General features: G+C 38.8%; 1 protein-coding gene and 1 long non-coding RNA gene across 2 annotated transcripts; both read left to right on the top strand.

Annotated features, from left to right (window-relative positions):
• Positions 1-20,974: 20,974 nt before the first annotated feature.
• LOC124154697 lies at positions 20,975-26,018 on the top strand. Its single transcript, XR_006863981.1, has 3 exons — positions 20,975-21,138; positions 21,243-21,313; positions 25,945-26,018. It is a non-coding gene; the product is annotated as an uncharacterized LOC124154697 (long non-coding RNA).
• Positions 26,019-48,888: 22,870 nt separating this feature from the next.
• Positions 48,889-129,584, top strand: LOC124154693. The gene is made up of 5 exons (XM_046528575.1): positions 48,889-49,377; positions 101,019-101,533; positions 103,791-103,928; positions 108,126-108,328; positions 127,715-129,584. The coding sequence occupies exons 1-5, from the start codon at positions 48,903-48,905 to the stop codon at positions 128,031-128,033; spliced, it is 1,650 nt and encodes a 549-aa protein (XP_046384531.1). The 5' UTR covers positions 48,889-48,902; the 3' UTR covers positions 128,034-129,584.
• Positions 129,585-144,179: the final 14,595 nt, after the last annotated feature.

Genomic DNA, 144,179 nt, shown 5'->3' with positions numbered 1-144,179 from the left:
CATGTGGTTCCAAAGTTAAGGTAATTTGTAATGGTAAGGCAATATGATCTGCCCGTATTTTCTTTATCCATTCTGCGCGTTTTCTCGCGCGTGAATTCGTGGAATTCTCATATTATTAAAAATTAATAATATTTTTATTTGAACTCGTAGAGTTATTGCTAAACTTCACTGAAACCAATATGTCGAGGTCGATTTCAATCCCCAGGCACATACCTAACAGAAGAGATAGATTTAAGTGTCACTCAAACTTGGAGGAGGTAGAGTCTGCGTAGTTTTCTTACAACTGTGAGTGATAAAACGAAGTTATCTTTATCAATTCAAAATTTATATTGCTATTTCTATGCGTTAGTGCGTCATATTCAATTTAAGTACTTATTTATACTTGTACGCAAATCTTGTTCATCTTTAATTTAACAAAAAAATACCGATACGTAACATATCTAAGATTTACAGAAATTTATCGCAAATAAGGAATCAATATGATAACTCCGTGGATTTGCAGTTCGCTGAAAACGAGTGTAGGCCCAATGAATTAAATATCAAAATGCTACTATGATATCCCCAGGGATATCCCACATAATAAGTATCTTGGCGACCTATATTTGCTTCCTGTACATTTGCAGAATTAAGGTTTTCTCGCGATAAACCAGCAACGTCTCGGTTGCTTATGCGTCAGATCACTCATACGAAATTGTCGAAATAATTTCATCAACTAGTTAATTTCTGAATAACGTCAGCATTTTTTTTAGAGCATCTAGGCTTCAATGCCGGTCTTCGCTTTCCTTATTGATATGAAGTACTTCGTGCCACTAAATCTCTTGTTTATACTCGCTCTGAGTGACTGCGATCATCCTCGCGCGCCCACGTCGATCGGCCGAGACGGGCTGGATGTCGGTCACTCACAGAGCGGGTTGCCCGGGAACCGGACTGGGCGCCTCGCGGGGAGGAGGGTGTTTCGCCCACCCGAGAAGGGTTGGTGGATGATATTTGCGCTCTTATTTCTCCAGTCGTCGTTCCACGGATCCAGCGAAGCAACGTCTACTTCCAGCGCTCCGAAAACTATGCGATCGCGTGCCATCGGCCAACTACTTAACTTTCCCACTTTGAAAAAGGCCGCAATATCCTCACTAAGGACACAAAAACGAGGTCTGTCACCGGCTGAGAGGAAAATAGCGGCACTCGGTGGCAAGAGAGGTGACATCGGTCGCAAAATCATCCGTCAGGGTTTACAAAATCACCCAGTTTAGGATCAGAGTGTGGAAAATTAAGAGAAAAATCATTTCTCCCGCTCGATTGCTCTTTTTTTCTGGACGGACTCTTTAAGACTTACACTATCACTTTGAATTTCACGGTATGCAAAGAAAAGACCCTGTTCGCTTGTGATTTTTTGATATTTCCAAGTTGAGTCGCTCCACCCCTTGACCATTCCACAAGAGTTCCGGTTTTAGTTTTTCCTTTGTTTTCACAACGTGGACGTGAGTGTCTTGGTGAGTCTTCCTCCGAATGCGGCGCAGAATACATCGAAAAGACAGAGTTTGAAACGGAGCCGTCATTAAGGATGCGAGAGGCATGGAAACACGTTTGGTGAATGGCTTACGCACGAAATGCTCAACTATGTGTGGTGGCTCAATACATTTTCGGTATTAATGAATTCTATAATTCCAAATCATTACAGTCCATTTAAAACATGCAAAATTCACATTAGGAAGTGGTCAAACCCTGTGACAAATTTAAAAATATTATCTCAAAAATTTCCAGTTATTATTTTATAGTAGGTAACTAAGGAACTATCATATTTCGGTAAATGTTTATTGTAGAAACTTCAAGATGAAAGTGTAAGTTTTAGATTAATTATACTTCACAATAGGGCAATATGCGACCGGAAAACAGTGTTCCTACTAAGCATAGCCCTATTGATTTTTCAACACAAGATATTCGACAGTAATTGCCGTTAAAATATAGAGGAAACAGGGATTTTACATCTCCAACTTATCTCATATTCAGACATGGTGGTAGGCAATAGCAATACGTGAATGAAAATACAGTTACATCTTCATAATCTGTCACCCTACCCTAGTACGCAATAAATAAATATTAGGAGCAGCAAAGTTGGAGTGGTCCATAAGGGGTTCTATTTCATTCACACACCTTTCGACACCAATTTTAACACATGGAAAAAGTTACCAACCAATTCCCACGTTATACATTTAGCTGTCTTTCAAATGGAATTAAGACTTGGCTAAGAAGTGTAAACTCTAAAATTAAGTCACAAAGGTTCGGGTGAAAATTATTGTATTTTTATTTATATTCTGATAGTTGAAATTCAAGGCTTTTAATTTTCAAATATTCCATACCTTGATATATTCGCCTGAAAACAATAACAATAACAAAAAGGTAATATGAGAATTAAAGCGTTCGTAAAAATTATTATAACATTGCTGTCATCAAGGACATAAAATGATGTTTTAAAAACCATATCTGTAGTATCAATATTGGGTGGATTTTTCATTGGGTGTTACAATTCGTTCCAATGAGAACAAATAAAACGACGTAACTCATTTATTCCCATCTCACTCTGATAGACCTTTTCGTGCATGGCAGAACTTTCCTATGATTAGTGAACAAATGTGGTGCATGTGAAAAATTTCCTGTTGGCGAGCCATAAACGTGAGTACAGTGGCAGAAAAAAATTAACGCAAAGCTCAGTAGGGTCAGAAAGCGGCAAGTTTACAAACTGCCTGAGGACGTCAGTGTTCTAAAATTTTGTCCTTGCAATGTTCTCACACAACCAGGAATTTTAAATTCGTTATGTCCCTTATTCCGGTGAAATAATCATGTGCAACGCATTATGACAACGCGCCAAAGATCCAGCTACGAATTCTTTCCCAAATTCTCCGAAGTATGATTCGCCCAAAACTCAGCTACAATGGTGATCACTCTCTTCGGGACATCTTTGAGCATGGCCGGCATATTGGGAATTGAAACTGGCTGAAAGTCCAAATTGTTCGGTGGTGTAGTGGGTAAAGTATCATGCAACGAGCCACTTATTCCACGGATCAAGTGTAAGTGACGGATTATGTGATGCTGAACACACACTGTGGACATTTTTTGGATCTTAAAACTTCGAAACGCCAAGCACGAAGTTCAGAGGATGTTGCATGGCTATTGAATTCTTACACGCTAATTTATTTGTTGGCAATAAACTCCTATCTTGCAGTTATACGCCTGCAACCATTGGGACAGTTGAATGTGGCGTAAATTTTATCCACCTTTTCCGCGCCGTGATCACAAGTTCCTTTTGTCCTTCACCGACCACATTCCTCTTCTATAACACGGTGGCCCTCACGCTTTCAATGACTCTGACGAACAAATATAAAGGCCTTTTTCGTGGACTACGGTGAATACCCATGTGTCTTAAAAAATATCGAAGAAGATGCCGCCGACGAACACAACTGCCGGCCCACTGTTATTGGGTTAGTACACGTAAAACACTGGTAACAATCGCCTGAAAACCAGCCGCTTGTTTCCAGCGTTTTCAAGCACGGGCAATTAATGTGTCCCACCACGAAGAGAGCCTCAGCTGCCGAGATGTCTTCGTAAAGTAATTATGAAGTTTATTCATTAGAAAACGTCGAGTTAGAGGTAGACAGCAAGAGAGTGCGGGTGCATAATATTTGTGCTGAAAGAAAGAATTTAGACATTTAAAGTAGTTTTCTACATCGAGTTTCTGTTGCTATGTAGAGTCAGTCTCTTGTCCTATACGGCTGATCTATGAAAACTTTGTGCTATAAGTTAATCGGTACCAACCATTACAAGGACATTTCGAGAAATCACTGTGCACACACCGCATCGCATTTCACTCCTACCAAGTTTAAACAACACAAACTGTTACACGCGCTTATCGGCGCCAGTAACCTGCATTCCAAGTGATAGCACCAAAACTTAATGCCTTAATCGACGAACAACGATGGTAGCTTCCTGAAACAACTTTTCACACACACGGTTTGTTCTAAAGGCATTATAAAAGTAGCAAAAACACGATATATTTAATGAATGGAAACGATTCGAGGTGAAAAATGAATGAGCAATCAGTCCACTGCAATAATGAGTGCCGTTTCCTTGTTCCTTTTCATTATCACATGATTGGATACCATGCGCAACTACTTTTAGTGGAATTCCAAATTGTCCTTAATGACACCAAAGTTCTACGAATATTGACGTTCGTTATCATAACCTTTGTACTTCTTTCACGGTGGTCATTAAGCACAGTTCTTTTCCATCTTCCAAAATTTCCCTCTAACAGGCTATGATGTCCCTTATATCCTAAATGGCTTCATTTTATGACGATATTTATCTGATCCAGTCGTGCTTATCTATTTCGGAATCTATTCGATTTCATGCGGAATAGACAACAAATAGTCATCCTGTGTATTAGTGACTTAACTAAGTATGAAGTGTAACATATATATTTTCGGCCTTGTGAAAATATTCACATTGGAATGGATTTTTTTTTGCTTTGAGGATGGAACCTAACAATTTTCCAGTTGGGAAAACGACATTTTCTTGTGGTCTATTAAATGAATTTTAATGGTGCTTGGCCAAATGAGTGTTATGGAAAAGAAACACACACCAAAGGTGAAAAATAAATTGAGGAACGATTGTGGATAGCTTACAAGTATAGCACTCTAAGGCAGCATGCTAAAATCCTTGTTTTATATGGTATTCATGAAAAAAGAATTAATTAAAATTAAGTATCGAGAAGAAATATAGTCTTATGCCAAAAAAAAGAAAAATTAATGTGATGTACGGAAGCCTATTTTCATTTCATTGGTTGTCATGGATACAAGGAAGTCTGTGCAAAATATGCTTTGTCTATGTCATTCACAGCATTTAGTGTCCGATTTCTATGCTACATTTTTCACGATAAACCACGAAAGAGACCTTAGCATATTCTAGTCATAATATTGGAAGGCGCGAGGGGAACCGCAATTTATAGGAGGGAGATTTTTGGTAAAAGGTGATGATATTCACATGCAGTTTGAATGATACTGCGTTTGACGAACAACATATTTCAAAATAAGAATTGAGAAAAAAAATTTCTTGAAAGAATTAGCTACTGAATGCGATCAGATAATAAAATGATAACACTGAATATATTAGTATTTTGCGCTGTAACGTTAATTCGTACAATAGAATTGACAGCCTAACGAGACTCGCTATGAGATAGCTTGTTCGCCTCGTACGCTTGTGTTTTATTATTCCTTTTCAAACAGTTTTTTAACTATTATTTCGGCTAATCCGAACAATGAAGTAAATCAATTATTACGCATAGGGGACCTTGCAAGTACGTGTGGATGAACGTAACTCCAATGTATTCCATTACGGTGCCTTATCACAATGTATTAAATATCAGTGAAAACGGTTAAAAAATCGCCTTTCATTGAATGCCGGGCACAGATTGAAACCGGAGGAAAGGTTGAATCATCGGTGTACGCATGTCCACAGAAACAAATTGGGCAATCGAATACCCGTTGAGAAAAACTGAGTCAAATTTTGAATGCGGAATGTCATGAAAACTCTAATTGCGGTGGATTTCGCACGATGATAACAAGGCCACTTATGCGTCATTGCAAATCGTAAATAGGCGATCTCTTAAACTGTTAATACTTTGAAGAGCGCTGCTGTCTTCAGAAAAGGTCAACATTAGAACGTTTATTCATCAAAAAGGGGTAAATAATAAAAATATTAACCGAGGAATAATAACAATTATTTGCTGATGCGTGTTTAGTATGTATGATTTGCATATCTTTCGTGATCAAAACTATTCTAAATTCGAAAATCAATCACGTTGGATGGCCTGTATTGTTATCAAGGACATCGGAAACCAAATTATACAAGGACCCCAATCCAAGCACACGAATTCCTGAATCACGCCAATGTAGATTCAAAATCTCTTATGCCGAAATAACCATAAAAAACACACACTATACGCGAGAATAAAATAGATTAAGGGTTTGTATGCTTATAACGGGACAACAAGCTGGTCATTTCACTTGAATTTTGGGTACCAACCTTCCGACCTATATCTGACTTAAGAAAAAGATATAGTAAGCTTCAAAAAATATATCGACTATACAATACTCTGCAATTACAAAACGTGTTCAGCCATCGAAAATAAAGGGTCAATATTTTAGGGTTGGATTTTAAGTTTTTTTTTGAGAAACCATTACTGCAAACAAATAGCGCGCGATTTTTAACAACATGATGAATCAATATGAACCTATTTTTCAAAGTTTTTTGGTAACACCCACGAAAAGAGAACAAGTAAATTACACTATATGGTTTTAAAGTTGGCGGAAAGCGAATTGACACGAATTTCGAATGTTTCCACGTCTATAAGAACAGTAAGTGTACGGCGTTTTCGTTAATTGCATAGAAAGCTACGTTTTTTTACGAGATAACGAGCATTTCGTTTCAACTGACGTTAGTGTATCTGCCTCACGACCTATCCCCTCTATTCCCCAACCCCAGTGTGCCTATTGGAGCACTCCCCCGCAAGAGAGTGCAGAACAACGACCCAATGCTGCCCCAGCGTGTGAGAACCGGGGACTCGGTTAGCCAGGCCACGCCATTGTCTGTGTGGGACGGTGTTCTGAAGTTGAAGCCCTGACCTGCCTTAAGAGTGCAAAAGGCGTGCAATGGTCAGGGGTGTGTGCTTTTTGGGGCCCTCAGCCAGGCCGAACCACTGGTCGGTGGCGACTGAGGGGGTCTTTGTGTACCAGCCGAAGTTTTCTCGACTTCCGATCTCCAGATCGGAAAGCCATTCTCTCCAGGCCGGAACAGCGAGTCTTGTTTCCCCGGGCGAGGAGACTCCTTCGGAAAGTGGGTGCGAATGATCGGCTACCGTGGGTTAGACCCAGTCGGACCTCTCAATCGTTCCAAATCCCTGTCCCTATCACGTCGTCCGTTGCTGTTGATCCTGCAAGAAGGCGTCGGTGTCCTGTCCGGAACGTGATGAGACGGCGGAATTCGCGGCCTTATATAGGTCGCCGCTCTCATTTGATTGGTCCTCCAATCAAACTCAGTTGTATCGCTTTGCATCGCCCAATCAGGGAGCTCTAAATTCAAAAATCGATTACCTGATTTTTTCAAAACTAAACGCTCCCAAAATATTGATGTTCCAGAATGTTCTCAATGTCATGAAAACTGTTTCCATGTGAATGTTATTGTTTTCTTTTAGAGTATTTAATAATTATAATGCGTTCAGCGCGTATTTGTTCATGGTTGCAGTTCAATTATGAAATGCATTTGTGAGTTTATAGAGTGATTTACAATTTCATCTTCTTAGAATTTCATATTCGTATCGAGAAAATGTGAAAAAGAATGCTTTTACCTGTTTCAATGGGTAACCAACGAACTTATGTTCAAATATATATTCTCTTTAATAAGATGTCCTACTCTGAGTGACCGCGGAGAAGACATTACGATCGGACATTTCCAGCTCTACGAAACTGGCGACTGTCATCTTTATTTATTCCTTCGGGAAAATAAACTTGTACATCTTAGGGTAGATAGTGTAAATGACTTAATAATAACACACAGTATTTTACGACCCAAAAAGGCTGTCATTGTCAATGACTGTCAACTGACGAGCGACCACTTCCCGGTAGTGACATATATTGGCACTATGCCTGTTCTACAGCTTGAAAACAGACCTAGAAATTGCCATAGCCTAGCAAAATGGTAGTTATTTGATGAAGCCCTAACAGATTTCATCAAGGCTAACGATGTGGAACGTGACGTCACTGCCAAAAACATCGACAAACTCGTCGATGTTCTTGAGAAGGCAATTGAAGTCGGAACAGAGAAGGCAATCCCAAAGGAAAAGATACGACCGGCGGAATACCTACGGCTAACAGATGAAGTCAAGAAACTGATTAAAAGCGAAATCACATTGGGAAGAAATACAACGATATAGGTACGAGGAGCCTAAAATTACAGCTCAATAACCTAAATTAAGACGTCAAAAGAGAAATTAAGGAATTACGAGTTGGAGAATGGTAAACGTAGCTCGAAAACCTGAGTAGTTAAGAGTGTGACTACCCCATTCCATCAAAAATTTCACAACATGAAAAGCATGTAAATGAGAGTTGAAAAAGACTCAAAGAAACTGCGCCTCGACCGCGAATGCTTCTTTTCAGCTGCGACTTATTTGTCTCCTGTGTAGCTCTCAGCGGCGCCAACCAACCTACAAACACTTCAAGTCGTTCAGAATACAGCGTAGTCACATGATACGAAAGTATCATCAGCATGCACGAAAATTCGCACCTGAAAACGCTAATGGAGCTCTAACCTAAAAGGGCTCTGAGAAAGGCTTATGAGATTCCAGGAGACTGCAGAGGAGTCGCAGTATGAAGAAATCCAGCGACTCGGAGGCATTACGGTTATATCTCGTGCATATCATAAGCAACCGATCGCCGCTTCAGGAGAAAGGGACTGCTACCCACAAAAAGAAAGGCAACACCGAGAAACTGAAAAACCACGAAGAAGAATCGAAAATAGCTGAGTGGCAGCACCGAGATGATGTAAAGATGAGGAAACGACAACATCTCTACACATTACGACTCAAGAATAGCTCATTTCCGCTCAGAATTTATATCCATTAAATTTTGTTCCTAATTCAGATTGTCTATTACTTTTGCCACTAAAGAGTTCCACCCCCACAAATCTGAATGTGTGAAGATCATCCGTATGTGGTCTAATCCGAGGTAAGTTTTACATTAAAAAAAACCGACGACCGATTTGAATCAATGAGAGAATAGCATGTAGCAACAACATGTCCAGAGGGGCAAGGACGAGAACGAATGATGCGTAACACGGAATTAGGGCGAAATAGTGATGTAAATCAAGTGATATATGAACATCATGTGACACAAATTGATCTCTTTTTGGTCTGAATTTAATCAGAATTAAACTTGAAAGAGAAAAGCAAGGTTCTATCTTCTCCTCTACTCATAACGCAATATAGTTGAATGAATCGCTTTCATGACCATTAAAATTCAAAACAAACAAGACCAGAGGCGAATACGACGTTTAGTATACGACACAAGGTTGGCAACCCGTCGAAACAGGTGAGAGCATACCATTCCAAATTTTTTCTAGAAGTGTAGGGAATTCTATGGAGGAAATATTGTAAATCACTCTATCAACATACACATGCATTTTATAATTGTTCTGAATGCATGAATTAATACGCACTGAACGCATTAAAATTATTAAATACCCTACAACAATACAATGGCATTCTCATGGAAACAGTTTCATGACATTGAGAACATTCTAGAACATCAATATTTTTGGGAGCGTTTAGTTTTGAAAAAATCAGGCAATCGATTTTTGAATTTAGAGCTCCCTGATTGGACGATGCAAAGCGATACAACTGAGTTTGATTGGAGGACCAATCAAATGAGAGCGGCGACCTATATATGGCCGCGAATTCCGCCGTTTCATCACGTTCCGGACAGGACACCGACGCCTTCTTGCAGGATCAACGGCAACGGACGACGTGATAGGGACAGGGATTTGGAACGATTGAGAGGTCCGACTGGGTCTAACCCACGGTAGCCGATCATTCGCACCCACTTTCCGAAGGAGTCTCCTCGCCCGGGGAATCAAGACTCGCTGTTCCGGCCTGGAGAGAAAGGCTTCCGATCTGGAGATCGGAAGTCGAGAAAACTTCGGCTGGTACACAAAGACCCCCTCAGTCGCCACCGACCAGTGGTTCGGCCTGGCTGAGGGCCCCAAAAGCACACACCCCTGACCATTGCACGCCTTTTGCACTCTTAAGGCAGGTCAGGGCTTCGACTTCAGAACACCGTCCCACACAGACAATGGCGTGGCCTGGCTAACCGAGTCCCCGGTTCTCACACGCTGGGGCAGTATTGGGTCGCTGTTCTGCACTCACTTGCGGGGGAGTGATCCAATAGGCGCACTGGGTTTGGTGGGTAGAGGGGATAGGTCGTGAGGCAGGTACACTAACATCTGGCGAATCGAAATGCTTGTGATCTCATAAAAAAACGTAGCCAACTATGGAATTAACGAAAACACCGTACACTTAATGTTCATATAGGCGTGGAAATATTTAAAAGTCGTGTTAATTCGTTTTCCACCACCTTTAAATATAGCGTAATTCACTTCTCATGGGCAAATTATTTTCGTTGCTGTAACTAAAAATAATTAAAAATTGATGTACAATTTGGAGTTATGTTTTTAGAAATCGCGTGCTATTTATTTGTAGTAATAGTATTTCGAAAGAAAACTATCAATCAATCAACTTAAAATATCGACCCTTCATTTTCGGAAATGGACAATTTTTACTATAGCAAACGAAAAGGGGTTACCGTCTACCTAGTTACCTTAAATCTTGCCCTAACTTTTCGTGGTGGTATGGGATTTAAAAAATGCTCATTTGAGTGAAGAGGTTTACTAGTAATTCAATAGTAAAAACGTGTAATGACGTACCATCTATCCATTAAGTCATGGTAATTTAATTTATTGATACAGATTACGTGATAAAGTTCTCCCATGATACTTATACATAAAGTTATATATGCATAGATATTAATATATTTTTGAACGCGAAGAACGTAAAGAGTAATGAAAAAGTGTTTGCGAAAACATTATTAATATTTAAAAAACTCCTTCCAATATTTGACGGCTACCGCACCTGACAATTCAGACTTACATATCGATTTCTTCACTCCCAATTATGAATACTGAAATGTTTAATGTCTCTGCATAAATTCAACTGGCGATAAGATTTATAATGTTAAGTTCATTTATCACTTGAATGAAGAATCAAAAGCTTTCGGCTAAATGTCTAATCTTGAAACAATGCAACGCGGTAAAATTAAACGCAGAGATGGACCCTCACTAATTAATTTTTACTAAATTAATTCCGTTGATGAGTCAACTACGTTAGTCCGTACGACCATCATTAAAACTTAGGAAACGTATTCATTTTCAAATACATGCTTACTTTATAACCAAGAAGAGCGGCCAACCCCTCCAATTCCAAAGGGTTAATTTTTATATCCTGAGTTAGGTTAATTAATCGGGGGCGTGGGTACAGCACAGTAATAATATATTTCATTATCAAATAACAATTACAAGGTCGGCGGATTACGTTTCAATAAGTTGGAAACCTGTCACAAAGTAGCAAATAAAAATTTCAATTCAAAATATCAAATATGAAAGTAGGATGAAATACATTTTAAATATCGATTATGGTGAATTGATTGAGTTTACTATTGAAACAGAAAGCGTACTGACATCTCCAATGTTCATGCAGTTACTAAAAAAGTTTATTCCATAAATAAAACCGAAAATCCGCCATTCTTAGATAAAACCAGACAAATATAAGCAGCAACGATATATTGGTATTCCTTATGATTTCAACGTAAAATATGTTGGGGTACTCTTTTTTTAAGAAATATTCAGCCTCACCATCTATATAGGTACTCCAACTGTTATCGATTTATCACATTTCATTTTTGCGAAACACTGTCACACCGAGTACGCGTTAGATATTAAAAAATTGTTAACCACGAGGCACAAAATCGACTTTCACTCTATTCCACTTAAATTGCAAAATGGCAAATAATTACACTTCATTGATGCCTAGCGGAAGTAAAAGGTAGCGGTAAGTATAGTGGCGGTAGTCCCCCAGACTAGAGAAATCTTAGAGAAGTCCATTTCTTTCCGAATTGAAGTTCTACGCGGGACCACGTAGCCTTTCGAACTGTCGCATGAGGCTTGACAGCAGCTTAATATTATATTTTTACATTATTGTATTTAATATTTTAATAACATTAAAATTTCCCTACCTTAGAGAAAATCTCAAAAATAAAATGCATTGCAATGCATCCCTTTAAATAGAGCACAATGCCTGAGCAATTCCTAAACCACGTGAAAAAAAGACCGGATGTGCGATTTCTTGGCTTCACTCTGGTGTTTTAAAATATATCGAATGTCATCTATCTTTAGAAAGGATTTCACATTTTGATTCCGACTAATGACTTACGAAAAATTGTGCATTTTAAATTATGTTATTACGGAGTATCACTGCATTCCTTGGCAATCTTTTCGCGCGCACAGTTAAAGTAACTATTGCAGTGTGTTCTATTCATTATTTTCGATAGCACCATCTCTAAATTACTTGGATATCTACTGTGTCGTAGTTCAGAAAAATTATATATAAAATGCATTCAATTTTACCTTAGCTGCATAGTGCAAAACATCAATATAAACTCAATGTAATTAATAGCTTAAATACATTATCCATATTTATGGTCAATTCTAGTCGGTTTTCACGTACACATGTGATTATATGCATCCATAAATAACTACGTTTAAAAATGCTATTACAAGTCGAATTACCTTTGACATTTTCCCACTTTTAACAGGAATGAAGGCATACTCTTAAAATCGTCGACCGTTGAGTCGGTGATTCCTCTTCTATAACTTTCACGGTACCAAGTAACACGTTATCGCACCATTCCCACAGTGTGATTCCACACTTACACCATCCAACGCACTTTCGACACTTTGATCATGCACTGCTTATTAGATTTCAAAATGGAGATTATTGCCGAGCGCTAATAGAGTAATTCACTTCAACACAGTACGCAGCGAAACATTCCCGTGCATTACATGCAGAACTCACTTATCAAAGATTATTGGAAGGAGTCACGATTCAAAACGAATAGAGTAACTTAGCATTGCGGGAAAGTTACACAATTCACAAGTAACAGAAACCAACACTATCCTCTCATAGTCGTCGAGCGACTGAGCTAACTTCAGTTCCTTAGCGCTGATTCAAAATTTTACCCATAATCGCATCGGCTTTGAAATGCGTCACTCCGAAGGGCAAAGGCACGACCTCTTCTGGTTAGAACATGGCGATGTTTAACAATTTTTCCTTTTATAACGAAAGGAAATGGCTTATACTTCTTTCCACGCTCTTTCATTTCGACGGTTTCAGAGCATAATGCCATTTTCAAGGTGCACGATTCATGAATGACTGCCTATTTACGCTTTTCAATGGGCGAGGGGTGAGGGTAGAGTTTCGGGCAAGTGGTTTACTGGATTTGTGAGATAAGGGAAGGGGGAGGGGTATTGTCATTGCGGAGGGTTTCTTAGATTCACTGGGAAAGGGGGAAGTGATTCATGATGACGTGTACTGGCGACGAGTGGGATGTGGAGTAATGTGCAGGAGTAGTGAATGAAATGGGAACATGTAATCGTTCCACGATTCAAAACGAATAGAGTAACCTACAATTTCGAAAGGTTTGAAGAAATCAGGTTTCATTTCAATAACAAAGGCGCAAAGCTCATTGGCGTCTGGAAGCGGCCAGTTCAGGAACTACTTGCAGACGTACGTCTCCCAAACTTTTGCCGTCGTAATGCTCTCTTACAACCGGGAATTTTTTAAGCTATATGCCCCTTAGACCGGTAAAATAACCATATCAGTCGCATTATTACAACGCGCTAAGAATTTCTCCCCACGTTCTCCGAAATATGCTTCGCATGCGTCTAACGCGAAATGAAGCTTACCAATTCTCGTCGGGACATGTGGACAAAGCCGACCTAATGCACATTCAGACTGCCTTAGTGCAAATCGTTTCGTTGGAGTAGTGGGTAAATATCGTGCAACGATTTAGAGGTTCCACGGATCAAGGATTATTTGATGCTGAACACACACTGGACGTTTTTTCTGATCATAAAACTTCGCAACGCCTATCAAAAGTTCCAGAGGATGTTGCATGTCTACTGAATTCTTACGCGGTTATTTATTTGTTGAAATTCATCTTCTATTTCGCATAACTATTTAGGCAGTCGGCTTTGGAGTGAATTTTGACTATTTTTCAGCGTCGTCCAGCCCCGCTTTAAGGTCCCCAACATTATTTGTATGTGCGATGCGTACTCTTCCTCCTTCATTTCGAAGGAAAATTCCTCGGAAGTTTTGCAGAGTTGAGTGAAAGTTGCTCAAACGCATTATTTGCAATGGGGTAGTTCTGTGCTTCTGCTCATGTATTTCGTCAGATGCGTTGAGCTAAGAGAATCTTAGGCCTCGTCGTTAATTTTCCGACTAAATGTGCATTAACGTACATTTTTTTAATATTTCATTTTTATCATGTAACTAATTTTATTTCAAAGTGTTAGAAATATTTTACTGTTGATGTTTTCTACTGTTTATTTAGTCCCTACTTTCAGCTATTTACGACCTTTTACACTCAGCATAGTTTTAGGACTAGGAAACAGAGCAAATATACGTGGAAATTTAGCGTACGAAATGCGGTTCTAAGATAGTTATGTTAGTTTTCATACTAATTTATAAAAGCCATTTATTTGGTAAATAAATACTTTTGAGTTCAAAAATCTCATTTACGTACCCATATTAAGCAAATAAAAAATGAGTTGCTCATTACCTTTACCTATAAATGAAGAGATTTAATTCTTGAGATTACATGAATTACCATTCATTTGTTAAATTACATTCATTTTCACGCTAAATTTCCAATAGTCACGATTAAATGGAGAGTTGCGGTAGGCCTTTCTATACATCGTGTAAATTGTTTGATATTATCCTGCCATTGCTTTAGCAAAAAATATTTTCAGCAAGCCGCCGAATGGTTAATCAAATTTTCCTCATATAGAGCAAACTATTTCCTCTTCCCTTTCTTCTGAGGAATTTACTTTTATGATGGTTGCATATTTGAAATGTGAATTGAAGACGGAATAACTTTTAAAACTTTTAACCTATTAAAAGCTTCATGTCTTAACGCGATACTCGACACTTTGCAGTAATATTTCAATTATTCTTACTCAATTATCTATCATAAATGAATCAAATTTTTGTCTCAACAATTAGCATTTCAAGTATTCCTAGAGCAAGTGAGATACCAAGTTCAAAATAAATATTCAAAGAAATTGAGAAGAGTATACTCCCCCTGTATCGTGTATTTCCACCTGAGGTTGTCTCACAGCGACGAATCTATCAAATTCATTATTGCGAAATTTACAATGTTTGTTTATTCGACATGAAGCAGTGTCTCCAAGTCACGCATCAAACCATCTATATCATTCAAGAACAATTTCCTGTTTTGACCTTTGGCCAGCTATATGGGCCAAACACGCCAGTGTACGGCGTTACTAAGAAGCTTCATCCGGATTTCATTCGAGGACCAGCGGCGCGTATCCTTCGTCCTCTACTCTGACGTCTCTTTGAGAAGCAATGACGTCAAATGCTATCATTACTAAAAGCAACGGCCCTTCTATAAGCAGTCTATTTTTTGGGGTAGGTTATGTTCAATTCCACGTGGATCTAAATACACTTTCACGGGAAACTTGGTTGCCGAAAGTGTAGAGCGTTTTGCGGCTGATCGAGTATTCGATCGATCACTCGACCTCTAAATTCACCTAACCACCAAACCAATCACCCTTCGCGTCGACGAATCGAGAGATGAGTTGCAGAAGAAAAGTCACGTATGTGCGTTTTATTCGTTATCTTTATATCATTTTAAGTTGGTATAAGAATATTGCGATTGCGATCAAAATGATCCAACTTCGAATATTTCATCAAGGAGTGACGTGTCATCTTTGCTTGGAAGTCAGTGAACGCATTCAAGTGTGTAATTGTAAAATTCAGGAGAATCTCATCCAAATCGATTTCTTTCCGCTGTGATTGGGACATCGCAAAGTCAAGGCGTTCGTATACTCGTTATGATGATTTGAATCAAAGGCAGTAGTATTTCTACGCAATTAAATGTATTTTGGAAACGATAATAGTATTTATGCAATGGGAGAGGGAGAAAAGGGGTGGGGGAGAGAGAGTTTGATTGGAGGGGTGAGTTATGAATGGGGAAGGCCTTGCATGGGGGAGGGTGGGGAGATTCAGGAAAAGTCATTCTCTAGTACCCCGACATACCCTATCCAATGTATACTACTGTCTTTCATTCTTATATTGCGGAGGTTAGGCAGTTCCGTAAACTTTCACCGGTTGCTCTTACATTCCTTCGTTACCCTCGCAAAAAGAACGGAGGTGGAAATAGCAAAGAAATGATGGAATAACACTCGACGCGTCCTTTATATCACATTTTATATTGTATCATGGTTTATTGAATGCAGTTATGCATTATAAATCCTTATTAGCTCTTTTTTCTTTACCACTTTCGATTGTTTCGCAATATTTTTAATTTAATTTGTTTTTACTCCTATATCACCGGAAACATCACCATATGGATAAGCCTTTTCTATAGGATATTTTAACAAGTTGACCAATTAAAGTAGACGAACGTCCATGCCCTGAGCAGAGGCAACCTACCGTCATCAAACAGCGCACTGTTCTTACGTTGTAATGTTCACCTTTTTGATAAAAAAACTTAATTTTTCGCTTGATAATTCTTAAGTGATATTGAAAGTCTTAATCGTAGAGCCGTTAGCGCTCGGAGTGGGGTATTCGATCCTTCCCTGGCCGAGATATGCATTTTTAGTGCTTTTTGAAAATGTCCTGACGCTACCTCCGAATCCTAAGAGCTAATAGCCTATTCAATATTTATTTTGAGAATCGATTATCAGAGGACCATTGTCTATCAGGGTAGCACTAGTCCTTAGCCAACAGCTTTCCCTATGCAATTGCGATTTGAATTTAACACTCAGCGAATAATGCACTCTAGTCCAAAATGCTAAAAGTGCGTCACGGTAAACTATCTAAACCAATGTAGAGTATTATGCCACTATTATTTTTCAAAAATGATCCGATTTAAGAATTCGTGGTCTCAAAATGTGCGACGTGGTGAGAAAAGAATTATAAAAAATTTTCAGGTTCGTGCGACGTCGGATATCCGTACCTTATGCCCCTAGCACACGCACCGATTTTGGACGGCTGGCAAAATATCGGCCGTCCACATTCCAATGGTGAACAATGGCAGGGCATGGGGGCTTACACACACACCGACCACGCGCCGGCACCGACAAAAGAAGATGCCGGCCATTGTCACTGTGGATCACCAGCGCCGGCTCGATAACTTAGCAACATATCGCTTGACCGGTAAAATTCCGGCATGAGTGCCTCTTCCTGCATTCAAGTTCAATACCAAAACAAATGCCATGTGAAAGAGGCCAGGCCCTGGGAAAGGGGGGGCAGGATTGTGGCCTCTCCTGGGCCTGGTAAAATAAACAGCAAAGTCAAGTCAATGTAAGCATCGCTTCGCCGGTATTTTATCGGCCGTCCAAAATCGGTGTACGTATGTGTGAAAGGGGTCAAGGCACTCATGCGGCCTAAACGTAGCTAGTTTTATTACCGAATTTTTCGACCCGAATAAAACATTTCCTTGGGTAAACATGACAATGTATATCCGAAATCTCCATTCTTCCGGTGCTAACGCGTCTGGTTGTTTGTTGATGACAACAGTTCCCAACAACAACAGATGACAATAGACAACAGTTTCAACAAACAACCAGACGCGGCTGCACCGGAAGAATGGAGATTTTGGAACCTCGACGCCGCGGAAACCTACGCAATCACATGACCAGCCCCATGACACTTCCTATCCCACTCCATTGGGAACCCATGGTCTTTTATTGAAGTCGTTTCCTCAACCTGCCGCACGTTTGCCGGGGCGGCGCCACGTATTCTGGAGGGCAAGAATTAGCGGATAAGTTAATTTCCGTATTGTTGAGCGCATACTACAGGTGAGTGGAAATAGTCATTTTTGTAATTAATTAAGATTTAGTTTTCATTTATTTTCAAATTTTAGTCTTCTGCATTATTTCCTTATTGTTCTATAGTAATATTTCGTGGATAAATATCGCGGATTTACTGAAAAAAGGAAAATGCCGTGGACGTGTGTTGTACCGCGTTGCACCACTGGTTATGGCCACAAGACTTCGGGGATTTCGCTTTTTAGAGTCCCCAAGGACCCTGAGAAGCGATGAAATAGCTGTACGATTCCTTTTTTGGGTGTGCTAAAGCTCCAAAATTTATACATATTTTAAATTACAGGTTCTGCTGTTCCAGTGGTCAATGTCATTCACAGTGGAGGAATGAAGTAACACTGAGAAAATGCAAGATGTGCGACGGCTTTCATCAACTATTCATCATTCTCTCCTACTAAATTGAATCTCTTAGAATGATTAGTAATTAGAAATAGAAATTAGTAATAGAAAGAATTAATAGAAATGTTAAATTGTGAATACTTAAAATTTATTTTTCATGAAATTACCTTGCATTGATTGTATGAATAATCTCAGTTTCAATAGCATTGTGTAATCATTCTGGAAATGTAGATTTGATGTGTGTGTGTACATTATATAAGTTGGAAAAATGTGAATCGTTTTCATTCTTAATACCTCTTTCGATGATTTCTTTTAATGCAGCTGTTATCGATGGTGCGTTCAACTCTCATGAAAAGTACATTTACCGCGTATTAGCAGTATTAGCCTGTGGTTTCTGTCGTACTACTCATATTATTTTTGGGCGAGGGATAATATTTCAGATTTGCCAGCACCTGAAAGTGATCAGACATCCGCAAATCCCTCGGATTATATCCATTGCACTGTTTTCGTGGAAGTTTATTCGGAAATTATTTGCAAAATCTCTTTCGTTCTTATCTTTCATATGGTATTTTACTTCCTTAAATCTCAAATTATTCCTTTGGTGAGTAGGCAAGCATCGTAATAAAATAGCCTTTAACTGTAATATATATCTTCCGGAAATTATTCACCCTGTTCAACGATTAAATATGCCTATTCTATACCCGCAAAACGTCCCTAGGATAGAATCATTTTTTTAGATTTGCTGTGCCCTGCCATTATTATTATCACTTAATTGATCGAGACTCAGGAGATTAAAAACATTAACATACGTCACTTCATAAGAAGTATTTCACTTCGGCCTTGGTAAGAAGCCGTTTGCGTTTCTGATATTATATTTTTTAATAGTGTTTGAAAGCAAGGAATAACATCTATATTCTTATAAGGCCGTGGAAACATGCCGATGGGCTCAGAGGCAATGGTGCGTACGTATAGCTTCTATGACAACTTATATTAACGTTTACCACAAGATAGCTATAAATAATTATTTCCTGAAAAATACCTTTCCTCACTACATAAGGTTTTAACTGCTGACAATCTTTCGTTATGGCTGTAACTGATTTTACAAAGGTATGGAAGCAGACGAAGCTGAAATCCAACGCCTTCCATTTGATTAATACTCACGTATGAGAACGATTTCTAGGTATTTTTCGCTATAAGATGTTAAGTGCATATGAACTTGTTAACTAGTAACCACTGTCGATGTGTTTATATTCATTTTTGCCATAAATTAGTTCATAATTACTGAAGTATCGTATACAGATACGTAGGAAACTTGCCCTTCAGGATAGGTGGCGCCCCTACCGGCCTCAACGGGAAACGGCTTCATTAAATGACCATGCCTGAACGGAGAGTGTCCAGACCTTCTCATATTCTAAGACCGTGCACATGACAATGTATATATCTAGTGATAATCCTAGCTCCCTCCATACTTTCGCTTATGGTGTACTTTTTATAACAAAATCCATTGACAAATGAATCTTATGTCCGCGGCTTGTTATTATCACTCACTCTTTATCTATTCTGCCAGCATGTAAGAAGGGGAGGGAGGGAAGCCCTACGGGACTGAGGAGTGTCGCGCGAATCAAGAAACGCGCTGCGCCCCTTTTGGAAGGGAAGCGGGGGGCGGGCACCTTCGATGCAGCGTGTCGGCATGAGGGAATCAAGATACGCCAAAACGGTTGAAAATTTTGCCTTAAGACCCCGAACATTCATGAGAAACAAAAAAATCTTTACCCTAGAAAACGTTCAATCCGGGTCGAAAAACTCAACATTATAACTAACTACCTTCAGACCCTAATGCCGCCTTCAGGCGGCGTTGCACGCACATAGAACTCTTTATTATCATTTTTTCTCATCAATTCGCATATTTTTAGACCACGAATTCTTAAATTGGATTATTTTTAGAAAAAAAGTGCCGCCTTAGTAGAGTATGATATGGTTTTTGGGGTCGTCGATTACGAATTCGACCTCGGATTAAAAAATAAATCAATATTTTCGTGACCAATGAAATTTTGATTTTGTGTTTGAGGAATCCCAAAGTTTGGAAATTCTACCCTGTTAAGAAGATTTGTTCAATATATTCTTGGATTGCCAAACAATAAAGCTTGATAAAAATGGAGCGCAATGTTAGCGATTTCGCGATAAAAAACATCAGTTATATACTGACAAAATCCTCGTGCCAAGTAACTTGTAATTTCTGAATGCACGCAACAAAATAAGTAGGAGCAGAGTTTGAAGTTTCCCTCATTTTTCTAGAACACACTCTAGATGTTCCCATTCCATTTCCTCCCAGCACTTTCTTCTAGCTGGGATATTTCTTTTCTTAACAAATGAACCACCATAAACTCCAATGTGATGCTTTAAATTCTGCGAACCCATTCAACGCGGCGGGAGCTGTTCCATTTAACCGCTTCTTTTCCCTCCTCCCCTTCAATGCCCCCACCCCCAGGTAGCTGTTCAATATCACCCGCGATGCCACTGCACTAGGCCAACGAGGGTCAAATAATTTATTATTTCCACTTTTGTGACTGAACCAATTGGAAATTCATAGGTATATGTAAGATAAGACAGCCAGAAAGAAGTATATATTATTTTATGCCAGTGATAATTATCCGGATTAATTACTAAGGAATGCTAGGAATTTGCAAATCGAAAACTTATGGTAAAAGGATATTTCATTCTAACAGCACATTTTCACCTCCAGTGCCGTATTAAAATGGTAATTAATGAAAAAAATATGGGGACTACACTTTGCATTTTGCATGGATGCCGTGCCATTTCACGACATACAGGGTTTGTCCCATAGAGCATCTGGAGAGGGCGTTAGGTGAAAAAAGTGAAGCCAGCAGAAAGCTGTTTACCCGATGCGCTTTTGTTCGTCCGCCATATTCCGTTACCCCGCTCGCTCGTTTTCCCATAAAGGTACGTGTTAAGAAAATCACCTAATTTTCAGTATACCGAGGCTGCTGAAGCATTCTGAAGGTATGCTGATTTTCTAGAATTCATCTTAATACTGGTATATTATTATCTCCTTTAAAAAGTGAGTATTTAATCTAGAAAACGACATGTTTATTCAACCTTCGCAGATGGTTTGCTGCGCGGCTTACGGGTGCAGTAATTGCCCCGGTAAAAAGATACGTGGACTCACATTCCACCGGTAAGTTGCAAAATGGTCAATTATTAGTAATATCTATATCATTGGCTTGAAGTGCATGGTCAACCTTGTTAATTGTCTATGTATGTGCCGCGTGCAGCAGGTGGACTCATGTGCGGCAGTGTACTGGTTATTTGTTACTTATCCTTGTCAGTGCTAAAATTGTATTATACCATGTTGAATTTTGTCATGAGTGATAATGCTTATCGTAATGAAGTAAGATATTTAAAAATATCCGTTCTTTTTCGGAACTCTTTTCATCCCTGCGTACCATCGCTGGTGAACATTTTTGTGTATTGACATAATGGTACAAAAATGTGTGTGCCAATTCGCGGTACAAGTTGTGCGATGTGAGTGAATTTCGTGCTTCATTGAACACTTGGTGTTCAGATATTAGGTCTATTTATGCCGGTTCTACACGCTCGGCTCAGCGCCTAGGATCAGCCGTCCTGGCGGCTGATCTTGCCGTGTAGAGACGTTGCCACGGCTCAGCCGAGGGGGTCGGATCATCTCGCCTCGGACCCCCAGCTTAAGTTAAACGCTGCGCTATTGGGTGCATTCAGGGGGAGTGATCGCTCCCTGATCAGTGAGCGGACTGTGACGTCAGCGCTCACTGAGCGATCACATCCCTCCCTGGATGGTGAATGCTCAGTGAGCGCTTTGGTGGGGAACTTGAAATGCAAAACATTCAATATGGCGCCCAGCGCTTGTGTTTACTTTCGTGTAGCGGCTGCGAAATATCCTTTAATTCCTGTGATAAGTTCATACCTTGTGACTCTGTCCCGAATATATATCACTCTTAATGTACGGGCCTTAAGGATTTATCGCTGACAGTTCTTTACGAGTCCCGTGATATTTATTGGAAATGCCTTTTGTGTCAATCGTCCAAATATTTCGTTGGGAATCTGGCGCCTGACATTGAAGTCTTGAAAAAAGAGGTCTTTGCACTAAAATGGACGTGTTTCTCATGTTTAGAAAGCAATAGTTTCACATTTGCTAATTCCGTGAAATCCGCTTCGTCTTATAGTTTCTTGAATGAGATTTAATAATTGATCAAGGGCAGCAGTAGACGTTATTATCACAACAAACTGTTTGTGAACATCGGGTGACTAATGACGAAGTTATATCTCAGCCATCTCAGCATTACGGGACGTAGTGTGGCGGATGTTTTGAGGAAGTGCTGGTAAACCGGTCAAATTAAAAAAATGCAGGTGTTATCGTACTAACCAAATCTGACATTACTTTTGAAGTGAGCTATGTGCCACATGAGCTTCTAATTGAGGAATGGACTTTGAATGTGCTCGGGTTAATGTTCATGTTCCTGCTGATGACAAACAAATTTTTGTTATATCTTCTTGTCGTTCGCCAGCGAGTAGTTTTAAGGGTTTTTAAAATCGCTGAACAACTTGCTTGATGCCAACTTTTTATTGACATAATAGATTTAGCCTCTAACCTTCAACATTTCTAGTTCTGTCTACTTTATGTATGCCACTCACTTTGTCAAAGGTCACATGAAAGGTTGTACTCTTAACCCTGATATCACTGCAATATATGTTTCTCTACCAGAAGACCAATATTTATAAAGGTACCTTATGTACGATCATTCTCGCGTGTGTTATAGAAATTCACCGCTTTACACGATGCAATTTTGATTCATACATACTTCAGCTATTGCGCAATGACGTCCCCCGTGTAAAACGGCCTGAAGGCAATGTTGAAGCAATTACTTAGTTAACCCGGGAGAAAAATTACTCACGCCTTATTTTTTGACTAGTAATACCCCGGACCGGACAAGTAATACCCCGCGATTTACGTATATAGATATATTTCAATTTATCTGAAGCCTATGAAATATTAATAAAGAATTAAAAACACATTTCAACTCGAAAATCCATTTTTCAGCGAAGGCTACATCTGAACTTTACCTGGCTTACGACAAAATTCCACCGCAGAATAATATTTTGGCTACCTAATTTAGTAAATAAATACGTAACAAAAGGCCTTCTGCCAATCGCATTTAATATGCCTACATTACGTATAAGTCATCCAGCGTTCGATACGTTACAATGTATAATTAATACGGCTGCTCGACTCGACAGTTCTTCGGCACCATTTTGAACTCGCGCCGCCGCTCACTGGTCGGTGAGCGAGGTGATCATACCCGGAGTACGCTCACAAATATGGCGGTCGCTCACTAGTGATCGGGTGGTGAGCGGTCGCATCCAGGGGGAGAGCGGTGGTTCGCTCACCTTCCGCTCAGTGAGCGGAGCTCCCCCTGGATGCACCCATTGTCATCAACTCTCTCTCACATGGCGCGTGTATTTGGTTGCGTTCGGTTCTCTTCTGAGTGTGGTTCTTCTCACTGAGCTCATAAATGACAAAGTTAGCGGCGCATGCTCGAAATGGGATTGTGGATGAGACCAACGTCCTTACTGGAATATTATAATACGTTCACAGTGAACAAGAAATTTGAAAGCCTTTACCGTCGTCGCCTTCTCGTCAGCGTTCTTGCAATCTTCTCGCGGTCACCTTCATAGCCATTCCATTGATGATCCAAAACAGTCGTAATATTTAATTAACGGAGTCATAATATACCAAATATACATTTAGGACTTTTTTTGATGTAAAAACTTCAAAATTTTCTACTTAACCTGTAACAAAACCTGAGGAAGTATTATCGCCCTAGCCGACGAAAAATCATCTGAATTATTCTAAATTCATATCCTTGCGTAGAAGTACCACATATAATAACTCGGGAATACACTGATCTGCCAAAATAAATCCGGTAATTATCTGCTTTGCTAGAAATTTTTCCATAAAATGCTTCAGCGCTCGCCGATTCTCCAGTGTTCTTAAGCTTTCAGTTATTGCCATCAGATGGCGAGGGGTCGACTTAAGCCTCTCGTTAAGAATGGGTTCGCGCTGAGCGATTTGGCTGAGCTAAGCCGGATGAGCTGATCCGAGCGTGTAGAACAGGCATTAGAGCGGAGATACGCATGGCACTCTTAGCCACCGAAATTCGACATTAGTTAAAAATCATAACACATGTACAGGAATTTGTGGTTCTCAACCAAGCATTGGCAAATTAATGTTGTTTTCTACAAATTGTGGAAATTAGATCTAAAATGCAAAATTGTTAAGTTATTATACTGGCCTTACGTCTGGCCTGGCGTCTCATGTTGTGAAAGGAATGCTTAGCAATAATTCAATTATCGACCGAAAAGTCATTATGATCATTAGCGATGACCAGTAACAGCACTTACTCAGCAAAAAAAGAACACGAACTTTTTCCTCTGTTGATGGGTTGACATACACCTTAATTGATCTTATTTAGAAATAAAATGCTTAGTCATAAAAATATTGTTGTAGAAGCATAAGTTGATATGTATTGATGAACCACTTTACATGCCCAGAATGTGTTTTTTCTTGTTTCATAGCCCATTCATGTCAACTAATCTCTTAGAAAGTGGAGGGAACATTCTAATTAGTTTTTGCTGAGTTACAGAAATCTCTGGTTAATATCATTTATCATTTTGCTCTTGTTCATTTTTTTTGCTCGTAGGTGTTTTTTATATTTGTTTTTGTGATTACAACTTTGCTGAAGCAACAGCTCCTTGCTATGCTGTGATCATGCTATGATCTATGCTATGATCAAGTTGGTGCCTCTTTCATTTTTTTTCAAGTTAGTGCCCCTTTCATTGCTTCTTTGTGAATGTATTCATCATGATCAATCATGTGTTCGTCTTTTTTGCAATTTGAAAAAAATAAGTAATTACCCTGTATAAGGCGATGAAAGTTTGTGGCACATATGGTGGTTTCCTACTAACTACTCGCCCAGAACTCATGATCTGTCGATGAATTTCCCCCTTTGACTCAACATATCTGTCTTTCGTTACAATTATCACTTCAATTTTAATCAATGTGAATAACACTCATTAAGGTTATTGCTTACGATACAATAAACAATTTTTTAGGCTATATGTACACTAGGTGCACGCATATGTCACACCACTACAATACATAGCAAACAAAAGTATGCACCTATTTTGTACCACACATGTGCACCATAATGTCAAGTTACTCAAATACTAGCTTGCAAAAATTCAATTTCATTACTTTCATTGTTTTGGCATTAAAGGGTGACAAAAATATTGCATATTTTAGACAACATTAAATGGAATAGGATTATTTTGTATATGTGTAATAAATTGTTCCCAATTTGATAAGGACCAACTCTGTTTACCACCAGTGTGGAAGTGCGGTGGCCTAGTGGATAGACCATTGGGCTACTGCTTGAAGTGTGACACCTTTTGACACATCCAACAGAAATTCATGCATTTTGTGGTGGTCAAAGAAAGTAATCAGCCCTCCTATTCTGAATATCTTGCATTCAATCACTTGTTTAATTAGCGACGAACTTCAAAATGAACTCGAAATTGAAATTTCTCATTCATTGTTCTCCTGATGAAGTAGAAACTTAAGTGATAGCATTTTTCATAAATATCTAGAGGTTTATCTTGATTGGTGATGCTAAGCATTTGATATATCACACAGATTCTGCCCATTGAAATTGTCAAATAATTCCTATTTAGGTTTAATATAGCTAAAGAATTTATGCATATTTTTAATTGCAGGTTCAGCTAATCCAGTAGCCGATGTAATTGAGGTTGTATGAATGTACAAACATTGGAAATAATCCCGGAGGTGTGGCGGCCTTCATCATGTATTCATAATTCTCTTGCCAATCTGAATATATCTTAATAGAATTTTACATCATATCTGCCTGAGATTTATTGTGAATTTGGTTACTTTGCATTGATTGTATAAATAATCAGTTTCAATAGCATTGTTTAATCATTCTGCAAATCTGAAAATGTAACATTTGATGGGTGTGTACATTATATAAGTTGGAAAATGGGAATTTTTTCTTTTTTAATACCTCCTACAACGATTCCATTTAACACAGCTGTTACCCACTGTGCATGTTCGTCTGATTTCGGGGAAGGAAAATAATTTCTGATTTGTCAGCACTTGAAATTCATCAGACCCATCCTCAATTTCTTAAGACAGTATTGCTTTCATGGCAGTTTACTCGGAAGTAAGCGAAATCTCTTTCGAGCTTGTCTCTTAGATGACATTATACTTTCCTAATGCTCAAATTTTTCCTTTGATGAGGAAGCCCTTTTGATTAATGGCCATGAGATTATTAACAGTAGTTTCGGAAATGATTTACACTGTGTAACACTTAGATATTGAAGTTACATATCCGAAAAAAATGTCCGGCGCCAAGAATCGAAGCTTGACTTCGCTGTGTTTAAAATTTTCTCATCAATACTTTTTGTAGAGCATTCATAAGTAATGGTAGGCATGATTCCCGATGTAATGTTTTAAGTCTTGCTAAACCATATTATTTTCCTTGAATCACGATTTATGTATATTTTTGACGGATTGTTAGCCAAATAAAATCTTGTAGTGCACGCAATTAAACGTGATTATTATCGTATCAGTCAGTGTCCTCCCATTCCTCTCTCGTCCATTTATCCTTTTGTATTTACTTTCATAATTGAATTTGGTTTAAAACATTCTATTGTAAATATCAGAAGTTATATACTTTAAGGGTTCACATGAATTCATCAGATATTTTTCAGCTTACAGCCGAAAATTAGTTGCTATTGTCGCAAGTGACTTGTCGTGCGTCATATTTTTAATTTGCCGCACCGTGGTTGAATCGTCTATTTCATCCAAAAGATGCATTTTTTCCGGTTTTATATTCAACAAATAATCTTCGCTCATCGGTGGGAACGGGTTTTTCCGGCTGTCAGTTGGGAAAATATTGAGTTTCCTATGACGAATATCCCATAAGGAACCATGTATTTCTGCTTCACCCGGGGTAAAGGAATATGGCGGACGGGCTGAAGTGCCACGCCCCCCTGGCTTCACTTTCCTACCGTGGGAGGGGTAGCTAACGCCCTCTCCAGATGCTCTATGGTTTGTCCCAAAAGTAATGAGCTTCATTTTTTTGCCACGTGACTGTACAACGCCACCTGTGCGACCTATTGGAAGTGGTGGGAGGGACTCTAAGCTTGTCAGCGACGCCTCTTTCAGTTGCATACGAGCTTTCAGAACGGTAGGACTTCATTTTTAGTAATCCTCCGCGCAGTGCCACGTCGTGGTTAGGATGGAGAGAACTTCGGAGCAACGCTATGCGATAAAGTTTTGCGTCAAACTTCAAATGATGGCGAAGGAAACATTTGATTCACTCACTGAGACCTTCAAGGATGATTGCTTGTCGTACTCGCAGGTCAAAAAGTGGCACAAGTCGTTCAAGGAAGGCCGGGAAGAAGTGGCCGATGAGGCCCGTTCTGGGCGTCCATCAACATCGCGAACGGACGATAATGTCACTCGTGTGCGAGATTTGCTGAACAAAGACCACCGAATGAGTGTTTGTTTGATGGTAGAACAATTAAATTTGCCGAAAACCGATGTTCATCGAATTGTTCACAGAGTTACCCGCGTCCGGCCAGAGATCCGGTCGTCATGGAGACTCCACCATGACAACGCGCCGAGTCACACCGCCTTCGTAGTCAACTCCTATCTGACCCGGATCGGTGTTACAACGGTGCCACAGCCCCCCTATAGCCCCGACAGACTTCTTCTTGTTTCCTAGGGTATAAAGGGAGCTGAAAGGAAAGCATCTGGAGACCCTAGACAACATTAAAAAAACCACGACGAGGTGCCTTAACAGCATTCCGCAAAGCGAGTTCCAGAGGGCCTACAATGCATGGAAAACACGTTGGCAAAGGCATATAGACGCGGGAGGAGACTATTTTGAAGTGTATTAAGTTGTATTACATGTTTGATCAATAAATCTATTTTTTTGAAAAAAGGCTCATTACTTTTGGGACAAACCCTGTATACGAAAGCGTTGGTAGAATGAAATTTCTAAACTGATCGATTTTATACATACGCATAAGATTTCTCACGAATAATGTCCGAAAGAGGCAAAAATAAATAAGAAATCGGGATCTAGAGAGATCACTTTATTACATAACGGATTTTATGCTACTTTTGAGATATAATAGAAGTTTTCATCATAATAATCATATAAAATTGTAATACATGCATTATGTAAGCATAAGAAAGAATCATTTACTTGATATTCAACTTGAAATATAGATATAAAAAAATTACACGCGGCACAGTGAAGGGAACAACGATATCTAGAGGTCTAAATGAAAATTCATTAAATTCATTAAACTTAACATATGTACTTATGTCTTCGAGAAAATATGAGCTATTGCTTATTCCATTTCAAGCTAAGCCAAGACAATTTTCTGTAGGAATGGGGCCCACATAAACTATTAGAGCTAGCTCTATATGTTAAAATAAAAAGAAAAATCAGAGTCATTTTGAAAAGGGGCAATTTTCTAACGTCCTATATCCTTTTCCTCGCGGCTGTTTCCTTTGAGGCATTTGTACATTTACAAATCCTTTTCCAGCAAAGTTTAATTTCAATGACCTGATTTTTCCGTGGCACTCTGGAATCGTGGATCTTTCGCGTTTCCTTGGCGTTGGTTGTCAGAAGTTGACGGCAGTTTCACACCTGGTAGAATCCCTGCGAAACTGTAGTCAACCTTGGAAAACCAACGCGGCGAAATCCTTGAGGATGGAGAGATCCAAGTCAATTAACTTCAGTTTAACGATGCAATTTTTATGAAAGACCGAAAGAGTTGAATACAGTGAAACCTTCGTGTGCTAACTGTTGTGTGTGTAATTACATTATTGGCTGTCAACTCCAGAAAGTATTGAAGCTACTTTATTTAAATCCTATGAGATAATGCTGTTGATTCAGCTTTATCGGTGATAATTTTATACACATATTTAATCTTTCTATCCATTTTCAGTTATTCAAGTGTTCAGTTGAAGTGATGAAAATCTACGAAGAGGTCTTTCTGCTTAGTTACCTAAATTTACTCATCTTGAAAGACTTAAATGCACGCTGAATTCCATTGCGTCCATGGATCCCCCATACCGCTGCTACGAGAAAGCTTTGAGGACCCTAGACACCATTGTGATAACTACCCGCTAGACGCAATTGTGATACTAAGTGGAGTGGGTTATTGAAGCGATGTAACGGGTGAGGCTGCCGGGGAAACGCCGAGGGTCGTGTCTGCGATTCGCATCCTATTCACCAATAATGCGAGTTCGACTCACTTTAATATCAAGCGATGAAATTTAGGCGTGGCGTTAAAAATATTGCAATAAATCAGGAGGAGGTATGAGAAGAGCCTACATTTTTTAAATTATGACGATTGTTATCTTTTTTGAGGACTGAAACAGAATGCATTCAAAATTATATTCATATTCTGATTGATAATCGCGTTATCTCTACGCGTCGGCAAATATTACTTCTCAGTAATACAAAACGTTTGTGTGCATAGAACATTCAACGGAAATGCGGTTGTTCATAGCTTTTACCGAGCACTGTTAGTTATGGCATTCAAGATAAAATGACAAAATTTCGCATTTTCCATTGAGATTTATTTACTGTGGAAAACTCTTTTGCCTGACTGTGACAAAATAGTACACAAAAATAACAATTTCGTTTCAGAATATATCATCCCAGAAACATATTTCGCGAATACTTAGTAATGCCACCATTGGAACATGATTATATCATATCGTTGTGAGACTCATTGAATTAACCGAGTAAATTTCCGTCGAAATTCAAAGACATGTCTTTTTATCGTGAATGTATCACATTTCCAACACGTGTACTTAGGGTTCATCAAGATAATTAAGTTTTTAAATTTAAATGCAAATGGCTTTTTCTTTTCACGAATCCTTCTCTGCGCTAGCATACGAATAATTTGCCCACTCTAGGCACCATTGTGATCATTACCCAATTGGGAATTTAAAAAGGTCCAGGCATTAAGATGAGGTTGGAGAGGAAGAGGATGCCGGGACAACGCCGAGGGCGTCTATTGGCGCGCCCTCTATTGGCTGAGAATGCGTCTCCGCTGAGACGGTGCTGAGGGGATCCCTAAAGGGCATTTTAATTACGAAGGCAAGCAAAAAGATGAGCGCTAATGATACCCTGGGGTGTTTTTATCATCCCTTTTTTTACTGTTCCGGCACCACCCTTTAGAAAGGGTTTCCCTTCGCAAAGATTAAAATCAATAAGGTTTTCCGGCTAAATGGCTTAACCATTTCCCGTTTCTTCCGCTGCTGACTTGCATAATGTTCAAATAAAACCTTTGATAATATATTTAAGATGCAATTCTCAGGAAAAACAAATGAATACATAAAATAGGCTACCATATTTTCTTTCGGTTGAAATAGAGAAAGAGAGGTCTCGTCATTCCCCACCTTTAATTTCGTTGAGAGCATGCAGGATCTGGCGCAGAAATTCTTAAACCTTTAAATAAATGAAATACAAACACTAGCCGAGCGATTCGTCAAAAGCTTTGAGTAAGCAATGATCCTTTCACAGCTTTTCCCCGAATCAGGCTGAGAGCAGCAATAAATTCGAAAGCGACGTGATAGGCTTCGATTGCTGGAGATATTAAGAAAAAGATATCTTTCATAGCGACACGAAGAACATTACCTTGCAACGCCACTGCAGAATTCCTGATACGATGGAAACGATCAAATAAGAAAGAGTATATATTATACGAACGGATAAGCTGTGAAATTCGTTCTTTCTTCCAACAATAGAGAACTCTTTTAAATCAGTGGTGAAAAATATTCTGCGGACACATTCATTTTGATTCCGAACATCTCCCGCCATGCATCGAGTGGGGTGGCTTGCGGAGTAGTATACAAATGCAGGGGAAGATGAATATTATCAACATATCTGACAAGGTTTGAAGGATAAAGTTATGTCTATCAACTCCTTTGTTGCTCTTCATCTGCATCATGCGTAAAGTTGCGAATTTCAATTAGGGGATTATATGCCTGAATATTTAGCATTTCATAATCATTAATGAGAAATTAAATTGTTGGACCGTCAGCTACCGTAATTCGATTCAGATCTAAGTGGAATCGCACGCAAAGACTCTCTTTGAGAATAATACATTTATGAAAGAGCCCAAAAGTTATTGAAAATGTTTTTATGCAATGATTTATTTTTACTTAATCTAATATGTGTGTTTCTTAACACCGATGTTTAGAAATAAACAAAATTTTGGCCTACATTTTGATGAATAACAAATGTATCACTTATTATTTCCCATAGTATCGAATTTAGTAAGCCTCATCGTGAGTAAAAACTGTATTAGCTACTATTATATTTTAGATATTTAGGGCAACTGTTGAATCACCGTGGCAAATGATCGATTGAAAATTATAACAATGCGATAGAAGCCTTTAAACTAATATACGTATTCAATAAATAATCCAATGAAGTTTAATATTAGCTCTTTTTAAATAAAGGAGAAATAAATATGGGCATTTTATGATTGTTTTATAAAGTTTGAGGCAATTACCTTGGAATTGTTAAACCAGTTAAACTCACTATAAACCAGGAACTCATTTTACCTAACCATATACCAACCAAATGTTTTCGACATCCACTTAACTATAGGCGACTGCCTCCGTGGATAAAAAATCTAAATTTTAGCATCAGGACACGATTTTGCGTCATTCAGAGTTCCAATGAGCAAAGCATACCTTCTTTCACATGAAAGTTCCTGTTTTTTCTTCCCAAAAAAATACTTTTATTTCGCAATCTCGCTCGTTTTCGCTCCTTGGCGAGTCCAAATTAGTCCCAAAACTCGAATATTCGAGATCGCAGCTATTACTCAACACACTTCCGCCACTTGCGGTTCTGGATGTGCTCAGAGCCCACAGCTAGCGACAAAGCTTCCGTGACGGAAAACCAGGAGACTAAAACCTCAGCGTAACTTCCATCGCATTTCCACCCTTGTACAGCTCCACGATCTGCATCAACATTGCGATTAGGAACCCATCATTCATTAGCCTAACGTCTTCCTCGGGAAGGGAAAAGATTTCGGATGGCAACTACTTCCGACTGTATACATTGGATGGATGGATGCTCTTCTGAAGTTTGATATCCAGTCCCCAAAACTTCGTTTTCATCTGATTTCAGCAAAGATTTCGTCAGGTAAGGTAATGAGAGTTCTTATGAAGGTTTCGGTTGTTATGTAGTTCTTATGTAAGGTTGTACGGCAGTATACTAATTAATTCCTTGAAAATACCATGATGAAAAATGATAGCATTTTTGAACGCTTATCAAATACATATTTCTTTTACTATGATTAGAATTGTTAATGAGCAACCAAGAAAGCGAGTACTAAAGCTACTACCTCAGTGAAACTTCCTTCCTTTTTCACCACAGTGGAGCCAGATGATCAGCATGAGTAGTACAATTGGCTTATTACTTTTTCCTATTTTATTATCAATGGTGATAAAATTATATAGATATAGAGACACCTATTCTTCAATTTTACGATACGTCGCCTGCTTCTCGAGGCATTCACGGATTAAATTCGACGGCCTTAGGCCCGTTCCACATGGATGCGGACGCGCGCGGATAAGGGTCCATAGACGTGAATGGAAGCTTACACATGAGTGCGGACCGTCCGCGCGAGGAGGAGCCATCCGCGTGGCCCCTCCGCCCGCGGATCATCCGCACGCGTTCGGGCCTCAGACACAAGTTTGGGCTAACACATGAACGCTGACGGCTGATGCGGACCAAGAGGATTTGTCATTACAACTCTACTAGTCATAGCTACTACTCGACCTTGCGCACTGTTCTCGCGTTCACTGTTATTTACTCTCTTGTTAGCCAATGAGCACGTTCAGGGGGAATGAGCGCTCAGAGGAGACTTAACGCTCGCTTCGAGAGTGGACCGCTGAACAGCACATGCCCAGCATCAATGAATGGAAAAAATTGAGTGGGCGCTAAGTCACATCTACTTAATGCCCTGCGCGTCACCTTTAGGGCGTTTAGCGGGAGTTGATCAATCACCAGCATTCAAGAGGACTTCCACATGCATACCACGTCGTCTTGAAAATGTTACGCATGCAAACAAATTATAAACTATTTCTTGATTTAACTTTTCACGGCTCATGGTGATTAAAGCGGGTGTATGCTGCGTGATATAACGTTTCGTGACCGACTGCTGGTTACTTCTTCAAGGGAATGATGTTGTGATTTGGCTTTTGCTGCCTTTTTATTTCAGGTGGGCGGAGGGGGTAAGGTGTGATGACTGGAGGGAGAAGATGAAGAAACATTGTTGATGACTGAGTACCATATATTACTAATTCTCAATCCGGTATCTCTGTTATAACTATTTTTGTTTTTCCTTATCTCCATGGTTTCGCGGATGAGTCGGGTTTTGAAATGCTTTACCCTCGCGATGATTCTAATTTTTTTTTAATCGATCGCGTGTCCCGTGGATTCGTGCTCCTCCACGGCTGACTTCGTAGAGTAACCCCGTCGAATTGTGCTCTTCTAGCCGAGTATTGACTGTTCGTTCCGTTTCCCCGATGTATTTCTTATCGCAAGTTCCGCAGAGGGTTTCGTACACTCCTTCCAATTGAAGTGGCGTACTGTCCTAGACATTTCCCAAGAGGTGTCGTACTTGGGTGTGTAGTTTGATAATGGCCTTTATATCAAATTTCCGAAGGATGTTGTCGATCTTATCTGTAGTTCCTTTTACAGAGGGGAGGAAGGCTTTCTTTTGGCTAATGATATATTCTATATCATTGGATGTATTCCTGCTGTCCTTGCTGGTAATCGTTTTAACCCCTAACCAGTGACGTGCAATTCTTGTTACACTACCAGTGACGTGCGGTCTGGGAGACCGCAATAAATAAAAAATTCATAAAATATTGCTAGGCCATTTTTTTTCATTTGAATGCTTAACTATTTTAAAACTTGCATTAAAATTTTTACACTCCCAATACGAACCAATTTGTCATAAAAAATTGTGATTTGAATCAGGATCAAAAAACTGATGCCATAAACACTTGAGTTATAATTATTATATTTATGTATCAATATTTCGCCAGATTCAAAAAAGGCCTTAAATGTTAAAGTTGGAAGGCTAAGTAGTAAGTAGCCATGAAATTTATCCCGCTTATTCCTTTTCTTGATGCATTCTTAGTAAGGGACGTGCTACAGACCGCTAATCGAGTTCAATTGCAAATTTACAGGAATTAATAAAAGGAACGTTAAATTTTAAGAGAGGGATGTCCTTGTTATGCAAAAATATAAAGCTAACGAGAATTATACATATTTTGAATATCTTAATTTTGAAAATATTCATAATTTTAGAAACGCAGCGGTCTCTCAGACCGCACGTCACCGGTTAAGGGTAAATTCTGCGGGCTATAGCTCCGTTGTCGCAACCATTAAGACGTAGGATGGACTTCAGCTTCATATTTTCTGAAGATAGATTCTTGGAGTCACTCAGCCGGATCGAGCGTTCAATTAAGCGCTCTCTCTTCTCAAATGTTCTCATCAAAATGTTCTCCCGTTCGAGAGACAACATAACTATAAAAATTAAATGGACATTGATTCAGCTTTTTATCAGCGACATTACGCGTATTCGAATAGACGTAATGGTTATGCTATTACTTTCTCATTTGACTGTCCTGGATAACCTTCAAGCATTAAACAATTTCATGCGCTGGATATACAATTAAAACCTTTTGCCATCAAAATCAATGGAGATTGAAAATTATACACCCAAAAAATATATTATTTTGCCTACATTTAAAAATAATGAATTTTAACTTAAACACATTCTCAATCCGGTATCTCTGTTATAACTATTTTTGTTTTTCCTTATCTCCATGGTTTCGCGGATGAGTCGGGTTTTGAAATGCTTTACCCTCGCGATGATTCTAATTTTTTTTTAATCGATCGCGTGTCCCGTGGATTCGTGCTCCTCCACGGCTGACTTCGTAGAGTAACCCCGTCGAATTGTGCTCTTCTAGCCGAGTATTGACTGTTCGTTCCGTTTCCCCGATGTATTTCTTATCGCAAGTTCCGCAGAGGGTTTCGTACACTCCTTCCAATTGAAGTGGCGTACTGTCCTAGACATTTCCCAAGAGGTGTCGTACTTGGGTGTGTAGTTTGATAATGGCCTTTATATCAAATTTCCGAAGGATGTTGTCGATCTTATCTGTAGTTCCTTTTACAGAGGGGAGGAAGGCTTTCTTTTGGCTAATGATATATTCTATATCATTGGATGTATTCCTGCTGTCCTTGCTGGTAATCGTTTTAACCCCTAACCAGTGACGTGCAATTCTTGTTACACTACCAGTGACGTGCGGTCTGGGAGACCGCAATAAATAAAAAATTCATAAAATATTGCTAGGCCATTTTTTTTCATTTGAATGCTTAACTATTTTAAAACTTGCATTAAAATTTTTACACTCCCAATACGAACCAATTTGTCATAAAAAATTGTGATTTGAATCAGGATCAAAAAACTGATGCCATAAACACTTGAGTTATAATTATTATATTTATGTATCAATATTTCGCCAGATTCAAAAAAGGCCTTAAATGTTAAAGTTGGAAGGCTAAGTAGTAAGTAGCCATGAAATTTATCCCGCTTATTCCTTTTCTTGATGCATTCTTAGTAAGGGACGTGCTACAGACCGCTAATCGAGTTCAATTGCAAATTTACAGGAATTAATAAAAGGAACGTTAAATTTTAAGAGAGGGATGTCCTTGTTATGCAAAAATATAAAGCTAACGAGAATTATACATATTTTGAATATCTTAATTTTGAAAATATTCATAATTTTAGAAACGCAGCGGTCTCTCAGACCGCACGTCACCGGTTAAGGGTAAATTCTGCGGGCTATAGCTCCGTTGTCGCAACCATTAAGACGTAGGATGGACTTCAGCTTCATATTTTCTGAAGATAGATTCTTGGAGTCACTCAGCCGGATCGAGCGTTCAATTAAGCGCTCTCTCTTCTCAAATGTTCTCATCAAAATGTTCTCCCGTTCGAGAGACAACATAACTATAAAAATTAAATGGACATTGATTCAGCTTTTTATCAGCGACATTACGCGTATTCGAATAGACGTAATGGTTATGCTATTACTTTCTCATTTGACTGTCCTGGATAACCTTCAAGCATTAAACAATTTCATGCGCTGGATATACAATTAAAACCTTTTGCCATCAAAATCAATGGAGATTGAAAATTATACACCCAAAAAATATATTATTTTGCCTACATTTAAAAATAATGAATTTTAACTTAAACACATTGAAGTGCGGGGTGGCTCAAGGAATGGATCTGGCGCCTGTGCCCTTATTTTTTTAAGCTGTAGCGTATATCTCAAAACAGCAGGAGTTGAGAATTTTGTGACCCTTAATCAAGATATTTTTTAATTTAAGTATCATTTTGTACTTTCAAAGAGTGGTAAGCTTAAATACGTTTCAACATAAATGGAAAAAATTGTTATTAACGTCATTACTGAAGTCGTGAAAATGTGTTCTTGCTTAAATATCTAGAATGAAACCAACTACAAAGGTCAGGAAGAGATGTTATACCTTATACTATGCGTAAGATACAATATTTAAGCACTGCTAAACTTCAGCTATTATAACGCACATATTCCTTTGAATATTAACTAAATATACTTGTTTTCAATTTTGTATAAAGTAGGCAAAGATTTTACTTTACAAACTCCGGCTGAAGTAGTGAACAAGAATTAGAATGTCAGATGCAAACCTCGTAAGACGGGTAATCAAGGGCCCTACTACCTTCGCTAAGAGCTGACTTCAAAAGGTTTGATCAATATAAAGTTTGAATATCGGGAGAAGGAGAAACGTACTCTGATGAGCTGAATTGTAAGATCAAAGGGGGAACGGCATACGAAAAGGCCACAATCGGTTTTACTTAGCCAGATGCAACATTCATGCTACGATGCAACGTCTGGGGGGATGCAATGATTTTTCATGGGAATTCCCCATGATTGAATAAGAAGTTCACCAGCATAAAATGACATAGTTTCGGAAATATTGGACTCATTAGTAACACCTACATAATAACCGTTGATATCAATATATTTTTGCACCCGGTGTACTATATTTTTCTGCGACGTACAAAATCTCCGATTAAGGATCGATTTATTTTCGGGCATATTGATGACGTAGGCATTGGTAACTATCGCTGCGCTACAATATACGCATAACAAATTCTGCGAAAAAACACGTGGAAAACTCGAAAAAAAATGCCTTTATGTACCTTAAAAACATAATATTTGCTTGACGCATTTTGCTATCTGTATCAGCGCGAACGTTTGAGACAATTTTTTGTAATAATTTGACCAAATAATTATACAAGATGCTAAAAGAAATATTTTGCTACAATATACGTAATTTAAATGAAGATGTCAACTTTAGAATCGCATTTTCGTCGTATTTAATTCTGTTGTTGCGAAAAAATGTATCTGTTTTCGAGAGCGTCCGGGACGAGTACAAATTTTGTCGACCAAAATTTTGGAAAAATAATATATTTAAGCACTACTAAACTTCAATGCTATAAGGACGCACAGTTTTCTATAACTATTAAAATTGCTTATCTTTTTAACCAAATATACTTGTTTCCAATTGTGTAATAATAATAATAATAATAATAATAATACACATACAAAATAGTTTCAAAATACTCAACCTCCATCCAAATACTTACATCAAACTGCAAAAGGCTGTAATAATTTCAACCTGTCATATCACGAGAAAATTTCTCAACGCAATTCAATAGTGAAGAGTTACCTTGGTGAAAACCCGTGCTCTTAACACTAAAGCTACTCAGTGAAAACTGAAGAAAATTTAAGAAAAAACATAATAATAATAATAATAATAATTTGAGTCCACTTTGGTTTTGCCTGGCGTTGAACCCATTATCAAATGCCCTCAATAGCACTAAATATGGATACAAAATAAAAAATAGTACAAACACCAGTTTTACTTTGTCTCACCTTCTATATATGGACGATATTAAAATCTATGCCTCAAATGAAATACAGCTCAAGTACCTTTTGGATGTCACAAGTAGGTTCTCCGCGGATATAAAAATGCAATTCGGATTGGATAAATGCAGATTGCTTCACATAGAAAAAGGGAAAATCAAGCATGGTAACTTCAATGTTACAGATGACGAGTCAATAATATCTATGGAAGCAAATGAGAACTACAAATACCTTGGATTCCTGCAAGCAAAATCAATACAACATAAACAGATCAAGAAGGAATTAACAACTGAATTCCATAAAAGACTAACATCCATCCTTAAAACAGAATTAAATGCACGAAATGTAATCAAAGCCATCAATACGTTTGCGGTACCTGTGTTGACATATACATTTGGAGTGATTGACTGGACCAAAACCGAAATAGCAGGCATAGAAAGATCAATACGTACAACATTCACAAAATTTAATTTACATCACCCAAAGGCTGCAATAGAAAGGCTAACGCTACCCCGCTATATGGGAGGTAGAGGGTTAATAGATTTACAACAGCTCCTCAAAAACCAAATTCATGGACTAAAACATTTCTTCTACGATAAATCAAACAGTTCGAAGCTTCACAAATCAATAGTATATGCCGACAACAAATTAACACCATTAAATCTAAAAAATGGCACGACCGATGAAGCAACCAACACAGGAGCTGTTCTATTAATTAGAAAGGTAGAAGTATGGGCCCAGAAGGAATTACATGGACGACACATCAATGACCTCAATCAACCATATGTTGTCATTGGGTGAACTTTATGGAGAAACCGAAGGGTTCATGCTTGCAATACAAGACCAGGTCATCCGCACTAAAAATTATGCAAAGTACATCCTTGGTGATAAAAGCATAACAGATGACAAATGTAGAAGGTGTTTTCAAGTACCTGAAACAATCCAGCACATTATATCTGGCTGTAAGATGCTAGCTAATACAGAATATTTAAGTAGACATAATCAAGTTGCAAAAATTATCCACCAAAAACTGGCCTACCAACACAAGTTAATAGATACTAAGACCCCATATTATGTGTACCACCCTGAAACAGTGCTTGAAAACGGCGAATTTAAAATCTATTACGATCTGCCTATTCAAACAGATAAAACTATAGTTAATAATAGACCAGATATAGTGTTGATTGACAAGAAATATAGAACTTGCTACATAGTTGATATTGCCGTGCCACTGTCGCATAACATCGAAAAGACAATTACAGGAAAAATTAACAAGTACCAAGATCTGGCAATAGAAATAAAAAGAATATGGAATATGGAACAGGTTTATATAGCTCCAATTGTCATCTCAGCTACCGGTATCATCCCAAAACACATACAAAATAGTTTCAAAATACTCAACCTCCATCCAAATACTTACATCAAACTGCAAAAGGCTGTAATAATTTCAACCTGTCATATCACGAGAAAATTTCTCAACGCAATTCAATAGTGAAGAGTTACCTTGGTGAAAACCCGTGCTCTTAACACTAAAGCTACTCAGTGAAAACTGAAGCAAATTTAAGAAAAAACATAATAATAATAATAATGTCGTCTTTATTTAACAATCGAATTTAGGACTAGATAGTCCTCTCTTACAATTAACCTGTTTGACAATCACATACATCCATGCCCTGGATGGTGGTCAAACCACCCAGGCGGGTCGAACCCGCGACCTCTAGGTTAGCAGTCGGGGACTTTACCCCGGCGCCACCGAGGCCGGCGGTGTACAGAGTAGACAAAGTAGAACTCCAACACTCTCAAAAACACCTACTTCCGACCTCGGCAAAGACTATCTAACTGCGTTTCTTAAGTCGAATTATTTTCTAATTGGACGTAAAATTGAACAAAGAAAACGATTATGTAATTAGTTCCCATGTGCAGCATTTTGCGATGAAGATAAGCGTTCAAAACTTCAGTGCACATCAGTTTTTAAACATACAGCATCAATATATTCAGTACATTACTGGTAAAGATAAAACTTGATCATTTATTTTAAAGTTAATAATTTTGTCAACAAGCGATAGTAGAATTAACAAAACTTATGAGAATTAAATTGGTCAATGCTAATGAAAACAGCCCTGAGTACACTGTATTGTATCCGAGCATTCATTTGGAGTATCCATGATAAATACACAAATGGTAATTTCCACACTGCTTAATTTAACACTCAGAGACCGACCACGGTTTCAACACTGTGAGAATGACACAAAGTGTCGAAACCGTGGTCGGTCGTTGAGTGCTAAATTAAATAGTGTGGAAATTGCCACTTGTGTTTTTATCATGGATACAGCAATAGTCCACAAAATCAAGCCTGAGACGATTTTATTCATACATTTGGAATGTGATTCTCTTCGGAAGTGAAGCATTGAAAATGACTGAAGCGGAGAAAAGTGGAGGCATCCTAAATGCGGTGCTCCGAAAGAATGATGAGAATGAAATGGATAGACGGATTAAGAAATGTCCCAAGGAGAATAGGAGAAAAGAGGGAAAAGCCTCGTGAAAGCTTCAATAAGAAGACAAAACAACCTACTCGGCCACACCTTGAGACAACATGGCCTGAGGAAGACAATCGCGGATGACAAGTAGATGGCAAGAACTGGGAAAAGAATGAAATGTATTAGAACAGATAAAGATAAATGTGAAAGAGAAGAAATAAGCAGGTGTAAAAACACAGCTGACAGGAGAATAGAATGGATGACTGCGTCAAACCAATCTTAGGATTGCTGTCCAGTAATGATAAGGATTATATAAACAGAATATGGCGCCATGTTTCAAACTGACTGTTAGAATTAAGGTTATTTCAACTCCGCATTTATCAGGAAAACAAAATTGAACATTGCAACGAGGTCAGTTTACGCGGCCAAACATCCCATGACATGCTTCCGATGCAAATAATGAACCATCTCTGTTGCTTAACATCGTAACGGTCGTATCTCTAACGCATCCCTGGATAGCGATATGAAAAAAGTGTCCCATCGAAGTGAAATTCAGAAAAAGAGGTCATGCGAGAGAGGTATTCAAAGATGAGAATAGACGCGCGTGTTCTTAGAATGATATTATTTTTTTTTCGACTGTTATAGCTTCAAATTGTTACTCGTCTTCTCCGCTTTGACCCCAAGTCACGATCTTCATCTGTCACCGCCGAAAAAAGGGGCCGTTCCATTTGGGACTCCATTCACTCCGTCGCACACATCAAACGCCTCGCCTTCTCCTCGCGAAATGGGGACCGTCGTAAACAAAGAACAAATCTGACGCCCCGAAACGGCCGCGCCCAGACATCCAATCCGGCTCGACGCAATACAATACAACGGTGTAATCCAATTGCGTGCAAATAGCAACCCACTGTCTGTAACGCGAGACTTGAACAATAAACTGTAATGACAGTTCATTTTCCGGGTAACCCGTCGCGTGAATGAATACTTGGTAAGGCCACTCCTTTTGAGGAAGGCTCTTGGATCGGTGAAGGAACTGCCGATTCGCAAAGCTAACTTTCAACGTCTAGTCAACTTAAGGCGACGGTTTACCTGGGATATAGGCTCTCATAACAGGCGTCAAGGAAACCTTAAAGCTAAATACAACTAGGAATATACGCATATGCAAATTTCACTGCTTGAGTTTTATCGGAATCAGAGGGTTCAAATGTAATTCTGTTGGCATAAATTAAGGTACATGTATAACTTATTACTTCTCATACGGAATTATTTAGGATAATTTACTCTGAAATAGTTATTTTTATTAAGCAATGAAGTTACCTTGGTACCAAAAAAATTTTTATCAATAATTTTGTGTATGCAAGCAATTAACAGTAATTCAATGCACGCCATAAATTTTATAATATCTTCATTGCCGAGAACAACCTAAATTCATTGTAGGTAATTTCCATGAAAAACATCCCCAGGACCGAGTATCGAACCACGGACCGGCTCACTTTGGCTTCGGGGCCACTGCGCAGGCAACAGCTCTATCCAGGTTCTTTAGATAGGTACGGATGGATGCGTAGTTTACTAAATGGTGGTATACTTTTATACGTTCTGCCTCATAGCTATCGTAAAGCTTATTGGAAGGTATAGTTTCATACTGGGAGTGTGGTCGGTTAATCCGCAGAAATTCACAAGTTTAAATTGAGGGTGGACACATCTGTCTTTCCAACGTCTTTTATTCACGCCTGAAGCCATTCATCGTTCCTTAAGTCTTAATACAAACATGTTTTCCTAGCATTTTGCTAGCTTCACATGCTTGTGATTAAAATTACGGTAACAAGGGGACTCTCATAATAACAGCCCCGACGGTGCATGGAATGCGACGATATTCGGATATTTTTTCCAGATGCTTCTAGCCGTGCCAAGATTGCGATACGTTTTATACATGCACATACATTTCATATGCCTGTGAGACAAATTAACAGGGGCAAAGATGACTTGTTGAGTAATAGTATTTTATAAATATAGTGCGCCGCCTAGCCTGGATGTTGTTGAAAAAATGTTTAAGTGTGTGAGAATGGCAATGTAAAAAATGCTTTGGGGCTCTGAATTTATGAATGTAAGTATGGAGAAAATTACTATTACTGCACGGTACATTTATTTGCCATCGTCCGGTATGTTGCAAGCAAATTTTAAAATGTTTAATGGAAATTAGCAGGTTGAAAGAGATTATTATCAAAATCAGCGCCACCGATGGTACTGCGGCAAGACACGCAACTGCTCGAGGAGTTGCCATAAGGCCATAAGCCAATAAGCAATGAATGCTCTAATGGCTACGTTCACTCCGTTTCTCCCGTCCTAACCTTTCATTTTTACCTTTCCACTTCTCTTAAGGCTCTAAAGATAACAGGCGAGAGCTCTACGCCGCCGAGGGTGGAAGGGATTCACCCGTAAACTAATTTATTGCTCTGAATCATCTGTAATAGAAACCGAGAGACAGTTGCCTCCCGCTCTGCACTTCTCACGCTCACGACTTCATCCTTTCATACATTCACCCAAACGTTTTCTAAAAATCCGCATATTTTCCATCAAGGGTTCAGCCGATTCCTCTGAGAGAAAAATAAATAACACCCCTTTGTTTTTAAAAATATCAGGAGACTATTCATCGTTCCTCATTTGCCTCATTTAACAACGTCACTGTTTGGCTACGTCAACGCCACATTTTTATGAAATGACTGTGCTTGAATAATGCCAGCTGGTTATGTCCCACATGTAATAAATAAATACAGCTACATAAGATGAAACCCGTGCCCGATATGCCTGCAGATTATTTGTAAGGGTGCTTTCTAAACGGGTGAAATTTAATTTTTCACACCGACCAGATATTACATTTCATTAATGGAATTCGATGGATGGATATGATGCAAAGGTCACTGCGAAACAAAATCCCCTATAACACACAGTAATGTTTTCTTTTTTCATATTTTAACGAATTATGATAAGAATTGAGAAAAATAAAACTTTATCGTCAATAATATAAATTTAGGGACACATTGCACAGCACCGTGCTAAAAAAATTACTTGATGCCGGGATAAAATTTTCAATTGCAGAAGATTTTCACACTAGCAATTTTCTGGTTCAGCAACTTTTGAAAAAGGCATTGTCGATGCGTACATGATTGCTCAAAAATGTATCGCTCAAATGCTGGAATGCAGGCAAATAAACAAGAATACCAAAGAAAATCGTTATGTACACCATGTTTTCTTTGCACATGAACTGTCAACGTCCTCAACTTATTCATTTGTTTCGAGGAGTCCGCTGAGGAAAGATGGAGTTTGATGTACTAATTATAATACTGAATATTTAATTAAAAAATGAAATATTTTTACAAATAAAATTATCTCTATAACATTGATTTCTAATATTAACTTCAGCTTCGCTTCAGCTAGAAAGTCGACAAGTTTTCCTTTTGGAAATTTATCTTAACAAATAATGGGACAAAATTGTAATTTTTTAACTTTTACTGGCCGTCACATAAAAAAGGCAAAAACGTGTGGAACATTCAAAATAATTTATTTGATTTTGTATTTGAATCAGCAATCCTAAATTTTGTGCTATATTGCACCGTTCTTTGAAATAATAGGAAGAGGGAAAACATTGATGTATGTTTATTCTCACCTTGATACAAAAGTCGTTCGATAAGTCCTAGGAACCTCAAAGAAATTGCACAGTATCGCTCTTAGTATCAAACATTTGTGTAAACCAGAAAACAGCAATCGTGAATAGTCAGCTGTTAAAGTTTCAGATGTATCCATGCCATACTTTCGTTGTTGTTACCGATTGCAGTAAACAACTTTCATTTGTTTGTAAAAATAGTTAAGAGGGAGTTTCTTGCGGTGATCAAACACCCGTTTTATCGAGGGTAAAAGCTGAAGGAAATCAAAGCTGAGTTGCATAAAGATCATGGCAAATCTGCTTTTGTGCTTGCAGCAATTGCAATTGGGTTAATGAATCTGAAATATGCCGTAAATCCAAAAAAATTAACATCGTTGCGGATGCGCTGTGGAAGTGTCAACCCTTGAAATGGTAGGTAAAATATACGCCATTATTTTAAGTGAAAGATGAATCCATTTGCGCAATATAGGTAAGGCCACAGGCATATCGAAATGCGCAATTGCTTTAATTTTGCAAAATATTTTGGGTGTGAAAAAAAATCTCGGCAAGAACGCTGCTACGTTTGCTCAGAGTGGAGAATAAATGCAATCGTGTGGTCTTAATCTCAGAGACTGTTTTGGCGCTTTTCCTTCGCAATCCTGAGGATTTTTCGCGTTGATACATAACTTTTCTTTCAAAACAAATCTTTTCACTTTTTTTCACCCAAGATTTGAACGTGGTACTCCTAGATATCAGCGGCCAAGGGCTCTACCTCCTAGGCTACCGCGATATATAAAACAATCTCACCAGCCTGCAAAAACTGACGCACTAAAATCTGAGTTCCATATTATGAGCTCTAATATTTTCCTACCGTGAGGGGTCGGCTGCGCTCGCCGAGTAGCTTTTGTTTTTATTTGATTGGGCAGTCGTGGAAGTCACCGCCGTCGTAGACACGATGGTGGCCATTAGCCGGCCTACCGACAGGATGGAAGTTCGGGACCAGAGAAATAGATAGGTGATATGTCAGCCAGCGCCAGCTAATTGGACGGAAGTGATCCATAGTTTTCCTTTTCTATTCCTGCCTGTGCCCTTCCTCAATTCCTAGTCGCTCCCCTTTCTTCGTTTATTGAATTCCTCGACTACTCCAATTCCCGGTGAAGAAAGGGTGACATTCATAACGAGTGCATTACCAAGTAAGTGTCCCGAGGGAATCACTCCCTTCCTTCCATAATTCACATTTCCCCTCTTCCGTGGGCAAGCGGATGGATTCCTCGTCCTCTCCCGTCCCGCACCGCAGCTTTTATCTTATTTTATTTTTCCCTACTTCCGTTTATCCACGGCCTTCGAGGGCGATATCGTCACACTGCCATAAAAACGTTCCCACCAGTAAGCGTTACCCACTGCCCTGCCGTGAAGATACAAGACTCGCGACTATCAATCCCTACCCCTTCCCTCCAATCGAAGTAGGTGTTATTTTACCAGTATGGGAGTGAGGACGCGATGACTCCGGTAACGTCCGACAACGGAAGAAGGCAAATGAACCACGTCGCTGACCGAGAAGCATCACCCACTGACTCAAAAAATGCACGCGTGCGATGGATGCAGTGTCTTGCGTCGCTTATGCCGACGGGGCGATTTTTTGTGCCGCGCCTTCCGAGAGAGACGCCGCTTCTGATCAAGTTGATCTCGGCTTGCGGCGGAGCCATGTTGGGCAGAAGGGGAGGACGTTTCCAGTTAAGGTATATGGCTGCGCCGAGTGAGATACGCCTTATTCTACATTCTCATCCCTTTTACTCTTTTAACATCCAATTGGAAATGTATATCGCACCACTAATCCATGCCGCCGCAAAATTCATGACGCGTCGAAGGCGCGAGTAATATTGTCCTGGTTTATTTATACTTCCACCACCTATGTATTCACTGTTAATTTAAGAGGTAGCAGTTACTAAAATTACTTTTTGTAGCCTTGTTTGCGAGAAAGAGAAATTTGAGTGTTATTTTCAGGAAATTTAAACTCTAATAAATTATTCATAAGAACAAAAAGAACAGTTTAAACGTTTTTAAACCATATTCTTCCATTAGAGATTTGCATGTTTGCATTTTTTGTTGATTTTTTAGCTGTTTTTTGTTCTATTTTTGTCTTATCTCTGCCCCCTTTCAGCATATCGTTTGCATTTTTATTGTATTTTACATTCTTTTTTCATTTTTTTAAATCACGGAAGAAAGAAAGACTCATAGCGAGTGGTATGTTTAAGCAGTGGACGTGTAGTTGGTAAATTTTCGTCACAATTCCAGGCATTTATTAAAAATGGACACTGTGCTAACTGTAATCTGATGGCCATACCATCGACTTATTTCTTGAAGAATTCCTGAATAGTAAGTACCTTGGACCGAAGGACGTAGAGATGTTTCCGTTCTCTGTCTATTCTACAAACTGAAGCGGTTGGATTTATTTTGGAATCAGGTAACACCCAAGGAATAAGAATTAGCGGCTACAATGGCGTTTGGTAGTCATTAAATAGTTTTTTCATAAGAAATGTACCCCATCTGTTAGTAAGAATCTGTATCTGTTTTTTGTAGTTTCTTTTTAATTGTCAGCTGCATTTGCTAAAGAAGAGTCTACAATAAATGCTACATTTCTAGGAAATGCGAGACACGCGTACACAGCTTTAAAGCCATATCTGTTTGTCTTATACATATAAACAAGAAGGGAATAGGAGTATTTTCTTTTCCTTTGCATTGATGGTGATCATATGATTTCCTTCCGAATGAGGTCATATTTCAAGACAAAATCCAATATACAAATAACTTGGTCATAAATAATTCTGATGCAACCTTCGAGTAGATTATTGTGGAACAATCCTTGGATGCACAACACCATGGTAGTTGAAAATAAAGAGCATAGCACGGATTACATAAAAGAGCCACGCAGTGAAATGAAGTTGAAATAATTTGGAGGAACATAAAGTAAAATTTAATCCCGATCTAATCCCGATCCCGAGAATAATAATATAAAAGCAGCTTTTACTCTGTGACCTAGAATACAAAATGAAAAAAGTAATCCGATAAAATAATTGCTTGATACTAGCATATCACGAGTTACCATAACTATTGGAGAAAAATATTTTTTCAGCCAAGTTAATGTTCGTCTCACTTTTGCTCAATATTTATTCCTCTTGCTGCTAATTTCAGGGCAACGTTCAAACGAAGCCATCCCAGTAAAAAAAAATTTAAACGACATGCCACCACTTAAGGAGCGATAAACTAACTTGATTAGTGATTTGTATTGGAGACCTGAATGCCTGGATATCTAGGGAAAAAGACGTTGGAGTAGCAAGACTTTACCCAAAATAAGCTAATAAAAGATAATTTCTCTTTCAGGCTTGATGATGAACCGTCTCCATAAAATATTGAGAGCTTCAATTCTCAAATTTCATTATTTTTTATTCTTAATTATCGAACAGATCCTGGTTAAGAATCAATTTCCCAATTAATAATTTTGATTTCAATTTTATGGGATAATGAACAAGTATATTTATGGTAGTGAGTGATGAACGACTGGATTAGCAAAGAAGTCAATTTTGGCAGCGTTCGAAACGTGGAGTTGCTGAAGACTGATGTAGAAAAATGGATAGACCGTGTGAGTAATAACGAAGTCTTAAGAACAGCAGGAGAGAAAAGAAGTCTCTTGAAAACATTGGGAAGTAGATGGCTTAAAATAATTGCTTAATCGGCAACATCAGGGGAGACGATGGGTTGATGAAATACACCGTCGAAGAAGGCAAGAATTGTGATGAAAAGAGGCAGAGAAAGCCCTTAGATTTGATAAATGGATTAGATGATTAAGGATGTAAAATTAAAGAATTATGTAAAAGTTAAAATATTAGCTGATAGGAGAAATGAATGGATAGCTAGGTAAAACCAATTTTCGGATTGATGATTCTTGATGATGATGAATCGCATAAGTTATTACTAGAGAATACCATCGATTAGCTGTGATTTCGCTCAATATGATTTATAATACTCTCTATTGACTACAGAGATTCACTAACTAATCGAGACACTGCGCTACCTGATGACCAAAATAAAGCCAGTAGAGTGGTTACGCGAGTGGAAGATAATTGCAATTTGCTCACCAATCCACCGCGAAAACATATGAGAGACCTGGGTGCGAACATTTTTTTGGACTGCGACTCAGTGATCCTGCTTGAGAGCAGAGAGGGTGGGTGACCTCTTGAGTGAGGAGGTCGCGGTGGGCAACACCGAACGACGACGGCGCCGCCGCCGGTCAAGGGAGGCTTCCAGCGACTCCACAGCCCAACCACCCCTTCCTCCCCCCACCCCAGCAGAGAGAGAGAGAGAGAAGTAGGCTGCGCCGGAACAAGGACGCGCCCCGGTGGGAGGGGTTGGGAGGGAGGGTAGATAGGGCGCAGGGGGGGATGGCAAGGCAAGAGGGAGGCCTCTCTCCACGCCGAACGCACTCACTCGGCTGCAACGGGCCACGATGGACGTGGCGTGGAAATCGTCGCCGCTCCTCATGATCGCGATCATCCTCGCCGCTCTCCTCGCCGCCGCTTCGGCGCAGGCACCGTCGGCGCAGGAGGTGGAGTCGGCGCAGGCGTTGGACGCCGAAGAGGAGGCGCGGCTCGCGCGGGAGTGGACCGAGTGCTTGGAAGACGTGCCGTCGTGCATCCGCGGCCGCGCGCTGCCTCTGTTGGACTCGGCGGTCGATGCGGGGACGAGCGAATTGATCCCGGGGCTCACGCTGGAGAGGGTATCGGCGCAGGGTGCGGAGGAGATGTCGGCGGAGGATGAGCCGTCTACGGGGCGGTCGGCGACCGGTGATGCGCTCTCCGAAGTGGCCACGCGTGTTCGGAGGTTCCTGAAGACGCACAGCCTCAAGGTGCAGCTGCCGAGGCTAATGGAAGGATTAAAACAAGAAGCGAGGGCGATTGGCTTCCCTACGGACCGCACCCTACGTGAGTTGAGAGAGCTCTCTTCGGGGAATTATAGCCTCAACAAGTTTCTCTTAACTTTTAAGAACCTCAGTCAAGTGAGGTGGGCGTTGGTGAAGACAGTAAAAACAGTTCTTTCAGAAAGTCAAAACACCTTCATTCCTTCTTTTCAATTCTGACTTAATATTTTCATCAAATTCAGCCATTAATATCATTAATTTATTGAAATGTTTATATTTAATTCTTAATAATTAGATAGTTTCCATTGGGATTTGAATTGCTACATAGAATCCAACTGACTAAATGGTGTCAGTAAAAAATCTTTATATCACTGTCCATAGAATAGATTTCAGCTAATATTTTTCTGTTTTCATAGTATAGTATTATATAAGCTGCTAAGAGTCATTGTGCCACTATCAGTAAGGACATTTTCGCTTGTACATCTGCCGCACTAACCTGGTTTGGGGTTTGCTTACCTCATCTTTACACCATACACAAGTTATCGCAACACGTAATGAGGTCATAGAATGACCAAAACTTACTGTATTCTAAAAACACTATATAAACACCCAGTTTTGGGCTTATAAAGTCATCATTAAGATCGCTAATATACCTGTTCCCCATGGTATACCTTATTAATTTAAATCTCACTTGTGTATTTTCCATGATCGATGAAAAAAATCTTAATATGAATATTTACAGCAAACATTAAACAATCCCATTATAAATCATGGAATAAAAAAAAACAGGATATGAGAATGCCGTAGGGGGATTTATCTCTTTCTGGCCTAGTTCAAACTCAATACTTTTATACTCGCAAAGCAGAATATTATCGCACTTCCATCGAGGCCGGGATCTAATGCGTTGAAATAAGGATTTCTATCATTTAAAAAATGTAATGGATCATTGTGGATGAAAGTGATTTCATTTCTCCGAAATATAATAAAAGTGCGTTTCTCCCTACGATAATCAGCCACAGAATAGTCACGTCGCCATCTCTTAGACAATCACTCATATTTCTTCACAGCTTATTCAGAGTGATCCCGATGTTTCCAGTTATCAGGGTAATCAGCTTACTCCGCATTACAGTGAGCCAGATCATAGACGGTGCCGTCATCTCCCAGATGGTTGCTCATCCTTACTCGCTTACTCCCCGAGTGAGCTTTCGCTGCCTGCTCGTTTATCCTCCTCCAATTCCCCTCCAGACCCCACTCCACTCAAGACGGAGACTCCCCTCTGCCTCGAAGGAAGGGGCGAGACGGGGAATTCCAACGCCCGACTTACCCAATTTCCAAACGCCTCTCCTCTCCTGATGTGACTGCCAAAGAGATACCGGGAGCAAAAGACACCTCGCTTCCATCCTACCCGCGCGCACGCCCTAACTGTCCCGCGATGCGCACTCTCGCATTCTGCTCGTCCACCATGCGCGCTGAATTCGCGCGCAATGTATAAAGAGAGAGATCTTCGTCGTCAATGACCTCAATGGCCTCATCTTGCGCTTCCATTCTTGATGACTATTCAAAGCAATCTGACGACTCGCGCACGGCTACACCTCCGTGTTTCGAGTTTCACGCGAGACGGAAGTCTTTGGGCATAGGACTACATATCGACTCATGTCCAAACCCGTTTCAGAGAATTTTGATGCATGCTAACACATAACACGCAATTTCAACAGTTAAAATAAATGCCAGTATCGTGGCATTGAGTGCAGGACGTTGCATATATTCCCAGTATATACAATGCGTAAATAACGAGGTACAGCATTGAAATAATATGAATGCGTTAGGTCATACCATTAGTAATTTTAATTTTGTTTAAAATCCACAGCTAACGCATGTTTCCCCTTAATATTCGAAGCGCTCTCCCGTCAGTGACACGAGTTTCGACTTTTTGTAAAATCCCTTTTAATTCGCCGTGAGTGATAGTACTTTCTGAGGCTGACTAGATAATTATCGATTGCAATACCCGTAGTGCTAAGCACGAGAAATTTCTCAAACTTGATCGCATCACTTCGAAGAAACAATATAAGTTCTCTATCGACCAGTAAAATGTGTACATTAATTTCATATTTCCTGAATCGGTTAAAAGTGGCAGAGTTGGATTTATTCATTTCCGAGAGAAGAGAGGAAGAAAGCAAGACCTCAGTGGAGATCTCTTGGGTTTCACAACGGCCTACGCTCTCTATTTCTTTTTCCAACGTTTCGACTCGCCCATCGTTTCAGGCATTCAAGTAAATTGGGGACCCTGATGGATGGGCGAGTCACTCAAGGAAATATTGGAAGAAAAATAAAGAACCCAACCCTGTGTCACACCCGAGAGATCCTCACCTACATTTCTCGCTGGGAAATCTCAAGGGATCACAATGTATAATCTGATTTTCTGCCGGTGCATTGAAGAGTTGAAATTTACTCGTGTGCCCCATCGGATTAAAACTTTAATCGTTTTCGACGTTTCGTCATGCAAATCGGTATCCATCCTCAGGCTTAATATTGAAATGGGAACGGGCCAGTACTTAAACCGGAGAGGATGTGGCTATTGACACCAGACTTTTGGAGCCGTGTATTTATTTCATAATAATCACTGGGAATGCAGCACGACTCGTGCTCAACACTGGAGAGGAGAAAAATTCTGACCCGAAAAGAGACCCAAATAGCTTATCCCCCCAATGACTGCTACGATTGTTCCCTTGGAGTTGATGATAGATGACCGAATACAAATTCCTCTTTCTCAGTGGATCAGTTGTTGCTGGAATTTAGAGGGATAACATGCTTAGTGGGGAGCGTGATAGCTAAGAGCGAATGGCAGCTCATTCAAGGCTCCCGGGATCAAATACCGAGTGAAGCCTTGGAACCCCCCACAAACTCAAACTATCGAAAAGCGAGGTGGACCATGGGAAGGAGCTGGTCCTATCCTTAATATGTTATGCGTACACCCGTGCGGGGTGTGGTCTACCCTTCCCTACCCTAACTAGCCTGCGGGATGATTCAATGCGTGACTATTCAACTTTCTAGTACTCCATGCGTAGTATTGTCAAATTTTATGATTACCGCATAAAATCCGAAAAAAATCGAATTCCAACTGTATAATGCCAAATGATAATCAATTTGAGTTAATGTTGGAAGTAATTTTTTTCGTCCAAATTAGGTACTTAAACATACAATGAAAATACTTCAAACTTTACTTATATTTTCATGAGAGATTAAATCATTAAATAAAATCACTGCAGCAAAACAGTGTTTAGAACTTTGATTATTATCGATAAATGAGAATCCCCTCAACAAAGCTTGATGCGGGTTGAACAAATATAAAAGAAATCACATACGCGAGAATATTTTATTCCGTACCTAAATTTTTGCCATGATTTCTCTGCAAAGGGAATAACTTCACTTAATGAGCATACTCATGGATCAAATTTGAAAGATAAAGCTTGAAAAGCTAATCTTCTGTTATACCTGCAGCAACGGACCCATTATTTGAGATTCATCCATAATGGGAGCCCAAGTACTCGGCCATCCATTTATTTTTCACATTCAATTTCAGCAGCGGTAATTTCACTGTACTCTTACGTTTTGTTCCGGGCAGTATCCCTACCTGAATACTTGTAAGATGAAACCCCTATCATGGGAAATTAAAGTAAAGAATAATTTGGACCAAGATAAAAATAGCACCTATGATGCTCCAAATTCTTTGAGAGATATTATCGTATTAAGAAGACTTTAGATTTGCATAAAATTAGGAAACGTATAGCTCTTCCTTTCCTCGGTTGATCTTCGGCCATTGGCAAGCATTTTCGCATTTAAACGTGGGTGAATTCAACGGTGTTACATAAAATATGGAGGAACAGCACGTCGTGGCAATTAATATTAAAGCTTACTTACCGTTGATGCCATTAGTTTTATATTGACGTGTTTCAGCGTTTCAGTGTCATAATGACTGCTGATGTCGGAAAACTAAGTAATTGAATCAAAATAGACAATTTTTTGTCAGTATAGTAGAAAAAATGATGGGAAAGTCTAAGGAAGGTGATAATTTTATAATTCACTCATTTTACCTTTGAATGATCATGTTTGAAATAAATATTCTAGTTTGTAATACATCAATAAATGTAAAATATAAAAAGTATGGAAATATTTACATAAATTTTGGGAATAATTACATAAAATGGCTGCAAATAACCTATTAAAAATCGTGTTCCGTGGATTAATTGGTGCGAAATTAAGATTTAATATCGATTATTAGTTCCAGCATCGAGTTTTTTTTGGGAGCCGTCTGATGGTGCGGTCTCGTTTTCGGTGTTAGCAGTCGCACCTCTCGTCCTATTCAACAAATCAATAGTTTCCACGGAAAATTTTCCGGATACATTACGTTAATTGCCTTTATCAGATAATAGATGCTTGCTGATCCAATAGCTTGAAATAATGAATATCTAAACCCATAGGTTGGAAGACGTTGAATTTCCAAAGGTGGCCAAATGGAAATGAGTTCATCATCACACATGATCTCAATTATTTGAGGATATAATCGCAGAATAGGCAGCAAGGCACCTCCAAGGATTCAATGAAAGTTCTTTTAAGCGCAAAAATTCGATGAATAAAAGGTCACGGAAACTGAAAGAATTGACTTTTTTGGGCTCAGCAATATGTTTGAAAAAGCACGATAGGGGTTTTATAAATAGTTGCATCGTTAGTTTCATGCTGTGAAACCTGGGTCGTGATTTTTCAAATATATTATTTAACATAGCAAAAAATATTCTTCAATTTTCCATAACGGATAGGTTCCAAAAGCCTGAAATCATTAGGGCAAAAATTATTTGCCTTGACCGGAATTTGAACCCAAGCCTCCCGTCGACCTTATGTGCATACATGCACAACATGCACACGGCCTCCTCAACTGTTAATTATTATCAGAAGATGCGAATTAAATGTTGTGGCTTCATTTGTACACGCGTATTAAACGTGCCACATAAACGTGTTACGATTTCTTCTCGGCGCTGTGGCCACCGTTTCCTGGGAACAGTCCCCTGGAAATGGCTTCGAAGTGAGAGCCAGCTCAGCCGAAGTGAGCCTGGCGTTGGGATGGCGAGTGGCGACCGATCCGCGGATCCGCTACTGGTCCGTCCTGTTCCTTCCACTCGGCAAAGCGTCTCTTCTTCGGATCGTTTGTAGGTTGTCTTGCCTTCCGCTCCACTTCTGCCTTGTTTCTCGCCTTGGTGTCGCCGATCTGCGCTCACTTTTATCGAGCATTTTCCCCGATTTCTCAACGTCACCACCATCCCATTTCTCCTAGATGAGATGATAGCAATAAATAACGCAGGGTCGTCAGGGAACTTGTTGGGGTCGGTGCACTTGTTGAAAGGAAATCGGCGCCGGTGCTGTCGGGGGGTGTGGAATGTATGAAGAGTGTCTCTCCCGGCATAGGTGGGGTCTGAATGTTTCGTCGCCAGCGTTACGAAGAGCGCGTCCCTCATCATCTTTACCATTACATCAAGACTTTCCTGAAAAACATGAGCGACGTGCCCTCCGAAACGTCGACGACATTGGAGATCTTAACCCGGACGTAATTGAATTCTCCCAAAGTGAGGTGGGTTTAGGGGGATTTACATGAAATATGTAGAAAGCTCTGTGCAAATTCCTGAGTTTTGTGAATTTTTAAAGCGTGAAATATGAAAGAAATGCGTAAGAATAAGCGTAGTGCTGCGTAAATCTTCACTCTCAGCATCTTATCTTTTTTCGAAACGATATGAATTTCCTCCACCGAGGGGAGTGCATCGAGACACGTGGTCCAGACCGGGCCTGAAGCTATCCTACTCCACTGCCCCCAATCCTTATTTTTATGGATAAGTTGGTTCCTCTTCATGTCGCCTCTGATTCCAGTCCGGTTCTTGGAATCGGCTCTCCTTTCAGGTTCCCAATCGAATATTTCATTTTCACTGCTTTATATTCAGAAGATATCAATTTGGCTATGATATTAGAAAAACAGTACGGAATATAATACCAAGTAATATTAAAATGATGGCATCAATCAAATCTCACTGTTTTGAGATTGCAATAATCATTAAACAAAGTAAAGTCCTTCAAACTGGGTTTGCGATATCATTTCGGTTGAGGTTGATTGTGGCTTCAGTTACGAGTCGGGTTCTGATCCAAAGAACCGGCAAAACCAAGAACCGGCAAAACCAAGAATCAAACACACCCAGTGGCGTAAGTAGGAATATGCTTCAGGGGGGATGTGGGGGCTTTGAGGGGGGATGAGGGAGGTTAGTCGGGGTTACCCCCCCCCCCCCCAGGAAACGGGGATTCCAGGAAAAGTTTTGAAAAATAACATGCCTGAAAATGCTTTGTACATCATTTTGGCACTTAAAATTTAACTTTTATCAGATGCAGTTATGATGCATCAAATCCAGACAAGATTTTCATATAATTTTTTGAATTCTCAGAGGTATTGGGGGTTACATCCCCTCATCACCCCCCCATTGTTACACCACTGAACACACCTATCCCTATTGATATTATCCGAAGGGTTTCAACGCGTCAGCGCTATCGTAAGGACAACTGATGTCCGAAAACTGGTCAAGTCACACACGAAAGGCCACTTATATCGTGAAGATAGGACGAAAGAAAAAGTATGGGGACGTTATAATGATCCCGTAGGCCAACCACGTCGAGTTCTTACTGTCAGCGCCCATGTCTACGGGCGACCTTAACTTGAGCTATCATAAGTGTTTTTAATTAAGGAAATACGAATTGCTCAAATTTTGACTACAACCTGCCTCATTGATTTCTTGTGAATCATTTGATGAGTTACTATCATATGAAAATCAGATGATCCACAAAAACTATTTGCTCCGATTAAATAAAGTTATTCCTAACGGTACATAAAGTTCTTGCTGATACATTAAAAATTGTAAAAGTCTTTATTGGCGAACCAACTCTTGAGTGAAAGGATATTTTTAATGAGGTGAAACACTCAAAAATACTCGAAACAATTTGTGATTTAGCGAACAGCATTTCTAAGAATTAGTAAACCAATGTGCATCGATAATATTTCTCGATAAATATGCTATTGCATTTGGGGTGTTCTTAACTTTATTTTCTGCCATAATTGGACCCTCGAGAAACTGAAATTTTTAGTAAGCAATCAGATTGATGGAATAAGAAATATATATGATCCGTTACACGCACTATTTAAATGTCATACTTACTAAAGTCCAAAATGTTTTGCTCTTGATAGATTTAGAATTGAAATTGTACAAAGTTAATTATTCACAGTTGCATTTTGCTCCAGAGAAAAATTTAAACTCATCGAAAGTGAATCTCTCATAAGAACTAAATTCACAATTGCGAAGACTTTAAATAGACTCTAGCCATATCTGAAGGAGTCTTTGCTCCCATAGCTTAAGGAAGTTTACAGGCTTAGATTTTAAGCTAATAATTACCTGATGTACCATTAAAAATATTTATATACGCTTAGACGCTTAATCAACCATTAATGTAAGGAGAGTGATTAGGCTTAAAGACATGTGGCGGCAAGAAATGAATAGTTAATTGAAATGAATTACGGTTTTATAATTTAAGAATAAAGATATAAATAAATCAATATCACTGTAAATAAAATAATCAAAAATAGGTAAATGAGAGGCAAAATTCGTTTATGGATTATGGAATCTCTGTTGGGGCCACTTAAAAGTGCATACGATCTTTTAAGGTTTACAGATATCGATCTTACATTAGGTTTACCTCCACAAATCCTAATACCAGTCTTACTATATATCGATATATTTCAACTTACGTATAAATGATTTAGTGGCGCTAGTTTTTCTATGTTACAATGTAACTGGTTCCAAGCAATAATTCCTTGATTGCATAAATAGGCGCTGATAGTCCTCAACCTTAACCTTTTCTCATAGAAAACCTAAAAAATTATTCCCACCCACAACTGATTGCTCTCTGAAATCTACTCCCCCACACAAAATTGGAAATGTATGGATTTTGAATTTCTCTCTGTAGCAATAACATTTCTGGCCTTTATAATAACTGGTACATCCAAACTTAGTGTTCTACTCATCCTTTGAGAACATCAAATGCTGTAAGCTAGCTTCTTTCATACTCACGCAAGTAGCTGAAAAGAAATTAACTGAAAATACTAAAGTTATTAGGCCAGACAGAGACGATAAAATAAGAGAGATAGTCACCATTGGAAATCGTTTATCCCTTGAGCAATGAGGGACTTTAAAAACAGGCTAATTGGAGCTCCGTTGTCACATAAATTACATTCGCACCTTATTTTCTTATGTCGTCAAGGACTCTTGTTTCAACACCCCCCTCCATGACAACATTGAGGCCGCTTGCGAGACTTTTACATTAAGAATTTCCGCTGTTTGTACCGATAAAACCAATTAATGTGAGCCACAATAATGGTAAATCAGCGAATGCAAAGCAATCTCTTCTCGTGCATAACCTAAAAATGATATCATTCGAGAGAGCGTGACTTTCTCCCACGATAACCGTCGAAGGTAATATTTTCTGGGAAGAGATTTTGTGGTGGCAATAGCATTTCCGTGCCTCTCGTGTTTTGCGTCGAAGTTACAATCCGAAGAGCACTTAACATTCTCCATCGCTTCCCACTGACCACCCGTGCTCCAGTGACCTATATCGTGACCGGATGCCGGAATGCGCTACTCCATTATTTTTGGGAGCCTCGGGCAAGCACCTGCGTCGATGCAAAGAAGTACCGGTTTTGGGGATGTTCCGGTCACTTTTTTCTTCGTCTGGCGACCGACTCGTTTTCACCATCCTCACCTTTGACACACTTTCAACGTGGACGCCGTAAAAACCACCGAACGCACCGCCGAAATCTGCGAGCGGTCATCTTCCCGCCCACGCGTAGTCCCCAGGGAAACATCCTAATTAACGGAAAATCCCGTATTCTGAGGGCGATCTGGCGATGTGTTCTCATAAATTTACTGTCCTTAATTATGTGAAAAAGCATTCATTCAAATACAGAGAACCGCGGTATTTGATGAGAGATAACAGATTTCCTGAGATAAGGATATATGATTAGCGGGAATTCCTTTTTTCGTTTAATTATGTCCAAAGAATATCTTCAGTTTCCGTAAGTAAGTTTAGGAAAATTCGGTACAAAATATTCATTCCATTTTGAATAATAAAAGATATTTTAGGCTTCACCAATTAACTATGGACTAATGTTGCGGTTAAAAATGAGAACTTTTCAGCTTCCTAACCAAAATTTCAGCTTACAATAATTACTGGCCAATGAGGTTAAGATTAAATTTAACCGATAGATTTTGGCCATTCTCGATGGACACAAGTCATTACTAGTAAAATGGAAATAAGCTCGTAAGTAACTACTGTATAAAAAAGTTTACTACAGCCTTTTTAAAAGTTCCGTGGTAAATATATATTCATCATAGAGCATAAGACGACTCGTCATCTTTTATTCAAAGAGCCAGCGCAAAAGATGACAAGCAGTCTCTTCAGCAATAAGTACCGTTTTTAAATCAAGATCGTTTTGGAAATCGCCTGAGAAAAATCACTGAAACTCCCCACGATTTGGACGGCGCAGTCCGGAAATACAAAATACCAAATCCTTTTTATTGGAAACCCCAGCCACTGGGGTCTTGGGCCAACTCGGAAAGAGAGCGTATGTTGCGAAGGAAAGAAATTCCCGGGGAGGGGGGGGGGGAAGAGGGCGCGTAGACACGGAGGAAGAAAGCGAGGGGAGGAGACGTGTTTCCGAGAGAAATGAGTGTTTATCATGAGAAATTAGTTATTCATGAATTATGAAATATTTCTTTGGGGAAATGAATTTTATAACGATTGTCGTAGCCTCGAGAAATTGGCATCTATTCAGGATTGATTTTTCTTTCACTAGAGTTTATCTTTCCTTCTAATAAAAAAAATAAAGCTTCGATGCCTAATAAGACATTTTTTAGCCAACTTAAATGACTATCTATGATAATTATCCCATTTTCAATAAGTTATGGCCGACATTTAATTGATCGTTTTGCTTAATTCGCAGGTAGGATTAAGGTAAGAATTAATAGGTAAGAAACCGAAAGGCACAGAAGAATGGACAGATAGAGTTTTGAGATGAGAGTTCTTTGCTACCATATGTAGGTAATATATACTGCGTCAAAATTTATCCCATACGTATGCACTGCATTATCTCAGAGGATGCCGTTGCAAGAATGTATTCACGTCTTTAAAAACATGAAAATTAACTCCACTCTCCATACAGACATGTTTTTAATAGGCTGCAACTACACATATAATTTAGGCTTAACATCAACGTCTTTACACATACACGTATGCTACAATACCGCGATTAAAATTTGAAGCTCTATTTAAAAAGAAGGAAATGAAAATTCGATATTCAAACAATTGGAAGTATTTTTTACTCTTTTCTCTCGTGGTATTCCATATTCGCTACATTTAGGTGTTGCATTAATTATTTTCTTATTCAAACGTTGCACTCACTCTCGAATAATTACAAGCATGTTATCATCAAGTTGCGGTATGAGTTAAAACCTCCGAAGAGAAGAAAATCCGAAAGCCAATGGAATGAAAATTGGAAAGAAATTACTCCACGCCGCGATCATACATTCACGGAAATACCTTGACTGTTTTTATGAAAGCTTATTTCGGAGGTAAATTATGTAGTATTTTTACTGTTTTCTCTTTATGAATACATCTTTACTTAGAGAGTGATTACTAACTGGCGAGGGATAAATATTAGTAAGATGCAATGACAGCAGGCAATGCTTACTTGGAAAATTCTTCTCTGTGTCTTCTGTGTGATTTTCAAATCGGACGAGAAAAGTGTTATGAATTCTGAATTAATTATTTTGGTCTCATTAGAAATAACATTTATGCATATTAATCATAGTAAAATTACGTCTTACATCTTAAACTGTTCATCATCTTTTCACAATCACAAAATTTCACAATCTCCTCATATGAATCTTTTACTACTAGCTAGGTCTTACCTAGAAAGTAAACCCAGAAGGTAGTTATGACAGCAGATACGCTTGACCTAGGGTAATTGGGGCAGGAAAAATTCATAACTCCCGTAAGAAAAGCCGTTGGTAATTTTGAAGCCAACAGCGTGTTTACTTCCTTATTGAGTAGACCTAGTAGTAATTTTGCACTAGCCTTCTCTGTTGGAATATCTCAGCTAAGAGAATCATAATCCGTTGAAAAAAATATACAGGTTTTACGGCTTGAAATTGCGCATCTGAGACTAACGGCTCTTAAATTGAGATTTTTTTGTCTTTCAGATAAACGTGTGCGAAATCCGTTACGCTGTTCTGGCATGTATTTATGCAGCAGATAAACACGAAAGATGGTTAAACAGCAAAAGTATATCGAAGGCTAAGTTCTAACAACACGTATCTCAAAAATGGCAACTTTTCAAGAGGCCAAAAAAAACGATTAATTTTTTTTACTTGTACACTGAAATTAAAAACCAAAAGTTCATAAAACTGAAGAAGAATCATTCATCTGCAATCAAAGAGCTGTTTCTGCTTGAATTTAATTTTTTAAATGTTATCGCACTTTGTTTAAGATACCAGTCTTAAATCGGCCGCATTTGAGATACGTGTTGTTACACAAAAAATAAATGGTTTAAAATCTTAAATAAAATTAGTATATTCATTAATTTAACGACCTTCATTCATTTCACCGCTTCCATCGCTTTTTAATCTGTTTTCAACATTTTCCTCAACACGAAGATGAGAGCAGAATGATTCATTTGTCATCAATCAATTTGATTTCAATTCAAAGTTTGTGATTTCCACTGAAGTTGTGAAAACTGACATTTCAGTGACATTACGCACGTAGTTTCATTCTCTTCTAATTAATATTCAACATTAACATAATGTTATTCCTGAAGACGTCTATTTTATCTGGTATAGAGTTTCTGCACCAGCAGCGAATAGTACTTTAAAAGGAAAAAACTGTATATATTGTATAATCTTGAATACATCGAAATATCGATTTACAGCCCTAATTTTAGTTCATTTCCACTTAAAATGTGAATCACTGTACCGTCAGCGTCGCGAATATCGAAAACCGAAGTGAATACGCGGAGGGCGACAGCGTATTTTGTGTCCCATTGCAGAATCCTCGTATTGTAGTCAAATGGCGTCGACTCCATGGGGCTTGAGGGGGCCCAAGCCCCCTCAAAAATTCGTTGTGGGTGTGAGGGAAAAATGTGTCCAGATATCGAGATTCGAGTTATCAGGGTTCTAATGTTGATCATATGGCTCTTCTAAGATACTTAAAAAACTTAAGACTCACCACTTAAAAAATTTCTTGGGGCAAATCCCCAGTTTGAGCCCCCCCCAATATTTTTTCTAAGTCGGTATCCCTGATTGTAGTGGATGCAATTTGAGGAGCGCTCGCTTCCCTCCACCCGTCTTCCTGTGTGGGTCGCTGGCCGAACGTCCTTCGCTCGCTTCGATCGCAGCGACAGCGGCGAGCGAGCGAATGAGGAGAGCGGCCTTCCGCGACCTTGAAGGCTGGCACACTGACCCCTCGGCGAACGCTCCCTCGGAATAAATAAACGCCACCCTTACAGAATGCGCGCCGCTCAGACTCCTGCCCCGCTATTTGCTCGCGTTACGTAAAGAGAGAAACGCTAGCAGGATGAAACACCTCAAGATGTCCTCACGCTTCTCGTGTCTTCAATTTAGGGTAGGGTAGAATTCAAGCGATCGGTGAAGACTATTAGTTGAGTTTTACATTTCTTAAAACCTTGGTTAAATGTTCACAGTAAGTTTAGAAAAAATGAAACCGATATCCTTCATGCTTTGAGTGTAGGTTTAGGCCTAGTTGCCCTGATGACTCTGAATTGAGAGGAAAGGGATGCATTTATATTTAAAAACACTAATTGCTGAACGGACTAAAGATTAAGACAAAGTTGAGCGAAACGATTGAAATAAGTATTCGTCTTTTTGCTTTATATATTTGCTTTTTGCTGAATAACCACCAAATATTCCGAGTGTAAGTAATTTAAAAAAAGGAAAATAAGTAAATGTCTGCACGGGATTCGATGTGAGTAAACTTCTCTCGGGTTTCCCACCGGGTTAAAGGCTTCATAATGGCCGACGTTTCGAGCTCCGACTCGGCGCTCATCATCAGGGCTACTGGATGCTGTGATGCAGACAGCACTAAGTGGCCGCGCCGAAGGCGCGTCTGCAGGAGCTGTACCGGTGAGTCAACCTCACCACAACCAGCCAGTTGACAATAGTTGAAAAAATGGCGCATGTGTATCGTTGTCAGTGTAAATGTTGTTTGTGAGAATAAGAAAAACAGAAGATGACAATACAGAGCTTGAGCACTGATGAGTGATTAGTTAATCTTTTTATATTTTTTTTCTTTGTTTTAATTTTTTTATATTTTTTTTTGAAGGCCCTTTTCTTAATATTTATATGTTTTTTTTATTATTGATATTTTATATTTTATTATTATATATATTTTTTTTTTTTTCTGTTGGGCTTGATTATTGCTCCCAAAAAGTAGGGATCAATGTTAGTACTTGCGAAAAAAATATCAGAATGCATAATTGATAAAGAAAGACATACGAAAGACTCATAGAAGAGAATAAAAGGCAGTGTATTGTGTATTATTTTGTCTGTATAAATTGTGTTAAGAATGCCATCAGCCTGGACATCTACACTATTACGGGCCTTGGAGTGCAAGAAGTTGGTTTAGGAGAAAGCTTTTTTTTTCAATGACTGTGCTCAGGGAAGCGAGTTGTGATGAGATGTTGGAGAACCAGCTGGACAATTCACTATTTTCATTTGGTGATTGAGGAGCATCAGTTAATGATGGAAATTCTGATTGGTTTAGGGAGTTTGTAGTGGCGGCGTAAGATCTATTGGGAGGGGGAGGTGCCCGAGCGGCATTACGTCTAGCAACCATGGCGGCTTTGGCCTCTTTATGTTTAATGCATCCGCGATAGTTCGCTGGATGATCGCCCCCGCATAGGGCACATTTAGCCGGAACTTGATCTGATTTTTTGCAAACTGAGAAAAAGTGGTCTTCGCCACAGCGGACACACTTAGGAGGAAGGTTGCAGTGATTTTTTGTATGGCCAATGCCTTGGCAGCGGTAGCATTGGACGGGAATAGCTGGTTTTTTATAATCTGTGATTGAAATTTTTAGACCGGCAACATAGTGAACATTAAAAAATGACTGAAGGTCAATAGAAGGATCGGTGGTTACATGGCAGATACCAGTAGGGTAAGATTTTACTGAATTGATACCATTATCTTTCTGGGTTTTAGAGGGACGAGTTGACTTGATACGTTTGACGGAGAGAACTGGAAAGCCTTTGGCTTTTAACTGTGAAAGAATTTCTTCATCAGAGATTGTGGGCAATATCCCACGTAAGGCAAATTCTCTACGGCGGTTTTGTGAGAGTTGATAAGTTCTGTACGCGACATTGAGTTCATTTAATATAGATTTGACTGTAGTGAAATCAGTTACGGAATGACACTTGATTATTGCAGACGTTATGCTGGTTGCATGAGAGACAGGGGGGGATGAGCAAGAGTGCAGAATTTTTGGATAGAAATTTGACCATTGTGAGGTATCGGCTACGTAAATTGGCGGTATTTTGACCTTTTTCGGTAATTCAGTAGTTGGATTTGAATTTACAGGATTGGAAACTTCTGTAGATGAATTCTCTGGAGTTTCATTTGCTAATTCTGCAAGGACAGTATATTTATTGTTAGTTGAAATGACTGTGGGAGCTTTAGCGACTGATTTTGCGGCCTTTTTGCGTGACGGTACCTCACGGAATTTGTCCAGGCTGTTACACTTGGCATGCGCATTTAATGACTGGCTGGAGGAGGAGGATTGACTCACCGATTCTGTGGTACTGCTGGCAGGAACATCCTTGGTGGGTTTCTGCTGGATGCTCGAGTTGGCCCTTTCCTGGTCCTCTGACGGTGTTGGCGGCGGATTGCTGGCCGGGGCGATGACGGGTGGCTTGGCCGGGCAGGCTGGTTGGGACGATTCGGCAACATCTTGGACCGTTGGCAGCTGCGGTTTGTCGAGAGACATAACCTCGTAGAACTCGTTGATTACAGGGTCGGCACGCAAGGACTGCAAGGTTTTTGGTGACAGACTCTTACTCAGCTTCTTCATGAGCACTGCAATCTTTTTTTTTTCCTCTTCGATGTCTTCCTCTGCGTCTTGGGGCTTGTTGGCCATTATGGGGATGACGGTGCGCTGTGATTTGGGACGATTAGATGTCGGCATCTGCTGCGTTGACAGGTGGTATGTTGGCCCCTCGGATCGTTTGACCGGGGGCCGTGACGGCTCCATCCGCGGGGACCCCAAGGGCAGTCCGCGGTCGATGGCTCGGCGTTTGGCCGGTATATCGGGCGTTGGACTGTTTTTAGAACAAAACAGTTTTCGCTGCTTCGTAGAGATGTCTTTCCGATATGGTACGATAGTACTCCGGGGACGTGATGTGATGCTGTGATGCGGGAATGGGCCTGCTTATATGCTGCCCTCCTCCGGTCAGGTTCCTCGGGATTGGCTGGTAGTTTCCCGCCTGGTGGGGTTGACTCCGGATTGGTCCGTCCGTCGTATCGTCCTTTCCCTGTATTCGGTCAGTTTTTTTAGAACGGGTTTCCAAGTGCTGCTAAGGGAATACCCTGAATCGCGATTAAAGTTCTTCCTCTCCAGTTTAATTTCGATGGCTTCTTTGGTGAGACGGTCCCAAAAACTTTAAAAGGAAAGGACGATACGACGGACGGACCAATCCGGAGTCAACCCCACCAGGCGGGAAACTACCAGCCAATCCCGAGGAACCTGACCGGAGGAGGGCAGCATATAAGCAGGCCCATTCCCGCATCACAGCATCCAGTAGCCCTGATGATGAGCGCCGAGTCGGAGCTCGAAACGTCGGCCATTATGAAGCCTTTAACCCGGTGGGAAACCCGAGAGAAGTTTACTCACATCATTCGCCGGGAAAGCATCAAATCTTTCTTCACGGGATTCGATGCTTTCCATCACGGAGTCAAAAATGGACACTGTTGGGGTTAAGACGGCCTCAAATTGTGTTCCTCACGATAATCCTCACCCAAGGCGCCTATGCATGACACAAGGAATGTTCCTTGAAAACTTTATATTCAGTAGTTTCGGCAGTGCACCGATGAGTGAGTAAATGTGTCAAGACTGCTTCCCGTATAAGAGGCATATTCCCAGTCGCTCGACTTGAGCAGCTCTCAGCAGTCAACGCAACAGAAGTGACGCGAGGCGAAAGAAGGAAATCAATAGCATAATAGGGAAGTTTCCTTCATCAAAGAAAACGAAAGGCATTGATTGCGATTCGTTACCCACCATTAGTGTATTCATAATATACAAATTATTTCGTTTTAGAAATCCCAGTTTAGACGAATGGCAATGGTCAATTTTATCCTCATTTGAAAAAGGCCAGATTGGCGCCAATGCGATGCCACACCACGTGACGTCACAGGGACCTACTTTCTATACGAGTAGATAGGAGTTTTAAATCGTCTGAGGTTACCAATGCATGCATGAGGCACAGAACTCAGGGAAACATCTCTTAATAATTACCTATTAAAACTGGCTAAGGTCTGAAAGTTTTCTTCGTTTGATAAGGTATTAATAATCCTTATTTAAGCCAAGCGCTACCTGCTAGCAGGGTACTCTGCTACCTGCTAGCATTCTGCGTCTTATCAGCGCTCAGAGCCTCGCCCCAAGTTCACCTCACTTGCGGCAGCGGGAATCAGAACGTCACACGGAGTTTTCCCGGCATTCATACTTACCCGTCGCGTTTTCGCGCGCTTGATAATTTGCACTTTTCATTTAATCGCGAAAAATAGAAATCGTCATTTAAAAATCTAAAAGCGTGAAAATACGTACTCCAGGAGTTATAATATTTCGATTTAGGCAATAAAAAAAATAGGAAACCACCCAATTGGAGACTGTAATCTCATGTAGGTGGTTTGTCGCGAGAAAAAACGGCGGAGTAAGAAGCTCACGGCAAAGGGTGGCAGTAAACTACTCGGCGTGACGCATTACTCGGTTATAGTAAGGGAGGTTATAAAAATACAGGAGGGGGCACCACTGGTTCCGAGCGTTGAGCGCAATGCGGCAGGAATGGGGGTGCTTGGGTAGGATAGCCACGCCCACTTTGAATACCAAAACATTGACAGTATCACAATGGTCTATGCTAACTATTTGGTGAAATATTCGGTCATGATCGTTATTACGTTAAAATAAAATATCTCAGACGAACACAGTAAACCTTTTTTTCTATCATTATGGGAAGGCTTCGTGAAAATATGCCTCGAATATCTTTCCCCAAGGAAAAATTATCGTCGATCACCACTGGTCCGCTGTGCAACTACCTCAGCCGAAAATCACATTTTACAAGTGCAAAATATCAATTCCCCTGCACTTCTACTGGTAATTAATTAGATTAATGCCAATGGAAATCTTACGATAGCGGACCGGTCGCAATAATAGTATGAAAGTATGTTCTCGACGATATATTATCACCACAATATGACTATATGGGCAGTTTAATATACACAGTAGTATGACGAACGATCGGAAAACTCCGACGACAGTCAATAAGTAAATTTTGCATTTTCATTTAATAAATCAGAGGCGATATAAGGAATAGAATACTTGATTATATATGTACACTGTTTGAGACTAAGTCCAAAAATGGTCAAACCAAGATGGTGGAATTCTGATCACACTTAAGACTCGAATACAGCGCCTACAGATATTTCCAACCTCTTTGATTGTGGTGTTAATACGGTGATAGCAATAAATGTACGACTCGTTTAAACTCTAAATAGGAAGCGCTATGCTGTACTTCTGCTTTAGAAACAATATTGGATTAAACCATGCCTAGAAAAGTATATTTCTATAACCATTTATTATTTTGGCGTTAACCGCTTTAGATTAAAATATTTTCACATGATTTGAGAACATTCCGATTTGAGGCAGACATACTTTATCACCAAAAAAAGGAAAGAAGACGTGGAGAATGACGGTATGGCCAGTCGGGAAAGATGACAGATTTTCTTACCGATGCAGAATGGAACGGCATTAATGCAGCATTAAAAATCGCTTTGATTTTATCATAGAAAAATAGTTTCGATTTTTAATCTCGCTTTTATGTGGTTTCACCAGGGGCAGGCACTTGCAAATTCTGATGAGTGTAAGAAGGCGCAGTGAAAATTTCGTCGTCTAAAGCGTTGAATTGATAGAATAGCCCCTGGTGTTCCAATTTCGTTCGTGCATTCGCACAATTCCACGCCACTAAAAGAAAAATTATTGCTGTGCTAACCTGCGCAATAGCGTGCCCCGTGTGAAATGACCTTCACGGTAGAATAGAGTTTACAGTCATCTGGGAAATAGGTTGCATTTTACAGATTTTGGACGGAATGCTTGCATTGGGTTCGTTCAGTGAATGACCGTCTGGCGACACTGTCGACCCACGTCCCATCATTTCTTTTCGCGGCTGTTGCTCGATAAATGACTTCGTTTCACGCTCCGCCCAGCACAAGGCGTTAAACGTCCAACGGCCGCGCCAAGTCCTCGCATTCTATCCCCGCGACTCCATTCGCATCTGAGATGAGACTCGCTTGCCATTCTGTACGCGTCGCTCACCCTGCAAGCAGAGAGAGCGAGAGAGAGAGAGAGCGCGCGGACGGAATTCGGAATATAAAGGCCTCGTGCCTCAGAGGCCCACGGCGGATGGGGGCAAAATGCAGCGCCACAAGGGGTCGGGCGTCGACCCCGGAAAGGGGCGGAGGGAGACAAGGAACAACTTAAGGGGACATGATAGAAGAAAACCAATTCCATTCCATAGAAGAGTGATTTCTATTGCTACTTCGGTCGCATTATAATCGGATTAAAAAATGTCCGTGGCTAAGTTATACAGTAAGTGCAATGCGATCCATTTTTTCCAATATTTATTTATACAAAGCTAGTTATTGAGCATTGAAAATTATTGAATATGATCGATCACATCATAATTAGCATAAATTTTCTAAATACCCCTTATTTTCTTATACCTTATTTTCCGTTGAAACTCGGATCAATTTGTCCGTCTGCGACACGAGTGGTGACTTCTTAAAACCCATTGAAACACTTAAAGAGGCCGACTTGTGACTCTTTGTTAATATTCGTGGAACAACTTCTCAATGAGAAGCCTTCTTCCTCTCATCTGCTAAAATTTTGCCATTTAAGGTTAAGCATTAGTACTCGGTTATAACATGGGCTATTTTATCTTAAAATTTAAAGGCCTTATAGAGCTGAACAATAAAACTTGACAGATTCTCTAATGTATGCATAGAGAAAATACTGGTCTCTCTCTCTCTCTCTCAGTGATTCAGCCTAAACGCGCGAATCCTCCCTTTTCTGCAATCCGTCACACTCATTTGCCTCGTACCTAATTGCGAAGTGATCCCCAAAGTCACAGCCATTGGCGACGATTTTCAGTTTCACTCTTGAGGCCTTGAGAGCTCACCTCACCTGTCCTACCAAATATTGGTTTGGATACGTGAGGGTAGAGTTCACCCCGAACTAAGGCCTGCGAACATAATGAGGGCAGTTTTTTTCCTTGGTTCGCCTAACACTTGGAGGATCATTTTGGGGATGTACGAAGGCTTCAACCGGGATTCGAACCCGCGACGTCTCGATCAGACCGCTCTACCCACTAAGCTTCAACGTTCCCATCTAAGCTTCCTCAAATTACATTTATAAAATAGTATGGTTAAGTTTAAGAATTTGAGATACCGGCAATTTCTGTCCAGGGTATGCTTTAAATACCCTGAAATTGAAACTGATGGTTAAACGAGGGAGCATGCTAGGCTAGTGTGGAGCGCATGGCTTCTGATTCAAACGCCTCGGGTTCAAATCCCAGGTGAAGCCGTCTGGCACCCCAAATCAAAATCCTCAAAGTGGCAGGGGGCTCAAGGAACAGGGAATGTGTGATATTCACATATCTTTGGCTTAGTTCAGGATGAGCTGTACCCTTACCTACCCGTTTCAACCTTCTGAATCTGTGAGTGAAGTAATTGGTCAATTACTAATAAACTTTCCATTATAAAGTATAACATTGTTATCTCTTTTTTCGAGAAGTAATCCAGAAAAATTTAGGCTTTTTAGCCAAGAGGGAGATAACCGATACCTACTCTTAACGAATTGAAATGGAGGAAAAAATGTTCAGTAGACAATATCAAGAATTTTAGGCTCTAATAAGTATGGGTACATGGGTATTCTGACTGAGCTGCACACTAACACCCTAAGGTATCCTAAAGTAACACCCGAGGGTACAAATAAAAGGGTTACTAATTATGTTCAATGGGGATAATAGGTGGATAACGCGAATGACACAATGGTCATTGTCTTCGGTCGTATGACTCATAGAAAAAAAATGCAAAAATATTGAAAGGCACTGTGAGTTTTCGGGGTGTACTTACCAGTTAAGTGAGTGTTTTGAGGGAGTAATCCGTCATCAAAAATGACCGATGTAGAGGGAGATAGGATTTCTCCAACATAAGTGACAAATAGAGGACTCGTAAAGTGCGAAGGCGGCTGCAAGTCAGAGGGTCGCCTCTGCGGATGGCTGGAGATTGCCGAGTGGAGGGAGGTGGAACTGCGGGAGGTCCAAGGGGTCGTTTATCATCGCGGAAATCCACCTTTGGCATTCCAGCCATTCAAGGGCCATTAGTCTCATCGGTCATGGAAACATTTCTTAAAAGTGCATATTTTGGTGTGGGTGCGTACAGTGAATTTCAATGCGGGCGCAGTCGTGAGCAGCGGAGTAATGAACCTTTATCTCACGAGGGACAAGAGCCATCTCCGGATGGACACGCCACTCCCGCCAGAACAGTTGCATTCAGTCTTTTTTCGTAAAACTGTTATGTTGACGTATTCAAATTTTCTAGGCATATGGAGAAATCCTATGTCAACATATTCCTGTATATATAAACATATATTATAACTTTTGGAAGACATTGTTATAAAATTTTCAATTTTTGTTAAAGGAAAACTTTACTCGTACTCCAAAAATACTCAAAATGGTACCAAAAATGGTACGGTGGCGTTGATACGTCGCATAAATGACTGGTTGAATGGGAATTGTGCGTTTGCTTTAATCCGTGAGGATTAATATTTCGGATGGAGGCGAAATTTGCGGAAATTGAACCTCAGATTTTTTGCACACTACTGCACCAGGGCATAAAGTAACGTACTTACGTGTAAAGTGGACACTCTATTTTCGATTAATTCGATTCGGTACTTTGGGAAGGGCACATTTTGAGACCTCATAAAATTCTTTCATTTTAGAATACTGCCTAAGTGACCAGTAAGACTGAGGCGTATTCGTAATCAACTCGTCGTCATTTAAACAAAAAGTAGGGCGTCGACGAATTTATATTTATCATTTTACCAACGAGTGATTACGATATGCTTATAATGAATCCTGAAATTCTCAATCCGTCATAACTGAAAGATTGATAAACCAGGGTTAAATTTTCTAACAAAAGTTTGCGCGCACCGGTATTACTAAGAATGTCCATATAAGAGCTGTTATTTTTCAATTTAATTTGCCGAAAATAAAGGAGGGTAAGTGCATTTTTTGCATAGTGGGACATTCGGGCGATGAGCTGCCTTGTGCGCTTTCAGAATTCAGCCGACCGCGACGAGATCCACTCAATCAAAGGATTAAATGAGAAATCGGCGCATCTCAGCTGACTTTTATATCTTTGTGCCGAACACTCACAGTTTATACGGAATTGCAATCACAAAAAGCGTGAGTGGGGAACACACTTTTCCAGTTCAAATGAAAAATCAACATATTCAACCGCTTGGGTATCACTAGACAATGTTTGCACTATGCACGTGCATTTCTATGTTATCATGGATGAAAAAAATTCGCTGTTGCCAAGAATGAAAGGTGAAAACGCGGAAATTGCTTCATTTGAAAGTTATGAAAATCTTCATTTGCCGATATACCCCAACTACCGAGCTATAGAAACTTAACGAAAACTATCCACACTCATAAAGCCTTTTCTCGTGTGCTATCAAATTTACCCGTCTCCGAGTGAGATCTTCTAGCGGCTTTAGAGGAAATAACTGAAGAAAAGTTATTCATCATACAAATTGGTTGACCCTTGAAATCCCATGAATGAATAAATCCTTGATCTCACCTTTGAAGTAGGCTCATAGGAGATGAAAATGTCTACATCGATGTTGAGGGGATGCGTGCTCAATTCTAAGCAACAACTCTGTGCACCTTATGAAATCGCTGGCCTCAAACTGACTTATGAATTATTGCTGAGTTACTCTAACTGAGATTCTTAAGTATGAGTCTCCTTAAGTAGGTTTCTGAAAGCAATAGGATATATTTTGCGCGGGAGCAATAAAAAATAGTTGCGAAGACAATTTTTTGCGGGGCCAGAGCGAAAATGATTCCATGTCACGTGAATTCTTAAAAAAGTTATTGCTATAAACGGTATTTTTACCATCTACTAGGTAAACATCTTTAGCGTGCATTGAAACTGAGCACTTAGCAGTAAAAAGCCTTGCATAACGTATATGTGTGCATTAAAAATAAAATCGTGCCATTCGAAGAAATGAATTGGTCTTAACCTTCAACAACTGCTCTCAGAAATTGGGTTAAAGAAGCTCAAGTCTGTAAAAAGTTAACTAAGCTACTTCAATATCTAAGATGGGTGGATTGTTTGGAGATGAAAAAGGTAATCGGTAATGGCATGCGTTTACCAGTACTATGATGAGTAAATGAGTAATGTGATCTAAACAAAATACTGGGTTAAAAGAACGTTTTACAATTATTTAGAGTAAAATCAAAACACGAAGTCAGTAGTAAATAACAAAAAGGAAAATAGAATGTTTACATATACCTAGTACTTTGCAAATGTTTTTTATGGTAACTAAGTCAATATAATACACGGTTACCCATTAATTGTGATCAATTAAGTAATAATATTTTTAGCTTATATTGTCTGCCTGATCTTTCGTTACAGTATTTTTTGTTTTGTAAATACATTCCATTCCTATTAATAATCTTTTTGATAAATTATATTTAGTACCTAATTTCAAATCCGAAATTATGGCTATTGTTCAAAATGTAGTTTGAAAGGTCACATACTAGTGCTGTATTTTTTACGAATGGTTATATGTTTCGTAGAAAGTACTACCACTGAAATTCTTACCCTAAAAATTTAATACCTCAATGAAAATTTCCATTATATGGCCGTATTTCTTCGAACCATAAGCGCTAATGCGCATTCAATAAATTTTAACAGCCATGTATCTAATGGAATATTTACGACACGCGAAAAAAATGCCATTAATTTTCATTCAACGATGTTCCAGTTTCCCATTACGCTGTTTTTCCCCCTTCACTCGAAAATTAAAACAAAACACGGCAGAGCCAAATGGATTCCCTCAATATGGGGGCTGTAAAAAGGTGAAGGCAGAGGGTCTCTCTCTCGTGCGAGGGGGAATTTGGGTTGGGAGGGAGCGATTCCTTTCGCAGATGATTCATGAGAGGGTGGAATTCGGTCGCTAGGGGGACGGCGGAAAAATCTCTTTGGATTGAGCTGCAGGATGTTTACCTTGAAGAGAGCGCCCGGCTCGTAAAAAAATCACCTAACTTTGGAGAGGGGTGTTTTGATATTTTATAAACAAAAGACGAAAGCACGGCGGCTGAGGCGCGGGCGCCAGACGCAATGAACAATTTTCCTCCCTCTTCCTTCTTTTCACAAAAAAATCACCCTCGTCGTCTTGAAGGAGACTTATAAAGAACGAATTTCTGCTTCGGCGTCAAGGGAAACGCGGAGCCTTTTGATGTAACAAAAAAGTCACCAGAATTTCGACCGAGCTGGTGATACCATGCAGAAAATCCAATAAAATGCTACCAAATAATCGATATAAACACAAAGGTGTGTCCAACTGTCTGTCTTAGTTGAAAGACCCTAGAAATGGCAAGTGAGTAGTAACAAAACCTATAAGAGTACTGATTAAAATGTGGCTGCTCATTTTTCGATGGAAATACAGCTATTTTCTGATTATCATTATATTTCCCATCACGTAAATCCCTAAGGAAGATCCAATCTTGGGTAGGCTAATGCTAATGGAGGATGTGCCACTAAGCCCCTTACTACATCAATAAAAACTTTCTGCCAGCGATATATCTACAGCAGTCATGAGGTCATGACGAAACCAATAAAAATTCATGCTTAACCATTTCTTTAAGAGTTCATAGTGAAAATAAATGCAATGCACCTATGTTTTAATAACAGAAAGACATAAGAACTATATTTTTCCCGAAGTAAATTAATCAAGGGAGAAAATTATAAACTCATTGCAAGCGGAGGTAAATAATAATGAATATAATTTTGCCCCTATGAATTCCATGAATTATATTCTTCTCTCGCACGGATTAATGTCCCTCGTATCAACGTTTTACAAAGCTATTCCTAGAAATATGGACGAAAATAGAATATTTTTGAAACCGGATTCCAATTATTCCGTATTACGGCCGTTGGTTCATTACAAAAAAAATAAGGCTTCCTTATGCGAGGTGAAGATTTGAAAGCAATCTTTTTGTAGGAAATTTACTTTCTTTACATACACTTAGCTATACAAGCTGGATTACTTGGCATTAATACCCCTTTACCTGCTTTGCAATGGAGGCTACATCGAAGGAAATTCCCATTGAGGAAATGAAAAAGTCATCCGTCCTGGCCGGGATTCGAACACTGTTCTCCGAATTGCCGTTCGGATGTGCTGGACTTGTGCACGTAACTTTTAACAAAGTTACTAATTATACGCAAAACAGTAAAATATCTGTAATTCCTCCTTGCTGTAATACGACACCTACAGTGATGGGGCGTCGTGTAGGCGACTTCCCATCGGTTAACATAATTATGTCAGTTTTAAATGAAATATTTTTTAATAAAACTTCTAAACATTATGTATGTGGAAGCTATGGAAACCTTAAATTGCTGATAACCCTCAAATATCAAGCCATTAAAGTCAAATTTAAGGAAATTATAAGTAATATATGCTAATTACGTCTTCGAGCTATTATTTTTTGGGAAAGATTCTCCAATGACATCAAATATACCTCTTCCCTAATGACATACGGTATTTCCCAGCAGTGGCGCAGCGAGGGGGGGGGGGGGGGTTTGGGGGACAAAACCTCCCCCAGAGCTCAGAAAATTTTTTAGTTTAATCTATTTTACTTAGTTGGATTGATATTACATACTTCTAAAATAGTGGAGGGATTAATAAAATATCCCTCAGAAAGCCGTTAAACTCACCATTTTGAACCATTTATCTTAAAAATTCCGCAATTTATTAATCTCGCACCTACCGCTTATCCTGGTGGGTATTCCATACCCCCCACACACCCTGGTATTAGTTGCACCTTAACCCCCCACCCCCCAGCCTTAATTCCTAGCTGCGCCCCTGTCTCCCAATATCTTAAGGGAAAAAACTGAATATGGGTCATTCATCATACTACTCCTTTCAGAGAAGAATTGAAACTGAAGAATTCTCTTGCGTGAATAACTCCTTGAAATAGGATGATGATGTATCAATATTTCCGTAACGATGTAGAGTAAAAGTATGTAAAATCTTAGATAGCACTTCCATGCACTAATATGAAACCGTTGGCCTAATACTTAGTTTTTCACATCCTCGTTAAGTAAGTTAGTTAGTAAGAGCCGTAAGAAAGTGCTTTACTTGGGAACACTGCAGAGGTGCACCGCGAAGGTGATATATTTTCGAGGCCAGAGGAAAATTTGTTCAGGGATTTCGGCGTTTGCCAGTTCTGTTCTTGTATAACCTGTACAAAGTTTAGGTGACGAGACTCACCAAATAAGAGAAAAGAAAACTAGGCCACGTGAGGAAATTAGAACGGGACTTAAAAGGACTTACTCCCAGACGGATACACTAGGCGCAGTAGCATTTAATCCTAAACCAATGCTTCAAAGTGACTTTTGGCGAATTATATTTGTTTCTGGTATATTTATAGTAACCCGCCTTTTGTAATAATCTGGCTATGTAACGGAACTTTCATGTTAACCGGATTATTAAATGTACTACACTTTCTTTTGCCATTGCTGGCTACTCTGTAACTTGAGCTTTGGAGACGTAAATGAGCGCAAAAATGCCGATTTTAATGGTAATAAAACAGCTTATTAAATAAATAGAGTGATTTATAAAGCTTATAAACCCTCAAAATATAAATGATAAACACGAAAAACGAATATGTGACAAGATCAAGTGCAAAAACGTAGCAGGAATTATTTCACATCAATTTGGTGCTATCCCATCACATCAGGAGCTCGTAATACAATCACGTCGACGTAAGGAAGCAAACCGGATGAGACTGTACATCAGAGGACTCACCAGTGTGATCTCTGACTCCACAGGAAGATCGTTTACGTATCTCGTAGTGACACGAACACAGGAGCTCCAGAGGCTCACGGCTAGCGGAGTTGCCTAAAAGAAAAAAAAATAATTATCTGAAATTACTTCCAAAAATATATCTAACTTCATGCTTTGGCCAGGAAAGAAAGTTATCAGATGTAATTTGGACATGACTTGCGAATAGTGGAATGTATTTTGTTTCGTAAAAGCAAAATATTTTTGTACCTTGTTCCGAGCACAAAAAAGTGTTTCGCTTGCTCCTTACAACTCGTATAGCATAGCGTACTTAAGTGTGGATCTCCGAGCGTTTGATTCCGAGGGCCCAGCATTGAATATCAAATCTCAGTTTGGGAGCCGACTTCACTCTCGAGGTCCAAATGAAACCGAATCAAAACATAGGACAGTGTTTCAAATTATCTAAGTATTTATTATAATTTTAAATGGCAGAAATAGTTCGGAAAATTAACGCTGGTATAGATAGAATATACGTAAATTACCGTAATTTTTAGCCATAGATAAAAATTTCAACGTGGACCTGATAAAAGGCGTCTAAGGCCAAACATAGCCTGTGGGTCCGTATTTTGGAGGACCCCCGAGTATGCTGACAGAGAAAAGTGTGTATTTGCGAGTGACTCTAGTTTCACCAAAATATTATTACAATTTTTTGGCAAATAAAACTTCTACTTCGAGGCAAAATATGGTGAGTAGGCGATTAGAAGAGCTCCACCGGTGGGAAACCGTAATCGGTGTAGAGAAAGAGAGAATAGCGGAGACGTTGCGTTTAGTTGCAGCGACGGAGAGTAGTCATTTCGCATCGACTGAGGCGGTGAGATGGAAGATAGAGCGGTGGTCAGAGAAAACGGTGTTGCAGGGGTGCGGTTGGACAGTTAGGAACGGTTGCAGAGGCCATATGAGGAGGCACTTGGCATCCGAAGGGCAACTGCAACTCACTTCGACGTTCGATCAGAGGGGATCGAACGGAAGCATCTCACACGAGTAAAGGATTGCCCACTGAAGAGTGTTCGTTGAAACGCTACGGTAATATCACTCATTTTTCCACCTATATAAATTTATCATGGAAGCAATTTAAAAATATGCTAATCAAATTTTGCTACCCGACAGATTTTATAAATATGTTGGCTGATAATTGATCAAATTTAATATTTTAAAGTGATTAAATTGGCATTAATATTCCACAATGATCATTTTCATTTCTTGCTGTTTTGCGAGTGTTCACCAGTGGTATTCATTAAGAAAACAGTGGATTATTACAGAATATTTAATTATGCCAAATCCCTTCTCTGTACGTATTTTGATTCAATAAATGAGAGCATGTTTTGATTTAGTTCACTCATGGTCCGAAGCGAAATGGTTTACTTTTGGCTTAAGATATTACGAATACCAATTCGTGATGCTACTAAATTATTCATTTCACACGGTAAAAATAACGGCCTTTTTATGAGGGGTGGTTGTTATATGCGAGATGTACTCAGGGTAATTGCTCAAGGATCAAATATTGACTTCCTGACTTAGCCATACAACTTGAAAAATTTCTAATATGTAATTTTAAATTCATAAGTTTTAAATAATTCATTAAATTAATTAATTTTAATTTTATTTATTTATTTACAAACTCCTGCTTCTCTAAAGGGTAAAGAAATTCGCTTTCTCTTTTATAAATGTTAGGTGGAAATATAAGATCAAGTATATACAACGCGCACCTGCATTTCTTACTTGGCAAACGACTGGAGTCGTAACATTCAACGCCGTTCTTCTGTTGAGGTGGTTTTAGGAGTAATGCATAGGTATAGATGGTGATGAACAAGAAACATGGAAAAAATTTCGAGGAATCCGCCGCGCTACTTGGAATCGCTGTAATCCTCTCAAGGAGAAATGCATAGAGATTTATAACCCGAAAATGAGGAAATATTCATAGCAATCAGATCGGATGACTCAAAGTTTACTTCATCCTTTGGTCAACATCTGACGTGAAAAAAACTCATTAACCTCGTCCATCCGTGGTACATATCACCCATACATCACATTTGGGTCTAAGATGCGCATTGTTTCTCTCCTGACGATGGCTAATGTAGACGTAGTTGTAGGCTGTGTGGCCAAAATTCTCCCTCAATGAAGATTGAACTGTACGTTGTTTGAAGATTGCGCAGTTAGATAAAGAAATGCATTTTTCTCTAAAATGCATTTCTTTATCTAACTGCGTCTCATTTGAATGTATGCTATTACGAATTAATCTCTCGCAACGCAAGCCTTAATAATTTGTTATTATAGTTTAACAACCGGTGTCCCAACATCTTCTGCCACAAGCCTATTCAGGTGGCTAACGGGGTATATTAATGGGAATATTCCCTCGATGAAGATCAATTTAAAGGGATCCAGATGGTCCCACTCCTCGATTACATGATTGAATTATGTGCCACTTCGCTGGCTTTATTATCAGCTTAAAAATGCTCGCATCGCTTATCACAAAAAATTACAACGACAATAAGTATAGATTACCAGTTTCCGTTATAATAGCTCCTTTCCCGTTAAGTTTGAATCACTTTAGCATCAGCAAAGCAGGTGGAGACGAATTTGCAAATGTCTTTGAATGCACGGTGAGAGACAGTTCACAGTTCACCTACAACACCTGAACCAATTCCAGTCAATGGTACTTCGTGTGGCGGTGGTATTTCGATTGGTTTCCATCGGACAATCTATTGTAATACCAACTCGCGATCAAAAAGCAAGCTCACTTTTCTGGGGCACGCACCGTCCTTCGCAAATGCGTGGCCCAGATATCTATCCATCTCCTTCGGAGTGTGAGATGGTCCCTCCTCGACCTTGGGTCCTTCCTTCCGCGCCATGCCTTCTTCCGAATCATTCCATCTATTCGAGAATAGCCGCTTATCTCGCCGCCATCTACCGCCGAGCGGCGCTGCTGCGGCACAAATGAGCTGGGCCAACAATGAGGGGACGAGTGGGCCAACCAGCGCGAGATCACTTCCTTCTTTTTTATTTTTTTCCGTATTGGGGTCGTAAACCGTTAGAGGAAGAGGAGAACCTGCTCCCAAATGGTTACAAATGGAATTGTAGTCTCGCTCCGCTCTTTTGGGCGACTAACGGTAAGACGCACACCCACTATGACGTGCGCTATATCTGCCTACTCATTAAGAAAGTCCCACCATAGAGCTCTAGCATAAACACTCTCTCAGAGCTTTTCGCGATCTTTGCTAGAGAAATCGCGTTTCATACCATGCATTGAACCATTGGGATTGCGTATAAAAAGATCCAGTCCATCCATAAAAAAACTTGTTAATGTCGCCACTTACGGTAAATTTTATATCGCTATATACTATAGCGTTTTTTGAACTCGTTTGTTGTTTATTATCTTTCCCGGATCAAATCTGGCAACTCAATTTTAACCCACTTTCCGATTAGCTATCCCGCTGGAATTTTCAGGATAACTCAAAACAAGTAGACAATGCAATATTCTAAAACTTTCATTAACTCTATGTGAGCTTTAACTCTATCTCGATCGTGATTTAGAATTTCAAATTAAAATTGAACATTAGTTCAAAATATGGCCACCAAAATCCGATGGCAACGGAGTGGTCATTTTAAAGGAACGAGAATGATAGCGAGTCATAACGAAAAACTTGTTTACGTCAAATTTCATTGAAAAATTGATTGGTTTTAAAAGATTACCGACAAAAGAAGTAGGAGCTAAAATAAAAAGAGGAAACAGATAAGTTCGAAAATTTACAATGTAATTTTTGAAAAGTCTAATTCTTCATGAATTGTGTACATACGCTACACGCTGAAAAAATAGTTGTTGTAATCCCTTTCAACTGGATATTATCTTTTTTCGCAATCCTAACATAGTGAAACTAGGTTAGGGTTGGTATATATCTTACCAAGTACAATCTAACTGTAAGTTAAAAATCTATATGGATAAATAATGTGAATTTCTATGGGTATTTATAGTTCTAGAGCACTTATAAATTACCGACATTTGAAATTTACGATGTAATTTTTGATAAGCCAAATTCCTCATGGATTGTGTACATATTAGCAATCCCAAGCTGAAACATTTTTTGCTGAAAGCCCTTTACACTTTATATTCTCTTTTTTCGTAATTATAACTTAGTGTAACTCCACTAGCGTATACATTTCGCCGACGACTGTCTGAATTAAGTAGCTGCATGAATTAAAAAAATGTGTATTTCTGTAGATAGCTATGAAACAAGAGCATTTCTACCCTTACCAAAATTTAACAAGTAAAAAATCAACATATGTTCTTGTTGACTAACCTTGAAATTTTGCATTAATGATAGACTGTTGTACATTTTTGCTATATATAAGAAAGTGATCGTTTGTAAGATTTTAGCAAAATCTAATGATAAAAATTAAAAAATTAAAATATTTTTCTTTGAAAAACAGTTTCTATCGCGAGTTTAAAAGAATACAACAAATTTTCAATGGGCCTGACAGAGTATCTAAGTAGATTGCTTCATATACAATAAAAAAACTTTGGGAGCATGTTCCACTATAACACTCAGTTTATACTTTACATCATAAAATAATGAAACTACGAAACACAATGAACTACAGTTAATTACATTTTAATTGACGTTAAGTATACATTAAGTGTATTAGTTGAACATTCGCCCAACGTTTTTCGTTGAGTATTAAGCAAATTTTTACAGACACCATCAGGCACATAGAAAATTAATTGTATTCTTTTTAGTTCGCGATAAAAACTTTGTTTTTATAAAAAAAGATTTTTATTTTGTATTTTTATTTATAATATTTAGTTTTCAACACCATTGGCAACTCGGCGATTAGCGCTGAGTGATCCATTTAGTGACAATACTTGCAAAGATTATTTTCAATTTGATAAGAGTTGAACTGTTATAAGTTTTAGAGATCACTGATATACGCTTCTCACACAATCGGTGAATCAACCAGGTTTGTTTGGTAGGTGAGGATAGAGCTCACCCCGAACTAAGTCTAAGACACATTCAGGAGCAGTTTCTCTCCCTATGCCACCTCGCACTTCGAGGACTTTGTTTGGAGTTGACTTTATTCAAGAACAGTTTATCCAAGAGCTTAAAAATCATTATAGTTAGGAGAAAATGTTGTACATGACTTACCCATGACTTTTATGTCCCATAATATTTTTCGAAATGAGAACAAAGTACTTGCAATCTTTAATACTATCCCAATTTTATTCTACGATTATGATTACAACTGCATCATTATCATTTTCTTCCAGGCGATGCAGACTTTATTGGTAATTTCCAAAAAATATACGATGGACTGCCCAAATATTTTGATGACACTTGTGAGGAGTATAATAAAATCCATTCATCACGATTTTTAGTTCATTTAAATGACATCCACGCCGTTTTAATGCAGAAAACTATTGCCATTGAGCATAAATCATTGAAGGCCGAAATAAAATTAACATAGTTATGACCTAGGACTGAGATCAAAAGAACATATGGCTGCTTAAAGAGGAACTGAGCAACATAAATAGTAAACAGTCTAGCCGTTTCACCAAAAATGCTGCCACACTTTCTGGAACGAATTGAAAACATGTTAATCGAAAATCTTTATCAAACGTACAAAATTCCGCAATGAAGAAAAACCGAATACCATGCTCGTACCAGAGTTTTTGCAGCTAGGTGCGATGCAACTGGTCATTTCTTTCTTATTTTCTTAAATAATGGAGAAGAAGTCTAAAATATGCATTAAAAGTAGCGGTATATCGGACGCAATAAAAACATTGCAAAAGGGGAAATTGAGAGCTATTCTTTTTCGAATTTTCACTTAACTTTTGGCTTGACAATGCAATGGGAAAAGGGAATTGATGAGAGTTGGAAGAATGAAGTTCCCCACACAGTGCAGATTTATAAGTTCGAAAGGAAAATGAGAAAAAAGCATGAGGAAAAGAAACAAATTTCATCGATGCGTATCACCTCTTTTTCTGACAATCATTGAGAATTAGAGAAGAGGCCTCAACAGAATAGAAGACCGCGTTTCTCAATCGGTAAACTGAATCTCGGAAATCTTTTACCATTACAGAATGCCAAAGGTATCATTATGATGACGACCTCTGCATTGAGATGAAAATTATTATTGCTTCCCTCTATTGTTACGAAAAAAATTACTCTAGCATTCTTTTGTACAACGACGTTAAATTCAGTATTGTATTGGACAGTTATGCGTAAAATTTCACGTTGTGGTAAAATTTATCTTTGAAATAGACGTGCTTTTTTACTTTCTTAACGGGAATGAGAATATTCAGCTTAAAGCCATACTCCATTTCACAATCTATACAATCGTGTGATTCCATCTAATTTTAGTAATGTCGAATTACTGAGCGCACTACCTTGGCATTTCAGCGTTAAACACTTTGGTCTTTTTCATCAGTCTTCTAACAGAGCCCTGATTATCAAGAAGAATATAACAATAAAAATAATTTTCGAACGTTTGTGATAGAAGTGATTTAAAATATGTTCAACAGATTCAGGCTTCAATTGGTGGAAGTTAGACATGTTTAAATAAATAAAAGATCGTAGCACTTTTCCACAAGATTTTTTTCTGCGTACAACTCGTTTCGGCTCACTGAGCCATCAGCTGGTCTTTCACCTTGTACCCGATGATCATCTTGTACCAGATGATGGCTCAGTGAGCCGAAACGCGTTGTACGCAGAAAAAAATCTTGTGGAAAAGTGATACGATCTTTCATTTACTTAAATAGATCTAAAATATCTCTATATTGCCCAAAACTTTGACTTGAGAATGCCTTGGAGAGAATGATAACCAGTCCAGTTAAAGCATCAAAGAAGATAGCTAATAATTTTTTAAATTTCAAATTAATGAAAAATATAGAATTCCTTTATTTATTGCGTGCCTTGGTAAAACATGCATATTATGCATAGTATGAATCAAAGTGCGGACTAATTCATCAGCTACTGAAGTGAAACCACTCAACATTCATTTCAATAAAATGTTGACAAGACATCGCCAAGTCAATTTTTCAACGAGTTTCATCTGTATGACATGATTTATTCCTTAAAACTTTGCTACTGGTATTTCCTAGGAAAAACTGGGTCAAAAAGCTGTTCTCAAGCATTGAAAAAAATGAAATTCAGTCTCGCAGATACAAACTCTATCAAGAGTTCAGCGAAAGAATCAGCAATTGAGATGACGCTGTATTGTTTTCCACGAAGGATGTTTTCCCCTAAACATTTCCGTGAATTGAATTTGGGTCATCGACATATCCTCTGAATTGAAAACATCTTCTACGAAAATATGACGTACATTTTATGACGGTAAATTGATCAGAAAAGTAGCGGCGAATGTGCAAATTATTAAATGAAATTATTATGCACATAATTCTTAACGAATACGAAGCACACGAAGGATAACTGGTAAGGAAGTAATACCGTAACAATTTTTTTTAAACAGGTTGGCAAACGTTTATTATTATGTATGATTTTAGACTTTCTCGGCAAAAAGAATATTAAAACTTTTCTTGGATTTCCGCGCAGGTAAGATATTCGAAGAGTGCCGACGTTTCGGATTCCGACTCATCACCCATTCTCAAGGTTACAAATTTAAACCACCAAAATGCTCCCACACTTTCTGGCACGAATTAAAAACATGTCCAAAATGGTTTATTATTAAAGAAACGGCAATAAAAACGCGTCGTACGCCAATGAAAACACTGTATATATTCCATCTTTCAGTTTTAGGAATATCGAAAACTTTTAATTGTATATTTCCATCATTCAAAGATATTTATTTCGTGACTCATTTAGGGACCTCTTTCTGATGAAGGAAACAGTCTTTGAGAAACCGCTTTTACTTCCCGCAAATTCAAGAGATGAGGAACAAATGATTGTTATCAAGCCAAAAAAATGGTGAATAATATTTATTTTCTGCATCCAAATTTGATTCAAAGTTTCAATTCCACAGTGAGAATAGTTATTTACGGTCAAAGCTAACGACGTGATTACTTTTCTCTGATCCGCTTGCAGTTAGGATAGGTTTTTCCATTGAAAGATTAATAAGGTCGCGATTAATAGCACTTTGAACTGAGATAGAAGAGGAATTCATGCCGTGAGGAAAGATGAGATATTTAGATTTCTGGCGTACTTAATACCCCAAATTATTTTTACTGAATTTTCAACTCGCAAAGCTTATTTTTCCTAAAAGTGCAAAAGAGCGCTTTCGATACTCAAAATCTTAAACTTACGAGATGGAACGATTAGGAGCTTGCTGAATCTAGGGTAGTCAAAAAAACTCTCTTGCTTAGGTTTTCAAAAATGTGAACACCCGTTGAGATTCTATGGGCAATGAAAGACAGATAGATCATGTTAAAATAAACAAAGAGAAACCTAATCATTTGCTGCTGAATAATTAACTGTCAGAGAGTTAGTAAATCATAACTCAAATATCGAACAGTAAATTTTCGTTGATAACATCCATAATAATGGCCCACAATTAACTTCATTTGCTTCAAGATCGGTTGTTAAGCATAGACTCAAATGCTCTAAAACATATTTCACATCAATGGTTACTCTTCAATGACGCTAGCGTTAAAAATTAGTGAGTTTCACCTTAAAAACGCAATTACTCAAAAAATTATATCGTAGAGGCAATTGGAATGAAAAATAATAATTTTTGTTCTTGTATTCGTGTTGCTGAAAATTTCAACCATGAATCCAACTTTTACTAATTTAAAAATGGGAGTATAGAAATTTCTGGACGACCTTCATATTCTCTTCCAGTGCTTTCACGTTTTTCCTGAAAAAGGGCCCTTTTGAGTGCCTTCCAGGTCACCAAGGCTGTTAGTATATAACATATATGTGAACCGAGCATACCAAGGGTCTTCCTACGAAAATGCATCCCAATCGGTTTAATAGTTTTTGATACTTGGCGCACGCTGTCTTCTCTTTAGGTATGTGTCTATGAGATAAACGCTTTCCTTTACCGTTTGACGAGAAGAGCTACGGAAGTTTTGAAGAAGTATATATCTAAGATAGGAGTGTTTGACATTTTGAGCTCATACGGAAACAGCATTCATTTTAGATATAACAGTAAATCTTAGTCAGGAGACAGGATGTACGGATCACCAACATATAAAGCCTGTGGAATATGCGGAAACACGCGCTTGGTGCGAATTTTTGACGATCTCAGAAAATAAACACTAGCTCGCCAAGGCATCAAGAATTCGGTCCATTGTAATAAAAAACAAATGAAACAAGCGACTGCTTCCCGTTTCCTTCCAAAGCCGCTTTCAAACGAAGTGACAGTTATAACTTTTCCTCGCCAGAATTTTATTCCGGGCAAGATATGGCACTTTCATCGACTGCGCACTAGTTGTGCGATATCCCGCTCGCTCCGTCCATCCATCAACATCTCATTTCGCGCCGTATTCATGGTTCGCTTTTTCTCCTCGGCTGAGGGAGTGACAGCTAGGCGCCACATCCGCGCCCCGCGGCCCAGACGAGGGAGCAGCTAGGACACGCGCCTCTGCGGCACCCCCACACACATCCTGAATGACGGATCTGCATTCATTCCCATGATTCAATTCATCATACTCGGTCAACATCTACACATCCGTTTACATACGACTGGAAAATGTCTAAAGCCACCTTATAAAATATAATTTTGAATGTAGGTAAACATAAATAAAAAAATAGGTATAATATAGTAGGATTCGAACCTAAAATTTTCTAATCCTTGGTCAGAAGCCTTTGATGACAAAGAATTAAATCGCTAAATTTATTCCACGACTGAAAAATATGTACAAATCTTAATTGAATATATTGAAATGTTGATGCCATAATGAAGTACTCAATTGCTCGAAGTAAAAAACAAAATTCTGTAACCGTCTGTTGCACATTAAATCTCCCTCATTTTATCGCTTTTGTCTGACTACCATGTATAGTGACGTTCTGTCTTAGATGATGTTCTCTGGGTCAATCTGAAAAATAATCAATTTAATTGTTCAAGAAAGCCTTAGATACTTAGGAAGTTGAAATTCCTATGGTAAGGAGACAAAGCATACAGGAGTATATGGTAATCATTTCGCGCGTGAAAATGGAAAATGAATTCGAAAGATAAATACGTACTTGCCCACTGAATTTCCTATGCTTGCAATGCTGTCCAATGGTAGCTGTCCGTGCTGCCACCTAGCGAACCATAGTTGCACAGCATAAGACACAGGGAGCGGGCATTGGGAGGTGAACCTGTCCCACACCGCTCAATCCCTCCGCTTAATTTTTCTTCCCGACCGAATAATCTCCCTCTCTCTGCCACACTGCGTCGCCATTCATTCTATTTCCGTCCCCGCACTTTCCCGTCAGAGCGCCGACGGATAAATCACTGCACGGATCCTTTTTCGCGCCAGCCCCCACACTTCCACGCGATCACATTACGCATTAATCGCCGCCACATTTGATGGATGTAAAGCAGCCTCTGAGGTGTATCATACCTACAGGCCACAACACTACCCCAACTTTCCTTCAGACGATAGTGCGGGAAATGTACTCCCATTGATATTCTCATGGCAGAGTTAAATAAAGTTTAACTTTTAAATACTATCGCGCGCCTTACTATTCGGGATAATTTATTTTCATCCCATATATACATGCGGTAACGGAATTATTAGTATTATTAGAGACAGAAGTTAAGGCAATTATTACGAGAAAACGATGAAAAGTTTTTTATGTAAGGTTTCGCGGCGTTCCGGCTCACAGTGTAGCAGTGGCGTAACCAGACAAATGAAAAACGACATGCCTGGACACATACTTTACCTCATTTTGGCGCTTAAAATTAAACTTTACGCAGATGCCGTTATTATATGTCAAAACTCGATAATAGTTTTAAATTATTTTTTAATTTGTCTGAGGCTTTGGGGGGGAATCTGTCCCCTCATTCCCCCATAGTTACGTCACTGCAGTGGGGTAGATTTCCGGGTTTCATCCTCGTCATTATGACTAGCGAGTGCCCGCTTAGTCTGGCGTAACCGTATAAATATCGGACACCATAGAATACGGCGCTCTTCACTTCAGCCTGACCTGGGGACGCCTACAGCCGAGCAGGTGAAACGTCGTCATCAATATGACAACGCGGACGGAAACTCTGAAATGTATCCTAATTAAAAGTTTTGTCACATGACATAGTTCGAGATTTATAAGCAATTATATATAATCGCATGGCATATTTTACGGCCCACTTCCCATTTATTCAAGGAAAAAAATAACCAGACAAATGACAAATGAAAATCATTCCGAACGACGCATTTCTTTGAAAAGTGTGCCAATATATTGGATAAAATCTCATTAAACGCCTCATGAGCCAGCTGTAGCGATTAATTGGTAGCTATAATAATAATTATGTAGAAACTTGTACACTTGTCACAAAATACTAGCAAACTATGATGATGTCTCCATACTTCTGGGTTTCACAGCGTGGATTTTTCTTTGCGACGACAGTTTCTCTGGTATTCCAACCGGCGTCTTCAGGTCGACCTGAAACGAGAAACTGTCGTCGCAAAGAAAATCCACACGGTGAAACCCAAAAGCATGGAGGCATCATCTGGACAACGCCGCGGAAAACTACGCATCAGCCACTAGCAAACTAAATTGCGTCATGAAAGGTATTTTTATGATACTCCCTCGAACACATGCCAACAAATTTGCCAGTCAGACAACAGTCAATATTCATTATGATTAAAGATGCTGGAAAGAAGGCTTCAGCGGTGTGGTGTCGATGATTGGCTGCTTTCAGGTCCTCTCCCGCATCTGTTCATCTCAGCCGACGACATGTTTCGCAAACATTGTAGTTTGCTTCTTCAGGGCCGAAGTGTAGAATGCAGTTGGTGATTTCCTTATACATCTTTCCTTCATCCAGGGGCCGGTTCGTTTTGGCGCGCTTTCTTGTTTTCACTGAAAACTCGTTTCTAACAGCTGGTCAGTGTGTAGCCATCTTCTCTATTCAAATTATTTGGATTTTCTTTATTTCGATGGCTTCTCTGATGAGTCTCAGATAATAGCATCTTTCTTTTGTGATCAATCTTGCTTCTTCCAAATTTACATTGCGTTTCGCTCCGCTCCAGGTAGCATCTAAGAGCTCTAGACGTTTGGCCGATGTATGCCTGGCCGCAATCACGCTTCACCTCTTATACTCCTTCGTGGATGCTTTCCGGCATTTTGTCTTTCCTATAACTGAGTAATTCAGCTTAGTAAAACCGCTTGTCTGTTTCCACACACTTTTATTCAAATCGACCATGGTTTCGGATACTCGTGCCATTATCGTGCCTTGATAATGGCTCGAGTTGCCGAAACCATGGTCGGTTTAAATAAAAGTGTGTGTAAACAGGCAAGTGGTTTTACTAAGCTGAATATCAAAGATTTCCACCTTGTCACGCCGTACACTATATCTTTTAATACTGAGTAAATGTGCTGTCTTGGTGACGGAGGCGTATCTGGTCACAACGTCGTGTCTCCTGAGTTTTCTCGCGATTTTTACATGGAAAAAATCGCGAGAATACTCAGCGTCTGATATATGCCATGGTTTTGAAATGAGAATTAAAAAGTGGATGGGTTTCATGCTTTTCCAGAAACTCACTGCATTTTTTTACACTGAAACTTTGAATATTTCCTCAACGCGATGCGCACTAGTTGAATTTGAGCTAAAAGCTAAGTTTTGATCTATTTCTTATTGGGGCGGAGTGACCGCCAAACGATCTGCAGCAAATGCTTTCATTTTACCTCTGAATTTCTCATCCTCGGAATAACCAATGGTGTGATATTCACCCACAAGTGCAGAATGTATGGACCATTACCTTGGACTCGCAATATTTAATTTTGATGCACACGATCATTTTGTCATTTGAGCTTCAATGATGGGAAAAAATACCGTTTCACCCAATCATTTTCCACAATGGCTTCAGGGATGGAGAAACAATCCCTTTTACCATCCCTGGGCATGTCAGTTTTTCAGCTGCTGAAATAATCGCTATTTGCTTTTTTCAGCCAATCATAACACACGACCGCTAAACGGGATTTTAACGCATGCTTGGCTTTTAATTGAACGAGAGTTTTAAATACAGAAAGTTACGGAAAAAAAAGGAATCGATGGAAAAAAGGCACGGTGGGAATGAAATTATGCGATTAATGATAAATGATGGGTCGAATGATCACTCCTTTGGTCCCTGAAAACTTATCGCTGGAGTTATCACTCGGAGGGGCGGAAAAAATGTCGTCTTATTGAGGCTTTACTTAAATTCCGGAGCATAACTTCCATGGAGGTTGAACTTTGATTTTTGATTCCTAATCAGGTTAGGCAAAAATATCGGTTCACAATGAACAATTTTTGTCATTCAGCTTGCTTTTTGAAGCGTCTCCATTCCCCTTCGTATCCATTTGGATATCCTTCCGCTGTCCTCTCCGCCAATGGAGGACAGACCGTCGCGTCGTCCGGGCAGAATGCCTTTTCTGCGTCCCGGATGAACTGGTGAAAAAAAGGCCCCGGACCATTTGCAGCTCGCGGTGCGAAAAAAAAATCCGCACGCGAAGAGATTTTCTCCTCATTTTTCCTCGTCTGGGAAAACAATGGGCGCTCGCAGCGCGACGCTATCCGGCGCTAAGTGGTGAAATAATTCAAATATTACGGCGAGCTGGCGTTTCTGGTATTACAGAAAATCCCAATGGCATACAAATGCATTAAATAACGCGAAAGAAAACATATTCCTCATCCGAGGACCACATATCATATGTGGCGCGGTTGGGACTCCCAAAACTCATCCTTTCTGTACGAATAAAAACGTATTCCAATGTTTTTTCGTGATAATTAATATGCTGATGCGAGCTATCCTCCATTCTTAAGGCCTTATAATACCAACTGCAACCTGTCCGTAAGTAAAGTGCTTAGCCTGCCCAATATGTCCTAGGATTGATTTGCAGCGCCGTAAAATGGTCCAGAGTACATCTACACACCCTCGTTAGCCCTGGATAAAATATTTGAGTACCCACTTTATTATTGATGTTTTACTAAAAATAACTTTGAGGCATGAAAAAATGATTTTTTTCCATCAGTGACGTTTACCATTATGAATAAGGTGTCGGAAAACTTAAAATAATAATAATTTTGCGAGAAATAAAATATTTATGTGATTGAGTGTGGATGTTGTCGAAATATTTTCTTCAGGATAGTCCACCAAGTCTGAAAGATTTTATGAGCAAATTCTTGTTGCGACAAAAAATTACGCTGTGAAAATTTTGAAGACGACATCAATGACTTCCAGAAAAGTATATATAAACCATGTAAGGTGAAACGCCTTGTTCAAAGTTACTGTTAATGGATAAACACATGGTGCAACTAAATCAAAGATATGGTTGGTGATCGGCGTAATTTTTCGCACATATCAGACGACATCAGACGACTTTTGTGCGATATTGAAAATAGGCGGAGAATATATTTATACGGCAAGGATGGTACTCGCCATGAAAAAATCACTAAAAAGCCAACATTATTTTTTCATGGCCAATTTCATCGTCGGTTTACATAACTTTGCATCCATGGACGTCACTACTTACTAAGCTACTTACTTCATGAGTGATTTTCACAAATGAATTCTTACTGCCGCTTTTGCGAAAAATAATGCAGTTAATGCCATAGGGAATGCCATTTTTCATGCAAACTGCCGACATTTCGTTTTCGTAATGACACATTCTCAATTTATCTTAAAAAGGTCATAAAAATGTGCAGTGTATACGCGTTGGCTAACATTTCATTTAAAAAATACTTTCTTTTTTTCGCCCAATACACAAAACTCTAATGTAAGAACATTACTGTGATTGATTGATATTTCATTTTGAATTTAGCTGTTTTTTTTCTTCGTCTATGACCGTGCGCTCACAATCTCGAGTGCTTTCACTTTTAGACTGACCCATGCCAAACAACTAGTGCCTCCTCAAGAAGCCGTTGCCATCGCTATCAGTCGAAGAAAGTTTTCTTCTAGCCCTTGCTAAGACAGACCTTTGGGCCGAAGCCTCACATTCCGGGTCCCTGTACTGTGCGCCGTTTTTGAGGTGCACTGTGCCATCGCATTCAGGGTGATGTTGCTTAAGCTTACTGTTACATTATCAAAGCAATATAGAAACCTATGCATAGAGTAAAATATTGCCACAATCAGTAATTGAGAAATTCAAAGACATATATTAAAAACCAACAAAGTAATGTACTTTGTCAGACCCCCTCAAACTATTGAGGGTGAATAAATACAATGGCACGTCGCTAGCGATCAGCCCTTTAACCGAGGACACCCTGAGAACTTTTCCTAGACTTACAGGGCTCGTTCATGAATATCATTTCATCCTCCATTGTGACAGAGTTTGAAATATAAAGTGACCGGAATTCCACCGTTTTGCGTCCTATCACCAGCCTCGTGAGCTTTTCACGGCAGAAGTCGATTGCCTCAACCTGTAGCAGTTAAGTTGACGACGTCAGGAAAAAATTCCGAGTGTATCACCTATTCACCGCCGACGCGCTAGGCTTAGATGGCTTGAAGAATTGATAGTACGTACGTATGTTCAATGGCAATTTTCTTTTTATTTGTTAACGGCCGGTGTCCTTACACTCACCACCACACTCCTCTTCAGGCGGCTTGCATTGGGGTAGTGTGTAGACGTAGTTGTACTTCTACGGCCTTGTGCATGGGGCAAATTTACTTCAGAGTCGTTTACCCTCTCGTGAGCAATTCCATCACTCAATGAAAGGCACTCTCTGAACGAGTCAATGAGCCAATCTCTAGTGACGTTACTTCCACCTTAAATGTACATCTTACTCCATGTATTTAAACTATACTTTATCGATAAAACAGTAATTCAAGGATGATTTTTTCCTTTTAACTTATGTTCCCCTTTCATCCTTCGAATTCTTTTAACGAACTGCGATTTGAGGTCTAGGAGAAAGACTACTTTCGCCAGGGAAATCCGAGATACTTAATCGTAACCCTTGTGGCTAAAAATAACAGTGAACAAACATGAAATTCCAACTATCATATAGCCGTGAAACCAATTCAGCATTCCCGCAGGAATACGCAGGGATAAAAATTGAGGGCATTACTTCCAGGACAGTGAATTCAATATCAAGTTGGAAGTAAAGGTTATTTTCTCGAAATATTTCATGCGTAATAAATCAAATACATCGGCTTAATTCCATTGGAATGACGGGAATAAATGATTCCATTTATAATTTTGGGTGAATCCATTGACTACAATTAGGCCTTTTCCATTGAATAATTCCCCATTTTTTTGTGGAAAATGTAATCTGTTCGATTTTGATCGTCAGCGACCGTGTATGATTGCTTCTTTTAATCTGCATTTCGCACTAAAATTATCGTTTCGAACAAGTGAATCCGATTTGCGAGAGGCATAACCTTTCACCTCACTCGGCATTGGCGTGGCAACCGCAACAATGGCCTTCCTCTCCATCCCCCACCCCTCTTCCCACTCCCCTCACATAGAGAGCGATAGCCATACCCGCTACCCAGAATCCTCTGGATTACAATCTCAACACTACTCCGTCACCAAGTAGAAACGGCGCATACTCCACTTCCACTATAAGAAAGTCGATGTCTTCCATTGTTAGGTAAAACGCTCCTTGAATCATATTGGGAAAAAAGCAAATATCGTGTTTTTTCTGAGGTGAACGCATTACAAATATTGCATGCAACTATAGGAACATCGTATATAAGAAAAAAACTTGAAACTCTTTTATGAACTCATTAGAAGTATATGTTTCCCGATGAGTTCTCCATTTCCCAAAATTTTAAACAGGAAAATTGAAAATAAAGGAAATCCCTCCGTCTCGACGCCAAAGCTTCAGCACAATTCGCAATTAGCTAGTTATGTGCCAAACAATGGTGGGCTGCGATGTCTCTACTTCGTAGTAACTATAAAGCAATCTAGATGACTCTGCCCCTGCCGTAGACAGATGAAGATAAGGGGCTGCTATATCATTCTACCTTGGGAAAAGCTGAAATCCACGGGCTCTTAAGTCTACAAAAACCAAACGTTTTCCTAGCGACAGTGCGGCAGTCCCTTTTCAGCACATATTCAAAGAAAGTTAGAAGGGCAAGTTATTTAAAAAAATTTGCACATTTTGAATTGTTGAACGAAGGTAATAATTAGCCATCACGCTGAATAAAGATATTATGGTAATATGGGGGCCTTCTGAGCGCTTTGACAACCTCAGATTGCATCGAATTACACGATTAAGTTAACATGCTTGTTCACGAGAAACAGTCGCTGTAGATCACAAAGGCGGCCGCATTAGCAAACACTAACCAGGCTTCTGTTGCCATCAATTTTATGCACTCCAGGGACCTAAAAAAAAGCGCTAGCAATAAGCCTATATGACGAAAAAGCCAATGCCAACGTGAGGAAACTTTGACACAAAACAAATAAGAGGAAAGAAGGTTGCAAAACTTCTTACGTAAGATACAAAAATCAGTAATAAAAATATGCTTACATTATTTCAGCCAATCAATTTTTACCCGTTTTTAATTTTTAAATCAACACTTATTTGGTAAACTTGACGACTTCTTGAACGTACGCTCTTTCAGGGAACACAAGAAATATGGTTGATCGCTATGGTGACCGCATCGGTATACAAACTTTCTGCACTGGCTTTTCTTGTATAATAGGCACTTGCTAGGAGCCGACCCACCCCAAAATATCCACCCTCGTAATCTGTAAACAGGCCAATGGGAGTGGGTGGAGTGTGTTTCCTGAACCTACCACCACCGCGCCGTTGCCGGCGCCAACCTTGCGTCACTTCCGATCGACGGCAACGCATCCACTCACATCCGGCCTCCTCAGTAACATCGAGGCGGAAAAATTGATTCGCTAAGCTATTATTCAAATCGAGGAAGTCGAACGATTCGCAAATAAAATTTATGAAGCAGAGAAAATGCACTCCGAGTTACGGCGATGAGCGCTAATGGCGAGGCATTGTTCTTCTGAAGCGCAATGAAATAGAAGGGCAACCGATGGTAGTTTGGAAGTTTCTTTACGGCTGCAATAAATTCTGGTTCGCCTCTCTTGTCTCCACACATTCACAAACAGCTAAAGGGAATATAGAAGATGACGCGGTTTTATTTTTCTAAGTTTTCCTACCATATAAAGTTAGGTTAACCTTTTATAACTCAGAGCTGATTATGGGAGAAATCATATTTGAAGATTTTTCATTCTGAAAACTCGAAAATTTAACACTCAATTATAAGTGTCGTGGCAGCTAAATATTTCGTCATTAAAATTTACTCTACAAAATAATATTTAGTTTAGATACTTCCTAAATAGAGCTGAAAGTTTAAGCATATTTGATGTTGCTTAGAAGCAACATTGGGTTATAGAGGGTTAAACACTCTTTCCGAGTACTAATGAAGCTTAAGAAAATGAAGCCTATACTCGATCATGCCATTGTAAAAATGCCTTATACAGAATATAGCGATCCGCATATGAACAGAATAAAATGTGTCGATTCAGCAAATGTACTTACAATCACAAATACGTGAAAAAAAACATCCGTTTTTAATTCTTAATTCAATTTTATGACCGCATATTAAGTAAAATTGTTCATTTATAAGTTTTAAAAAATTTTAATGGTAACAACCTCTAATAATGCAAAATGTTAACGGTTTAAAGTTTACAACATGGAAGCAAATGCGTTTCGGTAGCCGCGGGTAGATAGCGAGATAAATTTTTTATAGTGGTACCCAAACGTCATTTTACGTGTTCATAGGGAACATGCCAAGTTTTTACGTTCTTAGAACGCTTAATAGCAGGATAATTAATCGCTTAAGGTGAAATATCTTTTTGAACTTAAAAATGCTTCGATTTATAACGATTTAGGAAGCCGTGGGAATATACGCAAGGGTAAAATTGTTATTATGAAGAATATTTTCAATCTCCAACGGCTGGCTCTCCAAAATACATTTGTGAAGGCTATTCTATTTAAAAATAGAAAATTAAATCTAAAACATTAAAAAATGTGGGTATCACAGGGAATGAATTTTACGTTAAACTTTTTCCAGGACTTTAGGGAACGGTAGCACTTTCAAAACGTAGCTATATCCATTGCGTAATAATATATTATTAATTCAATAAGTGGTGCAAAAGGGCGTAAGTTTTATTATTTTCATACACATTGTGTTATTATGCACTTAATATGCCGTTTTCACCCTAAAATATCTCCACTTCGGCTGCAAATTGCATCCAACCTCCTCGGCATAGCACATAGGAAATTAGATAATGTATAATGGAAAATAATAATAATAAAATAATTTTAAATTTAGCATTCACGATATATAGCATGTTCAACTAGCCGCAGTCTGCAGAACACAGTGGGGAGGAGACCTTTCGAAGATGCTGAAAATTAAATCAGTAAATTATGCAGTGAATGTTTTCATAAAAGGACAACTATCACCTCCATTCGATTGCCCACACTTCCTCACGTATTACTTCCTTAAAACTTAAGCTAGAAATTATCACACTAATTATTTTCCATAGTTTAAGTACACATAATTTGAAAGTATTTAATCTTAGTAATTCTACAGAGCTTTCAAATATTTTCCGAAGAAAAAACCAAATTACAAATATTTGAAGTGGGACTACCAACAATAAGAAAACATTAGAAATGAAGACAAAAAATTGGACAAACGATTATTGAGATCCACGACTCGATTTACCCCGTAAATGACAATATAATTGAGCACGCTTTAACCTAGAAATGATTCATGTAATGGAGACCAAATAATAGATGGAACGAGAAAGGGACCTTTTAATTAAAACACGACGTGCAATCCTCGAATTTGTTCTGTTTTAAGAGAACTTCGACAAAATATTCACCTTCATCTCAGTCATGGAAATTTTATCATAGAATCCTTCCAGAGAAGAATTGTTGGCTTTTGAGATAGAGTTACATGCTGAAAGGGTTAGTGTAAACACCTTGAAAACTTCTAATTGAATTTCTAAGCTTTGAGTAGTTCGTAATACGTCAGGGCGCACCTGGAATAAGCGACGGGTAAATGGGATCCGGCGCGGAGAGATTTTTTCCGCGACAATTTATTTATATAATTATTATTATATAAATTATTTATAAAATTGGAAGAGAATCAGCGCGACTCGTCAAAACCTTCGCCATTATGTACCCGAGGTCACGTGCTAAGCTAATACAACCGAGCTATTTAGAACAGATATACGACATGGAGAATATAACCTTCGAACCTCGCAAAATTTTTAGAATCGACGGGAACGATAACATAAGAGTGAGATATTTTGTCGTACGGATAGGCGTGGGAATTTGTTTTTTCCATCTTAAAATAACTTAATAACAATTCAGTACGTACAATGGGACTGGAAATATTCGAAATTTGGTGATACCGAAGAATGATTAAAATAAAATTTATTGAGCGACCAATTAATGAGAGGTGATAAGAAGAGTGACAGAAAATAAAATCCTCCTAAAAACCGTGGGGAATACACAGGACAACTTAGTTGGGTTAGTTATGAGGCATGATGGCCTGATGAAAGCAATCATAGATAGAGAGGTGGAAGAGAAGAAGGGCCAAGGAGAGCCACGAGTGAGTTACATATGGTAGTTTCCTTCATCAAAGAAAACGAAGGGCATTGATTGCGATTCGTTACTCACCATTAGTTTATACATAAAATACAAATTATTTGATTTTTGGAAATCCCAGTATAGACGAATTGTAATGGCCAATTTTAACCTCATTTGAAATTGGCGGCCGTGCAATGCCACTCCACGTGACGTCACAGGGACCTAGTTTCTACACGAGTAGATAGGAGTTTTACATCGTCTGTGATTACCAATGCATGCATGAGGCACAGAGATCAGGGAAACATCTCTTAATAATCACCTATTAAAATTGTCTATGGTCGGAAAGTTTCCTTCGTTTGATGGGGTATTAATAATCCGTATTTAAGCCAAGCGCTACCTGCTATCAGGGTTTCTCTGCTACCTGCTAGCAGCCTGCATCGTAGCGGCGCTCATAGCCTCGCACCAAGGCGGTCTCACACGGCGGCAGCCGGGACCAGAATGACGTTACACGGGCTTTTCCCGGCATTCATACTTAGCCGTTACGTTTTCGCGCGCTTGAATATTTTCACTTAGCATTTGATCGCGAAAAATAGATATCGTCATTTAAAAATCTAAAAGCGTGAAATATGTACTCCAGGAGTAATAATTTTTTGATTTAGGCAATTATAAAAAATAATAGGAAACCACCCTATTGGACAGGTTGTTAAGGATGTTCAAGAGAATAAATACGTTGCTATGAAAAGGCTAGCGGGTAGTGGAGAGATTTATCAAACAAATCTTTGGATTGTTTACTTGTGATGATGATGTCATTGAACAACCTAAAACAATTCCTCGGAGGGGCTCAATAATCAAATCACTCCATATCGCACCTTCATATCTCTTCATTTTGGGCTATCGGCTGGTAGCCTAGCATTTCCGGCCTAGCACCGATTGTGGTGGCTTGCGGTGTAGTGCGTAGACGCGAATGAATGTATCGCAGTGTTCGTGTGGGAATGATTCTTTCCCTCGGGATTAGCATTAGCGCAAGTCGATGGCAGCGTCGGAAGTCGGCGCGGAAGGCGGCCAGGCCGCGTTTGGTCATTCGGCAGTCCCATCGAGGCCACCGCCCCAATGCTCCACTTTCGTCAAACACACATCGCCATAACGAGACACCATCTGATTACTGATCCGTTTATTGCCGCTCCACGCGCGCGAAGATGGGGCCGGAACTAATGCCCAAGATTCGTTGGCCAAACGAGGGAAAGAAGAATGGTTGAGCCAGCACTTCCGAAAGCGGAAACGTACAAGAAACCTTTAGTTATCCAAATTTTTCTAATACCGATGGAGCTAGTTTTTGAGAAGAAGCGGCCGGTATTATTCCGATTCCATTCCTGCTCTTCGAGTAATTCGCGACGGCCTTAACACTTTCGCAAACAAGTAAATGGGGTAAGGAACAGCGATTCGACGCATTTTAGCCAATCTTCCCTTATCCACATCGGTCTTGCGTGTTTCCTTGTTGTTTATACTCGGGTGAGCGATCCCTTCCATCAATGAGCGGTTCTCCTTGAGCTATTTTATGGACGAGAGCTATCATGACGTCATCAACTCACGATAATTGGGCGGCAAAGTTTGCTTTCCTTACTTTCAAATTTAAAGTGATTGGCCGAGCGGGGAGGATTGCAACTTATTTCGTTGTGACTGATTTTCCCCTCCCATCTTCCTCCGGATTCTTACCATCACTTTGGATATCGCGTGGGAGTGAACGACCTCTTTTTCGTGCTCCTCCGCACGTAACAATGGCGTCCACGAAGCGTGGGTACGGAGTGATGTTTGAAGACGTATGCTGAGAGCACACGAAGCGTGCAGTAGGCAAGAAGTGACTGTGCAGTGTACGTAGACTGGCTGATTAAAAACGATCCCCTTTGGGAACTCTGAATAAGTGCACGAAACGTGCTCATGAGCAAACGATGGGTGCGATGGCGTGTCCCCCTTTTAAATTAAACGCACTGCGCAAGCTTGAAGCTAAAGGGTGCGCTTCGTGTATGGCAACTGAGTCTCAGCAGGATGATAAAAGGGTGAAAGAGGTGCGTTATCTATTTTGGAAGGAAGCACTGCCATGAGCAGATACGTATCAAAAGAGAGGTGAGTCTCTAAGGCAGACCGCCACAAATGAGTCTTCACTCACGCTCCCAGCTTCTGATTCTGCGTTGATTTTCATTTGATTTTGCCGTAAAAACCGCAAAGATTCGAGAAAATATTAATAACATAGTGCAGAAGTGGTTTTCCATCAAATTTAGCGCAACGAAATAAACGATTGCATAATATATTATCAATCGAGTAAAATAATTTACCAAAGCTAAATTCATAAGTTAATGCAAAACATACCAAGCCACAAGTTGTTATTTCATTGGTAATGGTTTTTTTCAAAGGACAATACATTTGCATAATGTATTATTTCCGATAACATAACATGAGATGAGAGTACAGCCAAATTCAATGTTGCTAGCTACAGCCATCTCTTCGCCTTTGGAACTGAGAAGGTATAATTGGGAATCTGTAAGACTACTAACAGTGCTCAATATCTGAAAATTTTACTAATCCGTGGTTTCCATACTCTTCCAACTATTTTCTCGCCTTGAATTCCACCTTTTTCTCACTTAGTTAATACTTAGCGATCATTTTAACAAAGTAGGTAGAAAGAAATAAACTTAGTGTTATGACACATGAACCTTTGAAGACAACTAAATGGCATTGGGAAACGAGTACTCAATAGAGAGGGTTGAAATAAAATTTCATTTGAAATATTGCCTCCTATGTGATGGAAGGAAGACATAAATGATATGAAATTGCTCTCGTAAGAGGAAACAAACCCAAAAATACGATCAACTGCTCAAAAATGTTCACGATGAAGCAAATTCTTTCGATCCTTATGTAGTGGACGTTGAAAGCTTAAATATTTCTTAATCATGTGCTATCGTATGCATTCCAAATGATCTCATTTATTAAAAACCCACGCATTATATTTAAAACGATTTTCCACATGTGCTAACATGATATCATAAGGAATCAAAGAATCCAAAGTAAGACCATGACCCTAGAGGCCAAAAGAAGGTCATAATCCTAGAGAACCCAAAATACATACGAAAGTAAAGGGTAATCGTTTCTCTTACAAAAGCCCAATGCTAATTCAAATCGATATATCTCGAGGAGTAATCTACTTCTTGGAGATTTTGGATTTTTTCTCCCGATGAATTTTATTTTTGGCTTTTAGTTCCCAAAAATTCAAATCCACAGCCGTTACAGTTTCCCCAACGAATTTATTTCAATCGATCAATCAGTGATTTATTCTCCGTTTAAGCTTACGCAGGTAATCGTCTTGTTAATTAAAACTCTTTTTGGGCTTTGCCACCGCATAAATGTTTGGATGGCCCATACGTTTCCTGACCAAAGCTGGACGCTGGTAATCTGATGAAGTAGGAATCTTTATTATTCACATATATAGGTATCCGTGTCAGGGGGTGGGGTGCGTGGAGTAAGAGGTTGGAGGAGTTTTCGGGTGTTTTTTTAGATTTCGGGTTGCCCAGCACGACTTAATTTAAGGCCGGGGTCCCAGTTAAAATTGTTCTTGTCTTCTTTTGTTATTTTTATGGCTTCTCCGATGAGCCTCTGTTTAAAACTAGGGATGGTCGGATGGGATACCACGGATCCAAATATCCGCGGATATTACCCTTCATCGGATGCATCGGATCCAAAGTCGCGGAAGTCATCGGATCTGGATCCGAAATTTTAAATAATAGCTTCAGTGAATGCAACGCCCTATAAGGGCGGAAATAGTTCCGATTTTCTCCTCGGATGCGCCGTCGCATGCGATACTGGCCCTACTCATGAACCGTTTTGTTTTAAAGCTCTCGCAGAGGCATCCAAAGATTTTTCCTATTTTCATTTCCAAACCTAAGCGTAACAGTTTAGGTCCTGAGCATGTTAAGTTGTTTTTAAAAATCAACTTGAAAGCCTATTAAAAAGATTTTCAATTTATAATAATATTAAAAAGTCTATGAAAATATAAAAAATATTCCTTTGATTGCATGCACCTACCCAGAATAAACTTGAATAATTACTTCGTTTAACAGCAGAAATTTGAAAATGCATTTGTACCCGTAAATATCCGATCCGAAAGATCCGGCTCCGAAAATTAGGGATCCGAAAAAAATCCAGGTTCTGTCCATCCCTATTTAAAACCTTTTACGTTGGCTAGAATTTTCGATTCTTATGGCGGATTTTATGGTCCAGCGCTGCGCGTTCGGCTACCGCGGACTTATTTTAGGTTCTTAATGCATTCCAATACCGAGTTTGAATAAGGGACTCCATACCCATATAGCCAAAGACATCACCACGGGGCGGTTATTTGAACGGCAGAGTGTAGTAAGCGGACGTCCTTACTGGAAGGGGCACTCGAAGCACTATAGAGTGGCCTAATAGTCCGCATCCCTCCTCCCCCCACCCTCCCAACCCCAGTGCCTCCAATCACGGGGCTGGTTCGTTTGCTTGCAGCCGGATTCGGGCGCAACAGCTTCCTCACCGGCTTCGGCCTGGGCTTCCTCGCCTTCGGACTCAAGAAGCTCCTGCTGCCGTTTTTCATCGGCGCGCAGATCGTCAAGTCCGTGCTGCTGGCCATGTTCCTGCCTTCGATCCTCGGTGGCATCGGCAAGCTGCTCGGCAAGGGCGTGTCCACGCTCGGCGCCGCGTCGGCCGGCGCCTCCTCCCACGGCGGTGCCATCGACGACTTCGACTTCAAGGACAACGGGGGAGGGGGGTACGAAGATGCACACGGGGCGCTGTCTCCCTACGCCGCGGCCTCCAACACCGCCTCGGCCGCCACCCTGCAGGCCTCGGGCTCGAGCAACGTGGGGCAGGTGGCCGCCTTCCCGCAGAACAGGGTGGAGACGCTGACGGCCAAGGAACCCCTGTACGTGACCACGGCCAACGGAGCCAGCGTGCTGCAGAGGTTTCCCGCCTTCACGTCCACGGGCGCCGGCCTCTACTTCCCGGCAGCCGTCACCGCACAGGTAAGCGGCGAATAGCATTTCCTGTCCAGTCATGCAAAGGAGCTGTTCCCAGGTTTCCTGCCGGGTCAATAACTCAACTGGATTAAAAGGTTTCGGCTCCCGACTCGGCTACTTCAGGGAAATTTTTCCGTAATGACGGTTTCCATGGTGTTTTAAGTACACATACCAAGTTTATTAATTATTTTTCCTTTTTCAGTTCTCGCCCTCTATAAATTAACATTGAATTCAAATGTTTTCAATTCCAAGTTGAATATTCTCATGAGATAGAAGAGTCAAACTAAGGAAACTATCTGAGGGAATTGTCGCTAACTGGCATGCTTCGCCCTTTTATGGGAAAATTTATGATATTTAATGCTCAAAACTTCCACATCGTGGTTCAGGAAAGGAATATCGAACCAATTTCGGCAACAAAATAGAAATCCCATGAATGTGAATGTCACTCACTCCAATGGCCAATTATGCCCTAAATGGTATTTCGCTTCGCCGACTGTCTGCCTCCAACTCTTTGAGTTGAGGGCAATCTGAGTGTGAATATGAGGGAATAAATGCGCCATTAGAAGTACGATAGTATTAAGGAAATAAAGTTAATACAGAAGCATTATTCAGCTAAGTAGTATTTTACCAGGTACTTCACGAAGGTTTTCAGAAGGTTCACGAAGGTTCACCATTTGAATTATGAGCGTAAAATTGTACTTCCGAAATCTTTTGATTGCATTACATTTGCGTCATAGCTGGATATGCAGAATGTTTGTCGGGGGAATTCTTAATGGATTCTGTGCCTGAGGACACACGAAGAACCATCACTCCCAGCGTAAAATATAATGACCCCAGCATGACAGACGCTGAACTGCCAAGAGAATGTGCTGTCAGTTGATAGCGTACGCTCAACTTTTGAAAACAATTAATGACATGTGAGGTCGTGAGAACAATGCATTTGCACCTGAATGAGAACTTTGAAATGATTCCCAGAGGCCAAAAAAGTGCATATCGGAGCGATAGCCGAAGAAAAGGCGGAGGCATGACTCCCGAAATGGGAAGTTGAGCGGTGAAAAGTCAAAATGCCTGTGGAATTGATTCACGCTCGAGTTTGTGGATGCAGTGACGAAGCCTCGGCTTCCAAATCACACTCGGAGAGCGAATGGTTTCCTCAACGGCAGCCACACTGCGAAGAAAAAATATTCCCCTTATGGATAAGTACAACAATTCTGCAGAGGAAAAATAATTTTCATTGACCGTGTTTCTAAATCGGATATTAAAGAATTTATACGAACTTATGAGCGAATACGTAAATTTACGGCTAGCCCACGGTTATTTCCGTGAATAATTCCCTAATGGCGACCCAACGGGAAAGATTGATTTTCAAGATGGTTTATCCTACGAGCTAAAATATGTATACAGTAGGGAGGATCAAAATTAGGTGAATCAGGCACGTTGGGTTGGGTAATTGCAGTTGACGAGATTGATTAGGGAAGTGACCACGAAAAATGGTTTAATAATAAGAAAAAGGGATGGCTTTTAGTTTTTTTTAGTGTGACAATGAATATCAATGACAACATTCAAGCATGAGAAGAATGAGGAATTCTTTTGGGATTTGAGAACATCGACTGAGGGCAAAATGACGAAGATACATAGGCGACTCTTGCTTATGATTACACCGAGGCATAACGCAAAGTGAACTATGTGAGCAATATTTTAATCGCTTGTGCGTATAATTTCATAAGTAATGGGTCGATATAAATATTAGCATTGATCGTGGGTATTATCCGGAACTTAGAGATGCTAAGTATGAAAATAAAAACAAGTAAAAGGAGAAAAGAGACACCAAGAAACTATTTTTATAGTTCCTTCTAACTCCTCTCGCATAAGACATGCAAGAAAAATTAAAATCAATAAGCTATTTCAATTTATAATTCGATTTTTTTACTAATTTACTGTAAATTTCAATGAAGTGGCAGTCATCATGTCAAATTCTTAAAAAAAAGCTCAAATGCTATCCTAATGGTGATCGAGTACAGATAGAATATACCAGAAATTTGCTAAAGATTTCATTATAACAGAAAATATTTAATGTACCTAAATAATGAATTTATTTCTAGCTACTGTAAATATTCAAACAAGCCAAATAATATGTTTTTGTTAAATGGCTGCTTGCCTGATGAATTGATGGATCCGCTGAAACTCAAAAGTTTAGCGACCGGCTTTTTTCCAAGTGATTCATGATTCGTGTCCTAATTTCATCAAATGTTAACCCTTTCAGGGGAGTCGCTTGCCAACTGGGAGCGGAGGAAACAAATTTAAGTTCGCAGCTGTGACGGCCCCTGGCACGTACGGCCACAAGTTCAGCTACGCCACGAAGAATAACAAGAATGAAATCCAGGGAGCTTCAGACTTTAAGGTAAAAAAAAAACAATGGCAAGTCATTCGCTCATCTGCTGTTAAAGGAAAATCTGGTATTCATAGAAATAAATGGTCCTTCTTTCATGTACATTGATGAACTTCATAGTGATATAAATTCACGAAATAATGTGACATTCTTTGCATTTTCAAATGGCATTCTTTTCAAATAGAAAATTGATCAAATTGACTGATTGAACCTTGGACGTGCGAATGTTTCATTATCTCCTTAGTCATTCGATGTACATAAATTATAGGGTTTTCTAAATAATTCCTGTGATTATGGAGATATAATATGTTCAAACTAACAGACCGTCTTACTTTCAGAACCAACGCGCTAAACCAATGCATTTTGGTAAGTAGAAATTAACGTGCGGAGACGTTGTATCTCCTTGAACTCTCAGCACTTGCCGCGTGGCATTACTTCTCTGGAGCAAGGCTTTCAGTTCGAAAAGAAAATCCAAGACTTCCCATTCTGACATTATCGCCATCACACATTACGACACCTTCTCTCTCGCCTGCCTCCATCTTTCTGATTAAAATCCGAATATTTTTACTTCAATCCTGAGACACATTAAAAAAGGATGACATGTATTTTGCTTATGCGTGCAGAGCTTCACAATGATTCAATGTAATATCTCTTCACACTGCATTGCGATGCTAAATTTTTAACATAATTCAATAATTATTTATTAAATTCATTGTTCTTATGCTGACGAAATAAGCAAACAAAATATCTCTCTATTATCATTATTTCTCATACTAATCATTCCTGAAAGCCTTTTCAAATAATAAAATATTTCTTGCATAATGTTTCAAAAACACTGTCACCTCCAGCTTGGAAATAAAATTATAAATATTTATAGCAAAACATTTGTGCAACATTTTCTTGCCACCCAATTTCATTTTTATCAACGTTTCAAAGTGCTGCCCATCGATGATCTCTATTTAAGCTTAAAAAGACAACTTTCTCCTCTGTTTCACGATCTTTTTTTACCATACTGATATTCCGACTCATCTATCATGTACTACGGAGCATTGTTAATGCTCATTAATTCTATTTTCCAAACTTGTTTTTCATGCGGGATAAAATCAAGAAAGACCCAGCAAATGTGACGCATTTAGATCTTACAATGCTTACTACCCTTCAAATATCGCAAAAATATTTCCCATACATAGCATACTTATAATTATCCAGATTTCAAACATCTCCGGTATAGCTGCAGACCATAAAAATTTAAAAATAGAGACTTTGTATCTAAGCTATAGAAACCACACCTTTTTGCAATCTATTTTCAATTCTGGAATTTAAAATAACTTTTGTTTCGTTTACGCCGTCGACAAAAAAGTTTAACTAAGCAATAAGAAGTTAAAAAAAGAATTAAATTGAGTACAAGAAGTAAATACTAAAAGTTTTTAAAGATATAATTGTAAGCGTACATATATATTAGATTTAATCACACTGAATAGAAAAAAATGTGTGTGAATATTGTCAATCTGATAGGGTACACATTTTGAAGAAATTCATTTACGGTGACTGCGCCGTGGAGAAAAGCGATGAATACCATTCAGCATGTATTGATGATCACATTATCTTAGTAGATAAACGAATTTATAATCATATTCGAGATCACCAGCTTTGATAGTTGGCATTGGCATCCTATTCCCACATAGACTTTCCTGTAGCACTTGAGTAAAGAAATTTATGCTTATTTTTTCGCACAACAATCAAAACATCCTCAGAACAATTTCACAAGCAACGACAGTACATAAGCGATTTCATATATCAAGGCGAGTTACTCAATTTAAAGGATTTCATCTTTACACGCAAAATTCAGAAAGAATCCCTTTTTTAGCTTCAAATGTTTGGCACTCGAACTAATTCTTACCAATAATTCAATTTCCAGTGCTATAAAGTGTTAATAGCTAAATAAAGAACCTCATACCTGCACAGCTTATGCAGGTATGAGGTTGGGTAGAAGAGAAAGGAACGAACCATTATTTACTTGAAATCATGAAAAATTGAAATATTAGTAATAATTAATACACTGCGTAAAAATAATTTTCATCAAGACAGTTCTATGCGATGAAATTAAAAATCAAACAAAACTGAGGTCAATATAATGAAAATATGATTATCATACAAAAAATTTGCAATGGAATGGGAAAACTTCATTTGAATGTTTTTTACTCGTTATGCTGAATTTCGTAGTAAATTAATTTATATCAGACGTTGAGACCGTACTTTTCCAATGGTAATTCACTTCCAATACTTACCGGAAGTGACACATTCGCATATAATTTCTCCTCCACTAAATGGTGGCATGGTAAACGGTGAAAATCATTTATTGAAATTTTAGTGTAGAAAAGCACTCATTCAAACACAAAAATACTGTCTTTAATTTGGATTCCAGCGCTTGGGTGGGTATACGTGCTTTTTCCAATTTAGTTGGGACTACCATTTTCTATTTTCCTAAAGCTGCTGCAATAGAAAATATGTTAATTGGTATTTAATTTCTACTTCAACAAAGTATTTTAAACTCTAATTTAATGTAATTATTTTACATTTTTATAACGGAGCGGCAAAGTATCACTCATTCATTCTTCATTGCATGCTTGTTTCTGCACTCATGAGAACGAACGGTAGGGGGCGAATCGCAAGTGTCCAGGAGATGTGAAAACTTGCAACGCGACTGCTCATTGCTCCCATGCCTTCGCTAACACAAGGGAAATTTCCTCAATGAACTCCAGGGAATCTTATTCGCACGTACATGTCATCTTTGTGTCCTAATATATCTAGTCTTGCCTGATGCTTTCGGAAATATTTAGCAATAATTCTTAAAATTCAATACATTATAGCCTTGCAAATGCATCTAGAAATAGTGTTAAACGATAAATCATAATATATTTCGCTGTTATGGAGCAAACAACCACGATGTTTCAATCATTTATCACATATTTTGACTGTGGATAGAATTTGTGTGCTTCAATTTCCAGGTAAATGCAGGGACGATCAGACGACGGCAGGGTTAATTTTATATAAATTTTTAATTTTACCAAATATCGATTTGCATTCTCTAGATAGATTCTGTAGAATATACTTAACGTCTCATCATTAATACCTCACTAAAATTCACGGCGAATTGATAACCCTGATTACTCAATAAAGTTGCTTAGCATAAAGTTGTAGCCTGAAACAAGTTAATTTCATAATTTATCTATATATATCCAAGCGATTATAAAATTCGCTCATGAGATTAAGTGTGTTGTAAAGGGTCTTGTACCACATTTCCTTGTGTATTGATTCAAGTACTGATGCAGTCTTCGTCCCGATTGTTTTCGTGCCCTTTTGATGATCCTGATCTCACCCCCACATGCCTCTCCCCCATTTCGCATGCGGTCTTTAAGACTATATATCAGTTAAAACAATTTAGACACCTCATCCCCGTCCCTCTTCACCAAAAATTAGTAAACAGTCTTACTTTCCCTCATGTAGATTATTGCTGCGTGGTATATTCTGACCTGCAAATGAACTAAATCTGAGACTGCAGAGGATTCAGAATTCCTGTATAAGGTATATTTTTGACATCACATATTATGAACATGTGACACCATATTTTGAAAAACTAGGATGGTTAAAAATAAAAGATAAGCGCTTACTTTATAAGACAAAATTTATGTACAAGTTAATAACGACAGTACTTCCCACATATTTTCACCAAAATGTACAATACAATTCTAAAAAAAATAAACGTCCAACACGTTACATGGAAGAACTTTACACACCACACTATCGAACATACGCTAGGTCTTTCTGTGTCACCTCTTGCGAAATATGGAATCAATTGTCGTACAATTTAAAAAAATCTAAAAATGTAAGTCAATTCAAAAAGAAATACTTTGAAATATTTCTACATGTGAACTGAATATTGTGCATAAGTTAAGAAAATCAGATGTATTTATGAGTTCATACGTTTGTCTTGCTGATAATTATATACATTCATATGTATTTTTTGCTCTATTTTGTCATATATTAAGTGGTATTCTGTGACATCGATTTTTAATGTAAATCTACATATTTTTTGTAATATTTCTGACTCTATTATATTTATAATCATGTATGTTCCTAAGGGACACGCTTGTCCCGGAATAATCAAATCAATTTTCTACTCTATTTCTATTCTATTCTGATTCGCAGGTGTTCCACAACATCCCGTCGTCGGCGCTGCTCCTGACCACCTACGACCCCTTCTACAGCCCGCTGCTCTCTCGCGTGGACAGCGTGTTCAAGCAACTCGGGCGCCAAACGGAGTCGTGTCGGGAGCGCCTCGTGTGCGACATGTATCGCAACCCGGCCAAGTTCGCGCCCTTCAGCAACCTCGTGTCTGCACAGCTCAGCCGGTGAGTGAGTGATTGCCTTCTAGCTAGGAAGGGGCTAGCTATTGGGAGCGTGCCAGTCACGCACCAACGGGCACGCGCTAATGGAGCGCGCGGATTCATTTTCACCACGGTGATTCGCACCGTCTGTTGGCACGCGAGGCGTTTTATGGGTCCCAATTCGGGCGATGGATATCGGTCATTTGGCCGCGAATCAATCAAGAGATGAAAGGATCGTTCATCTCATATAATGGTGTACTGCGTCTCTAGAAAGAGTAATTTCTAAAAGTAAGTCATTGTGCTACTATTGTGTACGTAAGTCATGTTAAGCTACACGATGTCATATGTATTTTTATTGGTTAAATTGTGATAAATTTTACTAAAATTGCCTTCATCAGTTCTCATGTTTAATTTATCAGAAAATTACTCAAGGGGTAGGAGTATGTTCGCAAAAAAATAAAAATACTCATGAAAAGGTATCCGAAAGAGAAATTTTAAATTAAATTAATTATAATTTTATAAAAGAAAAAATTGATACATAACCATGCAGCCCATAAGATAGCTGTCCGACCGACTTGACCTCGAGTGTCATCACAATTGATTCAGTGCGAGGCCTATGGATTGGAGCAAAAACTTCTCTCGCTCCCCATTCAACGCACCTAAAGAAATTAATCTAGATCATTCTGTTCGTAGGATGATGTAACATTGCTTGAGGAGCATGAAATTCAGTTTCGCTAGCGGTAGCCCGCGTCCTTACCATTGCACACCTGATCGACCGTCCCTGAATGCTTCCTTCATCGCAGCGGCGGCGCCTTCTCCTTTTCCCTTGCCCCCCTCCTCCCCCTGAGGTACGGGAAGAAATGTCTCGGACTTGTGGGCCTGGCCTCAAAGAGTGGATCCCCACCCAAAGTTCCGTTTCCGCGTCCACTGGCACGCAAGCCATTTCACGGGTCCCATTGTGAGACATGGAATCAGGTCATTCTATTATTCGGCAGTAGATAATTAAGTAAATGCATTACGCAAGCAATCATGATATTAGGTGGCAGTAAATGTCAATTTCAAAACCGTCTACCCTTCTTATTTAATTTTTGAACCTATCACCTAGCCCCAAAACTAAGTAACAGGTGGGCCTGATCCTTTCCTGATGAATTATCTAATTACGTTCTCTTGGGTTTCCATGTGGGTGGGAGAATCTGTCACGTTTAGCGTATGGCGGTGCTTCAAATTCCTCGGGGAATGATTTTATTGCCAAGAGCATTGCCCGAAATACATCCGCTTCGACGAAGCAGAGATACTCGGCCACACGTCAAACATTTGAGAGTATGATAACATCAGAACAGGTTGAAATGGAAATGGAATCTCAAAATCAGAATTTCAACAGAAACACCGGAAAAGGGCAACTAAGCAACTAATCAAGGCGAGCGCTGAAAACAATCAGTGAATATCTGTGAACTATTTCTCAGAGAATGGGTCTGTATTTTGAAATATTAATCTTAAGAAGTAATACCAGCGTTTCCGAAAGTTATTATTCCATTTTCTAGACTTTATTGATCACAAAGACGTAAAAATATAAAAGGATGTAATCATGCCTCTCAATGATCCATCATGCAAAATTAGTAAAACAAAGAGCAATTTAACAGAAATTCAATTAAAAGTAACTCCGACTTTTGGCACATATGTTTGATGCAAAGACTTTTTTTGTGATTTCAAACTCATGTTAGGCTCCATGGTGTCATATTTTTTTCATTGGTTAAATTGTGATAAATTTTACTAAAATTGACTTCATCAGTTCTCATGTTTAATTTATCAGAATGATTACTCAAAGGGGTGGTTTATATTGGCAAAAAAATAAAACTCTCATGAAAAGGTATCCGAAACAGAAATTTTAAATTAAAGTAAACATAATTTTATAAATGAAAATTGATACATAACCATGCAGATTAGTAACCGCAAACAACTGATTGCAGGAAATGTATGTGTCAAATTTCGAAGTTATTTTTACATTAAATCACAAATAAACGGCTTTTTTAATTATTGCTGCGCTTTTTATTACTGTGAGGCATGGAAACAACTTTTATGATTTTTATATGACAAAATTTTCATCGTAATGACGTTCAAGCCTTGAAAATGGAAAAAAATATATCAATTTCCAAAGCTGGGCCTCATTTTTTCATAAAAAAAAATAAAAAGTGGTATAGAGACCTTTTACAAAAACATTTACAAAGGAAAAGTATACTAATATAGTAAGAGGTAAAGAAAAAATCCCATTCTTTTGAATGAAAATCGGTGTCAAGCGGTGGATATGCATCACAATTAGACACCCATTAAAGGCTTGGCACGTGTTCCCAGCATCCTCATTCCCTGACGAGAAAAAGAACGAGACAGACATCAAAATGCCAGACCAAATGGATTGGCAGGCAACCAAAAATAACTTCATTCACATAAGCCGTTGGTATTTAAAAATCCACATATTTGCCGCTAATTTTAGAGGGGGGAGCAGTAGTTCCCTGCAACCCCTCCTGAATTGTTCAAATGGGAGTGTCAGAGAATTTCACCCGAATTTCAATCCTTTCAATCACATGTCAAACGTTGCCAAATCCAGTGATCCACTACTCATACAAATATGCTGTGACTTGATAATTATGAATCATTCCTGTAACTCCTTTAAGTAATACGAACTGTAGGATTTCAGATCGATCTGAAACTACCCATTACGTCTTGTGGTGCAGCTTGATCACTGTTACATTCATTATTCTGAAAAGTAGCGATGTTTCCCCTTGAATGTCTGTCGCCACGCACTTCCTGTTCTAAATGCTCTTCCTTTCATCAGCATACGCCTGAGATTAGATTATAGACGTGGCATTAGCTTCTGTTCCAACACGGAAAAAGTCAAAATCGTGTATAAATGATACCATATGCGAAAGCAGATTTATTTTTTTGTTATTTTTTCTTCCGTGTTCTTAATTCAACACTCATTTTGCACTGTTTTACAAACCTACAACATCTGCACACAGGTGACGGAGAGGCAACCCAAGTAACTTGAACGAATTCGAAGTTATCACAACAAAAACCCTTTCGGTATGACATAGTAACGAAAAAAAGATCATGCTTTCTGGATGATAGAAATGAGGCATGAATGAAAACAGAAATTCCAAAAATATATAAAGGGATATAAATATGTATATAAATAAATGTAGAATCGTTAAAATATCCATCTGAAATGACATCTGCTTGAACATATTAACATTTTGAGACACTAGGATAAAAGTATTCTTCTCCTAGAGAAGCTTATAAAATAAATAAGTGAGATTCAATTTTTTAAAGAGTACCATCAAAATAAAATATAGAATAATCAGTCACCGTTTGGGAAGTCTTATGAATCACAATATTTCCGATAAACCGCTTTCAATCAATCGGTAATGTATAAAACATCTTCGATCATATAAATGTACTACAAATGATTTAAAAAACAATCTTTTTCTTCCTAAAAATAACATTCAAAGAAGATGTTTCCTCAGTATTTCTACTATTATGAATTTGAGAGGCTAAATGAATCATGTTTTTCTAAAACTCTTGGGTAAAAACGGCATTTTTTTAGTAGTACTCACTTTCTCGATCCTATCTAATAACTTTACGACCGAATACTTTTCCCCGATAATTTATCAGGCACAAAGATTGCTCTGCTGTTTATTAATTATGACGGTGAGATTATTGTATAAACATGGAAATCGATATTACAGGAAAAATTTTCGCTAAGTATGTGGCCGTGTATAACCAATTTCTATGGTTGAACGCAGGATGGTAACTTTTTTAGAGGGGGATAATTAGGAAAAAGTAATATCCTGCATGATTTATCACTTATTGATCCCTAAAACTGTGGATCCTCTCTTTTATGTCATCGTGCATTTAAATGTATTTATTGTGCTTGCAAATAGTTATGTTTAGAATATAATAGAGGAAAGACAAGACAATTACTCGGCTGAGTTAAGTGGTTTACACAACAGTGCGATTATCTTCAATGAGGTTTCAACGTGGATCGAAGGAAAATACCATATTTGTAATGAGCTCAAAATATGCCCCCATACTTCAGCTGACGACAGACTGCCGACAAAATGAATAGGCATTCCAATACTTTATTTGCTGAATGCTGAATTTGAAAAATTAGAAATTTTACTTCGGCTACAGCGGAGATGCTGATACAAGCAAAGTCAAAAAGATGATCACATCCAGAATATAAATGGTCGAGGTCACTGAAACTGTTATTGCGTTCGTTATAATTATTAATTCATGGTAAACATAAAAAGCAGCGTAAAGTCAGCGTCACTCCCCGTGTAAGCTATATTTACTCTAAGGATGTAATCGCTATGGTTAATGGAAATGGCGATATAGTCGGCTTATACCCAAGTTTGAAATATATGCCTTGAATAATACTACCTACGAAAATCTCATATTGTGTGTCTTTTTTTATAGCGTTTAAATACCACTGGAAGCCGTCTATGAAAACTAATCTTTGTTTTTATGAAATGCACGAGAGCGTTTGTTTTGAGTTGGCCAGTTACGGAAGAGACTTTCTAATTCTTCAATGAGTCACACACCCAACACGCATTTATAAGAAATAAGATAAAATAGAAACACTTTCACATTAAGATTTTTTCAGAGCATCTAATTTATCTAAATATCTAGGTATATTTAGGTATCTAGGTATCAATTTACCTGTTCATACAATGGCTGCGCTTCCACTGTTGCTAAATGATGATTATATCTACCACTGCTTCTACTGTTGCTCAAAGAGATTAAGTCACACGAAAATACTATTGTAGTCTACTCTATTAGTTAAATGCAATATTTGACATCACGGAGATAAAATCGAATGCGAGAAATATCTACCACAATGTAGAACAGTGTAGAAGATATTTCTCACACTCTAAAACTAACACTTTTTCTTACTAATGAAAATGGGGTCAATAGTAGAACAAATCTGAGGAGAAGTTTGGCTCTGCTATAAAAATATCTAAAAGGACCTTACTCGTCCATCACTGCTGAAAAGCAACTCTATTGTCAGTTCAGATTTTTCATTTTTGCTATCGACTTCATCAAATTACGTCCAATAGCATATAAAATTGAAACTTTTTTCAATACATTATAAAGTAATGAAATTACGAGGAAAAGATTATTGGAAGACTAGTAACAGATTATAGTGGTTGACATAAAATTTTGATGCTTGACCTTAGTATTTTCTCCTTTGATACAAAATACTGATCAGTACTTGGAGTTATTTTTGTAGTAAAATCAAAAAGAAAATTATGTAGCTGTGTGAAAATAAAATTAGATGAAGAGGACGCGCCCCTCGCACTCGATTCATTTTATTTTGTTTTTTTTTTCTGTTTCGGCAAGGTATTACTCCTTACAAACGTACGTTATAATGCCAGGACATTTACAGAAAGCCTGTATGAACATTGTCTTTTAAATTTAATTGATGGCGCTTCAACTACATAGAAGGCATTTCATTAGAATTTAAATTCAAATTTCGCAATATTCCGTGCATTTTAATGGACTTCGACCGGTTTTAGTGCCGCATAAGCATTCTTAAGAGGTAAGGTAATAGATTTTAATAGGCAATAGAGGATTTAGATTTTGTTCTGCTGAGGTACACATGCATATAATCAAGAGCGTAATTTCACGGCGTATTCATTATTTATCTGGTGGAATTATGGCATATTACAATCGAAAACATACTAGAAATGTTCTACAAAAATTTTATTTACACGGCCGATTTAAAAACAACACAACGCATTCTACGTGACGATATTACGTCTTATATTATCGTCAGGAGGTATCTTGAATAACATTATTAGTTTAAAATCGCTAATTAGTTTCGATTGACGAGGAATCCGTCACAAAAAAGGGCTGGTCAAGCGGGATATGGAACAGTCTTGTTGCGCGGAAAATGCTCGCTCCTTTAAATAGCCGGATTTGGCTTCGCTTTGGAAGCAACAGTGGGATAGAGAAAGGGTGAATCCTTGTTCGAGGAGAATGGCACCGGCAATTGGAGCGTTCAGTGTTTCTTGCGCGATGGACGCGCGTGGATTAGACGAGAGCCACTCTCCTGAGATTGCCGGCGCACAAAAACCACATCCGTCCGCCCCTCGACTGATCTGCACGAGCGTCAGGAGCAGGGCGGCACGGGGTTTATCTGGGCTGGGTGATCAGGGGTCCACTCAACTGAGGGGGCCTAACAAGCAGTGTGGCGCAGCGCACGAAAAGCGGAATTTTGCGAGGTGCGGCAAATCCCTTATCGCAGAATCAATCGGAGAACGGGGGAGAAGGGAAGTTCAAAGGGAAACGAAAAAGTGTCTCACCACCAAAGAAAACTCAGTCGGCATAAAAAGGGGGTATTGGAAAAATGGAAATTTATCATGCCCACCATTTGTGTGCAATGAAAGATTAAGTACACCTCCACTTATTTTTATTCAAAGTAATTGCTTGAATTTTAACACTAGGAGGACGGGGGTTTCGCGCTACCTAGAAGGACGGCTAGGGGTCATTTGACCCCTAAAATGTATCTAGGAATAAAACGCCTAATTTTCATCCAATATTCAGTTTAATTGTATTAATTGTTGAATTGGTTCATTAAAAACGCTATTTAACATTACTAAATGTTATTTCCATCGTCAAAAGTTAATAACAATTATTTTAAATAATCATGGATTAAACCGTATTTAGTAGTCGATTGCAAATCTAATAATGAAAACACATACACTCAATACAAAACTTGCGTTACATGTTTAAACAATAGGCGTACTGGGTTTACAAAATTTGCATTAAAATTTTTAAAACTTATTACATTGTTGTAAATCTCAGACAGACAGTATTTTTTCAGCGCTGTTTCCACAAAATTTTATTTGCGCTGAATACGTACATTGGACGATTTATTCATCTACATCTTAATCTACACTATTACACGCAAGCCGCTTTAAAGCGTGTGGCAGGGGGTGTTAGGACACCAGCCATTTACACATGAAAAGGAATTTGGAAAACGCAAAGGAAATTGCTTCCATTTGATGGTACCTGGCATCTTTTTCTTTTTTGTGCCCGTAGAGATTAGACTGTTGGATTTGGAGACGTGTAAATAAATTGATGCATACTATTCATCATATCTACTCCCGCTTTGTTCTTATTATGAAATAGGATGGTCTCTGGTATTCTTTTATTCGTTTAGGAAATAGTGTCGTCTGAGATCATGCTGCTGAGTAAAAGTACATTATTGTTCTAGTTTGCCTGATTCTACGTAAGAGTATGGCCTAAGGTATTTTTGAACACTCGCTTTGGATGGATTACATGGCTATTTTAGGGGTCATGGATATTCGTGCGTCCCGCCTGTTTTTTTCAGATTGTCCGTGCAAGAGAAGTTTTCCATTTTTTATGATTTCCTGCCAGCTGGATAAATGGAAAATAAATGTTACAAGTTACATATATTCCTGAATTCTTGTTGTTATGGTCACTTTAGTGACTATTTATTTCCCCATGGCTTGATTTGATGGCCAATCATCATCTTTGCCACAACATGGAAATTCATTTAGGCTGTATTTTCATTTCACATCTGTCAAAACCCAGTACTTGATTCCAAATTTGTCTGGTTTATTTGTAATTTACCTCATAAAAGGACAGCTGCATTTCGTTGGATAGAGCTGTGCATTTGCTGTTACGCCAAAGTCGCCATAGGATTCACTATCTTGGACTTCGTCGCTTCCATCACACGCAGATGTTAATGAATTGGCCAGAATGTCCTTGAACTGATTTTTCCGATTCACTTTGAGACTGATCTTCAATATTCCCTACAGCTATTTGAATCGCAACAATTCTCTTCTTATGATATATTTCTCGATTTCTTACTTTCTTCCTCAACTCGCTACTGATATGCATTCGAAAAAATCTACAAACGAAAGCCCATCATGGCAGAATCTTCTCCAACTGCATTGGAGGTATAGAGAGCTGGAGAGCATTAGAAATTCATACAAAAGGACAAAAATTTCAGAAGTAACGCTAATGGCCGTTCGAAAGGCAGGGACTCAACCGCCAACCGTATCCTGATTCGTATCTTCCAAGAACTAACAGTAGTGATTCTTCTCCGACCTATATGCGGATTCCAAGGGTAGGATTTACAGTAGAATTTTACAGTCCACCCAATTCCTCCGCTCTCTCAAAAAGAGACAGGATTTTTCCCCAGGACGCAGCATGCACTCAACCCACTCCAAACCCCGAAGGGGTCAGGCGGTAGTAACGTTGGACACACGGCAAAGGGGCAAGGCCGAGTGACAGTGCCGTCAGGCCAGAAAAATGAAACAGTTATTCGTAAACCTGATGAGGCGATATTGAAAATAATGTCTCTAAGAGCTCTGAATCTTGGCCGACGAAAAAAAGTCATGGGATACGTGACGATTTTCCGGTGTAGGTAATACAATAATCATTGAACAATAAGTAAAACAAAATTAAAATATCATAATTACATGAATTTATGCAAATCAAGGATTGAAAAGGTTTTATTTCCCTTTGCTGCCAGAAAAATATCGAAAGATTGTGCACAACAAGTCGCTATGCCTAGGTTTTCGAATACTGATAGGAGCCCTTGAGACGAAACTGGCATTGAACCGGGTACTTCCAGGTTCAAAATGAAGCCAATCATCTACCTTACTAGCTTCTTGCTGATTATATGATATACATGGCACAAAAGTGCTCACGGGCAAGAAAATAGTGCGAAAACCAGTTGTGGGTCAAATGACCCCTAGCCGTCCTTCTAGGTATAACACGTCATAAAAATTTAAAACAAAACACCATTGTTGAATTTTCACTAATTTATCGAAATATAGACCAAAATGAACAAAGTCAAAAAGTTTCAAATTAAAAAAAAATATTTTAGTAAGAGAAAAATAAATTTGAATTCTGAAAATGGGTCAAATGACCCCTGCCGTCCTTCTAGTGTTAAAAGGTAAACGAAATAAAACTTAAAATAATTTTTTTGACATTCAAAAGATATTTTTCATGCACATTTTTCTCAGTTTTTTCTGATAATTTTATAATTAGAAAGGATACGATCCTTTTAGAAGTCGAATTTAGTCCTAGTTCTAGGACACTTTTTTTTCAAAGACTATATTCTAGCTACCTTATCCTTCTTTCTTTACATTCTCGTGATATTTTTGTAAATAATGATTAGAAAGAACTACTTAAGCATTGAATTAACATGGCAGTATTTCTTTAAAAAACCACAATTGAAAAAAATGTTAAATACATTATATTATGATGAAAACTTGTCTTGCCTTGTCATATTTTTTTAATCAGCTACATTCCAGGGTCAGCTTAAAGATATTACAGGGAATATTTTGAATAAAAACAGAAAACTTGGAAAATAGATTTGAAGTGAAAGAATAAACACATTAATATACATTTTGGTGAGAAGTAAATTTGCTCTTAACTTTCAAATTAGAAGCGGAAACTGAATCTCTCCACAAAAAAATACTCACTGAGCTGCAGCTCTTCCATTCCTTCTATAATTGCTCTATTATATTCGTGCTGCAATGTGCTACAACGGAGAAGTGCCGAGACATTCTTATACCCTGAGAGTAATAAGAACGTAAGACCTTTTTCTTCTTCCTCGCCGGTCGTATTTTGACGTTTTTGGTGGCGAATGACTCCATATAAACGTACGCCACCGTCATGATACTTTCAGAGGATCTAGATAAGACCTACTCAAATGTTTATCTGTTTCTCCTGAGTTAAAAAAACTCGGATGTGATGCAATACTGAGGTAAAATTTTCAAATTTGAGAAGCAGTCATATGTCGGCTGCGTCTTCAGAAATATTTCCAGGCAGTAGCGTAACTTTTAATCGAGCAATGCGTCGCCAAAAAATACTCCGAGAGATCGGTGAGCAAGGAATCACGATTAGGTGAAACATTATAAGCCATAAATCATCATGGATATTAGTTGATTCGTGCAATATTTCTGGGCATTGATTGCACATTCAGATTTCAACCAATGGGGATGATTCATAGATTTCGTAGGCTGCTGGCATATCATCTGTTGGTTACCCCACCGTCGCTGCAACTCCTCACGAGGCGAATCAAGGGCGGTCAAAGACGCAAGAGGGGGTGGGGAGGGGTGGATGGCCCACTTAGCGCCCAGCCCACAAAAAGAGGGGCCCCACACCCCTTCTCAGAATGGTCCCCCCCTTCACGTTTCCCCTCGGCCCCTCCTAATTCCATCGCGGCCGCCTCCTCAGCGCTGGCTGCCTTTCTCCACGCCAACGATAACCCACTTGCTGAAACCATATCCGGGACATCCGGAAAAGAACACAATCCTCTGACGCCGCTGCTCCTCCTCCGTATGAGTCCCGCTCATTCACTCACTCAACACACCGCCACACGAGACGAACGCATCCAGCCACCAGTGTGGCGTCCACACGCGAGGTGGCAGCACGCCCCAACCAACTCCCAAAGTAGCGTGCGAGAAATCGTCTCTATTGGGGCCTGAGAGTAACAGTAGCCTACTCCACGCTTTCAGGGTACGCTAAGGATTAATAAAATATCCCTCAGAAAGCCGTAAAACTCACCATTTTAAACCATTTATCTTAACATTCCGCAATTTATTAATCTCGCACCTACCGCTTATCCTAGTGGGTCCATACCCCCACAAACCCCGGTATTAGTCGCACGTAAACCCTCTCCAGCCTTAATTCCTAGCTGCGCCCCTTCCTCTTGTCATCTTCAAGAAGGCAACTATCCCTAAAAACATTTCGCAAATAGTAACGGTATTAAGACCTTAGTTGAACGATAGTCTGTGCTGTGTGACTAGCCAATTTTACGGCCGTGTTAATAATATACTTAATACCATTAAAAGCATCTGATACCCAAGACAGGAGGAAACATATTCCAGACAAAGACCTCAGAGTAATTATACAGCCTGAACCGCGTTTTTATTTCAGCGTCTTGAAGGCATAACATAGATGTCGGCTCCATAACCTAAAAATCGTTCCGCGAAATTTATTTTATAAGAGCTACTAACAACTCATTTAAATTTAGCTAACAATGAAGGTTACATCGATTCTAATCGAGATGAAAGCGGGATGAGAATTTTGAATTATAGGTTTCTTCTATTGTTATCGAGGGAATCATTTCCTTGTAACGGGGGAATAATATTCAAAACACCAAAATTTAAAAATATTTTCACCCGACTGAGTTCCGTAAAGTATTAGTACACTTCGCCATAAAATACAGTCAGTATTGTAAAACAGCGCGATAGCGTGTGAATTAATAATTAAAACAAAGAGTTAACCACACATATCAGAAGTGTGCGCCCACTCCCAAATACGAATGAGGTGGAAAAATTGGGAACATACCTATCTACACGTAAAATTTTTGGTCAATCATACTTTCTGAATGAAATTAAACTTTGTGGGTTTATTGCTAAGACAAGTTGCATCAGAAAGTCTTGGAGTACAACAAAGACGCATTATTCACGGGTACACCATTGATTGAATTAATTAGGCATGGCCGACCAACTGATGACTTTCTCATCTATCGTCCATCGCCTAACACTCAACGCTCTGATGAAGATGGCGCAGTCAGTCCTCGAAACGTTTACCATGCCTAACATACCCACCTGGTGGTCTATCCGAGACAACTTAGCCACTTACATCCCCTGTGGTATGCTATGGTTTTTGTGGGAGGCGTTGGTGGACTGAGGTCACATGTTGCATAAGGGATGTGCAGGGAAGGAAGGGTGGCAGTGACGTAGCCAGGAATTTCGGTCGGGGGGGTCCAAAACCACCGGGGGTGTGGGAAATGTTTGAAAAACCCGGGTACTAAGTAGAGGATTTTACACTAATTTTAACTTTACATAACCGAAAAAAAACTTCATTTGTTTAAGAAATATTTTGTAAATCCATTATTTTTCAACATTTTGTTTTCTTTTCTGAAAGAAAATAATTGTATTTTTATATTTCGGGGGGAGCAGGGGGTTCGAACCCCCACTTGGCTCCGCCACTGAAGTATGGAGAGAAACCCGGAGTTTGAATTAGATTAATCTTAACGAAAGAAGCCCAAGGGACCACGGCTTAACGTCCCATCCGACGGGCGAAGTGCTGCACTTGAAATATCCTCCACTCAACATTCAAGCAGGGATAGGACAGTCTCAACAAAACCTCCACCATCGCCAGGGTTTGAACTCGGGTCCCCTGTGTAGGTAGCCTACTTTATAGCCACTATACGCGATCCACTGCATACCCAGTATTTTTGTATCGTGAGGATTGATGAGTACTCTTGATTCAAGCAGGCTCTAAGATTTGAAAATATATGCAAATGATACCAGGACGGGCCTTACTGAGAGGGAAAAAAGCGTCCCATGCAAGGAGATGGTAATGGTGGCACGAAGGAGCATTCCATTCGCGAAAAGCAAACATTTGGAAGAGCGAATGAAAACGGGGGAGACCACCATATCTTGTGAGAGGAATGAATTTTCCTCCCCTTTGGAAAATACGAGAACGCCTCTTTCAAACCTTCGCTTGCCACGAACCACCCTCTGTTCGCTATCATCAGAAATTGATAAAAAAACCTATGGCATCAACACGCGAATCCCTTCTTCCAAATTCACCGAGTTTCAATGACGATGATGCATTTTAATGAACCAAATATGCACATCCAAGTCTCGGGTTTTACTCCTTTGAAAAAATTTAGGAGAAAAATTAGCATGCTCCAGATAAAGGCTCGCAAAAGCACAGTTTCCATCTATCTAACCTTGGAAATATCTGATGAATATTGAATCCATTTTAGAGGGGAATTATTTTCCATTTAGAGATGAAAAAGTATTTCTTTGCTTAAATTGAATGCAAACCGAGACTCTAGTCGGTTATCTTAAACGATTAAGCGTTTACTAGTATTTTTTTGTTATTAGAAAATTTTAATCAATGGTCTCCGGCTCAACTTTGTGGAAGCTCACAAATGGCAGAACGACTTCGTTTTCTTCCACGAATTATTTAAAAAAATATATATTTCAACCTCAAGAGGTCATTTTCAAGTACCTGAAAGTAGTACCAGCGAGGGTGAAAGTGATATTCTGCATCAAACTGATTATCAAGGTTATGAATGGAATGTTTCCGAGATGGCAGGTAATTAAATTCCAAACTGACTGTGGAAGTTAAGGGTGGAAGTGGCTGGATTTCAAATACTTGAAAATGATTTCTTGAGGTTGATCATGTAGTACCAAAAAAAATAAATCCGCGGAAGAAAACCAAGTCGTTTTTTCATTTGTGATTTTATGATTTTTTTTACTATTATAGAGCTGTAATCACAATTTGATGAACATGCCCTTTTTCTTCGTGTATATTTCCGCACGTTCTGATAAGCGCAAAGCAAGGATATTTGAGTGCTCCACCTAATATTAAAAAGTTTCCCTACACACGATATTCTGATGATATTGTCTTTTAAACGGTATTTACAGATGTAAAAAACCACTACCTTTCAACTAGACATCGAATCCATCAATTAAGACTTCTAGTCTCATTACTCTATCACACATAAAAGCAAAATTTCTTCGTGCTCTTTACTTCTAACTCATCCACAGCCACTTCCACCCTTAACTTCCACAGTCAGTTTGGAATTTAATTACCTGCCATCTCGGAAACATTCCATTCATAACCTTGGTAATCAGTTTGATGCAGAATATCACTTTCACCCTCGCTGGCGTTATTTGAGACTAAGGGGAATAATTACACTTAAATTCCATAAAGTAAATTCCTCCCCGTTTTTAATCCATGAATAATTTCGCAACATTCTTCCAGATAATGAAAATTATGTCTATTTTACAAAATTACAAAAGGATAAGTTAATTTATAAAAGTTTCCTCATCCGGGACGTCTACGCTTTTTATTCATCAATCACCCCAAACTCTTCCTTCCTCCGTCTCCACAAATTCTTTCGCCTCGTCATTCCTCAGGGATACATCAAAAGCGACCCAGCACACTCATTCCCTCGCAACAACTTCAACATTTTCCTTTGACGTACTTTCAAGTAAAAGAGCACTGCTTCTGCTCTTCTCTTCACGCTAATCCATTTCGAGGTTCTTAAATCTCTCTTTCTTTCGGTTTTTGTACGGTCAAAATTGCTGTTTAAATGTGTGTGTGTTCCTGTTCTTTTTAGGGCTGTAAGGGTTTGAACTTTGAAAAATTGTTCGCTGTCTTACGTTTTCAAGGACATTTCTCCCCGGTAGACTTTGAGTAGTTAAATGGTACAATTGAAGACTTTTTCTATTTCAAACAAATTCTGAACTCTAAACCACCTATTTCAAAATCTTTGTGAGCTAAACTTCACAAGAATTTACTCACAAGCACCTCTAATACTAACAAATGGGTTCTATAAAGTCAATCTCACAAATTAAAGCATCTGAATTATACTACAAAAATAAAGACAAAAGAGAAAGCGTTTTATTGAAGAGGAAAAACATGTTATGGGAATAAGACAAAGAGGTCATTGCAATAAGTGCTCTGATTTTTTTCGCGAGCTTGGAATTTTATTTAATTGATGACTCGCATTTGACAAACAAAAGTTTATTTCTTTATTTTCCATATGATATTTTTGGGAAGCAGGATGCAATTATTATAGTACACACCAAAATAGAATACCCTGCTAAAAATGGTTGATTTGCTTTTGCTGAGCTCCGGCAAGCAATGAAGGAATAATCAAGAAGGAATAATCCTAAATGAAATTTTCGGGGATATGATAAATTATAATATGCAATGCTCACAAATTTATACATCACTCACTCACAGTCTTATAGAGAGCATCTAAAAACTTTCCCAAGCAGAGTTCTCTAAGTAATTATTTAATTCATTCGCATAATTGTTCATTAAATGAAACGAATAATCCTTACGGGCATTACTGAGGCATTTCTAAGAAATTTTAAGAAAGATTTGAAAATTTATATCAGCAGCGTCAAAATAGTTATTTGCAAGGTAGATGTTTTGATGTTGGATAACATCTCAAAATGGAGTTACCGGGACGTGCATAAAATATAGGCTCAAAAACCTCTGACTGCGGTAATTATAAGATGAATGATCTGGATGTAGAAAATGCGATATTGAGGAAGGGGAATTGAAGATGCTGTTTGAGGAAAGGAAGTTGGATAAATGAAAAGAACTGAGATCATAGGTAAAATGAAGTACACTAGGCCAATCACAGGACTGAACAAATCTAAACTTAACCTGCAATTATTAGCCTCTAATTAAGTATTTTAAACTGACTAAAGTCTTGTACATGGGAAATAATTTTAATTGGCATGCATTGCATGGATTTTTTGTATTCAGAAATTGAATCATTTTAATGATAAAATGTAAATCTAAAAAGTTGAAGGTATCGTTAAAAAGAAAAGGGTAGACAGTCTGATCTGAAGCGTAGCGCTTTGCATTTCGGAAAAATGGACGATGAGGAAGGGATATTAGATAGATGGAGACGTGAGGAATTGATAAAGCTGAGAAACATGCTGAGGTCGGAGAAGAAACCTCTGACTGCGGTAATTATAAGATGAATGATCTGGATGTAGAAAATGCGATATTGAGGAAGGGGAATTGAAGATGCTGTTTGAGGAAAGGAAGTTGGATAAATGAAAAGAACTGAGATCATAGGTAAAATGAAGTACACTAGGCCAATCACAGGACTGAACAAATGTAAACCGTTTGAAATAGGAGGCATTTGAGGGAATTGGAGGGATATATCCCGTAAGTAAGATTTTTTTAGTTGGCGGATTAGCTTTGATAGTAACGAAATCCTTCTCATTGGTTCGCTAATATAATTGAAATTGAAACCTCTTTAAGACTATTACATCCGGTGTAGAATATCTTCCGTGAAACCGCAAATTATATCGCGTTAAGTATCGAATTATGTAAGAATCAATATAAAGAAAAATTATTCTAATTTTGTGCAGACAAGTATACAATCTCATGATTTTTCGCTATTTCACCGATTAAAACAGCTTCCAGACTCTTTCGACGGTATAGACTCGCATATTCTTCCACAAAAGGGACTACGAGATGTAATCGTGTCACACATATCATCTTAGCTGTCTATGTAACAAATGGGCGAATTTAATTAGTTCATACCTAACTTTGTGGAAGTTTGCTATACACACATACGAAAAACCTGGGTTTCGGTCTATAAATAATGTATAAGTTAAAACATTTCTTAAACAGTAACTACAAGTAACTGAGTGATGAAACCCCGGTCAATAACTTTAATCAGTTTTTGCGGACGAAAGCCAAGTAATTTTAATTATTTATAATCAGTAAACCATTAATGTCCTATTCCTCATAGCACAACGGTTACATTGTTTATTCAACAGATAAATTACACCGACAGTTTTTTTTTATTAGATTGCGCTGATTCTGTTGCTAATTCCAAAGGTATTTCTATTCGACCAATCTTGGCCAAATAATAGAAAATTGCATCCTTGTGAGGCTACTTAAAAATAGGAAAATACCATTTACTAAAAAGAGCAACAAATAAAATTTATGGCTATTTCATGTGCTTTATTTCCATTCTAATGCTTAACTTTTGAGAGATTATGGTATCTTATTAATTGATATAAAATATTCTCTAATAATAAAAAAGAAAATTATCAATAATTTTCAATAATGCATACTTATCACCAAGCATTGAAAATTACCGAATCTTTAAATACTCATCACTTAGACAAATATCTTTGCTTGTTTAGAGACTGGTAAATAATTATCAATGGCGTACTTAAAAGTAACTTGAGTAATAATTAAGCTAAATGGGTGTAAATTTCATGAAACAGCACTGAGTAGGGAATAAAATCAAGAGAAAGAATAACGAAGCCTTCAAATATGCCTTTGAATTTCAGTGTTTATTAATTTATTTTATTTTTAATCTCCCGGCGTCTCCACAATTACGAGGCAAAACTAAGTGATTAGAAACAATTAATAAATTTTATTAACTTTCATTGCGGGGGAATTTAAAAGTGATTTTTCTTCTAGCAGTAAAAAAAGGCATAACTTCCGGCCGACCGGTATTTGTTGATGACAAATTAATCCTTTAAAATCCATGCTTTTATCTTGACATTTTAAGGGCACACAACTCTTGACCCTGATCAACAGCTGCCAGCATGAAAATGTTATAATTTGATCTAATTATTTTCTCTTATGGACTTCTTATATATATATAATCGAAAATGACAACTATATATACCTCATGTCTCAGCGCATAAGACGCCTGGGCATAGGCAAAGACCCCAATTCTTCAAGTTGAAATATAGATTTTGGGCTGCCCTCATTCTACCATTTTAAAATTAGTATCATTCAAACCGCACTGCTCTTGCTGCTTTCTTTTTATTGGTCACTCCATACAGCGGGTGCGGCAGCTTTTCAAAATCCCCACCATAGTCTTTTGAGATCGGAAAGAAAACTTTAAGACAGTTTGAGACCAAATCTGGCGTGTAGAAACCTGTGATGAGATTTTTCCTGGGTTGAAAACTCGTCTTATGCGGAACGGAATGTACGGTCACCTGAATATTTAAAGATGTTATGAATGAGTAATAGATCACCAAAGGGGACGGAATCCTTACTACCAGTTTAAAGGACAGCCAGCAATTTCCTCTTAAGAAAATAATCCACTCCTAAATAAATTTTCTCAGGGAAAATCATTTTCATTTAGCTCCGAACTTTTTCACTCCGTTATTTAATTTCCTGAATAAATATTTCTCATAAATGAGTAAGAGCCGACTTCAGAAAGTGATATGGCCTTGTTTGGGTGCCTTTGTGGGCTTTTAGGCTGCTTTATTGTATAACTTCTCATGAACTCAGCTAATGGAGTTGAAGCAATCAAATAACTGGAGAGGAATCCACCTCTCAGACGCTGTGGGCTAAACTCCGACCCCTAGGAGAAGTTCATTACGGGGATGAGTCCAAGGCAACCACACATAACTCGACAACAATTCAAAACTTGAGGGCAAGATTTGATCCCTGAATTTCACGAGTGGAATTATAAAGTTCACGTCTAACAATGGAAGGCTTTCGTTGTATCATAAATGATGACACATTATGAAAATAATTCATTTTATCTTAATTTATTTGAAAGAATACATATTGTGGAGTTTCCGGCCGTGTTTGTTGTTTATAGTGACAACAGATTCGTCGACATTGTCACTATGAACTACAAACACGGGTAGAAACATTAGAATATTCTATTATTCACTTCGCAACACAGTAGAAGACTTCGCACAAACTACTACTATTTATATGCTAAATGTAATTCATTTGCTAACTCGTATCTACCAACTCATATATGTGCATCAGTACATACTGATTATATTCATGAAGTATTGATTTCTTAGTTACGTCCTAGAGAATTTTTCACGTGAATGATACCAAATTATTCTCCTGATTATTTAAGAGGATACAGCAACACGATGAAATCAGGATATATATATAGTGTTAAAAATATTGTTCCCATATTCTTGAAAAATGTCAATGAAATGTAGTTTTATATCTTACATTGTTCATTTGTACTCCTCATCGTACCTTTTTCCCCAAACAGTATTCCTTTGTCAATAAATTATGTTTGGATGTACTATAGATTACATAAAGAATATCATGATTGGTGATCCACAGACAGGCGCGCTCAAACTTCACAACATTTCTCAAATATGGTTTGTTTTAACTTTTTTATTGCTGTTAAACTGGAAAAATTGCGTTTTTTAATTAAGTACTTAGTAAACTCTGCACATCATACAAATTGGAGAGGAACAGGGCAGTGTCAAAATTCGATTGAATGGCTTATTCCTACTTCTTCGGCCATGTTTGCATGCATTTCGGATAATGGATAATATTTGTATATATGTCCATAGATCAATGTCCAGACGTATGAAGTCTATGAAGTTATGCATACGAAATAAAATTAAATTCCGTTTTTCAGTTTAAACATGAAAAGTTACTATAATTTAAGGCTTATTTTTAAATAGTGGTGATTAAAAGTATGCTTCTTTATCGTGAAATAGTTATATTAATATTCTCCTGCACGAAAATCCTTGGTTACTCCACACAGGTTACTTAGCTTCCAATTTATTGTTTTAAAATAATACTCCACAACAATTTAGTTTTCTAATATAATCAACAGATTTAGGCGTTACTTGGTGGAACGATGAGATATTCATGGTTAAATAAAAAACACAGTACTAGTGGAATAGTACTGTGTTTTTTATTTAACCATGAATTTAGTTTTCTGTTTATAGAATAAATCAATTTAACGATGTTAAAATGGTTATAATATTCTACGTTGAGTTACTATGGCATAACCCTATATACTCCTTCACATTATGCTTGACTGATCATATGTTCTCCTCAATGTAACAGTGAGCTGAATGAGCTGAAGAAACCGCAGGTGGACAACCCGGAAATCCTTCGCTTCTTCCGCTACATGAAGGCGGCCAAGGTGGGACAAGACAACCACGAGGAATGCTCCAAGGCGTACGCGGGATGCGATCCCGCGACCCTCGGCGACGGAGGCCGGGGCACCGCCGCATCACAGCCCCCCATGCTCACCACGTACAACGACATCAACCGACTGGTTGAGGCCCGCAATTTGGCGCGGGGCCTTTTGGGGCCCGACGTGGAGCAGTGGCTGGAGCAGGCGGCGGGGGCCTTGGGCCGCTGGTTCGGCTGGGCGGCGTGAGTGGTGTGAGGGAGGGGCCCCTCGGCGTGGGCCCTCAGGGCCCGCACTCAACGGACCCTCGTCTCGCGGTCGGGAAACGATATGCTCAAATACGTGGGACCTCGTCGTGGGAAGCGCTTCTCGATTCCTCCCCCAGGTGTCTCCCCTCTCCACGCCAGGGTCGTTTGGGAAGAGGGCGCTTTCCCGAAACCTCAAATTCCTCGAGCGCAAATTGCCAACTAGTCAAAATATTTCGAGCACACACGTCAAAGAAGAACGAGCCAAACCTTTGAGGAATTACTAAAAAATATTAAGTGGTGAAAAAAACGAAACATAGAAGAGAAAAAAAATTACCACCAAGGAGAACTGTTGAGTTCTCAATTCACTAGGATCGGGACATAAAGAAAGGTAACCAACAAGGCGTAAAATAAGGTCTGAACGCACGTCCCCGTTGCACGCGGTGAAATGAAATTACTTTGGGTTCGTCAACGGGTGAGTTCTTCCATCACGGCCAACATCTCACCGCTCAACAAGAGCATCGTCATCATGGCTGATACGAGACTGAGATGTGCGGAAAATGGGGTCGAAACGAAGGGGGTGTTGCAAGAACTCGCCCGCTGGAGAACCCGAGAGAATGTTATCACCAAGGTGTAGAGTTATTAGCGAAATAAATGGAATGGAATGAAGGCTCCCGAGCGAATGTCACTCTTAAAACCGAAAAATCCCTCGGTAGGGTTCCTAAAAACCTCCCAAAAATCGACTTGACCCGATACACAAGGAGCTTAGTCCACACTAGCGCCTGGCTAGCACTGCTCGGAAAAATATGAAACTAACGCAGCGAGTTTCAGATACGAATTATATATATATCTATCGTGTTAGTTCCACACTTTCCCAAGCATTGGCGCTAATTTGCACAGAGTTCACTGATCGTACTGGGGTTAATCCTCGGAGTGAACATGAATAAGATTGCTTAAGGTGGCGGCGCAGTAAGCAAAGCCGAGGCTGACATTAAAATCAATATCGTAATGTGGAATGGCAAAGTAAACTATTTACGTATAAATTATAAAGTCCATTCCTCTTCGTGAGGCGTGAATGCGATGGGAATTAAATTTCAAACCGAAATTCTAATTGAAAATGCGCAGAAGCCGAAACCAGTTCTTCTTTACACTGCCTGCTCTGAGGTCAAATCGAGTTTTCGGACGGTTTGGCTCCCATATCGAACAGGAGTTGTTTTTTTCAATGCACGGGGAGCGCGTGATTGTTACTCGCGGCAGACGCTGAGCGATCGCAAAAGAAAGAAATATTTTATTCCACCGCCGTCAGTTCATTTTCGGATAAATGCCGTGTTGGTACCATAACTTCGACCTTGCTTCCTCCGAACGGAGATTGTTCCCTAAAACAGATATTCTCCTCTTTGCATCGTTAAATTAACGATTGGTCACCCCTGCTTCCTCAATCGTTCGTTCATATTTGGTGGATTCATCCAAAAGAACGATGGGAAGCTAGTGTGGACGGAGTGCTAGTGGGGAGAAAGCCACCTCCAATGCAAAGACTACGCAAAAACAAGTGTCCTGTTTTTGTTAACAAAAATCAGCATTGGTGAAGCTCGAGTGTAAATTATTGTTTGTATAAATGCCATGTATTAACTTATTTAAGACAATATGAATGTTATTTATTTATATTAAAACGCATCGCAAATAAAATTTTGATTTATAAAAACCTTCTTCTCACTCAAAAAGTTCAGTGTTACTGAAAGTAGTAATCTATGGCGTGGCTTCACGGAATAAATAATTGTTGTTATTGAAAAGGAAGGAATTTTCCATAAACACTCGTACACAATCCTAAGACTGGATTGACGCAACCCCAACAATCAATTCTCCTCCCAGCTAATTTTTTTACACTTGGATATCTCATCTCTTCCACATCCTTCTTTTGTAGTTCCCAACCTTTTATTCGCAACTGTCTTTCTCGTTCTTGCCATCTACTTTCCCCTCAACGATTGTCTTCATCAGACCATCATAACAAAAGACATGACCAAATCGGCTGTTTCGTCTTTAGGTAAGGTCGTAAGAAAGTTTACTCTTCTCTTCAACTCTTCTTAGGACTTTCTCATTACTTACTCCCGTTGCATCAGTTTGATCTATTAATTAATTGATTTATTATTTATTAATTTTTCCGTAGCACCACATTTCGAGCCTCCATCCTTGATTTATCAGATTCAGTTATCGTCCATCCCTACTTCCTTAGAGAAGCATACCCCATGCGTATATTCTAATAAATTGTTTCCTTACTTCTATGCTATAATATCCGTCTGAAATTAGTTCATTCTTGACTGTCTCCTTTTGTTGGAGTGATCCCTTCGTCTGGACTATTCTACTAAGGGTTTCTTCTCCTCTTCGTGGAATTCGTGGAAGGTCCTTTTTCCACGAAATTAATTCGACCAAGAATGGTGTCATGTAACCATTTGCATACATGTGTGCTTGCAACAATGTGCTTGTACCTGAAAATGAATTTATAGGATTACATCAAGCTCGGTTCAATGAAACAAATTACTAGGTATTACAAGGTCTTCACTATTCAACCAATTTTCAGAATTTCTTGCTGGTTTATCACTATTGAGTGCTGAGTCATGCCTAAGTTCTACTCAAATCTAAACATTGAAATCATGAATTACAACCACTTTAATTTGGCCATTATTATACATTCTACAAATATTTACCACTTTCTCATCCCCGAGACATTCTCTTTCTCATTGGTATTTACATATCTTGGCTTAAACGAACTGCTTAACGCTGGCGTGGAAAGATAACAAAGGCAAATACATGAATAACGACGAATTTAATGCTGCACTAACACTCAAACTGATATTTAATGGCATCCAACTTAAACTACTCACGTTGTTCTGCATATGTTTCATAAAATTGTCAATGATCAAAAAGGGTCATGATTTACAATCAACGAAAAACTCCCGCAGCTAAAGTGAGAAAAGTGCTAAATCTAATACTCTATTTTATGAGATTAAATGAATATTTTACTGATGAAAAAAAACAAGACAAAACGCACTCTTTTAGAGATTGATAAGAAGATAATTATTCATGCGGTACCATTTGTTTTTGACAAGATTTCTTAGGAAAATATTATATACGACTAGTGATGTCAATGGCTTAGCAATAAAGCCCAGAAAAGTTATTGGATGAATGCAAGAAAAGTTTACGTAATCGGAATGAAATGGGAACAAAAAAATCCTGAAACCTTTATAAATAAACTTGAGCGTTTCATTTGGGATTCGGAGGGGCAGTGGTCAGCAGCCGGCGGAAGGCGCACCAGGGGACATGAAAGTGAGTATAAAAACGACTGAGCGTTGTCCGCCACCATACATGCCATAGCCAATATCAATCGCAAGAAATGAAAGACAACTCTGCATTTGGATGCACCTATCGGAGCCAAAGAAAAAACACATGGATTCAAAAATTCAACAATATTTACACAATTTCCAGTGCAATTTACCTTTCACTGTTGTTTTTCCAACTGCTTCCGAAAATATTTTTCAATGGTTATATGTCTTACGGAAGCATCACGAAACCAGAGAAATGAAAGGCGCCTAATACCTCATCAACGTAAGGGCCTAATACCGCATCCTATCTCTGAACAGTTCTTCTCTTTCGCACAACTAATGACATAAATTGCATGAGACGGAATTCAATCAATCGCGCAATTTGATTCCTGTAATGGTGGAAATAAAATATTTATCAACAAAAATTTTCAGAAATAACTAATGTCAGACTTTTTCAAGAAATTTAAAGATCCCATCCTCTATTTTCCGTCGGTATATTACTATAACCCCAAATTCTCAGTAACCAGTCATCTTCTAAGTAAAACATTTTTAGGGAATAGTTTAGTCTTCGACTTTAATGATGAAGGGCTCCGCGCCGAATTAAAAGTTGTAAATTATTCGTTGGATGCTTGGAATGTTCCCAAGGGAAATAAATAACAGCGGGATGGAGACTTGATGGTCTTTAGCTATAAAAAGAACCGCTGAATAATAAAATTATCTCAATTTTTTTTATCGTCAAGGGCTTACACTCGAGTCAAAATTGGCTAACGTATTTTGGTTCCACGCGGAGGAGTAAAAATGGGGCCATCTCTCTTTAACTCCGTCCGGGAACACTCAAAAGCGGCTTAAGCGACCCTTAGCCAATCTCCATGGTAATCTGCTGAGCTTTAAGTTGACGAATTGCTCTTCACGCCGTTATTCACCCCGTGGCAGCTTGAAGGAGTAAATTCAGGGTGTTAACCTTTTCAGCAACTATTATTCAAAAAACGTCGCGGGTCATGGACATATCACCTCTTAGAGATTGGAAATTGTAACTACCCGCAGTTTGTACTCCTTTTTTGGCCAAACAACGGCTAAGTTCAAAAATGATAGAGTTTTGCAATTTCCCTTTTATTGCACCGTAGTTAAATGAAGGCTTAAACAGGAGTTAAATGAGGTATTTATTTTAGTAAGTATAGTTTATTTTAGACCACAGAGGTCGTTTTTTTTGCACCACCCTAATATATAATTTAATTTTAATTACACAGGACGCCTAGACAACTAGTAGAATTATTTATACAAAAAGTAACTTATATATAAACATTTGGATAAATTCTTTATTTAATATTAAACACTACTGAGGTATTTAAAAGTAAAATTTTTATATTGATCATGTGAAATGTGATAATGGGGGATTTGTGAGACGAAATTGGATTTTTGGCCACCGAGCTAGTGCACTCGCATTGCAACATGAATTGCAAAACATTATCGTGGATAATTAAATAAATAAGAATATTACTATATTTACTTTTTAGGAAATTATAATTCAAAATCTTAGCAGGGATGGACACATCATTAATCTCTCGCAAGAAACTTCTGCTTTCCGAGTAAAGGGCTTTTCTATACGCTAGGTGTCCTCTCATCCTCCGCTATAAGCTTGTTAAGCGACTTTTAGGGAAGTGCTTAGATAAATAATAAAGGGAGTTTGATTGAAACTGCCCGCCACCAAATAATCCACCGCTTCCGAATCACTGATATGTTCTCAAGAAGTAAGTAATACACTGAGACTTATCGCCTTTAAAGGATTCATTGCAATCAGATCGGCAGCCTCAACGCTAACTTCCTCCTTCGATAGATGTCTAGAAGCGCCCACAATTTCATTATCCATACTCACCCGTGGCACATATCATCCACATTCCACAATTAGGTCTTCGATGGCATTGATTTTGAAATGCTACTTCCCCAATGACGTGAGGCAGAGCCCGTCGCCGTGGAAACGCCAAAGCCTCCCTTTCCTCCAGCTCAATTATCACATCATCGCTCCGATCGCCGAAAACTCAGTCGACCATTTTCATGGTGAAAGTGTGATTTCCTCTGCCTTCACGTCTACATCAGATTTAGGAGCTCATAACTTTAACCTCCCTAAGTCCATGAAACGCATAAAATTATTTTTTTGTGAACGTAAAAAGTGACTGATATCCTCAAGTCGAAAAATAGGCCTAAAAATGGGTGTGGATCTACCATAAGGAAGGTATATAAAATGAAGCAAAGAAGAAATAAGACAAAATGATTGGTCAAAAAGTTGATCTCTCTTACGAGTAGTGTTACCTCCACCTGATAAATGGTTGCCAACAATTATATTTCCTAAAGGTGAAGTTATCAGAAAGCTACTATGAAAGGACACCACAGGGGGGAATCACTTTCCACTTTACGGTCTACCAAAACTAACTCTAATTCTCCAAATTGCAACCGACGCGCAAGGTTTATTCGGTGTAAGCACTGGTTCTAAGGGAAAGCACAAAGCACAAATCATCACCGAGACCCAAAATAAGATCAAACTCGTGGAAGAGCCTGAATTTTTTATGGATACATTGTGGATCCTATCCAGAGAGCAAAAGGGCAGCTACATTTATCTTTTGGGACCTGTATTTGGAAAAAATACCATCATCGGATGAAATTCACAGCACATCTGATGACAAAGTATTTCAGGAAAATTAACGGATAAATTTGAATCGTAAATATGTCCATTCGTTTGTCCACTGAGTGCCTCACTACCTCGCTTGTGGCAGTCACGCTTATTAACAAACAATTCCACTTCCTATAATGCTGATATGATGAATTTTCCATGGATGTAATTTTTAGCATTAAATTTCTTCTTTTATTTTAATAATTTACTATTTTATTATACCAATTTTTATTAAAAAATTGATGTTCATGTTGGTTTTTTGTTTCATTATGACGGAGCTTATCTCTGAAACCCGTATTGAATGCAGAAAAAAATCTTGATTTGATCCTTTCGTATGTGGTTAGATTTTTGAGATGATCACCTGTTGAAATATAGATCACTTTGACCTTTGAACGTGAATGGTAAAAATCAGTAAATCACTCTCATTACTTAAATGCGATGGCTTATTTACATAGGTTTAGATCGAGATTGAAGAAAGCCAAAGTTTTTGGTAATCCTCGATCATACGCAGCGCAAAGCAATTAGGTTCTTTCCCGGCGTCATGTTGGTCCGCAGCTTTTGTTTTTAGGTGTGATATAATTCAAATTTCCATCAATGAGTAGATAAAGCATTAAAATGATTCAAGATTTTTGCAAGATATTGTGAACACGATGGCATGGATATTAATGGCACGTTAGCATGACATTCAACACAATTAATTGATAAATTAAATGTAATAGTACCAATGAAGGAAAGGAAGGGAAATAAAACTTTTTACTTGAGAGATATTGAGACAAATCGTTTCAATTATGTCCAATTAAATTGAATATGTGCATGAGGAAATACATATTTTGAAGCCTTAAACATGAAATTGTAAAAAGAATAGTTCCGCAAGGATATACTGCCAGAATTTCAAAATTACAAAGCATTTTCTAAGAATAATGTTCGACTTTGGAAATAAAACTAATATTATGTTGTAAATACGAGTGTAATTTTCAGTAAACATGAAATTTTTTAATTAATTACTGATTTAACCTAGTAATATTGAACCCAGTCAGCGCGGCCGTGTTGAATGTACAAAACACTTTGGCTTCTCCAGGTGAATAACTTTGTGAATCAGCGCCCCAAGGCACAGCTTTTTAAGCCTCCACGCTCCCGTATTTAATAATGCACCCTCCGCAAGTGCATCTCATAGACTTGGTACTCTCTTCTCGCCATTGTTTTGCTCAAAAATACCTCTCTATAACCGTAAGTTATCCGCTCCCGGTCTCCCGTGAGGCAAGATGAAACCCTGCCATCTAGCGGCGAATTTGAGCGAACTCGTGAGAGCGGTGGCGAGATTAAATTCAGCAAAAAGTTAGAGGTGTTAATTTTCCGGTGGCCGTCATCCGCTCATCTGCCACGAGGGACTCGCATTTCGCTGTTCTCATCGACAGAAGAGGGGGAGAAGGCGTGAGAGAGATACGAGAAAAAAGAGAATATCTGCGCCGCGTGATTTGATTATTCCGCGCCATAGAAGTTCATCGCGCGGCGAAACTCCGACGCCAAAGAAGATTGCGCCTCTCTCGAATGGGGCACACACAACGGCTTCCTTCCGAAAGCGGAGCAATGAGATAAAGTTGGGCGTCAATCGTCGATCGGGCATCGGCGGAGGACACAAATGGAATCATTCTGAAACCGAGAAGACTCCGAGAATTCATGACGCAAAGGGATTTACAGGCGGAGGCGATGTAATGCTAATTGAAGGGTGAAAATGCGGCGCATTTAGGAGGCATGCGGTGAGAACTAGGAGGATTTAGGCACCGATGCCCACTTAACATTGCTCGTTGCTAGATTCTCAGGGCATTGAAGTAAACCCATTTAAAGATTGGAATCAATCTAAAATAAAAGCAACCGACTACTCAGAAGACAAAGAGGTAAAGTTTTCTATGTTCTATATTTCAATCCTGCCACGCGAATGAAAAGAATTGCAAATTAATAGTTAATGACAAAATTTGCCTGGTGGAATATTTTGCAAATTACCTTCGCCTCTCTTCCCTCTCAAATAAGACTTCAATTCAAAGTAGCACCTCCTGTCTTTCTTTCTACACATGAATCTTCTCATTTTCTTACTCCCCTCTCTTTCTCTCTCTCTCATAGCTTACATTATCCCTCCTACACTGTTTCCCTTCCCGCTCAGTACTCGCTACATCCATAGTCCCTGTCTCTTCCTTTTTCTCCGCCAGGAGTTTTCTTTCCTCACCCATCATGTCCAGCACTTCGTTCTCCCAATTAGAAGATTCATTGGCAAAGCTTCAAGTCTCCGACTGGATTTTTTTGTCAACGAAGATTCACAGAACAATTGAAGAGTTGAGATGACAAGCGGTACAAGTGATTTTTTTCTAAACAGAGTTAGTTGCAGAATTTAGGTAAAGAAGAATATCGAAATTAACCAGATACTTAGTAGTGCATTTGATTTTCCACTCGATATCAGCACAGAACAGAGCTCACTCGTATCTCTTGGCCAAAAGTTTCTGTATATTTCTTCAACCAATATCTGTACCTAAATCTGTTTAGCAAAAAATCTCGTACTCTTTGGCATCTGACCTACTCAATTATTTTACAAAATAATTTCGTAATTTCCTTTTTGCCTCGATACTGAACACTAAGGACGATCGTAAACATTTATTACGTCAAGAGCTCACATGATATAATTGACAGAATGGGTTACTGATTATGGCGATGGAATACGGCCCACAACATTCGAGGTAGGGGCTCTTTTGGTTAAGAAGTTTGCCCCAATTCAGAAGGAAGGACTTCGGGGCCGAGAGAGCAGGTGAGGCAAGAGCGCCGAAAGCTTCATTTCGCTCTTCCTTCAGTTTGCGCTCTGCTTTAAAGTCAGTGTAAACAAAATTGAGACAAAAATTCATTCCACGAATTGTTATATTATCAGATGGGTGATTTTGAGATGACCTCGAGAATCAATAGGATTTAAACGCGATAGATTTTTGCTGACAAATTGAAAGTTTAAGGCGTTACGAACCACGCTTCCCATTTTTTTATCCCTCGTTTACGTTCACTGAAAATGAAACCAGCCATTAGTGTTCGTATTTGGGAAAAGTTACATCTTTCTGGTCCCAAAATAGCCTAAACGAAGTTTATATTCACCCTCTGAATGTTGACGACTTCAAAGAAAGGGGACCCTGTGACCCAAAGGTCCTAATGTAAGTGAAAGAAGAAATAATATTAAATGTTTCGCACTGATGAATTCTCACTCACTCGCAATCAGAGATTCGACCGGATTGGATTGGATAGATGAGGGTGTGACTCACCCCCAAACTATGCCGCCACCGCGTAAATCCCATATATACATCACAGAGTAGTAAGGGGACCATCTCCGTTCCCTCGGCCACCTCGCACTTCAAGGATTTTGATTTGAATTGCGTCAATAGTTCACATTTGAACCCGGGACCTCCCAATCTGGTGCTAAAAGCTCTACTTATCTTATAATCTACCACGGTCCCCTGAAAAACTCTACACCTAAAATGAACGGGAAAATGAATTCTTGATTATCCAAAATTTCCTAATTGTGGCTAATCTCTCAGCGCTTATGCCATGGTCTCCAGCGCCATGGTCTCCAGTGACTGCCTGTTGCTGGACACCATTCTTTCATAAGCGCTCAGGCAACAACCGGCCTTAATCCAGTAAGAATGAACTACATAATGAAAATATAGCCTCTGCACAATTTCACTTATTTAAAATGGTGCTCTACAAAGCCAAAACTCCGATAATTAAGGGCCAATCAACGTAAAAAAAACTTCTCAGCGAAGAATTCTTTGTTGGAAGTAATGCATTCGCAGATGTCTCCATGGTTACTGGGTTTCACCGCGTGGGATTTGTTGGTGACGACAGATTCGCCAGTATTCGAAATGGTGTCTTCAGGTCGAGTATGCGGATGAGAGGTTTTGCCTTCGACATTTATAGGAAATTTTGGCGCCAGGTCCTCCATACCATAAGATTATTGGTCGGTTACTTTTGTTCTCGGATAGGCCATTATGACCCTCATGCACTAGCTGTGGAAAGGTGTCATGATGGTCATCCCCTATTTTCATGTTCTTCGGCGTCTTGATAATTCAAACGATTTCCTTGATTAATCTGGGATAATATCTCTTTTCTTCCGCAGCAACTACCGCTTTAACAAATTATATTTTTTCGCATGCCCTTGTGATAACAGCAAGTTTAAATCTATTCCCGCAAGGAACGACTCCCCCCCGGCTGCTCTAGCTACCTTTGAATATTTATGTACACATTTCGGTTGATGGCCTATGTAGAAGAGGAAGAAGAAAGGTGGGCTCCATCGAGGGGATATTTTTTTTCTGACTGCCTCGAAAATATCGGAAAAGAACGGAAATCGTGGAGGAGGGTTGTTTGGCGCTGGATCAGAACGAAAAACACAAAAAAGGGGGGCAGGATCCATCCTTTGACTCGAAATAAGTTTTTTTATCCCCTCTTTCCAAGAAAGGGCGCGGTGCTATCCGAGTGGGGAGGGATGGAGATTCCGTGGACCGCCGTTACCCTTGGCAATCGCTCAGCGGGAAGATAGAGAGGTCGCCTCCCAGGAATATAAAGAGAGGCGAAAAGAAATCAAGACCCTGAGAACAAAGGATTCGACCCTTTTTTATTCAGGCAAGGCCCCAGGGCTGAATATTCCTATGGGGTCCGCCCCTTACATCCGGCCCTAGAGGGCACAAAATGACCTTGAGGGAGGAAAAAGCGAAAAGCCTCGCCTGGCTACTCTGAGGGACGAAAGTGCGCCTTGGGTCGTGAGGAGTTCGTTATTAATGTATGCCGACGTGCTTATCTAAGGGAATTGGAATCAGGGTTCCTCAAGGGTCATGCGGAGGTGATAAACCTTTCTGTAATCTCACGGATATACCAATAAAACATCTGAGCCTCCGCAGGGAGTGCATTATAAACTGTATGATTAGCTTATGGCTTCTTCCGAGAAAACCTGTTTATAACCGAAATATAAGATCCTTTCCCTGGGCCTCCTCGCAAACATGTTTGAGGATGTCCTTTACAAATAGAAGGCTTCACAAGAGATTTGAACCCAAGAACCCTTGATCAGCAGCCAAGCAGATTTCTTAGAATACTCGGCAAAATATTTGTTGGCATTAAATGAATAATTTACTGATTTCAGACGATACTCCATTTCCAAAATACATGTTCAGCTTTTTTAACGTCTTCATCAGATAATAGTGACACGAATCTCAGTTTACTGAGAGATCGTATGCGGATTAGTATAGCAATAGATGACATCATTTAAAATATACATTTCGGCCATCAGCTAACGGAAGTCACAAAATGACCTTTGAGCCTTCGATTAAGCAAAAAAAAAACGAGGGTCATCGTCACTGATCTCGCTTACGATTGAGACACGAGATCGAGATGGGATTTGCTTGGGATGTACCAAAAAAAATCATTGATATTTGTGAAAAAGTATTCGGAAACAAAATTAACGACGTTTAAAGAGTATTAAAAGTGAAAAGTGCTTAATATTCTTTGAAAAATGAGATTGGACAATCTATTATCTGTTAAATTATGTAGTAAAGAACCTAATTTCAACTTTTATTACCCTAGTAATAATAATAATTGGAGTTGTGAACTGTGGATAGTTTTCAAAATCAAGGGTTACAATCATTTACCACGCACTTTACAAATGCGATTAATTTTTAGATTGAATTACTCCAAAATCAACTGATTTGGGTGTTACTTGGTCGAACGATGAAATGTTCATGGTGAAATAAAACCCAGTACTGTTCCACAAACTTTTTATTGTTTGCTGTCAACTATTTTCGACGCCTATACCGTCATTATCAAGACTAACGAAGTTGACAGTTCACAACTTAAGGTTAGTGTTGATAATGACGGTATAGACGCCGAAACTAGTTGACAGCTAGTAATAAAGAGTTTGTGGAACAGTTTGGGTTTTGCTTCACCATGATTTGCTCTAATTACAAATTCACAACACCAACCTGCAAACAGCAAAGATACGAAAGAAAGATAAATTCATTTTCGATATCAATTTCATTCAACCGTAACCAGCTTCAAAGGCTGCTTCCAGATAGCTGAGTAGTGACTAAGACGTAAATGGAGTCCTCGAGGAGCACATTAAAGTACACACTCAACAAGAAAATGAATTCATACCTTTTTTCACTATTTTTCAGGATGAACGAAAAATTAGTTTTTTTCAGACGTTGATAACAATTCGTACATCGATGGCTAAGTTCTAACAACACGTATCTCAAAAATAGCAAATTTTCAGGATAGCATGAAAACAATTATTTTTTTAACTTGTAGAATTAAATAAAAACCAAAAGTTTATAAAAATGAATCAGGAGCGTTCATTTGCAAACTAAGAGTTGTTTTTTGCTTCTATTTAATTTATTTAAATATAATAACACTTTGTTTAAGATACCTGTCTCAAACCGGCCGAATTTAAGATACGTGTTGTTTGAACTTAGCCATCGATATGTCAATCAATTGAATCACATACACTGTGCACATGATGTCCTTATTAAGACCAGAACGCAACGTATGTTGAATGCAAAGTAGTCTGGTTACCTTTCGAAGTTTATATTCTCATTATTTCCCACACTCCTTGGCTAGTTCAAGCAGTAAATAAAATAAAATAAATAATAAAAAATCAATTTTTTTCGCGATATCATGAATAAAATACCCATTTTATGTCATCCTAACATATTTTCGTTTACCTTGGGTATTTAGGTCATTATCTCTTTGTAATCATGAATTACAAAGATTTTTTCACCGGTAAAAAATTGCTCAAATGTAAATTAAACGGAAATATACTGGATATGGGTGGAACTATTCCATGCATCGAGAAGTGGCAGAGTTAACCTGGTGCAAGGAAACCATCGGGAATGAGAGTCAGATTTTTGAGAAAAACACAGATTGGTGAAATGATTGCATTGCGAGCCATCTGTAAAAATAAATTGAAAAGAGCAGTACTTAAAATCTTTAATGATACAAGCTAATGATGCAAGTAAATACAAAAAAGACAGAAAAATCAGGGAAAAATGAAGGTGGAAAATATTTAATCTAAAAAAATAACACACATTCATCATGAAAAAAAACACAATGAACAAAAAATCAAGCACAAAAATTTACTATAGAAATATTATTTTCACTACAAAACATTAAAGAATACTGTTAAGAGTAAGGAAAAGAAGGGTATTAGTGAAATCAGCTATGGTATTACGATTCGCTTTGATAGGAAATAAATAATTCAGATGCATTTAAATTTGTTCAACTCTTCAAAGATGACCAGAATTAATGAAATAACATAACAGTGATATTCAAATGATGATAGTGATGAAAAAGTACTTGACTTATTCGAATACATAAAGCACACTAATGCAAAATACATAGATATTGCAAAATCCAAATACATTATAATGAAATCAGTAATATTATCCTCAAACATATTTCAATGAAAGGAACAAATAAATACTCAAGGAAAACATAATAGGCAGAAAAAAATCATTTGGCCAAAACAATGGATGAAATTCGGTCACCATATATTTTCTTAGTGTATGGATCATCCACATTATTCGATATTACATTAGCATACAACACTGCCTTTGCACATCACCATGCCATCAGGAGTTTGTGGATGGAAACAATTGAATCACATTATCAATTAAATAGTATCGAATTTTCTCTGTTACTCCCCTTCCCCACGTAGAGGGGTTTAGGGGGTGGGAGGGATTGTTAAGAAAGGAAGAGATAGTTATTTAGTAATTATTAGCACTACTACCAAAACTACCACTATTACTACTACAGAAAGCACACTAAGTCACACACGCCCTCGCTCACATCAAGAAAAATGCGGTATTCACACAAATACAATTAAATCCATTCCTATTATCTATTCACCTAGGTTTAAAAATCCGTAAAAATAATGCTCCTAGCTAGAATACGTTATACGACGATCTATGAACTAATTAGGTATTATCTAACGTCCTGGCAAATAAGCCACGCATATTGACGACTCACGAACTAATTCGGTACTATTTAATGTCCTAATAGATTGATTCCTTCTCTTCCGCCTAAATCCTACGAAATGCTATAAAAAATAGCAAATTACAATTAATAAATAACAATAGACCACGCATAAAAAAGCACACACAAATAGTCTACAGTCCACTGATGAACATCACTCAACTCCACGCCTTCAGCTTCATTCCTCCAATCTTAAGATACATTTCGATTCAATTCTAATCGATAAAAATGTAGTTTCCAGATAGTGTAACCTGTTGTAGAAAATCAATTCCACTCATTATGAAATAAACTGTCACATTGCTGTTAGCTCTCCAGTATAATAAATTTATATACTATAAAAATATCTGATGGGTAATTGGAGTAGTCAGGATTGAATGATGCAATTCATTGAAATGAATTTAATAATTTTAGCATCATATGATATCTGAAGGTAACTGCATAAATGGATTTTTCATTGCGTGTGAAAATATATTGCGTGCGCATTAAGTTCTAGCACAATGACTGCCTGCATATTTCATTACACTAATGGGGAACTTGGATGGGTCATCGATTGCTCTAAAAACTATTTTGAATAAGTAAAATGGATACATTAGCTCGCAAAAATACCGAAAACTTCTCCATTCATCGTAAAAAAAATATAAAAATTGACTTAAAAATCGAGAAAAAATTTCTCTGAGCCATCCGAGACGACGAAGACACCCGAGCGTTGCCGAGGCCTTGCGTGACGTCATAGGTGCCTAAACAATCGTAGGGAGTTGGGAAATACGCTGAGCGCATGCTGTAAAATTTGTTTTGAGGGAGTTTTCAGCCGCTAATCGTCACTTTATTTTGTTCTGTTATTCTTGGGCAAGTTTTCCTATTGCTATTGTGCCACGATTATTACTTGGGATATTAATAATGCGACATCGGGATGATGGAGTACAAGCGTTTCACCTCGTATGTTTTAGTTTTCGGAAAAATGGATGATAACGTTGCCGCTCGTTTGAGTAGTACACCTGAAACTCATCTAGATCTACATAATCACCCGCAAGCCGCCTAAAAGGCGTGTGGCAGGGGGTGTTAGGACACCAGCCTTTTTTTAGGACACCAAAAATTGATGCCACGACACTCAAGGAATTTGTTAAGACAAATTATTCCTATACATCGGCGTCAAATCGAGATGTAAAAGAAACTAGTAATACTGGAGGATAACGATCGTAAGCTTACGAGCTGTGCTGTTGATTTTGACAGCGCTGTATTAGTGGAGAAGGTAGTCCTATCCGTCCTACGGTACGAATTCACAGCAAAATAGTCTGCACACAATCCACATTTGAGATCGCGAATCGGTTCCGCTGCCAGCCCACACACACACACATAGGCTACAACCAATTTCAATCTATTTCCTAAATAATATAGGTAAATCCATAAACATTATACTAGCATATACCATACAAATATACTGGGAAATAGGCCAATACAATTATCACAAACTGGAAGTCACAACCACCCTTATATTCATCACGTACAACTTACAATAACAGAGCTCGTTATGATGAAAACAACTATTTATTTACTGATTTAAAGCCTTAAATTAGCCCACGAAAGTGAAACAGGCGACTTTTCTCACTACTATTCGTTGATATAACAGAATAACAAACTTCAAACAAAGTTTGGATCTTGATAGCTTGATCGTGAAATGCCATATCTACGGTGAACACGCCACTGACAATTTTTACATTACTGTTAGACATTTATCGATAGCGTAATAGCACTTTTTACAATTTAATCACTATGGAACACTAACAACTCTTGGACGATATTTTTCAACCTTGTCAAACCTTGTGCATTACAACCACTGGCACTTTGATTATTAGAAATAGCTTAAAGGGAGATGTTACGCTGAAAGTAACACTATTTTGGCAAAAAAAAAATTTTCTCTAATGTCTCCAATCAGCAAGCCAAAGTTGCATTGACTGGAAGTGCACTGGAAGCGAAAATATTTAATTAAACCGCACCCAAAATTAAGATCTCGCGCTTTTTTTGCAGCGCTCACAAAACTTAAATCCCGCGCTGAATCTCAAGGCATTGATTGGTTGACGACAACGGTAGCGTTTGCTTTCATATATTTCGATTTGGAACTTCATTTCCA

The sequence above is a fragment of the Ischnura elegans genome, chromosome 2 (assembly GCF_921293095.1).
Source record: "Ischnura elegans chromosome 2, ioIscEleg1.1, whole genome shotgun sequence".
Taxonomy (NCBI): domain Eukaryota; kingdom Metazoa; phylum Arthropoda; class Insecta; order Odonata; family Coenagrionidae; genus Ischnura; species Ischnura elegans.
This window is presented reverse-complemented; position numbering and strand designations above follow the sequence as displayed.

Excerpts from the sequence above, each read along its gene's own strand:
- LOC124154693 (XM_046528575.1), top strand. The coding sequence starts at position 48,903 with ATGGACGTGGCGTGGAAATCGTCGCCGCTCCTCATGATCGCGATCATC. Across the intron at positions 49,378-101,018 it reads CCCTACGGACCGCACCCTAC|CCGGATTCGGGCGCAACAGC; the intron begins GTGAGTTGAGAG and ends GTTTGCTTGCAG. Across the intron at positions 108,329-127,714 it reads GTGTCTGCACAGCTCAGCCG|TGAGCTGAATGAGCTGAAGA; the intron begins GTGAGTGAGTGA and ends TCAATGTAACAG.